The 144,179-nt window shown below is 43.2% G+C and overlaps 1 protein-coding gene across 1 annotated transcript; it reads left to right on the top strand.

The window, feature by feature from the left end:
* Positions 1 to 61,910: 61,910 nt before the first annotated feature.
* Positions 61,911 to 107,238, top strand: LOC122941766 (pleckstrin homology domain-containing family G member 4B-like). The gene is made up of 14 exons (XM_044299182.1): positions 61,911 to 62,012; positions 62,483 to 62,631; positions 78,378 to 78,516; positions 79,135 to 79,257; positions 79,435 to 79,626; positions 79,733 to 80,718; positions 81,459 to 81,708; positions 82,189 to 82,278; positions 84,737 to 84,958; positions 104,300 to 104,470; positions 104,777 to 104,954; positions 105,872 to 105,985; positions 106,108 to 106,350; positions 106,955 to 107,238. The coding sequence occupies exons 2-14, from the start codon at positions 62,498 to 62,500 to the stop codon at positions 107,107 to 107,109; spliced, it is 2,997 nt and encodes a 998-aa protein (XP_044155117.1). The 5' UTR covers positions 61,911 to 62,012; positions 62,483 to 62,497; the 3' UTR covers positions 107,110 to 107,238.
* The last annotated feature ends 36,941 nt before the right edge of the window (positions 107,239 to 144,179 follow it).

Below are 144,179 nucleotides of genomic sequence, written 5' to 3'. Positions count from 1 at the left end.
AAAAGCAGAGATGGGGGAATTATTCTTACCGGAGGCACTAATGGGGGCATTATTCTTACTGGGGGGCACTAATGGGGGAATTCTTACTGTGGGCACTAATGGGGGCATTATTCTTACTGGGGGCACTAAAGGGGGCATTATTCTTACTGGGGGCACTAATGGGGGCGTTATTCTTACTTGGGGCACTAATAGGGGCATTATTCTTACTGGGGGTACTAATGGTGGCATTATTCTTACTGTGGGCACTAATGGGGGCATTATTCTTACCGGGGGCACTAATGGGGGCGTTATTCTTACTTGGGGCACTAATTGGGGTATTATTATTACTGGGGGGCACTAATGGTGGTATTATTCTTACTGTGGGCACTAATGGGGGCATTATTCTTACCGGTGGCACTAAAGGGGGCATTATTCTTACTGGGGGCACTAATGGGGGCGTTATTCTTACTTGGGGCACTAATGGGGGTATTATTATTACTGGGGGCACTAATGGGGGCGTTGATCTTTACTGTTGGCGTTCAGCTCGGACCTTCACCTGACTGCAGACCCAGGTATGTGGACCTTTAATAAAACTAGTTGAGTACCCCTGCTCTATAGCTTGCTGCCTGCAGACTGAACTGCAGTTTCATGATGTCAGGCTCCCTTTCTTCAGCATGATCAGAATGATCCACTGCGTCTCCTCCCATTTGGGTGTCTTCAATGTTTCCAGTACTTTTGGGGAACATTATGTAGCGTTTAAATGACTGCAAACGCAAGACTAATTCATTTCAACAACATGTGCTTCTCAAGGGACCTGTCAGAGTACATGTAATGCAACAGTGTCACATGGAATTATATAATATCATTTTGTACCACCATAATATAAGTTTGTACCACCCAACCCAGACATAAGAAATTGACGGTGCAGATTTATTAATATGTAAACTTACACAGAACGGTCTTAAACGGCACCACATTTATTACAGTGGCTGGAGAACCAATCTGGTGCATCTTTAGAACTATTTGTAAAGCCCCCCAAATGTACATCTTATTAATAATTGTTACAACTACTGTGACTGTGATATTAAAGTACGAATGGGACATTTTCATCACAGAAAAAATGCACCCAACAGACAGACTGGCACAAATAACAACCTAGCCCTCGGTGGCCACCAATACAAAGTACTGGAAAGGGGTGAGACGGGGTTTCCCTCTTAATCGAGTGACTTCATACAGTTAGGATACGTTGTCACTTGCTGATCGTGGGGTCTGCCTGCAGCTCCAGGTACCTGCCAATTGGTAGAATAAGGGGCTGCATTTCGCTATGGCTTTTTCTTAATATTTCCTTGCACTGTGCTGACCTCATGTACGCACTATGCAGGTTCTGCCACTCTGCCCCATTCAACACAGTGCTATAAAAAAAATAAAAAATAAACGTCCCTTGCCCCTTTTCTCCCCACCACCGATCAGCAAGTGATGGCAGTTCCTAAACACCCCCGAAACTTAACCTCCATTAAGACAATTAACCCAATTGTTATCCATAAACACCCAATCCCACCCACTTCCTTTTCTATCCCCACACATTATTAAAGCCTCTTTGTGCCCCCACAGAGTAAAGGTGCCCCCAAGACTTTAATAATTATTATTCTCCCCAACATAGTACGGTATGATGCACCCTTAGATCTGCCTTATTCTGTCTAGATGCTCCCTTAAAGCCTGCTCTATTGTGGCCCCATGTCACCTTAGTTCCTCCGAATCACCTAGCTAGAATATGGCGATGCAAAGAAAAAATATCTTTCATTTTAAAATACAAGAAAAAAAATATAAAAATAAACACTGTCATTGACCCTGTATTGACCCACAAAATGGAGTTAACAGGTTAGTTTTACATAATAGGGAAAGCCTTAAGAACTAAAACCCATACTGTGGTGAAATTGCTTTTTTTTCTCAATTCCACCCCCTTTTTTGTTTTATGTAATATTAAAGGGGTTGTCCGCTTTTTAAAATATTTTTTATATCAGATCAGCGGGGGTCCGACTACAGGCACCCCCGTCAATCAGCTGTTTGAAGAGAACACAGAGCTAGTACAAGCGCTGCCTTCTCTTCATTGTTTATCTGTTCGCTGATTCAAATGCAGCAGTGAGCAGGTGTAATTACACCGCCACACCATTCACTTCAATGGCACAGCGCAGGCTTCAAGTGAATAGGAAGGAGCTGTCCCATTGAAGTAAATAGGACGGCCTAGGTGTAATTACACCCGCTTATTGCTGCAGTTGCGACAGCGAGCAGGTAAACAGTGAAGGGAAGACAGGACTCGTATGAGCACTGCTTTCTCTTCAAACAGCTTATCAGTGAGGGTCCTGGGAGTCGAACCCCCACCAATCTGATATTGATGACTTATCCTGAGGATGGGTCATCAAGATTAAAAAAAGCAAACAACCCCTTTAGATGGTGCCATTAGAAATTACAACTTGTTCTGCAAATAATAAGCCCTTATATAGCTACATGAACAGAAAAATAAAACCCCATTAAAATTTCCGATCTCAGACAATGTAGACGTACATGCAGTATATTGGGTATCGGCATGGTCGGCAATAGTTAAATACAGCCTGCCTTAAACGGGTGGTCGGCCTCGTTGATCATACAAGTTTTGATCTCTAAAGAGCAGATGGAGAGTATCTCAGTCTGGGTGGGAAGTTGTTGTTGACCTCTTAGATGCTGCGTGGGTTAATGACTGTTTTATTGAGTGACCTCAATGGGCACAGATCTGAGAAGACACTTAACATGGAAAACATCTTGTCACTTGTCTAGGATATATAGTCACAGCTGAAATTCCTGGATAAATGGATAGTTGTAGGAACACCGCCTTCAAGTTAATTAGTTTTTAAGCTACAAGACTGCTCTAAGCCATAGAAAATACACTGATCAGCCATAAAATCAAAACTACTAATGGGTGAAGTGAAAAACATTAATAATCTCGCAACAATGGCACCTGTCAAGTGAACCGTCTGGTCACAAAATTCATATTTTGGAAGCAGGAAAGGTGGGGAAGCATAAGGATCTCAGTAACTTTGAGAAGGGCCTGAGACTGGGTCAGTGGTGGTTCTGGAACACAGAAGTTAGTGCTGGGGGATTGGTGGGGTCTCAAAAGATCTGAGAGCCAAGCCCCAATGAATGAGTGCCAAATTCTTGAAATAACCACACCACCCCCACACACACCCTAGCACTATAGACATAGTTTACTTGATGGATGGTCACTACCAACTACAAGACTACGCAGCACCACATGCCTATTTCACCCAGTGCCTCCAGGTGACGTCTCCTCTGATGCAGGTGTTTTCTTTCATCATATTCTTCATTTGGCCCATGAAAACGTCTTTCAGCCATGACTCGTCTCTGCAGAGTTTACCATACAGACATCTTAGATTTCTCACTTTTCCGTCATCCTCCTGACCTCCTAAACAGTGATTCCCAATACTGTGTCCACTGTACTCCCCAATGCACCCATATACCATACTAAGGAAATTATACTGTCATGTAGTCCGTCCATAATATAAAAAGTCCTAACAATATCAATAATTATCTCCCCCCATATAGTGCCCTCAATAATGATAATCCTCCCCAAGAGTGCCCATTAATAGTAGTGACCTTCATATTGTCCCAAGTAATAATACCCTCCATAGTGCACCCAGTAGTAATAAGACATCTCTATAGTGCCTCTAATATTGATAAGGCACTCCTGTAGTGCCCCAAGTAGTATTGTTACCTTCATAGTGCAGCCAGCCAGAACCGCAGGGGCAGCACGTGAGGCACACGGTGGGCCGATGAGAGGCCAAATAATAACACAGTTCATCGGTTTACTCACGGTTATCAGAAAGCCTCCCTGGGCTGGCAGCACAGTGATGAGGAAGAGAGCACGAAATCCTCCGGGGCACGCTCTGTGGTAGGGAAGCACCAGCCTAGATGGAGGTCAAGGTGCCCTTGATGGCAGTGGTGTTTAGGGTGCTTGTGGCGGCTGGGTCCCTTGGTGGTATTTGTCGTGACGCCAGTACCGTTAGAATGATGTAGACAGTGGTAGGATACAACTCACAACTTTTACTGATGTTGGTTCCAGTTGCGGCATATACATCCAGACAGAATACAGTCTTTTGTTCTTTAGAGGAATTCTGTTGATCCACTGTTAATAGGTTTGGCTGGGTTTTAATTTGGCTTCAAGGTGCCTTTTGAACCAATGTAATTTGGTGAGGTTGCCTGTAATGCTTATTTGGTATGCTTAGGCTACTTTCACACTAGCGTTCGGCTAGCGTTCGATCGGATCCGTTCTGAACGGATCCGATCATAATAATGCAGACGGAGGCTCCGTTCAGAACGGATCCGTCTGCATTATTTTAGCAAAAAAAAGCTAAGTGTGAAAATAGCCTAGTACGGATCCGTCCAGACTTTCAATGTAAAGTCAATGGGGGACGGATCCGCTTGAAGATTGAGCCACATTGTGGCATCTTCAAACGGATCCGTCCCCATTGACTTACATTGAAAGTCTGGACGGATCCGCACGGATCCGCACGCCTCCGAACGGCCAGGCGGACACCCGAACGCTGCAAGCAGCGTTCAGCTGTCCGCCTGTCCGTGCGGAGGCGAGCGGAGCGGAGGCTGAACGCCGCCAGACTGATGCAGTCTGAGCGGATCCGCCTCCATTCAGACTGCATCAGGGCTGGACGGCTGCGTTCGGGTCCGCTCGTGAGCTCCTTCAAACGGAGCTCACGAACGGAAACCCGAACGCTAGTGTGAAAGTAGCCTTAGTCCTATTATTTCTGTATCTTCCAAGCCCTTGAACAGGTAGCTAATCTGTATTCTTCAATGTATGGTGAGGCTGCCTGAAGCTAGATTGTCCTCCACCATGTGAAAAGGTGCCCATTAAGCCTTTAGTAATGGCTGTTATCACCGATATATCTCTCTTTAGCTTGGTTGTCTTCCAGGGACGCAAACACTATCCTCTGGTTGTAGGATCTAGGATCTAAGTGGGTCACAGAAGGAAAACGCTCTCCTGCGCCTCATACCTTGGCTCTACCTCATTTCTGCAGCTGGCTTCACCCACTAATCTGTGGTGTGAAGCCTCAGTTTAACAAACTAGCTCTACTCTTCTCTCTTCTTCACCTCCTTCCTCTGACTACTACAACCAACAAACTATTACCACCCGCTATTAGGCCTGACCTAAGTATTTATATGACCTGAGTGCTATCGCCATCTAGTGGTGGGATGTATAAATTACACCAGACCAGCCTATGAACAGGGGTACAACAGGTGTTGTAATACAAAATGACATTCAAGATGATAATGCTGTTTCACCGTAATTTTGCAGTCCCCACGTGTCCTGAGTGGGACGCTGCAATAGTGCCTCAGGTAAACAAAATCTAAGGCAATCAAAACCCTCAGGCACCAGGGCACTGGTGCCACCTCTGAACCCCCTATAGCTACTGTACATCTCTGATATGAGATACATTTAATTTGCTGGTTTCCTTTAAAGAGGTTGTCCACGTTCAGTGGCATTTCGGCCTGATTCTCTCACATCGTGGAGGACCTTTGGATGGAAGCATACTTACCTACGGCCCGTTACTGGGTTCCGGCTGATTAGTTCCCACACTTCAGTGAGACATGTGAACATCTAGTTATACATGTGCCTCTGCAGCCAATGAAGGGTTGCAGTAGTAATGTGTCCCCCAGGCATCATGGGATTCTTTGACGTGTTGCATGTGGATACATCGCCATTGTGGCCAGTCATTGGCTGCAGCAGCACATGTGACCCCCTCCCCTTGTTGACATGCTGGGCCAGAGAGAGGCAGTGGCAATGGGGCAATGGGTTCTGGAATGTATTGGATAACAGTGACAGCATTATGTCAGTGTCATCTAATACATTCCAGAACTGTAAGGGTTACATAGCATCATAAATGAATATAATGCTATGTGACCCCGGCAGTGCTAGGAGTTCAGGACAGGAGCTGTCTTATACTCACCCTCCGAGTCCGGAGTGTACAACTCGCTTGTGTAAAAGCAGCCCGCAAACGGCGGGTCAGCAATCCACGGCCGCCGGCCGTGTGCACCCGAGTGGGTCTGCAATTCCGGAGATGTGGAACGGAGTCACAGAAAGGAACACAGGAAGCACTATGGAGTGCTTCCGTGGTGTTTCTTTCTGTGGTTCCGCACCACAAAAAAATATGACATGTCTTATTTTTTTGCAGTGCGGACATACCATGGACCCATTCCAGTTGAATGGGTCAGGCCCGACGCATGGTTGTTGTGTGTGCATTGCGGACCGCAATTGAAGTCCCCAATGCAAGGAACGGCCGCACAACAACCATGTGCATGAGGCATTAAAGTGATTTCATTTACACCAGGAAACTGGAGTAAGGCCTCATGCACACGACCATGGTTTCAGTCTGCATCCGAGAGCCGCATTTTTTGCATTCTGTGCGCTGTCCGCATCCGCACATCCATTCCGTCGCCCCAAAATAAAATAGAACATGTCCTATTCTTGTCTGTATCACAGGCAGGGATTGGACTGCTCTATTGAAGGCCGGACTTTACGTTCCACAAAACGCGGAACGCATCTGCATTTTGTAGACCACAAAATGGACACTGTCGTGTGCATGAGCCCTCAATTGGGAGCCAGAGCAGAGGTCTAGTGATCCTCCTGACACCATCGCTCCCAGTGTCTGGCCAAGATGCCCCCTAAAGCGCCTAACATGGATACCTCCAGCTAGGCGGCCTTATCTCTGCTGTGAGCGTCTGTGGTACTGAGGTCCACATCCTAGAAACAGTAACTGATATAGGCGCAAATGTAAGTCCGGGGCTACATGGCGATCTTGGCATCAGCACAAAAATGACTGTGTATCAGTAACAGCCATTACACTGAATGAGACTGTGAAGGGACCATAACAGAAGGCCATGGTCACTAGACTGGATTTTCTACTATTTAGTCAGTAAGTTTTACTGAATTGAAAAAAACTTGGACTTGGATGTAATCCGGAGGTAGGTTAGCACAGTGAATGTCTGTTTTAGAGAGAACTGTATTTGCTCTAGGGCGCTAACTTAAAGCCTATGGACACCTTTGGCACCATTTTCTTTATTATTGACTCAAAACCGTTTTTGATACAAATTTTGCCCCATTTCACTTCTGAAACTTTCATGTTTCACTGCGTCACAGCGAACTGCGGAATGCTATCCACAATCTACTCTGTCAGACTGAAGTCTATGGAAGTCTATGGTCTTTGAAAATCACGTACACAACACGGATAGTATTCATGTTGCATCCGTTTTTCACTGAAGACTGATAGGCGATGCCTTGGATTCATTTTCAGCTGAGCAGTAGATTACAGCGGACACACTGAGGGTAAAAACGGACATATGGACCAAAGACAGATCCTTCACAGACATCTTCATGTATGAAACATGGATGTCAAATTTACATTAGGCTGTATCTTATTAACAGCGAGGTCTGCATTGTTAATGGACTTGTGACACCTTCAATACCGCGGGGCCATTAACAATGCAGACCGCCTTTACAGTGTGGTCTTCATTAGTTAAGGCACCTGCAGCCTCATTGGCCAATCAATACTCGACATCGGCCAACTGCGCCCCAAATGGCTCATGACCACGCCGTGCGACTGGCTCATGACCACGCTGTGTGGTCACACCCTAACAGTAGGTAGCGCTAAACTGAAACCTAGCTGAAGCAATACTAGCTCCTCCTTCAGAAAAAGACAGGTTAGCTTCCTTTCTAAACAGTGCCACCTACAGACAGCTTTTGGGAATACATACAAAACATAATACAAAACATTAAGGGGGTCATTTATCAAGACCGGTGTTTTAGACCCCGGTCTTAATAACCCGTGCACTGGCGGTGGATCCGACGAAGTTATGTCAAGGCGCCTGCTCATACATTACTTTGGCACATCCACCACCGGTCTAAATATACGCCAGCTTCCTTCCTGTCCCAATCTGCGACAGATATACGTATATCAGTTAGTAAACTACCCCCTAACTCTTTTTAGTAATGTACCAAATTAACTATTTGCAAGTACCCACTGCTCTGCGGTGCTGCACCTGCACCCCACCACTCCCCCTATGCGCAGCGACATTCAAAAAGTCGCAATATGGGTGTTTGTGCATTTTTTTCCGACAGTTTCTGGTGTAGGGGGTCATAATAAATGACTCCCAGTTTTTCCTGCAGTCGGTGTAGGCGTACATTGTTTATGTTTAATTTAGCTCATCTTTAAACCTTTTGTCTAGAGGTGTTACTCCGGTTTTCTATACCACTCCCCTACTAAAGAGGCTTTGGGACCTTTATTTGCGACTTTATTATTTTTTTAAATCTGGAGTGAAACTCATTAACATAGCTAACCACGTCTACTTTCATCATTCGCATACAATGGAGATGAATGAACATTTGCCCATTCCTAGCAAGAATATTAGAAGATACACGGATACAATGTAGAAGTATCTGTAATTTTGTATCCATTTATCTTTTGCATAATATAATTAGAACAAACATTGGTTCACAGAAGTTATTCCTTACAATGGCACAGAAGTATCGGAAGGGTGCTGGACCTCCAGTACTAAAAAGAGACAAAAGTTAGTGATGGCAGTGCTGAAGTGTGACTCATCTGACATCTTTGCTTCAATACACCCTCAGTACCTGTGCAACGACCTGGAACTTGTTGTAAAGCTGTCACCATAACAACACGAAATCAGCCCTAATTGCTTCCGTTATGATGCCGGCTGTGCACATACCAGCACTGAGCTGGAATGCTACTAATAAAACGAATGTAAGCGCTCGGGGTTTTGCAGGGCGGGAGATCTTCAAAAAATAGTACAGACTGCGGGTAGCAGCAAATAAACTCAAGGGTATTGGAAGTAGTGTCCTGGTGCTAGTGGACTCGGAGGTCCCAAGCTTCATTCCATCATGGTTGTGTCATTATTAGCATGAGTAATGATCCAGAGAGTAGCGTTACAATGCCCCACAGAGCTGTAGACGCTACCAGAATAACAGCCACCCATGTCCTCAGCATACCAACCACAAATGCCACCGGAGTACCAACCACAGATGCTTCCAGTGTCTGCCCAAGATGCCCCCTATAGCGCCTGATATGGATACCCCCAGCTAGGCGGTTTTATCTCTGCTGTGAGGTCCACATCGCAGAGACAGAAACTGATCTAGGCGCAAATATAAGGCCGGCGCTACATGGCAAACTTGGCCTCAATACAAATATCACTGTATAGCAGTGACAGCCATTCAATTGAATAAGATTGCAGTGAGACTTACAAATTGCTGCTACCCCATATTTTTGCTGTTCTGAGGTCGAGCTCGCCATGTAGCCCCAGCCTTACTTTGAAGGAACCATAACAGAAGGCCATGATCACTAGACTGGATTTTCTACTATTTAGCCAATAAGTTTTACGGAATTGAAAAAAAAACTCACTCGCTCGCTGTATTCATTCTAGGGAATAAAGTTAAAGGCTATGGACACATTTATAACCATTTTATTTATTATTTATTTAGATGTATATTTGCCTCAGAACCATTTTAGATGCTAATTTAGCTCCATTTCGCTTCTGAAACTTTTATATTTCACTGTTTAACAGCAAGCGCAGAATGTTTTCCACTATGTACTCCATCAGACTGGCGGTCTGACTGCTTGCTTGTGCAGCCTTCTCTCTTCTTTCCTGAACAAAGTTGATTTATAACTAAATAACTTCCCCCTTGGCACCCCCTCAGAATCAGCAGTAGCAGCATGGTGTTATAGCTGCCACTATCCTGCTTACCTAGTATGGCAGCCTGGACCCACCTTTCACTGTCTTGTTCACAGCGGGTCTTGCTGCAGGGTCTGCTCTGAATCTCCACTTAGGTTGCAGCCTGCTTGCCGGCAAAGCCTCTCCTCTTCTGCCTCACACTTCCTCTGGCTCTTTAAGGACCAGCTAGCAACTCTGCAATAGGGTGCCTGAACAATAGGTTTCCTAACTTGTTAGTATCCAGTTAGGGTGTTTGTTCCTTTGTCTGCCCTTGTACTGACTTTCTACCTGTTTACTGTATTCTGATCCTGCAGCCTTACCAGACCTGGGCTTGACCTCTGTATTGATCCTACACTGTCTGTCCTGATGGTATTGCGTGGACTTGGCCAACCCTGATTTTGCCTGACCCCAATGGTGCTTTGACCACCCCACATCCCTCCTCCCCCCGTTGGTTAGCTGTCAATCACACAGAGACTACTCCAGGATATATAGAGTAAAAATTACTGATAATTCACCAAACATTTGATTCATCCAGGATATAGAGGCCTGGTGGCTCCCCTGCAGCAAAGTCCAGATCCCTGTAAAGGGGTAAAATAGTGAAGACCAGGGGACTGCAAGGATAACGCCCTTAGGATTAGCCCAAAAGCAAATCTGTTGGTTGACACAGCGGCTCCATACCCACTGCCGTAACACATGGAAAACATTAAACAGCAGTACTGAGCAGTGTAGCTGTAAATCCAGCACTGGGAGGAGGTAGAAATCTTACTAGAACCGGCTGCAGCATCTCTGTGTATCTCTCCCTCTAACAGCTCACTCATCCTCCTGCCTCTCCCCTCTCAATAGATTTCTATGGTCTGCATGTAAGCTAATCCCTCAATGAGCTGAGTCTGTCCTCTCTATCAAAATGCAGGTGAATGATCAGTGCTGGAGACAGAGAAAAGAAAAGGGGTCTGATAGGTAGAGAAAGAGGATTTTTTCTCTTTTAAGTTTCATATGTTTGCTTGTACCATTGATTTATGCAAAGTTTGTTGAAAGTACAGGGTCTATTGAAGACATTCCTTTAATTTCTCTCTATACCACTGAGGACTAGTAGCCATCTTCTCAGTATAAATTTTGCAGTCTACACGGGAGTGAATGGATCTGAAATTGTCACTCGTGTCCTTATGTTTTTGTTGCTAGGCAACATCCTTAAAATATTTCAATCAATATACATTACAATGCAAACAAATATGATTTTAAAAATAATAATCCCATCACCCTGAATATAAGGCAAGCTTGTGTTCACCTACATATTAAAGGGGTTGTCCAATGACAACAACTTCCCCCCCCCCCCATCCATACAATAGAGGATAAGTATCTGACCACTGGGGCCCCTGCTGATCTCTACAATAGGGGTCTGTGTTTCCTGTTTGAATGAAGCAACTCTGTGGAACTGCCGGAGACAGCCGAGCTCTTGTTGGGACAACCCCTTTAAATTTCTTCTATAGCTTTAAGAGCGGAGTGTTCTGTATCTGTTTGGAGAAGATGTATATGGTTCGAAGGCAGCGTCTGCCCATTATCGCGTGTAATCATCTACCAACTGTTCTAATTCCCATCACTAGTAATGTATCCTCCCAACAGTGCAATCATGCAAAATCTGTTCGAGCAGATATATTAGACGTAACATTCAGCAGTATGACTATCTGAAATGGGTTAATGAGGCTTGCTGGGGCCGCATATCATTTCCTGGAAATGCCAGCTGTTTGCTTTGTAGTGATTGCGAAAAGAAGGGGATGAAGTGAAGTCACTGGTGTCCCTGACCTCAGCCTATTCGCTGCTCTATCGTCTTACTGTTCGCACTTGACAAGAGTTCTGCAAGACTCGAGTGGTGTCCACTTAGCGCTGTCATGCAGGATGGGTGTTGGGCTCATATTATTAGAGATAATGTCCTCAGACGTCCAGCTCTCAGTGGCATGGATAGGACAGATGCGAGCACTCGTATCTGTTGCCTACGAGAGCACACAATTGTGTGTTTTTACTTATAATTAGAGACGAGCGAAGTTTTGAAAAATTCAATTCGGCCAATTCTCCGAACTTCAAGAAATTTGATTAGTTCTGAATTCATTCGTCACAAATTGCGATAAATCTGGTATACCCTGGCTGCTCTGCCTAATCATATTCACCCCACCTGGTGGCCCAATTTCACTGATCCCTTTTGTTAAACAAAAAGAAAAGCATACAGCACCCTTCAGTAAATAAAAACAAACTGTGCGCACCCTGCAGGAGCTGTTTCCAAATGGCTCCTTAGAGGAACAAAATGAAGAAATGTAGGCAGTGCCAATAAAGTAGTGGAGAAAAAAACGTTCTTTTAACGCATGTTGTGGCAGTCCAAACACAAGCTTCTTAATCCCTTCTGTTAGCTGTTGAATCACTATGAGTCAGTATTACAGGTCAATGTTACCGTCAGGTCTAATTTATTGCTGTGGAATTAACCATGCAGCGCCACAAGATTCAAGAAGTGGCCCCATGACAGAGTGGGGAGGGTGGCAGCAGCAGTAATGGCCCCATGACAGAGTGGGGAGGGTGGCAGCAGCAGTAATGGTCTAATGACAGAGTGGGGAGGGTGGCAGCAGCAGTAATGGGCCCATGATAGAGTGGGGAGGGTGGCAGCAGCCATAATGGCCCCATGACAGAGTGGGGAGGGTGGCAGCAGCAGTAATGGCCCCATGACAGAGTGGGGAGGGTGGCAGCAGCAGTAATGGCCCCATGACAGAGTGGGGAGGATGGCAGCAGCCGTAATGGCCCCATGACAGAGTGGGGAGGGTGGCAGCAGCCATAATGGCCCCATGACAGAGTGGGGAGGGTGGCAGCAGCCGTAATGGCCCCATGACAGAGTTGGGAGGGTGGCAGCAGCAGTAATGGCCCCATGACAGAGTGGGGAAGGTGGCAGTGACAGTAGTGGCCCTATGACAGAGTGGGGATGATGGCAGCAGTAGTGGCCCCATAACAGAGTGGGGAGGGTGGCAGCAGCAGTAATGGCCCCATGACAGAGTGGGGAGGGTAGCAGCAGCAGTAATGGCCCCATGACAGAGTGGGGAGGGTGGCAGCAGCAGTAATGACCCCATGACAGAGTGGAGAAGGTGGCAGTGACAGTAGTGGCCCTATGACAGAGTGGGGACGGTGGCAGCAGTAGTGCCCCCATAACAGAGTGGAAAAGGGGCAAAGACAGTGACAATAGTGACCCCATGGAGGGGGGCAGCAGCAATGGCAGTAATGTTGTGATCCTTCAGAAGAACAGAAAACTAAAAACAAAAACAACAAATCCTGTATTTTGAACATCCATAAAGCCTCTTTCAGATGGTCAGTGTTTGGTCAGTGTTTTGCATGAGCATTTGATCAGTATGTGTAAGTCAAAAACAGGAGTGGGTCCAAAACAGAGATAACATGGAATTATTTGCATCTCATCTGTGTTTTGGACCCACTACTGCTTTTGGCTTACCAATTCTGATCAAATACTGATGCAAAACACTGACCAAAGACTGACCGTCTGAAAAACCGCTTATGCTCAACTGGCATCCTTTTTGGCCATTTACGTCTGAAAAGACTGACCGTGTGAAAGAGGCCTTATGGATGCTCAAAATACAGGATGCTTTTTTTATTTGACGGTCAACATGGACTATGACTATGATGTCAACATGGGGTGGCAGCAGCAGTGGTATACAGCACAAGATGGTGACAGGTCACAGTTGTAACAGAACCCAACAACAGCAGTGCGATAGCAAGGTCCAGTGGCATATATATCCTTTTTTTAAAATGCAACTTGTACATACGTAGTGTCCCACTAGGTAAATGTGGGCACTACACAACGGTCAATTGGGCCACGTTGTTCCCCACCTTTTGTGGAACATAGTCATTGTATTTTATATGGTATTTTTAATGTGAATTTTCCTGTTATCTCCTGTATCAGGCCTGTTAGGGTGTAGTTCCTCCTCCTAGGCAGTAGAGGGACCTAAGGAACCCCCTAGTATATATAGTTAGGCCCAGACAGGAAAGAGTCAGTCCAGAAGGGAGGGAAGTGAGCACTTTAGCTAGAGTGGAGCTGAAGATCAGTTCTAACATGCAGCTAGATAGCCCAGGTTCCTAGCTTGCACCCAGGAGAAGAGGTTGCCTCCTGAAGTTCCCTGCATCTAGCCAAGTACAGAGCAGAGCCACCTTTATCCAGCCAAATAGAGAGCTGAAGGGCAGAAGTATATTCTACAGCAAGAGGATATATATACCAGAGGAAGGTTTCCCTACCCAAGGATAAAGCCAGCAATAGGGCATACGGGCCTTGGAAAGTGCAGCCTGATCTGTAAGTGTTATTCCCTCTGAGTATCTTGCAAGGACTTTGCCTGCCATTTATATGAAGTCTGCCTGTTACCAACCTTTTACATGTGGAACTAACTAAAGACTGTAAATAGTTGAACTGTTCAGTAAAAAAGAAGTTCTGGTTCACTGCAACTTGTGTTCCTCAATTATTCCTACAACAAATCGGTGTGCCACCGTTACCGGCACTGGCGTCACGAACTTTAAGGGATCTTGCCATTGGCACACTAAACCTGCAACACTCAGGGCACTTCACCTACCACCCGGCCTAGTCCCTATACAAAGAGAGTGCCCCAGAGGATCCATGTGCCAGCCTCTCCATCACTGCTGTACACCTGCCCAGGGTATATAAAAACTGCGAGTACCAAAAAACACCCTTGATTTAGTAACTACCCTTGTGACCTCACATTCGCTCACCCTGCAGGGCTGCGTACTGCACATATCAGTAGGCTAAAAAGCAGGTGGTGGCAGCAGGTGGGTGGCAGCATCAGAAAGGCAGCAGTAGTATCTAAACACTTGTTTTGACAAAAATCGAACACCGAAACGATCGCTAAAAAATCAACAGTATGCGTGCACTTATCAAATAGTGCAGATACTAAACGTGCTCCTGGCCAAGTTGCTGATACTACAGTCTCTCCCGTGTAGTTGACTCTGCACACTTCAGGGAACTGATGGCTCCATGTGTTGACGCAGGGCCATTGGGCCAACATTAGAACCCTGCCCGCGCCTCATCTTCTGCCCACATATCCTGCATACCACCACGCTAATGTCCCCCAGCAACTTGGAAAAATTCCCACACTGCCGAGTATGACATTTTCCTTCCACCACTGCGTGATGCCTGCCTGCCCCACCTTTTATGAACCCGTGCACTGCTGGTGTGTTCCTCAAAGGAAGTCTCGTGAGTAGCAGAAGGTATAGCCCTCCTGCGTTTGGCTGCAGATCTCCCACTGTTTCTACCCTGTTGTGTCACGGGCACGCTTCCACCCTGCAGACTCATGGGTACGCTTCCACCCTGCAGTCTCACGGGCAAGCTGCCAACCTCGCCCCCTGATGATGATAATGCCCCCTCTTCACACGGCTCCCACATGTGATCGACTACATCATCATCTACATCGGTTTCTTCCTCACTAATGTCACCCTCACCTGTCTCTTTCACACGTCCCTGACCTCTCGAAACATATGCTCCCAACTGTCATTATCGGTAGTTGCACGCCTAGAGGAGTCGACAGCGGACCTCTCCTCCAAGTCTGTGCTGGCCTGTAACTGCTGACTGTCCTCAAAAAGCTCATCCTCCCTGAAAAGTAGAGCAGGGATGGCGGCATAACTTACTTGGCTAACAGAAGTAACAGCAAAAGCAAGAGGCAGGTCCAGGACAGGTGATGGCGTAGAGGCACTTCCTAGGCCATGCCATATAAGCGTGGTGTTAGAGGAACCCACTGATTCCTGGCTGTGTGTATCTGTTGTCATCTGAGATGATGTTGAAGAGCGGGTCAACCATTCCAGTACAATGGAAGCTCTGGCCTGATGCTACTACCATCAACCCTTCTTCTGCTGCCACTTGTGACAGCTACAGCTACATTTTTTGCCACTACCCTTTCCTTTGGAGGCCCAGGCAACTGTCTGTTGGCCATAGTGTGAAGTAACTGAATCAGTACTGTAACAGATTAAGTATGAATGACGCAGCAGGTGAACAAGATTAACACGGCGATATATTGGTCCGCCTGTTAAGAATAAATCTGAAGACATATATCATTTTATACAGGAGATGCCCAGATAAACCAGCATGGTCCATATCACTATATACAAGAAGATGGATAACTTATAACAGATATATAATTATATACAGCAGATACCCAAGTTATACCAGCATGTAGCATATTAGGGTCTGTATATGTATTCTGTGTAATATAGTATCATGCTTGCTGTAGTATTCGACTATTGTGCGCCACTGTCCCCGGTATGATGTCCTCCTTTTTGGGGTATGATTATCCTCCTTTTTGGAGTTCTGCAAGTGGCCACACTACTACTGCTATTACTACTATTACTACTACAACTGCTACTACTACTACTAACACTACTACTACGACTAGTACTAATACAACTACTACTACTACTACTGCTACTAGTACTACTACTGAAACTACTACGACTTTTGTTGCTTCTACTTCTACTACCACTACTGCTGCTGCTACTAGTACTGCTGCTACTACTATTACTAATACTGCTGCTACTAATACTGCTACAAGTACTACTAATACTGCTGCAGCTACTACTACTGCTAATAGTACTACTACTACTGCTGCTACTACTACTACTACTATTACTACTGATGCTGCTACTACTACTGCTACTACTAATAATAATAATGCTATTACTACTAATGATGATGATGCTTTTACTAATACTACTGTGGCTACTACTAATAATAATAATTATACTAATGATGCTGTTTTTACTACTACAACTACTTTTGCTGCTACTACTATGGCTACTACTACTGCTACTACTAATTATGCTGTTGTTTTTACTACTACTACTTCTGCTACTACTACTAATATTACTGCTACTAATACTGCTACTACTACTAATGATGTGGTTGCTTTTACTAGTACTACTTCTGCTGCTGTTGGTACTATTACTACTGCTGCTACTACTACTTCTAGTGCTGCCACTACTACTGCTAATACAACTAATACTACTAGTACTACTAATAATATTTCTGCTACTACTGCTGCTGATACTGATACTACTACAACTACTACTACTGCTGCTATTACTACTACTACTGCTGCTGCTGCTATTACTACTGCTACTACTACTGTTGCTAGTGCTACTATTTCTACTGCTAATAATACTGCTACTAGCACTAATATAACTACTACTGCTTTTAATACTGCTAATACTACTACTACTGCTGCTACTACTACCTCTACTACTGTTACTACTACTGATCCTGCTGCTACTACTACTATTACTACTATTACTACTACTGCTGCTACTACTGCTACTAATACTACTGCTGCTGCTACTACTACTGCTACTGCTACTTCTACTGCTACTACTAGTTCTACTACTAATAATGCTATTACTACTACTACTGCTGCTGCTGCTACTACTACTACTGCTTCTAGTACTACTGCTACTACTGCTAATACTACTACTGCTTCTACTACTGCTACTTCTACTGCTACTACTTTTTCTACTACTGCTACAAGTAATACTACTACTTCTGTTAATACTACTATTACGAATGATACTAATACTGCTACTAGTACTACTACTATTACTGCTACAACAATTGCAACTACTACTAATCTACTGCTACTGCTTCTACTGCTACTACTACTGCTAGTACTACTACTGCTACTTTAAATAATGCTACTAGTACTACTATTACCACTGCTACTATTACTACTGCTACTTCTACTGCTGCTACTACTACTATAAGTACTACTAGTACTACTGCTACTACCAATGCTACAACTACTATTATTGCTACTATTACTACTGATGACACAGCTGCTTTTACTACTATTTCTACTACTGTGACTACTACCACTACTGCTACTACTCATTATGCAGCTGCTTTTACTACTACTATTTGTAATACAACTACTGCTACTACTGCTGTCATTACTATACTACTAAAAAAAGCTTTTACTACTACTACTTCTGCTACTACTACTGCTACTATTACTACTACTAATTATGCTGTTGTGTTTACTACTATTACTACTACTTCTGCTAATACAGCTACTACTATTGCTACTAGAACTAATACTGCTTCAACTACTACTAATTCTGCTACTAATACACCTACTTCTTCTGCTACTAATACTATAGCTGCCATTAATAATGATGCTGTTGCTTTTACTACTATTTCTGCTACTACAACTAGTACTACTACTACTACTAATACTTCTGCTACTAATGCTACTACTGCTGTTATTACTAATAATGCTGCTACTGCTAAGCTACTAGTACTACAACTGCTGCTGCTTCAACTACTGATACTAGTACTACTACTGCTGCTGCTGCTACTACTGTTACTACTATTGTTGCAAGTACTACAGCTGCTACTACTGCTACTTTTACTGCTGCTACTACTACTACTATGCTACTAATACTACTACTACTGCTGCTACTTCAACTACTGATAATAGTACTACTACTGCTGCTATTACTAACACTACTGCTACTACTAGTACTACTACTGCTGCTACAACTACTACTTCTGCTACTAGTACTACTACTACTGCTGCTACTACTACTGTTACTACTACAACTACTACTACTTCTACTTCTAATACTGCTACTACTACTACTATTGCTGCTTGCTGCTGCGTCAACTAGTGCTACTACTACTGCTGCTACTACTAGTACTACTATTACTACTGCTACTAATACTATTACTGCTTATGCTGCTGTTACTACTACTACTACCTCTACTACTGCTACTAATACTGCTGTTGCTATTGCTGCTACTAAAGCTACTATTACTACTAATGATATTGCTGCATTTACTACTACTGCTCCTACTACTAGAGATGAGCGAACTTCTGTTTTAAGTTCGGCGTCTAAAGTTCGGCTTCCGGTTAGCGGAGAATCCCGATCTGGAACCGGATATGGATTCCGACTTCCGTTGTGGTCCGTGGTAGCGGAATCAATAATCGGCCATTATTGATTCCGCTACCACGGACCACAACGGAAGTCGGAATCCATATCCGGTTCCAGATCGGGATTCTCCGCTAACCGGAAGCCGAACTTTAGACGCCGAACTTAAAACAGAAGTTCGCTCATCTCTACCTACTACTACTGTGGCTACTACTAATACTGCTACTAATAATGATGCTGCTGCTTTTACTACTACTTCTTCTACTACTTCTACTACTACTACTACTACTACTGCTACTAGCACTACTACTACTAACGCTACTATTAACTGCTTCTACTAATGATGCTGTTGCTTTCACTACTAATATTTCTGCTGTTACTAATACTACTGCTAGTACTACTACTAGTAATACTACTACTACTGCTTCTACTATTACTACTACTGCTATTACTAATAATGCTGTTGCTTTTACTACTACTATTTCTGATGCTGCTACTACTGCTGCTGCTACTACTACTGCTGCTTATAGTACTACTACTTCTACTACTGTTGATACTGCTACTACTTTTACTAGTACTACTTATATAACTACTGCTACTACTGCTACTACTATTGCGTCTAGTAATACTAGTACTACTGATTCTACTACTACTGCTCCTGTTAATACTACTACTACTGCTATTTCTACTGCTGCTATTACCACTACTATTACTACTACTGCTGCTACAACTAATACTACTGCTACTACTACTACTTCTACTGCTGCTACTACTACTACCTCTTCTGCTATTACTAGTAGTAGTATTGCTGCTGCTAATACTACTACTAGTACTAATACTACTACTGCTGCTGTTACTTCTGCTACAAATACTACTACTACTGCTACTACCCCTACTACTACTAGTATTGCTGCTGCTGCTAATACTACTACTGCTGCTACTACTAGAACTGCTACTGGTACTACTACTATTACTATTGCTGCTGCTACTGATACGACTGCTACAATTACTACTATTACTGCTGCTACTATTTCTGCTGCTGCTGCTACTACTACTGCCTGCAGTACTACTACTACTTCAACTACTAATACTACTGCTACTAGTCTTACCACAACTTCTACTACTGCTTCTGCCGATTCTTCTACTACTGCTACTAGTACTACTGCTAATATTACTACTATTGCTGCTGCTACTACTTCTACTACTACTTATGCTACTTTTACTACTAATGATGCTGCTTCTTTTACTACTACTACTACTACTAATGATGCTGTTGATTTTACTAAAACTACTACTACTACTACTACTACTTTTTTTTGCTATTACTACTACTGCTATTGCTACTAGTGCTACTACTGCTGCTACTACTACTACTGTTATTGCTACTGCTGCAACTAACACTACTACTTTTACTACAGCTACTACTAATAGTAATACTACTAATACTGCTGCTACTACTGCTACTACTACTGCTATTACTTTTGCTACTGCTGCTACTACTGCTACTGCTGCTACTACTACTACTGGTTCTACTACCACTGCTTCTACTACTGCTACTGCTAATACTACTACTACTGCTGCTGCTACTACTAGTACTACTACTACCAGTGATACTTCTATTACAGTTGCAACTACTATTGCTGCTACTCCTGCTGCTGATACTACTACTACTACTTGTTCTACAAATACTATTACTACAAGTACTCTACTATTGTTACTACTACTACTGGTGCAACTACTGTTACTACTGCTAATGATGCTGTTGCTATTATTACTACTGCTTTTACTTTTGCTATGACTACTATTGCTACTAGTAGTACTACTACTACTGTTATTACTACTGCTGCAACTAACAGTACTACTTTTACTACTGCTACTACTAATACTATTACTAATACTACTACTATTGCTACTGCTGCTGCTACTACTAGTACTACTGGTTTTACTACTACTTCTACTAATACTATTACGTTTAATGATGCAACTTCTACTGCTACTACTGCTATTACTGTTGCTAGTACTACTTGTTCTACAATTACTAGTACTAAAATTACTCTACTATTGCTACTACTGCCACTACTGCTGCTGCTGCTACTACTAGTACTCCTACTACTGCAAATACAAATACTACTACTGCTGCTACTATTACTGATACTATTACTACTAATGATGCTGTTGCTTTTACTACTACTAATTTTTCTGCTACTACTACTACTGTTAATTCTAACGATGCTGTTGCTTTCACTACTACTACATTTGCTACTACAACTACTACTGCTACTACTACTACTGCTGCTAGTAGTACTACTACTTCTACTACTACTACTTGTACTACTAGTAGTACTGATCTTGCTACTTCTAATGATGCTGTTGATTTTACTACTACTACTATTTCTGCTACTAATACTAATACTTCTACTACTGCTACAACTAGTAATAATACTGCTGCTATTTTTACTACTGTTACCATTACTGCTATTACTATATCTACTACTACTCCTACTACTGCTACAACTACTACTACTAATACTACTGTCACTAGAACTACTAATACTACTACATCTGCTATGCTGCTACTTTTACTACTATTGCTACTACTACTACTGCTGCTACTACTACAATTGCTATTACTACTACTGCTACTGCTACTACTATTACTACAAATTCTACTACTACTACTACTGCTTCTACTACTACTACTACTGCTCTTGCTACTACTAATGATGCTGTTGCTTTTACTACTAATACTATTTCTGCTACTACTACTTCTTCTACTACTACTGCTAATACTATTACTGCTAATGTTTCTACTACTACTGTTACTACTACTGCTATTACTACTACTAGTACTATTCTTTTTACTACTGCTACTACCACTGCTGCTACGACTACTAATCCTGCTACTTCTACTGCTACTAATACTACTAATACTACTACTGCTGCTACTACTACAACTGCTATTACTACTAATGCTATTACTACTGCTGCTACTAGTACTACAACTTTAACTACTACTGCTACTACTACTGCTGCTACTACTACTTCTGCTGCTGCTACTACCACTACTACTGCTACTGTAACTAATATTACTTCTATTACTACTGTCACTACTACTACTGCTAATACTCCTACTACTACTTCTACTGCTACTACTACTACTAAGGATGCTGTTGCTTTCACTACTACTAATTCTCCTGCTGCTGCTACTACTATTACTACTACTACTTCAAATTTTAATGATGCTGTTGCTTTCACTACTAAAACTACTTCTGCTAATAATACTACTACTACTGCTACTACTACCGCTTCTACTACTACTATTGTTTCTACTAAGGATACTGTTGCTTTTTCTACTACTACTATTTATGCTATTATTACTACTACTATTTCTACTACTACTTCTACTACAACATTACTACTTCTACTACAACATTACTACATTACTACTACTGCTGCTCGTACTACTATTACTACTACTGCTACTACTACTTCTACTGCTATTGGTACTACTACTACTATTGCTGCTGCTACTACTACTATTGCTACTGCTACTAGTACTTCCACTACTACTGCTGCTACTACTATTACTACTGCTACTATTGCTACTAACGTTGCTGCTTTTACTACTTATACTACTACTTCTGCTCCTACTACTACTAATGATGCTGCTGCTTTTAATACTACTATTGCTTATAGTACTACTACTACTATTACTACTACTGCTGCTGCTACTACTTCTACTACTATTACTGCTACTACTTATGCTGCCGCTTTTTTACTACTACTTTTGCTACTACTGCTACTTTTATTGCTACTACTAATGATGCTGTTGCTTTTGCTACTACTAATTCTGCTGCTACTACTACTGCTACTACAATTGCTACTACTACTACTACTGCTAATACTAATGATGCTTTTGCTACTACTAAATCTGCTGCTACTACTGCTGCTACTACTACTACTACTGCTATTGCTATTACTAATGATGCTGTTGTTTTTACTACTACTACTACTTCTGCTACTACTACTGCTTCTCCTACTACTGCTACTACCTCTATTTTTACCGCTACTACCAGTACTACTACTTCTACTACTGCTACTACTACTTCTGCTGCTACTACTACTACTACTAGTACTTCTACTGCTACTGTTACTACTTCTGCTATTACTTCGGATTTTGCTGATACTAGTACTACTACTACTTCTACTACTGCTGCTACTACTACTACTGCTACTACTACTACTACTCTTACCACTGCTACTACTACTACTACGACTGGTTCTACTATCTACTACTACTATTACTGCTGCTACTACTACTAATGCTGCTGCTAATACTATTACAACTGCTACAATTACTATTTCTACTTCTGCTACTACTACTACTACTGCTACTAATGATGCTGTTGCTTTTACTACTACTACTCTTACTACTTCTGCTACTACTACTTCTACTACTCCTACTACTGCTGCTGCTGCTGCTGCTGCTGCTACTACTACTACTACTACTGCTACTACTACTGCTGCTACTACTAGTACTGATGCTGCTACCACTACTACTAATATTGCTTCTACTACTACTGCTGCTGCTACTTCTACTACTGCTGCTGCCAATACTCCTGCTACAACTACTACTTCTACTACTGATTCTACTACTTCTACTACTACTACTTCTCTTACTGCTGCTGCTACTACTACTACTACTGCTGCTGCTACTACTACTACTACTGCTGCTTCTACTACTACTACTGCTGCTGCTGCTAGTACTACTACTGCTGCTACTAGAACCACTAATACTACTGCTGCTGCTACTACTACTTCTAATGCTACTGGTACTACTACTGATGCTGCTACTGCTTCAAGTACTAATACTACACTACTGCTACTTCTATTACTACTGCTGCTAATACTACTACTGATACTACTACTACTACCACTACTATTGCTCCTACTACCGATGCTATTAGTACTAATTCTGCTGCTGCTACTACTACTACTGCTACTACTAATGATGCCGCTGTTTGACTACTACTACTGCAGCTACTACTACTGCTACTTCTAATGATGCTGCTGCTTTTACTACTACTCTTACTACTTCTGCTGCTACTACTACTGCTATTACTACTACTATTACTGCTACTATTAATGATGCTGTTGCTTTTACTACTTCTACTGCTACTAGTGCTACTACTACTGCTGCTACTAGTACTACTACTACTGCTCCTACTATTACTACATCTTCTACTGCTGATTCTACTACTACTAATACTACATCTGCTGCTACTACTATTGCTACTACTAGTACTACTACTGCTGCTACTACTACTATTGCTACTGCTACTACTACTACTTCTACTGCTACTACTGCTACTACTACTACTACTAATGATGCTGTTGCTTTTACTACTACTACTACTACTGCTACTACTACTGCTACTACTACTACTATGATGTCTTCTACTATAACGACAAAAATTGATCATTAGTAATAGCATTTATTTAAGGAGCCCTTTTTCTCCCACTTCTAATGGCAAAATTTGCCTGGCTTCAGATTTGCATGCTAAGAATCTAACCCAGCGAAGTGAGACAAAAGGGGGATTTTCCAAGACAAGAGGCTACGATTTCTGCACACAATGGCCACTACTTAAACTGCTGGCCCATCTGCTCCTTCTGTCTCAGGAGTCTGAATGGGGGAAGTGGTGGGATGTGAGTTCATGGAATGGGAACAGAATCCTGAAGAAAACCCTCCTGGATGCGCCATGTAGGAATGGACCTTTACATGCACATAGTAAGGACAAAGGCACATAACTTTGTGGCTGCTAGCCGAATGTAAAGATCCATCGATGGAGCCACTTAGAAGAATATATTTACAAAGGTCTATAAATATTTTCCCTGGTAAAAGGCTACATGTGCAGCGACTTACAGGAGGGGTGAGGATGGGAGGAGTGGTAGTGTCTATGTTGCTGGTAGTAGAACTAAACAGAGGTAGACCTTTCTCTTGTGCTTTCTGGGGCCACTCAGTGCATGGAGGGCACACCCTTTCTTACCTCAGGGTACTCTCTGATGTTGGAAATGCCTGCCTAAATGTCAGGTAGGGTGCCCTTGTTGTTAGATGAGTGTTTAGCAGGGTGCAGGGCAGGAATATGGGTGCAGGGCCGGTGAATTGTGGAGGCAACGAACAGACCCATTGGTTGCATGATGAGAGTTTCAGTACTGGTAGCAGCAGTAGCACAGTTTAGAGGTACAATACATAGTTACCAACTGTCCCGAATTTGTAGGGACTGTCCCTGATTTTCCTTGGCTGAAAACAGGTGGGGCTAATAATACACCCACCCATAAATGGGCGTTTCTGGCGTTCCCAGGAGGGGGCGTTTGGGATGCCCCGATTTTACCAACCTACTGTAAATGTTGGTAAGTATGACAGTATTTCACAGGCAGTATTCTTTCACAGGTTGTATATAGGCAGCAACAATGATGGCAGCTGTAGTTCTCCCAGTCTTTCTCACTAAAGACACTGTGCAATCACTCCAAATAACCGTAGGCGTGGCGTGCTATCTTGTTCTTTTTAACCCTTTCTTCTGTTCCTGGAGCAGAGAGGTGCACATTTAGGATGCCCCCTTGGCTCTGTAGTGCCGAGCTGTGTTCATTCTGTGCCCAATCTGAACGGTGCCTCTGAACGGCTCCAAATTAGAAAAGTACTCTATAGGCAACCGAAGGAGCACACCCATGAAATTGAAGCATGCTGAGCCGTAAGACGCCGGCCCATGTACATAAACCTCATGGTGTTAAAAGTCCAGGGAGCAGTATCTTCTACTCATTGAGCTCAGTAGGCTCATCGTTTACTTCTTTCAACCCCCAAATCCTAACATATAAGATAGGTGGCGCCCCCTCCTGTCCTGTATAGAATTAAATGCCATACGCCTCGTTCAGTATTTCCCCTATATTGGGAACGGAATTCATCCTCATTCTCTCTTCTCTCCTGACATTTCTTAGTAATCAATTGTATTCCTCAAATGATAAGCATTCTGGAGCATCATAACTGTGCTGTCCCTCTGTTATTACTCCTAGACATTTTATGCATTTATTGACAAATGGAAGTTACCATTTCCTGTGTCAAAGGGGCGTTTTCCTGAACAGTCTGACCCTGGCAGCACCGAGTGTGAAGGGACACACCCCCAACTGATAAAACCCTGATGGACCGTCATTGCAGAGTGCTGGCAATTCATCCATAAACTTCCAGCAGGAATAAGGGATGGCACAACATAGAGTCATAAAAATAGATGCTCCAGGATTGGGGAAATCCAAGTCGTTTCTAAAACATACATGTCAGGAGAGGTGACGGGTTCTTTTTGAGAAAATCAGCCCTCCGAGGCATATGTACAAGGGCTACACTATGTGGTTGTAGTTCGGCGGGTCAGTGATGGGTGAGTCTTAATTGATTTGCTGAGCGACCAACTCCCTCGGTTGCCCTATGCCCCAGTTTAATTGCATTGCGTGAAATGTTCTGGTAGATGGCATTTCTAATTGGAGGAGCGTTTTCATGGAACTCAGGGCAGGATATTACATTTTCAGGATATTTCTTAGCGATTTTGAGCTCAGGCCAGGAACTGGCACAAACCCCTGAAAAGTAGCAGAGCTGAATGTGCATAATTAATGCAAAGCCGTTCAGTCCTAGGCAAGAAATCGTTTGCATATTCCAGCCTCAGATTATAAATCATAGGACATCATATTATTTTACGAATCATTTCCAGGGGCAATTCACTGCCGAACTGTGGCTTCACGTGTGAGATCTAAATAACCTGAAATGTAGAAATAATGAGGAACAGGTTACATTTTAAAGGCGGTTTATATAAACTTATGCAGCTTTGACCTACCTCCAATCAGGGGCCTAGCTAACGGCTCATGGGCCCTGGTGCAAGAGTTCAGCTTGGGCCCCCTTCCCTCAGTGCTTTGTGACAAGGGGCAGTTGTGGACCTAACCTTCCAGCTGCATGGGCCAAAAATTTTAATGACCCCCCCATGCCAAATTCTCAATCGAATCCCTTCCCTTTCAGACCTACTGTTAAAGACATACTTGGAAAACATTTCATACAGCGCTACAAAACATACAGGATAATACAGCGCCACATACCTCTTACATCCATTCAAGTAGATGTTCTCTTTCCTCCTGTTCTCCATTTGGTCCAGACCACCATGATGATTTCTGTCAGCCATCTCTTGTCTCTGCAGAGTTTGACAAACAGACATCTTAGTTTCCTACTTTTTCATCATCCTCCCACCTTCTCGACACCCATACTGCCACTCCAATACTGTGTCCCCTTCTATGCTTCCCAATACTATACTGCAGAAACAGCCCCCCTGATAATACCAGTAGCCCCTTCAATAATTATTTAAACACAGTGCCCTAAAAATATCCCCTAGTCTGTGCCAGTACAAAAATACCCCCCTTAGAATGTGCCCCAGTGCAAAAATATCCCCTTATAATGTGTGCACTACAAAATATATCCCTATAATGTGCCCTAGTACAAAAACTACCCTCTTATAATGTGTGCCGGTACAAAAATATCCCCTTATAATGTGTGCCACTACAAAATATATCCCTATAATGTGCCCTAGTACAAAAACTACCCCCTTATAATGTGTGCCGGTACAAAAATATCCCCTTATAATGTGTGCCACTACAAAATATATCCCTATAATGTGCCCTAGTACAAAAACTACCCTTTTATAATGTACATCAGTGCAAATACCCCCTTATAATGTGCGCCAGTACATAAAATACCCCCTTATATTGTGTGCCAGTACAAAAAATACCCCCTCACCTTTCAGATCAGACCAGATTAGACCCCCATAACAGATCCTCAGACCCCTATAACAGATCCTGATCTCAGCTCCTGGTCTTCTCTGTCACTTTAGGTCATAGTGTGTGCACTACGTCCTAATGCTGTAAGCAGTCAGGACAGGGCACCTCGGCGCCTGGAGAAGAACAAGCAGTGAGAAGGGGTGAGTACCGAGATTCACTCCCCCTCCTCCTGCAGACTAGTGAGCGTTTCCATAATGGAAGCGCTCACTCGTGTTCGCTTTATAAGAAGCACTGCATCTTATAAAGTGAAAAATACAGTGCACCTGGTAAGGGTGCAATAGAGGCAGACCACGTGACTGCTATGGGCCCAGGAAAGTTGTTCTTCTCTTCTACGCATAAAAACACTGCATTTTCATTCAGCACAATACAAAGAGATTATTACAGTTTCCATGATAGTTGTATTAATTGCTTTTCACTGAGCTCCCCCTAGTGGTGGCTGCAGGAAGCCAGCTTTGTAATAAAAGGGAAGCAAGAGTTTTTTCAATGTATTTTTGCCACTTTTCTGGTGTAAATACAGTGAGAAATATGGTGTTCAGAAACAGCGCCATATATTTGAAGCACAGGTTCCACTTTTTCCGACATAAAAGTCAGAATAAATGGGCCAAAGGCAACTTTATTATTGCAATTTTATAAAAATTTCCTGCCCCCAATTTTTTTCCAAATATAAATTCATCAGAAATGGGGCGATGCCTGGGAGTTATTGACACATGTACATCGGAAAAATAGGTGCAGGGGGCCCATACTAAGCTGTGTACTCCCCTGCCATCAATATAAAAATTTAGCGCAGTATACAGCAGAGCGTCAGCAGTAGTGATGGACGAACATCGGCCGGAACGATTTGCGAACGCGCGTTCGTGATCAAATGTTCTCAAATGGCGCGTTCACGGCGGGCCATTCACTTTAATGGCAGGCGAACCTGAAAAACCTTCAGGTCATATTTGCAGCCAGCAAACACTTACTAGAAGTACACAAATAGTCCCACAACATGGACAGTGATATACCAGAGGGGCATGATTGGCTAAAATTCCCACCAAAAATATGAATTTTAATCAGGGGCCATTTTTATGCGTCTTAAAGGGAAACTCTCAAAAATGTGCCCTGCTGGAGCCTAGAAATGTTTTATTTCCTATCGGTTTGATGTATACAATTGTGCAGCACTCCACGTTTTTGTATCCTGCAGTCCATTAAAGAAATGCATACGTTAATGTAAATTTTTTTTCTACCATGGAACTGTATAGTGAACGCCACTGTACGGCATCAGTCTGAGGCATCTGGTAACGCAGACATTTTTGGTATGCATTAAATGGATGGCACAAATAGGATGTGAACCCAGCCCTAGTGTCAGAATAAGCACCAGTACACAGCAGAGCAGCGTGATGGAGAGGGGAGGCCGCCATGTACTGACAGAGCGCTGCCTGGTCCTGGTGGTCAGGGATGAGGACTGTGTTTCCCAAGGATCATTTTCTACTGGGAAATACATGGCACAGTATAATACACTAGAATCTATATAATATTAAGATATTAGCCCTACCCCGAATAATAATACAATTAGGGGGTCATTTATTATATAGAAATACATCTATATTAAGCATATTTCTGACAGAGATTGTAGCGCAAAGGTACTTAGCATTGCAATCGGCATATTTTTCCCGCTCTTGCCAGGTCTAAAAAAGGATGGCATGGGCAGGGAAAGGGATATGGTTATGGCCATCCAGTTATTGGATACCACCGCCATACATTGACCGTATAACACCTCTGTACAGTGACTGAATAACACCGCCATACCGTGACCAGATAAAAGGGTATAAGAGGGCATAGTACAGGGACTGACTAGGGGCACTGCACAGGGTGTGGTAAGAGGGCACAATGGAGGGTATAAGGGGGCACAGTATGGGGTGAGGGGCACAGAACGGGGTGGGGGGCACAGTCACATGACCCTGTGACATTAAAAGGTCCTTATGGTGAATGCGGTTCATACGCCACCATAAAGAGAGGGAGTGAGACAGGGGTGTGATTATGTGGCTAGAGATAAAAAATGTAATGTCGGCCAGTACAAGCCCCAAAAATTAGCCAATAGGCATTCACCTGACAGCAAAGAACTTTGGATTCTGTCGCTGGAGGTACATTAGGCAGTCACAGCATAAATATGTAACCGTCGGCCAGTACAGGCCCCAAAAATTAGGCATTCACCTGACATAAAAGGCCTTTTATAAGGCAAGGACAATTCTTTGTTCTGTGTGGTGGCAGATATGTGTGGGCTGGCATGAGGAAATTCAATTACACGTGGTCATCACAGGTGTTGATTTCCTCCAAGATCCATGCCTCATTCATTTTTAAAAATGTGACGTAGTCCAGACTGTCGTGAGCTAGGCGAGTGCGCTTATCGGTCACGATTCCTCCTGCTCCGCTGAACGTCCTTACAGACAGGACACTTGACGAGGGGCAAGCCAAGAGTTCCATTGCAGATTGTGCCAGCTCTGGCCACAGGTCAAGCCTGTACACGCAGTAGTCAAGGGGTTCCTCGCTTCTCAGAGCGTCCACATCGGCCGTTAACCCGATGTAGTCGGACACCTGTTAGTCTATGTGTTCCATGAGGCTGGATCCGGAGGGCGGCTGTCGATGGGTTGGCTGCAAGAATGATCTCATATCTGAAATGACCAACACATCTTCAAGCTGCCCTCTTTTTGCAGGCGCGGTAGCATCAGTACCCACACCTGTTGTCGCTGTGGGTGGAAATTTCTCTGCCAGTGCCCGCAACAGCAGAATTCGGCATCTCTCGCAGCAAGGCCTGGAAATGCTGCATTCTAACGGCCTTCTGTGATGCTGCTAACAAGTCCGCCATTTTGTGTTTGTACCGGGGTCTAATTACGTTGCCACCCAGTACAGGTCCTTGACCTTTATGCTTTTTAAACGGGGGTCCCTCTTCAAACACTGGAGCATGAAAGCCCCCATTTGCACTAAATTGGAAGCGATGGAGCGCCCTGGCTCCTGCTCATTGCCCAGGACAATGTCATCCTCGGTCTCCTCCCCCCAGCCATCGAAAACACCAGGGATCCCCCGAAAACTTTAAAGCCTGCTCTTCTTGCTCCTCCTCCTCCCCCCAGTCACCATCCTCCTCTGACTCCTCTTCAGACTCCTGCTGACTCTTTATTCAGCATTGCGACTTCCTCATCTTCCTGCTCCTGCTCCTCGACGGCTTGATCAATGACACGACGCAATGCATGCTCCAGAAAGAAGGCATAAGGAAAGATGTCACTGATGGCGCCCTGGCTGCGACTGACCAGTTTGGTGATCTCATCAAATGGCTGCAAAAGTCTTTATGCGTTGTGCATGAACAGCCACTGGTGCGGTGAAAAGAAACCAAGCTCCCCAGAACCTGTTCTGCCGCAGAGTTCGTACAGGTAGTCGTTAACGGCGCGTTTCTGCTGGAGCAGCTTATCAAGCATATACATAGTGGAGTTCAAGCACGTCGGGCAGTCACAAATCAGACATCTGACGGACAAGTGGTGTCACCACTGAACATCAGCAAGGCGAGCCATGGCCATGGAAGATCTTCTCAAATGGCGAGAGATTTTCTTGGCCTGCCGCAAGACGTCCAGGACCCGGGGGTATTTGGCAACGAATCGCTGCACAACTAAGTTCAGGACGTGTGCCATGAACGGCACGTGTGTCATTTTGCCCTGTTTCAGCGCGCTCAGCAGATTGGCACCGTTGTCGCACACCACTTTACCAACTGTCAAATTGAGTGGGGTTAGCCACTGATCGGCCTGTGACCGCAGAGCTTAAAGCAGTGCAGGACCAGTGTGGCTCTTGGCTTCCAGGCACAACACCTGCAGCATAGCATGGCAACGTCTCACCTGGAACGTTGAATAGTTTCTGGGGAGTTTGGGATGTGCAGTGGAAAAGGAGGAGTCAGCAGAGGAGGAGACTGAGGATGGAGTAGGAGGAGGAGAAGAAGAGGCAGGCCTGCATGCAATCTGTGGCGGTAACACCAAATCCACACGGGTGCCACGGGTTACATGCTTGATGGCCATCAGAAGGTTCACCCAGTGGGCAGTAAAAGTTATGTACCTTCCCTGACCGTGTTTGCTGTACCACGTGTCTGTAGTCAGATGTATCTTGGCACCGACACTGTGTGCCAGAAATATATTAACTTGCCGCTGAACGGGGCCATATAGTTCAGGGATGCCCTTCTGGGAGAAATATTACCTTCCGGGGACCTTCCATTGCGGTGTGCCAATGGCCACAAATTTTCTAAAGGCCTCCGAGTCCACCAATTTATATGGCAGTAGTTGGCGGGCTAGCAGTTCCGACAAGCCAGCGGTCAGCCGTTGGGCAAGAGGATTATCCGGTGTCATCATTTTTTTACACTCGAACATTTGGGCCACGGAAGCCTGCCTTGTGCCAGATGAATGCGACGACTGCACGGTGGAAGGTGGAGTGGAGGACAAATTGAAAGAGAGAGGAGAAGGAGAAGAGGCCGAACGTGGCTTTGTGGGTTCTGACGGTGTTTCTCCCACTGGGCTCGGTGATGGGAGGCCAGGTACCTTCTTAAGGCTGTCGGCCTAGGGGAGCGTTGGGCTTACCGCAACTTATGCGTTGACAGCACAGGCTGCAGATGGCAACACTACTGTCAGCTGCTGACACATAAAAAAAAGCCCACACTGCGGAGCCATGTGCTGGCATCCTAGGAGAGCAAGATGTGACCATGCATGGTGGATGGCTCGCTCCAGATACAATTGCAGTCTGCTTTTTGCCTCCTGTGCACTGCGAGTTCTGCCTGCTTCTCCTCCTTCTCCTCCCTATCTGCTGCTCCGTCTCTCCCTCTCTTGTGGGCACCCACGTGACATCCATCGACACGTCATCATCGTCACCTTTGGGGGTGCACACTGCAGAGAGTGAGGACGGTGCAGATACAGAGGATGAGGAGGGTGCAGAAGCTGAAGGCTGAGTGAGCCACTCAACCAACTCTGGTGCGTCCTTTGACATAATCACACGCACCTTCTCCAACTTCCCACTTAGGCTCTGGCCTGGTGCACCTGCCTGTCCCCTACCACCCCTGCAGAACGGCCTGCCTCTTCCTCTGCCTGTCATTTTCAAAATGACCCTGTGTTAAGAGAAGAGCAGTATTTGTGGAAGCTGATATATGGTAGGCCTCAATAAGTTATTAGTTGAAGCAGGTATATCACCCTCAAGCAGTAATTTTGTGGAGGTAGGTATATGGAAAACCTCTATCACTATTTTGTGGAAGCTGATATATGGCAGGCCTCAATCAGTTGTTAGTTAAAGCAGGTATATCAAAACCCGCAATCTGTATTTTGTGGACGCAGGAATATGGAAAACCTCTTCCACTATTTTTTGAAAGCTGATATCTGGAAAGCCTCAATCAGATGTAAGTAAAAGCTGGTATATCACCCTCAAGCAGTGGTTGGAGGTATATGGAAAACCTATATCACTTTTTTGTGGAAGCTGATATATGGCAGGCCTCAATCAGTTGTTAGCTGAAGCTAGTATATCACCCTCAAGCAGTAATTTTCTGGACGCAGGTATATGGAAAACCTCTATCACTATTTTGTGGAAGCTGATATATGGCAGGCCCCAATCAGTTGTTAGTTGAAGCAGGTATATAAAAACCCGCAATCTGTATTTTGTGGATGCAGGTATATGGAAAACCTCTATCACTATTTCGTGGAAGCTGATATATGGCAGGCCTCAATCAGTTGTTAGTTGAAGCGGGTATATCAAAACCCGCAATCTGTATTTTGTGGATGCAGGTATATGGAAAACCACTATCACTATTTTTTGAAAGCTAATATCAGAAAGGCCTCAATCAGTTGTTAGTAGAAGCTAGTATATCACCCTCAAGCAGTAATTTTCAGAACGCAAGTATATGGAAAACCTCTATCACTTTTTTGTGGAAGCTGATATATGGCAGGCCTCAATCAATTGTTAATTAAAGCTGTTATATCACCCTCAAGCAGTAATTTTGTGGACGCAGGTATATGGAAAACCTCTATCACTATTTTGTGGAAGCTGATATATGACAGGCCTCAATCAGTTGTTAGTTGAAGCAGGTATATCAAAACCCGCAATCTGTATTTTGTGGATGCAGGTATATGGAAAACCTCTATCATAATTTCGTGGAAGCTGATATATGAAAGGCCTCAATCAGTTGTTAGTTCAAGCTGGTATACCACCCTCAAGCAGTAATTTTGTGGACGCAGGTATATTGAAAACCTCTATCACTATTTTGTGGAAACTGATATATGGCAGGTCTCAATCAGTTGTTAGTTGAAGTTGTTATATTACCCTCAAGCAGTAATTTTGTGGACGCAGGTGTATGGAAAACCTCTATCACTATTTTGTGGAAGCTGATATATGGCAGGCCTTAATCAGTTGTTAGTTGAAGCAGGTATATCAAAACCCACAATCTGTATTTTGTGGAAGCAGGTGTATGGAAAACCTCTATCACTATTTAGTGGAAGCTGATATATGGCAGGCCTCAATCAGTTGTTAGCTGAAGCAGGTATATCAAAACCCGCAATCTGTATTTTGTGGATGCAGGTATATGGAAAACCTCTATCATAATTTCGTGGAAGCTGATATATGAAAGGCCTCAATCAGTTGTTAGTTCAAGCTGGTATACCACCCTCAAGCAGTAATTTTGTGGACGCAGGTATATTGAAAACCTCTATCACTATTTTGTGGAAACTGATATATGGCAGGTCTCAATCAGTTGTTAGTTGAAGTTGTTATATTACCCTCAAGCAGTAATTTTGTGGACGCAGGTGTATGGAAAACCTCTATCACTATTTTGTGGAAGCTGATATATGGCAGGCCTTAATCAGTTGTTAGTTGAAGCAGGTATATCAAAACCCACAATCTGTATTTTGTGGAAGCAGGTGTATGGAAAACCTCTATCACTATTTAGTGGAAGCTGATATATGGCAGGCCTCAATCAGTTGTTAGTTGAAGCGGGTATATCAAAACCCGCAATCTGTATTTTGTGGATGCAGGTATATGGAAAACCTCTATTACTATTTCGTGGAAGCTGATATATGTAAGGCCTCAATCAGTTTTTAGTTGAAGCTGGTACATCACTCTCGAGCAGTAATTTTGTAGACACAGGTATATGGAAAACCTCTATCACTATTTTGTGGAAGCTGATATATGGTAGGCCTCAATCAGTTGTTAGTTGAAGCTGGTATATCAAAACCATCTGTATTTTGTGGACGCAGGTATATGGAAAACCTCTATCACTATTTTTTGAAAGCTGATATCTGGAAAGCCTCAATCAGTTGTTGGTAGAAGCTGGTATAGCACCCTCAAGCAGTGGTCGGAAATATATGGAAAACCTATATCACTTTTTTGTGGAAGCTAATATATGGCAGGCCTCAATCAGTTGTTAGCTGAAGCTAGTATATCACCCTCAAGCAGTAATTTTCAGAACGCAGGTATATGGAAAACCTCTATCACTATTTTGTGGAAGCTGATATATAGCAGGCCTCAATCAGTTGTTAGTTGAAGCTGGTATATCACCCTCAAGCAGTAATTTTGTGGACGCAGGTATATGAAACACCTCTATCACTATTTTGTGGAAGCTGATATATGGCAGGCCTCAATCAGTTGTTAGTTGAAGCGGGTATATCAAAATCCTCAATCTATTTTGTGGATGCAGGTATATGGAAAACCTCTATCACTATTTAATGGAAGCTGATATATGGCAGGCCTCAATCAGTTGTTAGTTTAAGCAGGTATATCAAAACCCAAAATCTGTATTTTGTGGACGTAGGTATATGGAAAACCTCTATCACAATTTTTTTAAAGCTAATATCTGGAAGGCCTTAAAGGGTTTCTACCACCACATTTTGACCTAATTAGCTGTCAGACACTAGCGATCTGCTAGTGTCTGCTGTACCTAACCATGCTATTGTAATCCCTTTCTCTGCAGCGGTTACCCTAAAAAACAAACTTTTATTGCTATGCAAATGAGCCTCTAGGTGCTATGGGGGTGTCTCTTCAGCACCTAGAGGCTCCGTCTACTCATCATGTCTGCCGCCCAGCTCGTCCCTCCAGCCCGCCCATCTCTAGATTGACATCCTCCATCGCGGCTGAATTCTCGCGCCTGCGCCTTGTGCGTCTGTATTCGGCGCTGGCGCAGTGACTGTCAGACCACTCACTGCGCCTGCGCATCTCCACTGCTTGAGACCGGGCGTTGTCTTTTCCTGGGAGCACTCTGACGTCATCGGCGCAGGCGCAGTGGAGATGCCGGCACAGTGAGCGGTCCGACAGTCACTGCGCCTGCGCCGAATACAGACGCACATGGCGCAGGCGCGAGAATTCGGCCGTGATGGAGGCTGTCAATCTAGAGATGGGCGGGCTGGAGGGATGAGCTGGGCGGCAGACATGGTGAGTAGACAGAGCCTCTAGGTGCTGAAAAGACGCCCCCATAGCACCTAGAGGCTCATTTGCATAGTAATAAAAGTTCGTTTTTTAGGATAACCGCTGCAGAGAAAGGGATTATAATAGCATGGTTAGGTACAGCAGACACTAGCAGATCGCTAGTGTCTGACAGCTAATTAGGTCAAAATGTGGTGGTAGAAACCCTTTAATCAGTTTTTAGTAGAAGCTGGTATATCACCTTCAAGCAGTGGTTGCAGGTATATGAAAACCTATATAACGTTTTTGTGGAAGCTGATATAGGGCAGGCCTCAATCAGTTGTTAGCTGAAGCTGGTATATCACCCTCAAGCAGTAATTTTGTGGACGCAGGTATATGGAAAACCTCTATCACTATTTTGTGGAAGCTGATATATGGTAGGCCTCAATCAGTTGTTAGTTGAAGCAGGTATATCAAAACCCGCAATCTGCATTTTGTGGATGGAGGTATATAGAAAACCTCTATGACTAATTTGTGGAAGCTGATATATGGCACGCCTCAATCAGTTGTTAGTTGAAGCTGGTATATCACCCTTAAGCAGTAATTTTGTGGACACAGGTATATGGAAAATCTCTATCACTATTTTGTGGAAGCTGATATATAGCAGGCCTCAATCAGTTGTTAGTTGAAGCTGGTATATCACCCTCAAGCAGTAATTTTGTGGACGCAGGTATATGGAAAACCTCTATCACTATTTTGTGGAAGCAGCGTTTTGATGTCCGTCTCCAAAGCAGAATGTAGACTGAACTGACACAAACTGATGCATTCTAAGCGGATCCTTTTCCATTCAGAATGCATTATAATGCAAACTGATCCGTTTGATCTCACAAACGGAAAGCCAAAACGCGAGTGTGAAAGCAGACTTAGTTGAAGCTGGTATATCACCCTCAAGCATGTGGATGCAGGTATATGGAAAACGTCAATCACTATATTGTAATTGCGGCCCTCAATCAGTATTTTCTGGAAGCATACAAATGCACTATAATATACTATGTTAGAAATGATATTATAAGTATATCACACCCCTCTGTGTATCACACATATCGATAGCACAACGTTACCAGTCCTTAAAAGAACTTTTGTGGCCCTATTAGCTAGCGTTTGGTGTCCCTAAGTTCCTAACCGCCTGTCCCTGCTCCAAAATGCAACCTCTCCCTACACTGGCAAAACACATAATGTAAAATGGCTGCCAGATCGGATTCTGTTATAGTGTTGGGGGTGTTTCCATGAGCTGAAACGTCTCAATTGGTTGTCCTGTCCCACCTGATGGATGTGTCATGGGTCAAAGTTCGGCGCAATGCAAAAGAATATGGCGCGCACGGACATCGCCATATGTTCGCCGCGCAACGGCAGCCGGGCGAACCGCAAGACCTTCTCTAGTCAGCAGTGAGTATTGTTGGTAGGTAGTAGCCAAATTGCTGTCAGGTTCACCTCTCCTGACATGTCTGTTTCAGTAAATACCTGTGTTCCCCATAACAATTCTGGAACATCTTTTCTTAGAACTCTGTATTATGCTGTTCCTCTGTTACTCCCCCCACAAATGTATGACTAAATTGACAACTGGGTGTTACCATTCTCCTTGTCATAGGGGCATGTTCTTTCACAGTCTGGACACTATTAGGCTAGGTATGGACACATACTTGTGCTCCTACATTTCTAATAGGAATAACAGAGAAACAGCACAATGTAGCATTATGAGGAACGATGCTCCAGAGTTGTCAGGAATGGCTGCTGTCGCACTTGCCTTAATGATTTTTTCACTTGCTATAACAAACAAGGAAATACTCCAGGACGAGGAGTTTGTTTGCATCGCTGTTTGTTTTCATGGCCGTGTGACGTCTCGGCAAGGACGTGTCACAGGGGACGCCCAATAACGCTCTCAGGGTCTGTCAACACTTTTGGCCTCTAGGTTAAATACAGTATCATAGTGAAACTGCTGCTGGAAAACATATACCGCGCTTTATATATCAAGCAGGCTTATATAGAAACATTCCACAGATACTCATCATGTCAGATCCCAGATGTAGCAGAGCTAAGTTTGTCATTGTGTTTGGTAACTTAGGCCGTGTTCACATCATTGTTTCATTTTCAGATTTTTGTTTAAAAACAATTGGTATCTCTTTATGTCATTTCTGTCAGAGATCCCTCATTTTCGACTAGAATAAAATTCCTCCTGGCGGGACTTTTTCTCCCGTCAAAAATGAGCACAGCGCAGTCTCAAAATAAAGGATCCCCTTTTTTATTTTGTCTTTTTTTTTCTGTTCTGACTGATCAGAAGAACAGAACATGAAACAGTGATGTGAATGCGGCCTAAGCCAGTTTTCCCAGTTTTAATAAATCTACACCAGTGTGTTTTAGAGGCATTTTTGTTCAGTTTGAACGGTCAGATGATGCTCATTGGATCAGTGGCTTTTCTGTAGGACAGGAAAAATGCATGAAAAAATGTAATAAATCCCTATGGCCTCGTTCACACTTCAGTGTTTGGTCAGTGATTTCCATCAGTGATTTGTGAGCCAAAACCAGGTGCAACTCTAAACACAGAACAGGAGCAGATCTTTCCCTTCTACCTCATGTCTGTGGAGGCTCCACTTCGGGTTTTGGCTCACAAATCACTGATGGAAATCACTGACCAAACACTGAAGTGTGAATGCAACCTAAAACAATAAACAGATGTTTCTCAACAAACAAAAAAAACTTTTTGGTGGTGTTTTTTTTGGCATTTTAATGTTACATAATTATTTTTTCTAAAAACGGTACAGCCAGTTGTTAGCTTAAAGTCTAAAGTAAAATCTAAAGCACTCAAATACACAGTACTCTTTGGCCTTTTTTGGGGTCCTTGATGTTTTTTTTACACTCCAGACACACGACCATATTTTCGGTCTGCATCCGATCCACATTATATGTGGATTGGATGCGGACCCATTCATTTCAATGGGGCTGCATAAGATCCAGACAGCACACCATGTACTGTCCGCATCCGTATGTCCGTTCCATGGGCCCATATAAAAATAGAAATTGTCCTATTCTTGACCGTTTTGTACCAAAAAAAAAGGAATGAAAACCCATGAGATTTTTTTACACGCCAAAAATAGGCCTTAGGCCTCTTTCACACGAGCGTGACGGATTAGGTCCGGATGCGTTCAGGGTGCGTTTAGTGAAACTCGCACCATTTTGCAAGCAAGTTTACTCAGTTTTGTCTGTGATTGCGTTCACTTGTTCTTTTTTTTCCGTGTGGGTGCAATTAGTTTTGATGCGTTTTTCACGTGCGTGATAAGGTTTACAAACAACATCTCTTAGCAACCATCAGTGAAAAATGCATTGCATCCGCACTTGCTTGCGGATGCGATACGATTTTCACTCAGCCCCATTCACTTCTATGGGGCCAGGGCTGAGTGAAAAACGCTGAATACAGAACATGCTGCGTTTTTCACGCAATGTAAAACTGATGCGTGAAAAAAAAACCGCTCATGTACACAGACCCACGAATGGGTCAGGATTCAGTGCGGGTGCTATGCTTAGATGTCACGCATTGCACCCGCGCGGAAAACTCGCTCGTATGAAAGAGGCCTAAGGCCTCTTTCACACAAGCGGATGCCATGAGGGTGGTCTGCTGCGTAAAAGAGAACCAAGCCCCGCACCGGACAGCAGAGACACGGAGCAGTAACATGACTGATAATGCTCCGTGCCTCTCTCTGGTCTTTTTACTACAAAATCAGTGAGATAAAGTTGTCACCGTGATTGTGTAGTAACAAGATCACCGAGAGGCAGGGAGCATTATCAGTCATGTTACTGCTCCGTGTCTCTGCTGTCCGGAGCGGGGCTTGGCACTCTTTCACGCAGCGGATTCCACGCACGGCATCCGCTCGTGTGAAACAGTCCTAAGTGTTATCACAAAATAGTAATAATGCAGCTTCCGATATTTGATGCCTTTGGCTCTGCTACATCTAATGCAAAATCTCCGCCGCTGGATGTAAGAGGTCGTGGTTCTGCGGAGGGTCCAGTAGCTCCTTTCACAGGATACTTTTTAGGGTGTGTGAATGGGTACAAGTCCCAGCAGGTGACTGTTGATACAACTGTTAGCTTGTGATCAGTGCCAGCGAGCAGAGGGGGGAAGGGAGGGGGCTTCTATTAAAGTCTGACAGCCTGACACCAAGCACTGTCTCCACATTCCTGTGTCTTTGGTGCAGCTAAATTCGGAACACAGCCCTCCAATCACATCAATGGAAGGCACAGGGAGGGGGTCCTTCAAGGGGAGGCTTGGTGGACTGTAGGTGCCAGGGGGTTTGTCTCCTTGTCCCTTTTTTTTTTTGTGGCAGGAACAACTTGGTGACTGGAGGTGTGTGAGAAGCAAGTTGGAGCCGGCAGCCCCTCCTGAGAAGTGCAAGCAAGAAGTTTTTTGTTGCGGGCTTCTGCAGGCGTCCATCGCTGGAAGGTATTATGTGCTTAGCATGCTTCATTAGGTGCAGACTTGGTGACGTGGGATGTCGCCCATGCACATTGGGTTTCTCCTACGCTTTACTCTTTTCTTTCTCTGCAGTTTAGTCTTACACTTCAGGACTACTTTCCCAGCATGCATTGGGTTGCATTGTCAGCCATAATGGGGGATTAGAGAATGCTGCTCCTATTACAAGGCGGCTCTGGCTGTACAAGGCACCTGCCACTATGTGAAACTTATTTGGGTTGGGGGTCCCTGGGAGCATTTTTGAGGACATATCTTCACCCATCTGGATAGGATACACTGACCAATTCCACGTAAGCAATCCATACATTAAATATCTATACATCCCTCCTCTATGGTGCTCCGCATCTTATAGACTCTGCAAGTTACAGTAATTCAAATTCATTGACTGTTTCCACCATGTTTCTGCCTAATAATGTTGCCTGCAGTCATATTTGTGCCTGGTACTGCTATGCGCTGGCACTAGGGTACTGAGTTACAGGGCATCCTCGTGGTTTGTATTTTCTGCAATGGTTTCCTCCTTGTTTAGTGGAACAACCCAACAGTTCAGCAAGCCACATGCAGCCATGCCACCGGGGACAACCAACAGTAGCATGATTATACGGTAAAATTAGGCAGTCATTGGTTGCAACAAGTGGGCATGGCTTGGCACCTTTGGGCTAAACCCTTATAGTTTGCTCCTGCAATGTATAAATATACTGATGGGTTGCTTGGCTCTAGTGTTTTTTGTAACTGGCCATGCATCTCTATAGTGTAGTGCAGGCATGCTCTACCTGCGGCCCTCCAGCTGTGGCAAAACTACAACTCCCAGCATGCCCGAACAGACTATAGCTATCAGCCTACAGCAGGGCATTGTGGGAGTTGTAGTTTTACAACAGCTGGAGGGCCGCAGGTTGAGTATGCCTGGTGTAGTGGATAAGATTTTTGGCTGTAATGTAGAAGGTTGTGAGTTCGAATGCCACCAGAAACATTTTTAGAAATAGAGGCTAAATTATATTTAAATACACTAGGTGTTCCCAAGCACTGACTCCATATATGGACATACCTATATATGGAGTCAGAGCAGGGACTCCTAAGCTGAAGTAGAGTCCCGACATCCTCCCCTCTTCAGAGCAGGGGGTGTCTAGTTTAATGGTTCTTCCATTGACTTCCATTGTGCTCGGGTGCTCTGTAGAGCACCCGAGCATCAGGAAGTGTTCTACTCGAGCACACAAGCACTTTGGTTCTCGATCAACACTACTTGGCTCCTTATAAAGTCAGTGATCATACACTGAGAACAAAGGATCTGGCAATTTAACATGCCGAAAATTGTCTTCCCCAACCTAAGGGCTCATGCACATGAACGTGTGCCGGCCGGGCCAATATTGTGGCCTGAAAACAGCAGGTTCGCAATATTCTGGACCCAGACATTTTAGCACAGCATCACGGTTGCGGACCCATTCACTTGAATGGGGCCGCAAACCAGAACAGAGGCACAGAACCCCACCTCCGCACCAATTTTTTTTTAAATATGTTCTATTTTTTGCGTTGCGGACGGATCATGGACCCACTCATCCACGTGGATGTTGCCCGTGCATTGGGGACCGCAAATTGTGATCATTGACCCAATCATTTCCCTGTGTAGACATGCTCCTGATCACCAAAATGGGTGAGATCACATCTTTGCACGTCGGAATGTGTAATCAGGGATGGGGTGTGCTGACGGCAATAATGCAGCTGTGTCTGTACAATCCCATTAGCAGTCCTTTAGGCACATACAGTGCCAATGACGGCCCATGTAAATGCATCTAAACGAGCTCCACTTGACTGGCACTCAAAAAAATCTTATGTAAATAGACCCTTAAAGGGGCATTTATCTGGTAGAGAAAATGAATACAAAGCACTTACTAATGTATTGTCATTGTCCACATTGCCTCCTTTGCTGGCTAGACTCCTTTTTCCACACACACATTATACACTTCTCATTTCTATGGTTATGACCACCCTGCAATCCAACATCGGAGGCCGTGCTTGCCCGCCATAGGAAAAAACGCTGCCCTATGAGCACCCCTATGGTCCCGGCCACCTTAGTGGCCAGTGCCTTTTCCTATAGTGTGCAAGCACGGCCACCACTGCTGGATTGCAAGGTGGTCGTAACCATGGAAACGAGCAGTGTATAATGTGATTGGAAAAATAAGTCTAGCCAGCAAAGGAGGCAATATGTATAATAACAATACATTAGTAAGTGCCTTGTATTAACTTTCTCTACATGATAAATGCAACTTGCTGAAGTGGTTGGCCAGTTCAGTCGAAATTAACAGGTTTGCCCAACCTGAGTCTAAGGTGTGCCGCCACCTCTAGCTGAGTTGTTCCCTGTGCATTGCTTTCTTTGACAACCCCTCCCTTTAAGGTGTACCATATATTGCCCAAATAATACAATCATATAGGGTAGAAATATCCATACCATACAGAACGTAATTACCACTACGATACTGTGCTCAAATAACATTGCCTTAAAATGCTCAAGTAAAACTTCCAGATGCTTGCCTATAACATAGAGAGTGGTTTCAGGAGTGCCCAGGTCATCAGGGTCTATGGTGCCTCCCGTCATCAGTGACGCCCAGGTCACCCATGTCTAAGGCCTACCCTGAATATAGTCACAGAGATACAGCGGTGATGGGAACATCTATAAAGCAATATGCTAAATTCTGTGTACGGCGCTGCATAATATGTTGGAGCTAAGCAAATGTCCTCAAACAAATGTCCACTGGAAAAAAAATATTGTAATGATGGTTGATTGTCCTTTTTCTGGTGATGTGTGAATGGAACCTGAGGATGCCTCAGTATCTGCTGCCTGCGCTTCTTTGTACTGCTCCATTCATCTCTCGTTCGGTGGATAAATGCCAATGAACTCCTGCTAAACAAACATTTATTTTTTGCCTCACCATGAATAATAGCACAAGGCCCACAGGAGAATGTAAACATACGGCGATGGCTGTTGCCTGCGCTATTATTTATTACAGACTGTGCTTCATTCCCTTGTATTTGCACGAATCCTATATCCATAAAGCATTTTCTTAATTCAATTTATATTCTTGCTGCAGGTCTCCTGGAAGCTGCTTGTGTCGCTTCATTACAAGGCTGCTTAATGTACTGTTTAATTGCAGTCTCCATGCTGAGTGCTTGGTGGCCGCACCATGGCTGGTCCCCATGTGGACTCATAACCGGAGACGTGTACTGGAACGTTGACTCTGATCCATCTTCTTGGGAGTTGCTTCAGGACGTTAAGAGGCCATGACAGGTTCAGGCTGTTCGTTATAGCACATTGACTTTTTAACAGTGGCACAAATTTCTGCATCCAAGCCTAAAAATCTCTTTTAATTGAATTTCTGACTACGTGGTGTGGACACATTCCTGGAGATACCAGTGAAATGGTGTGAGCCAATCCATAAAGAAACACAACCTCAATTTTAAAGGAAATTCTGAATGTAATCCTAAAATTGTGTTGTCTATGTTGCCCCATCACCAGTCACTACCAAAAGTCTTGTATCAATAAATAGGATCAGTCACGTGAAGGAACAGATCACGTCATACTTCCTTGGAAAGATAGTGGAACTACAGGACTAATGTTACTTCATGCAGAACAAAACCTCATATTCCTTTAAAGGCTTTTCAGAGTTTGAAGAACTCATTGGACAAAGCGAGAATCTAATGACACCACACTTGGACGATACAGCAGACAAAGATCTGGAAGGAGACTATGTGGACCTCTTAGAAACCGCTGTCACAGCAGAAAATAAACCATCCATTTCTTGCCACCGGGAAATGGGGGATTCTTCCAGGGTCCCAAAAGTCAAGGGAGATCCTATTTCAAGTGTTGCTAATAATAAGTGGGTGTGTGGGAGAACTCAGGCCAGTAAGGAAGGGGTGTGTACCCCATGCCTTAGGAGAAAACTCAACAAAGATTTGAATGTCAAAGAAACAAAGTGCCGTTTCCGTCAATCCTACCTTGCAGCTCTTAAAAATCCAGTTAAGTTCATCTCAGCACCTATGGCTGAAATTTTGGAAGAAACAGTGAGTAGGTCCAGTACGTTTGCTGCTTTGGAAAGCCCTATTTGTTCACGCCGTAAGCCTCAAAACCAAACATCTTCTTCCTGGCTATTTCCTGGGAAAACAGACTCAAAATCTGGAGATATACAAATACAGAGTACTTCAAGAAATTCAAAAGTGACTTCTTCCCCTGGGGCAGACTCTTCTCCATCGCTTGTACACAGATTCTCCTTTCTAAAAGGACAGCGTGGTTCCTCGTCATCAGGAGATGGCCTTCCCATGGATAACAGCTCAAATCAGTACGGTGGAACTTGGAGAAGGGTATCTGCCGTCTGCTCTCCTAGACTTAGCCGAGCTAAGTTCTCCGGAAAAGGTACAACTAAGGGGATTATAGCAATTACAGTATAATTAAACCCTTGGTGAACTATATTTGTGAATGATGTCAATTGCCATATCATAATCATCCCCTATAGCCATGGAAGGATGCAGGGCTGCAAATGTTATCAAAGTTCTTCCATTGCCACAGGGAATGAGTCTAATATTAAGGGTACTTTCACACTAGTGTTAACTTTTTCCGGGTATTGAGTTCCGTCCTAGGGGCTCAATACCAGGAAAAAAACTGATCAGTTTTATCCTAATGCATTCTGAATGGGGAGCATTCCATTCAGTATGCATCAGGATGTCTTCAGTTCAGTCACTCTTACGGTATTTGGCCAGAGAAAATAACGCAGCTTGCTGCGGTATTTTCTCCGTCCAAAATTCCGGAACACTTGCCTTATCCAGCATTATTTTTCATTGAAATGCATTAATGCCGGATCTGGCACCAAGTGTTCTGGCAAAACGGATCCGGTTTTCCTGTCTGTGCATGTGCAGACCTTTAAAAATGCCCCCCAATAAAATACCGGATCCGTTTTTCTCCGGATGACACTGGAGAGACGGATCCGGTGTTTCATTGCATTTGTTAGACAGATCTGCATCCGGATCCGTCTACAAATGCTATCCGTTTGCACACGGATTTCCGGATCCGGCAGCCAGTTCCGGCGACCGAATTGCCTGCCGGATTTCACAACGCAAGTGTGATAGTACCCTTATATCAAGGATTTGGATATCAAAAAATCTCCACTCTAACCCATGGTTTATGCCTAGTATTGAAGCTTAAGCCCGGAATGGAAGCGAGCTGCAATACCAGGCTCTGCCCATGGACAAGAGGAACAATTCAGAATCCGGTCTGACTATACGCAAACCATAGGCATCATTCAAAAGCAAAATCCAAAAAGTTGCCAAATTTCGAATGGCTTGGCGTTCTTGGCTGCCTGGTAGGTGGGAATTATTCTGATGGCTAGTAGCTAGATATGGTCCTCATACAGTAAAAATGAATAATTCCAATGTGTCCATATCTTTTTGGTGGCTCAAATAGTGATTTGAATGAGTAGAGACACCTCATGTGATCATCTTTTAGTATGGTTTCATGACATGTTGATATTCTTTGTATTTATTGTAACTTGATGCTTAGAACCTGACACTTGAGGGATAGTTAAACTGCTTTTAAGTTTTGACCCCTTTGACAACCATGTGTTTGCATTCACCACCAGCTATATAGCACAGCTGCATATCAGCCATGCATGCAGTCCTCAAATAGTACATCAATGACTAATGTGTCGACCACATGTTTCTGACAGCTCAAAAGTTGTTCACTCGCCATTCACACAGGCAGTCCAATTTATCAGTAGCATGTTTTATTATGAATGTATTTTCCCCTAGAAGCGTTGGGGAGGGGCACCATATGGAAATAACTCCAGTCAATGAAGTTGTAAAGGGTCCATTGTTTTAATGCAAATACGTTTTAATAATTTTCAGTAAAGTGAGAAATTGCTACTGAAATTCTTTGGCTTCGTTCCCGGGAAGTTTTGTCAGATTTGATAGGAAGAATAGTGCAGCATGCAGCACTAAATTCTTCCTGTCAAAACTATGGACGCTATAACAAAACCTGGAGAGAACGCATCATAAGTCAGTGGGGTCCATCGGATGTCGTTGACGTCAGTTATGTCGTTGATCTGGCAATGCATCATGGTTTACGTTGGTGTAGATGCAGGGGCGTAGCTAAAGGCTCATGGGCCCTGGTGCCAAGAGTTCAGCTTGGGCCCCCCTTCCCTCAAACCTTTGTGCTGCATGAAGCAAAAATTTAAACTGCACCCCCCCCCCTCCTCCATACCAAATTCTTAACCTAACCCCTTCTGTCCAGCCAGAGGTGTAACTTGCATACACTTTCTATAATACCAGTGTCATCTTATGTGGCACAAGGGTCTTTGGGCCCCTCTGGCTCCTGGGCCCGGTAGCGACTGCTACCTCTGCACCCCCTATAGCTACGCCCCTGTGTAGATGGTAGTGTAACCATAGCCTTATTAGTGGACTATAACGATCATTTATGTTCTCCATATTATGTTCAGACTGCTTAGTCAAATATGCCGATGGTGACAATCCCACCACTCTGTATTCTTGTCATTGGCATGTTGCATGCATGAATACTGCTGCCAGGGAGAGCTAGAGGACTGCTCGGACTGAGAGCAAGGGCACTCGGTTTGAGTTTGAGGACAGCTCTGACTGAGTACGGGAGCAGCTTGAAATATGATAAGTCATCCATATCAAATTGGTAAGGGTTTGACATTCCGCACCCCCACCAATCAGCTGCTTAGGGACAGAATGGAAACTATACAATGGACAGAGCTGGAAGACTCTGTAGTGCCATGTTGCGGTACTGCAACTCGGTTCCTATTTAATTGAATCAGAGCTAAGGTGCAGTATGCTGGCACCAGAAAATACATAGTAGATGGTGCCTTCCAGGCACTTTATAGTTTCCGTCACCGGGAGCTGCCAAAAACATCTGATTGGTGGAGGTGCCAAGGGTCAGTCATCCACCGATTTGATATTGATGACCTATCCTGAGGATAGCTCATCAATAGTTAAGTCCTGGAAAACCCCTTTAATTGGAGATTCAAAGATCTAAACCGGGTATATCACTTTCCGCACATAAGGTCTATGAGCTAAATGGCTCATGTTCAATAAAAAGGATTTATGAAGGAAGTGAATTGTGATCCCGTTTACAATGGAGAACAGCAGACAGATCATTTAGGCACTAGGGAAGTACTTGTGGGCCCATATTCAGATTTTGTCTACAGACCCCTGATCCTTTTAGGGGTATTCCCATCATAGACAATTATAGCATTCCAATGAAATACTATAATGTCCAATGGATGAGGGTTCCACCTCTGGAACCTCCATCTACTTCAGAACATGACTTGACCCTTGTCCCGCCTGGTAAGGTAGAAAGATCCAATCTGATATTGGATCATTTTCCTCAATAAATGAATGGCCAAGTCTAATATTTTTGACTCATTTGTTTGATTTGGTTATCTTTCTTTAGGAATTTGATTTATGCAGAAATATGTAAATTTCTGAACGGTTCACAAACTTTCAAGCACCACTGTATATTTAGTTGTGTTTCTTCTTGATGCACCAGAACTCATTTGTAGGATATATGTACAACTCTCCACTTTTAGTTACCTTCATCTCACACTCTTGACAAGTGATCAGGATGATAATCTTGCTGTGTACAAGCTCTGTGTATTTTTTCGGGAATCAGATCTCCTTAGGATGTAAAAATAGGCTTTGACCTTGTGTGCTCCCTTCAAAAGCATAACATATTTCTGTGACACACAGAACCATAGACTCCTCTTTGGAATTGGGGTTCACACTGTGTCACATACTTTTAATAGCAATGTCCTAGCTTGGAAGTCATGCGAGTTAATGCAAAGCTTTCAATACTTAAGCTTTAAGCTAGGATCCTGAATTAAACCCTCAAATGGTACTATCATCTGTTCTTGGATATGTTTTATTAAAATGTTATCTTTCCCTTAAGCTGGATCGGCTGCAAGTACAAACCCTGCTATCGAGGTGACGTCTTCTGTCCAAAAAGTGCCATCCAAGACTGGACTATGGGTATCCATCATAGGATCTCCATCAAGAGGATCCATTCCATGGGAGACCATTACTGATCTTCCAATCCAGTGCCAGGATCTCAGTGCCAAGTTATTGTATTCTGGGATTGCTTGTCTTCCAGGTTTGTGCAAGTGATAATTTCTACTGTTTCTCCTTTCAGAGTCTTGTAGCAATTTCATAAAATACACAGATATCTTGGTCATAGTCACAAGGGTGCATCTAGTGTCATTATTGAAAGGGCCTCCACCGATCCTAAGGAAGGTACTGCTGGCCCTGACCACCTGCAGCTTGCACTCCCAATCCCACACACGGTGCAACTCCCAGTTCTCCAGTAGGGTGTTAATTAGATAACAGCCTGGTAGTATTAAGTCCTATTACATGAGCCTATAGTGTTCATAAGTATGCTTGTTCTACATCATAGGCCTGTGTAAACATGGCAGCAATCAGCCGACAGATGAGCAATCCATTGTTTGTCTGCTTATTGCATCTTTTATGCAAGCCTGAAAATCACAGTTGTCAGCAGCATATCTCCAGGGGATGAGTTGCTGACAATTTGCAAACTCCATGGGGACCAAATGATCATACTATTCGTTCCTCCAACAATGTGCATTGGCCTGTGTATGATTGCCAAATCAACTTGTTATACCAATGATCAGTGATTGTTCCGAACACAAATCGGCATCTATAAAAATACCCTTAATTGAACAATGTATGACTGTATTATTTGAGCACTACATAGTAAACTATAAGAGGAGCATAAACAGAAGGTTCTGCACAAGCCACATCTGATCTAAGGCCAACCTGATCATAGACATCTATAGAGAAGTCCTAGCACCCACGTGATTAATGAGGTTCTCCAGTTTCCCCAGGCTTGTTAGTTTATGACCTGTCACCTTCTGTGTTTGGCGGTATTCCTGTGCAGTTATCTCATGATGTCCTGCTTTGCTGGATGTCGACATGTTCATCTTGTTGTAGGGAAGCTTTCATTTAAGCTTCCAGCAATTCAACCAACATAAGCTCTAGGAGATGGCATACTCATAACTGCTTGCAAACACATGGGCAACCTGTGTATATGCAAACTCTAAACTAATTAAAATGTTGGCGTATGTATTCACATGCTTTTTTGTAGAGCTATGAAGGTCTACACTGTGCACTTACAATGTGTGGGCTCCAAACACATGTACAAGAAGCCCATACCCTTCTATGGTGTATATAGTCACTTCATGTGCCACCATATGGTGCCTCAATATGGGAATGTATTACAATGATCCTCTACTGTAGAGGTAATGATTCTGATAGAGAAAACCTCAAGGGTCCATTGGAGCATGCCATGAGTAGACTTCCAACGGTGCCATATTGGGGCTCTGTACAACTTAATCATTGTTAGGAGTCATATGCACCCATGAGTCCTTAACCTCCTTCTGGAATGGAACTAGATTTGGTCTTTGGTAGAAAATGATACATGGGCAGGAGACAAAGAAAGCATCTAGATTCTTTATTTACAGCTACTGTGGTTGTAACATAACTTTTGATTAGTAGATAGCTATTCCTTTGGCCACCTTTCCCCATACACATGTCCAACCCTTGTTTCCCCTGACATCTGTAGAATCATATCATCTACTAGAGTCGTGGACACCACCATACACATGAATGTCCGGTTCTGTCAAAATTAGTGGGCTTGGCCGACATTCATCTACTGTGTATGGCCACCTTTAGTTTGTAAATGCTATCCTACTACCATGGTGGCCTCACTTACCAAGAATGAAGGATTGTATTAATTGTAGAATACCTACACAATGCTGTTATCTATATGCATTAACTTGATCATTATGATCCTAGGGAGTCGAGATAAACTGGGAAGGGCCGTAATCCAAGTGACCACAGATAGCACAGCGTGGGATGCCACATGGTGCTCTGTAAGAGAAGTGGCTCGACTCTTCCTCTATCTTTTTTCAGTGGCCAGGTAAGATATGACATCTACAAAATCTCTGAGCTTAACAAAACTGTGAAAGAATAGTAGTACTACGATGATGACAGACAGATAAAGGGAAAATGGGTCCAGCACAACTTTGATAAAAAAAGGGCGCAATCTAATTTTCATATTGTAGGTGAAGCAATAATGCAATTCAGATTTATCCATCTTGCCAGTGTTTGCATGTGCTGCTGCGTATAGTGTGTGCTTTTAGACAGATAGAGAAAAAATAGTTAGGCAGAAAGACAGAATATAAATGAGGAGATAGATAGACGGATGGATGGACAGGCAGACGGATAGTAGATAGATGGTAGACAGGATAGATAGATAGATAACGGGTGGATGGATGGATAGGAGATGGAGGGATGGACTGAGGGACGGATGGACATATGGATAGTAGACAGAATAGATAGCTAGATAGATGGGACAGCTGGACGAACAGAGGGACGGATGGACGGACAGACAGATATTAGACAGATATTAGACAGATAGATAGAGAGATAGATAGATAGATAGATAGATAGATATGAGATAGATAGAGAGATAGATGGGACAGCTGGACGAACAGAGGGATGGATGGACGGACAGACAGATATTAGACAGATAGATAGATAGATAGATAGATAGACAGATATGAGATAGATAGATAGATAGATAGATAGACAGACAGATATGATATATGAGATAGATAGACAGATAGATAGATAGATAGATAGATAGATATGAGAGATAGATAGACAGATAGATATGAGATAGATAGATAGATAGATAGATAGATAGATAGATAGACAGATAGACAGATAGATAGTTACGAGATATTTTATTTCATTATTTATTTTACTCCCTTGTATAGCGCTGACATATTCTGCAGCGCTTTAAAGACATTAGCATCACTTGCTGTCCCAGTGGGGTTCACAGTCTAAATTCCCTATCAGTATGTCATAGATAGATAGATAATAGATAGATATGAGAGAATAATAGATAGATAGATAGATAGATAGATAGATAGATAGATAGATAGATAAAAAATACAAAACTGGAAACAGTAATATTGATGGAATACATGTCTAATAATACATAATATGAAATAATACATTATTTTGTGGAACTATAATTTTCTTCCAGAAAGGAGATAAGAGACTTAGGACTTATGATTTTAGTGGATGCCAGAAAGCACCCTCCATCTCCATGTCTCCATGCAGCACTGCAATGCGCCCAGGTAAGTGCACAATATAACGGAGGCTTCCGGACATGGCACCTTATATATCAGTGTGTGGAGCTACCATATTACAGAGATATTCTGCTCTAGACATAATGCTTCTGGATGGAAAAACAATGCCGTTATATAACACCTGATGGAGAATACCACAATTTTTCTTTCTGTTGGATCCCATACCATATATACCCCTCGGTACATCTATGGGTGCCATATTACAACTCCCTATAAATCCTGGTGTGTACAGAGCCATAATACTGATGTGTGCATTAGGCTGTAGGGTAGAGGTAACAGATGTTTGGTACATGCTGGTTCAAGACATGCTTTCCATCCATAATGGACATGATGCAGAGCAATGAGGGCTTCAATTACTCAATCAGATTTCATGAACTGTCTATAGACCACCAAGAAGCTGGAAATCCCCGACATCCTGAGATTACATAAGATGTCATCAGCGCACAAGCAGTTAACATGGAGATATGTGCGACTCAGAGTGCCCAGCCCAAAAATGACATTTGAGGATTAATTGTCCCATTAGGCAGGAGGGTTCCATAAAGTTTATTAGGTGGTAATAACTGAGGCTGCCTGGTAAAGCGAGACTGCTTTCTAATGAGTTTAGACTGCTTCTCTAATGATGTACACACTGAAGCTAAATATAGAGGATTGGAGGACGTATATGGAAACAGCATCTATTAATTGCCGGGTAAATGAAAAATGTGTAACAATTATCTTCTTCCACCAGCCTCCATATATGAAAGTGGGAACATCTAGAGGCTGCTTTGCTTCTACGCTGGTGCCTCCACTTTGCATGGGGGAAGGGGACACATATTACACAGAGGTGCAATGAACTGTTAGCTAAAGGGATCCTTGCAGAAAGAGATTATTTAAATGAGGTTTCAACAATGGAGGAACTGGTGGTGGGTGACGGCCATTGTCTTCTGAGCTTTATCCTTCTTCTCTAATGAGATGCTCATTGTACTTTACTACTGCACTGGCGAGGCCCACAGCACAACATAATACCCCACCATACATGGCAAAGACAAATTAGGGTACTTTAATAGTGTTACCGTTTTATTTTAACTTTAAGTTGGTCAGCATTCATTTGAAACTGTACGGGGGATGAATGATCGTTAGTACGATTGTTCATTCTCATTCTGTTTGCATATTGTCGGCGGCACCCCCCTTTATCCCACAAGATGTGGGAAGCAATGTTAGCAACGTTTTTTTATGCTCACATGAAAAGTGTGTTACAGCGGATTAGGGCTCATGCACACGAGCATATCCGTAAAACACGGATCCGCAAATAACACGGATGACGTCTGTGTGCATTCTGTATTTTGCAGAATGAAACAGCTGACCCCTAATAGACAGTCTTATCCTTGTCTGTAATGCGGACAATAATAGGACATGTTCTATAATTTTGCAGAATGGACATACGGAAATGAATTACACACGGAGTAACTTACGTTTTTTTTTTTGCGGACCCATTGAAATGAATTGTTCCGCATACGGTCTGCAAAAAAAAAAACAGAATGGACACATAAAGAAAATATGTTCGTGTGCATGATTAAGTAGAATTCATCTGTTTTGTTATTCAGACGTCTGTGTAAGTGACGTACCGCTCAGTATTCGGACGCTCTGCAGTCTGATGGGGCTCAGTACTGTGCTCCTCAGACCTTTCCTATGACATTACCATTCATCAATTACCTGCTAAAGACATTGGTAATACAGTAGTTCAGCATGAATTGTGTTCTCCTCAGCTCTCTGTCGCCCCCTGCTGAATACTGCACTTTGATTCATCAAAAGCACCGAGGGAAGGGTAGTGACCACCGATCCGAGCATGTTTGGCTTCATGGCCTGAAAAACTAAACTAAAGGGGGGGGGGAATTTATTAACAGCTTTGTGACAGTTTTTTTATTTAAAAAAATCTCAATTTCTGCAAGCAATTGCTGAAAAAAGATTTCACTATTTACACTGTGCCTGGCAAATGTTGAAAAATGGGCATGGTGAATTGGACGGAGACGTCCGGTAACTTCTAGACAGATTTATCAATGCTAAAGCCAGAAAATCATGTAACATTTGGCCTTAAAGGTGTTGTCTCATCTCACCATTAAAGGGATTTTGTGCATAGAGCTGAGGACATGGGTTGCTAGATGGCCGCTAGCACATCCGCAATACCCAGTCCCCATAGCTCTGAGTGCTTTTATTGTGTAAAATAACCGATTTGATAGATATGCAAATTAATCTGAGATGAGTCCTGTCCCTGACTCATCTCACGTACAGGACTCATCTCAGGTTAATTTGCATATGTATCAAATCGCTTTTTTAAAACAATAAAAGCACACAGAGCTATAGGGACGGGGTATTGCGGATGTGCTAGCGGCCCTTTGGCAAGCCATGTCCTCAGCTCTATACACAAAATCCCGGTGACAGGTTCCCTTTAATAAGGCGAGATGAGACACAGTCCCGGCCGGGCTGGCTCAATGAGAGCTATTGTAACATCGGACGCCAAAGAGCTCTGCTGTTTCCCCGCCGGTGATCAAGACTGTGTCTCATCTCACCTTAGTAAATCAATATCTACACCTGTTCAAGATAAAATGTATTAAATATATTGAAGATCATCTGTCAGCAGCATCAAACTTATTAAACCAGGCCTACTGCTTGGTTGGGTTTATCCTGCTGATTAAAATAGTACCTTTCTTGTGAAAACTGGTTGCGGCGTTCCAGAGAAAAAAATAATAAGACTTTTATTCTTTAGGTAAATGAGGGCTTCAGTACACTGAAGGGTGGGGCCAGCCCTGGAACCCTGAGGTGTGCTGGCCCCACCCCTCGGTGCGCTGAAGTTATGATTTGTATACAGAATATAAGTCTTTTTTCTCTGGCACCAATTTTCACAAGACAGGTATCATTGTAGTCAGCAGGATCAACTCCACCGGACAGTACGCCTGGTTTAATAGGGTTCATCGTCTGGACAGGTGTTTTTTATGAGGTGTTTGCTTCTTAATTGATTTAACTCCAGTCACTCCAATGATCCTTTTTGAGAATCTTATATGAAATGTCAGTCTTAAAGGGGTTATCCGGAATTTACTTTTGATGACCTATCCTCAGGATAGGTCATCAATAACAGCATCACTACCAATCAGCTGTTGGAAGAGGCCACAGTGATCTGTCAGTGCTTATGCCTCATCTTAGACCAGTGACATCACCATACATGGGTCAAGTGGCCTATGTGAAGATCAGTCCCATTCAAGTGAGTTGCAATACCAGACACAGCCACTATACAAGGTACGGCGCTGTGTTTGGTAAGCCGTGAAGAGAGTGTAGCGGCCTCATCAAACAGCTGATTGGCAGGGCTGCCGGGAGTCGGCCCCCAAACCAATCTGACATTGATGACCTATCCTATGAATTGGTCAGAAAATTCCTGGGTAACCTCTGTAATCCATTTGCTCTAATGTCTTTATTACACTGTCTACAATAGCTTTGTCTGTGTCTCAACTCATAAGTGCTTTTCAATAAGCAATACAAGAGCGGAAAGTCACCCCTAGACCTCCATTAGATGCCTACCTTCATTGTAGTCTATCTCACGCCACTCATTTACATAATTTGATGCCGGCATTATACAGGAACACAAGCAGTGCCGCCATTGACAGTCAAGAGACGTGGGAGGGAGTATCCCCTAATGAGCGAGACTTCCTTTTATTAACAAAAACAGGATTTTATTGACAAAGACTACTTTTAATTGCAAACCAGGGCTTTGAATGACTGCCACAGTGCAGCTATAGGGCTGATCCTGTCTAGGGTTGATGGCATGCTGGCAATTGTGATGGGTAATCACTGCGTAATAATTCCATGACATGAGACTATTGTCTGCTCAATTTGACTTATTGAGGAACTGAGAGTCCATCACCTCCTACAGAACACAGGGCCGTCTTTAATATTGATTGGACCCTGGGCAAAAATTGACTTGGGCCCCCTGGATCCCACCTTCCCACACCTTAGCATGCAATCACGGCCTCCACCACAACACACACACAAAAAATCCACACATCTGGTAGAGTCCAGTGAATGACTGTAAATACTTCCAGTTCTGAAGACTCCAGCAGCTCAGGATCAGTGTTCTGGGCTGGAAGTGGGCACCGCTCTGCAGGAAGGAGACCAGGGCTCGGTTCACCCTAGCGTTACAGTGCACCCCAGCACCCCACAGTATGCAGTATAGCACCCTATAGTATACAGCACCACACAGTATGCAGTATAGCACCCTATAGTATACAGCAACCCACAGTATGCAGTACAGCACCCTATAGTATACAGCAACCCACAGTATGCAGTATAGCACCCTATAGTATACAGCAAGCCACAGTATGCAGTATAGCACCCTATAGTATACAGCACCACACAGTATGCAGTTTAGCACCCCACACTATACAGTACCCCACAGTATATAGTAGAGCAGTATAGCAGCCCACAGTATACAGCACCTCACGGTATACAACACCTCACTGTATACAGCACCCCAAACTATACACGATACAGCCCCCCACACTATACAGTACAGCAGTATAGCACTCCACACTATACCGCACCCACAGTATACAGCCACACACACTATACAGTACAGCAGTATAGCACTCCCCCCCACACTATACAGGCCCCCCACAGTATACAGCCCACCACACAGTATACAGGCCACCCCCCCCCCCACAGTATACAGCCCACCACACAGTATACAGCACCCCACTATACAGTAGTTTACAGTATATTAACATAACAGCCCCTGTCACCTTTTTCTGATGTAATCTTTACACAAAAAAGCTCCACAGTTAACTTCTGCAACACTCAGTAGGACCTGTGATGACCTCATAGCCATGTGACCAGTAATCGCTAGGTTACTGGTCACATGGTAATGATGTCATTAAGGTCCTAGATCAAAACTCATTAAGGTCCTAGAATTAAGATCATTAACACAGAACGATCATGATGCCTGTGTAGCCGACAGCCTGACACCCAGGGCAGTAGCTAGTAGGCTCAAGAGGCAGCTGCCTTGGGCCCCCCAGGAGCAACTGGGCCCAGGGCAGCTGCCCCTTTTGCCCCTTGGTAAAGACGGCCCTGACAGAACATTACATAGGATTTATTTTTTACTTTATCTTAAGCTTTTGCTACAGTTTTACATTCACATCTGCATTTATTGCACTTATTGCTTGAGTATTTTATAGTGCAGCTCTCATGTATCTTTAAGAATAGTAGACTCCGAGGGTGAGACCAACGGTTAGGACAATGCCACCTTAGGCCTCATGCACATGGCTGCGTTAGGACCTGTAGAGGTGTTGTATAAAGTCATAATACAGTGATATGGGCCCACACTCTATCTCTGTAGGCCTACAGTTTCTTGCAAAGGAAAGAGATGATTTCTTTTTCTCAAAATTCTACTGTATTCGAAGAAAAAAACAAAGGCCATTTTCCACCAGTAGCCAAATTATGGGGATATTCTCCTCCAGAAGACATGTTTCATAATGTGGTCCTATACAAAGGCACCCACAGCAGAGCTCTATGTGCCGCCGACAAGCTCCTGGTATGTATCTCTGCCATGTGCATGGTGCCTGGAAATTTGTGGAAACTTACCACTTTGGAAGGCACTTCAAGCGTTCTCGAAGAGCGATAACAAAATATATCTTAATGAGGTTGTCCAGGACCCAGTAAACTAAAGGTTCCTTTACACTGCTCAGTTGTGCAGATGATTGTCGGGAAGGAGACCACAGTGAAGTAGACTATATTTACATGCGGAGATCTCCTCCACAGTATGGAGAGGAGTGATCGCTAATGCCATCGCTCTTCCCCATATAGAATCATTGTTTGCTGGCAGCAGAGGCTATTTAGACAGCCTGATCTGCTGCTGCCAAACGATGATTTAGATGTCCGTATGAACAATCCTATTACCCGATGAACGAGTGTTTCACTTGTTCATGGGTAATTGGTGGCACCTTTACACCATCAGATTATTGCTAATGAGCGTTCCTACAAACCCTTGTTAGAGATGGTCTGCCCGATGCTCGACCAGTGTATAGGTCCCATAAGGGTTAGAACCTGAAAGGATTGCAAAAATGAAATTTACCAAAGCAACTATTCTGCTGCTCCACCTGCCGAAAGTATGAGGCACTTGCAGTACATGGTAAAGTCACAATCAAAGGTCAGACAATAGCGCCACAAATGCAACACAACAGCTAAAGGGTCATTTCACACAATCGTATCTTACTGTCTGCATCCGTTCCGCAATTTTGCGAATCTGTTGCGGAACCATTCATTTTAATGGGGCCACAAAAGATGCAAATAGAACATCGTATGCTGCCCTTACCCGCACTTCAGTTCCGTGGCCCTTCCACAGCATTCAGAAATATGCTTCACAGCAGCCACATGGGCCATAAGCACAATGGAAATTATATCTTGACTTCTAAGCCAGAGTGTTCTGGCTATGCTCAGTGACCTGTGTAGAAATCACTGTACAGGGAGAGATACATAAGCTGGTACATCACCTATCATGAATGGCAGATTCTGTGTTGTCTATACAAAAGTATTATCAGTCATTATTATCCTGCCTGTGATGATAATGAAATGACTGCTGAGAAGTGATATTCACAGAACATATTATTAGACTTAGAGGCCAAGGCAAAAATTTCAGTAATGTAGGATTATTAAAAAAAATATATATATAGTGATTGACATAGTATTAAAAAATGGGAAAATTTGTAAAAAATATCCTTTACATAAAATCGTGTTTTAAGCAGTAGGCTATTTTCTGATAACATGTAGCTTTCTCCTGACTATCTCCATTCACTCTGCAGACTTCCTCTCCTGGCTCTATCCAGAGCACTGTCATTCTTGTAGAAAAGGAAACAGCTCCCCAGCTGGACAGGATGCCTGGACTACAGGTAAGTCCTTACTGCCCTTATCTCATTCCTCCCTTCTATATCTGTATTCTGATCTGATGCATTTAGAAATGGGCTGTTGATAATTAAATGGAGCTAAGCTGCAATACCAGACACAGCCTATAATAACAGCAATGCAGTTTGTGAAAAGCAGCCATTTTTTTTCTAAATCCTTAAGTCAGTCTGTCCCTTGGTTGTACAACCCCAATTTCCAAAAAAGTTGGGACACTTGGTAACATATAAATAAATGTAAGTAAAAACTTGCACTGATTTACAAATCTCATGGATCCATATTGTATTCACAATAGATCACAGAACACATATCAGATGTTGAAAGTGAGACATTTTACAATTTTATGAAAAAAATTTACTTGATGGCAGAAAAATCTCCTGAAATTTGGGACAGTCTGTAAACATCTGGGAAGCGGTCAATGTTAAATGCTCATGTTGTGATCTACAGGCCCTCAGACTGCACTACTTTAAAAACAGGCATAATTATGTACTGGAAATCACTACATCAGCTCAGGAACACTTTCAGAAATCATTGTCCGTGAACACAGATCAATATGCAATCCACAAATGCAAGTTAAAGTTGTATCATCAAAAGAAGAAACTATATGTCAACAGGATCCAAAAACGCCCCTGTCTTCTCTTGTCCAAAGCACATTTAAAATGGACTGAGGCAAAATGCAAAACCATTCTGTGGCCAGATGAATCAAAATTCAGAAATTCTTTTTTGAAACCATGGATATCATGTACTGCGGACTCAAGAGGAGAGGGACCGTCCAGCTTGTTATTAGCGCACAGTTTAAAAACCTTCATCTCTTATCGTGTGTGGCTGCATTAGTGCCTATGGCGTGGGCAGCTTACACATATAGAAAAGCATTATCAATGTTGTTTTAGAACAACATATGCTCCCATCCAGACGTCTCTTTCAGGGAAGGCTTGCATAGTTCAGCAAGACAAAAGCTAAACCACATACTGCATCCATCACAACAGTATGGCTTCATAGAAGAGTCTGGGTGCTGAGGTGGCCTGCCTGCAGTCCAGATCTTTCACCAATAGAAAACATTTGGCGCGTCATGAAATGAAAAATTCAGCAAAGAAGACCCAGTGTTGTTGAGCAGCTAGAATCCTATCAGAGAAGAACAAGACAACATTCCTCTCCCAAAAGTCCAGAAATTATTCTCCTCCCTTCCAGAGACGCTTACAGGCTGTTGTAGACACGGCCCCGTTCCAAGTTTTTGAAGATGCATTGCTGTCATCAAGTTCTAAATTAGTTAAATGTTTTAATGAAATGGAATAATGTCTCACTTTCAACATCTGATATGTGTTCTATGATGTAATGTGAATAAAATATGGATCTATGAGATTTAAAAATCATTAAATTCTGTTTTATTTTACATCTACATTTTATACAGCGCCCAACTTTTTCAGAATTCAGGTTGTAAGTAATATATATTAAATAAAAAATACCAGTTTTTTTCTTTTTCACTCTGCCAAGGTGTTCATACTTTCTTAATGTTTGTACTTGTAGGTGGAAGTCCTAACATCATTGAAATCTCTAGGCAGATATGTGGACATTGGACAGTTGACCTGGGACCTTGGAGGCACCTACCCATACTGCCACAGCGAGTGGGTCCAATTTTATCAGGTGCCACTGCCTGCTGGCAATAAATAAATACGCTTCAGCTTGGTATTTCTATTGTAGCTTCACATGTCACAACTTATGTCTTCAGTTCTCTAGTGAATTTTTCTTGTGCATTTGTCAAGAACCTTGATCAGTTAGGCTACTTTCACACTGGCGTTTCTGGGTCCGCTTGTGAGATCCGTTTCAGGGCTCTCACAAGCGGCCACAAACAGATCAGTTCAGCCTCAATGCATTCTGAATGGATAAGGATCCGTTCAGAATGCATCAATTTGGCTGCGTTTGGTCTCTCTTGCGCTTTTCAGGAGGACACTAACACACAGCTTGCAGCGTTTTGATGTCCGCCTGACGATGAGGAGCCAAACGGATCCGTCCTGACTTACAATGTAAGTCAATGGGGACGGATCCGTTTTCACTGACCCAATATGGTGCAATTAAAAACGGATCCGTCCCCCATTGACTTTAAAAGTAAGTCAAGATGAATCAGTTTTGACTTAGACTTTTTTTTTTTTTTATGAATAATGCAAACTGATCCGTTATGAACGGATGCAATCATTTGCATTATCGGTGCAGATCCATCTGTGCAGATACAAGACAGATCCTCACCAAACGCGAGGGGGAAAGTAGCCTACGACGGCTGTCAGGAATACGCCTGTTATACTGGACTTACAGGAGCTGCAGTACATGTTCTCATATCTCAGTAGCCTTATTATGTTAGTTTCTGTTTGATCTCACATAAGCACAAAACTTGGACTGTGGCAAGGGACTTTGCAAAAAAGAGGATAGATAAACCTTGAAAAATGATTAAAACATATGTAAGGCCCCATGCACACGGCCGTTGTTCACAGCCGTGTGCGGGCCGTGGAACCGCGGCCTGGATCCCTCCTGAGAGCAGGAGCGCACGGCGTCACTGGTTGCTATGGCGCCGTGCGCTCCCTGCTGCCGCCGCAATACAGTAATACACTGGTATGATCTATACCAGTGTATTACTGTACTGTGCCGGCAGCAGGGAGCGCACGGCGTCATAGCAACCAGTGACGCCGTGCGCTCCTGCTCTCAGGAGGGATCCAGGCCGCGGTTCCACGGCCCGCACACGGCTGTGAACAACGGCCGTGTGCATGGGGCCTAATACAAATGAATGGTGGATCTATAGATGTGTTATCTGCCTGTGATGATAATGAAATGATTGCTGAAAAGGGATTTCCATAGAGCAGGAAGTTTTGATAAATTATTAGGCTTAGAGGCCAGTGCAAAAGCTACAGGATTTTTGGACTTTTTTTAAACTATACATAGGGGGCTCATATCCAGGCTGGGTTTGAATAGAGAGGATTACGGAAATAGCCATGCTCATTGCACATAGAAGTGTCTTAGAGTTACGGAAAAGAGTAGTAGAAAACATATACTGTACCTTGCAAAGTTTCTTGTTTCTTCTCCTTTTCCTTCTTTTCTGGCATGTTTATCCTTATGCTGTCTGTGGTTTCCTGTACTATCTTCTCATGGTTCCTGTCAGAAAGACACAAGCACGCCTGTGCTGCACTGAAAGCCAGTCTAATGTATAGCAAATGTAGAGCTAGTTTTCCAACAGTTCTATCTAATCTACATTTTATCAACTATTTTTTCTTATAAAAATCTTGGATTATGTTTTTCAGAAGCTAGATTCTTTCTCAGCAGACCTCCGAAAAGCCTCCGATTTACTGCAGCATGCCATCCAAGAACTGGGTGAAGGCAGCACTCTGCAGGATTCCAAGGTAATGGTCACATCCCGATAATTCTATTGTTTTTGTGAGAGATAGTAAAAGTCTTAAACTGGATTTACATGGCCTGAATATCAGGCCGATTATCGGGAACGAGCATTCCCATGAACGCATGCATGCTCCTGATAATCTTCCCATCTAAAGGTGCCGCAGATCAACCAAGGAATGATCAAAACGCCTGTTCATCAGGTGAAATGATCGAAGGTGCGGACACCTCAATCATCGTTCCCGGGCAGCAGATCGTGCTCTCTAAACAGAACTCTGCTGCTCAGGAGAAATGATTTTGTATGGGGTCCTCATATTGTGGAGGAGATTGCTTCAAGTAAATGCATTGCTTCATCATCACTGAATGAGAACACGACTGTCGGGAAGGAACGCCTCTTCTCGACAATTAACTGCTGCTAGGCCTGTGTAAATGTAGCTTTAGACTTGCTGAGCAAACAGTTTATTTTATATCTTCATAGGAAGTAGAGGAGAAAATGGGTCAGTACCGGGAGTTGATGAAGGTGGTTTTAAGCGACTCTCGTTTAGTTTCCTTACAGCGGGAAGGAGGGACCACACTGGCTAGACTTCGCAAGGAGGCAACTCGCTTCTACTGCTCTCAGGATGTCAGGTAACTATAACTCAACCCACTATCTTAATGTGCCAGTATACAGCTAATCACAAAGGGAAGGTCTTGTACTTCAGTTACAATTAGAGATGAGCACATCGATTCTAAAGACTCATGACTAAGGTATTGGTTAGACTGCTCGGGTCTCCCTAAACCCCTTAACTTTCTTAAACCCACCAGCGAATAAAAGTCGGACAATATTTCGGATAAAATCGGCCACAGCAGCCATTTTTATTAAATCTAATATATAAAGCTAACAAATATACATAGAAACACAGCCGGCACTACTCAGCGTAATACGATAATAACGGAACTCCAGTCCAAGAAATATGCAGTGATACCGGCGGTGCTCTGCTGAGCAAACGATCCAAATTACATGAATAAAAAAGTAGAAGAAAAAGCGGCACTCACCAAATGTTCACAAATCGCAGCTTTATTGTCGGTTAAAACACAGCAGATGCGGGTCACTAGTGCAGGAATGTAAGGCACGTGACGGTGACGTGGTGGAGGAGCGCCGTAAATACCCGCCTCCCCTCAACATATACAGTACAGACCAAAAGTTTGGACACACCTTCTCATTCAAAGAGTTTTTTTTATATTTTCATGACTATGAAAAAACGCATATGGAATTATATACATAACAAAAAACTGTGAAACAACAGAAAATATGTCATATTCTAGGTTCTTCAAAGTAGCCACCTTTTGCTTTGATTACTGTTTTGCACACTCTTGGCATTCTCTTGATGAGCTTCAAGAGGTAGTCACCTGAAATGGTCTTCCAACAGTCTTGAAGGAGTTCCCAGAGATGCTTAGCACTTGTTGGCACTTTTGCCTTCACTCTGAGGTCCAGCTCACCCCAAACCATCTCGATTGGGTTCAGGTCTGGTGACTGTGGAGGCCAGGTCATCTGGCACAGCACCCCATCACTCTCCTTCATGGTCAAATAGCCCTTACACAGCCTGGAGGTGTGTTTGGGGTCATTGTCCTGTTGAAAAATAAATGATGGTCCAACTAAACGCAAACCGGATGGAATAGCATGCCGCTGCAAGATGCTGTGATAGCCATGCTGGTTCAGTATGCCTTCAATTTTGAATAAATCCCCAACAGTGTCACCAGCAAAGCACCCCCACACCATCACACCTCCTCCTCCATGCTTCACGGTGGGAACCAGGCATGTAGAGTCTATCCGTTCACCTTTTCTGCGTCGCACAAAGACACGGTGGTTGGAACCAAAGATCTTAAATTTGGACTCATCAGACCAAAGCACAGATTTCCACTGGTCTAATGTCCATTCCTTGTGTTCTTTAGCCCAAACAAGTCTCCTCTGCTTGTTGCCTGTCCTTAGCAGTGGTTTCCTAGCAGATATTCTACCATGAAGGCCTGATTCACACAGTCTCCTCTTAACAGTTGTTCTAGAGATGTGTCTGCTGCTAGAACTCTGTGTGGCATTGGGTGGGGGCAGATCTCATTAGTCTGGTCTTTTCTATATGAATTGTAATTGTTGAAGAATGTGAAGTTACACTTGAGCACTAGAGAATCTCTAAGAATACTGGAGGACGGCAGGACCTACCAGCATTAAATAATGGTTAAATTTTTTACCTATCCATAATACTGTGCGGTTTATGGGCGGGGGTCCGGGGCCCGGGACTTCGGGGGGGCCGGGCATCGGGTGTGACCCGAGACGCGGTTCTTCCTGTCAGACATGAGGTTGGACTGCGGGCAGTGATTTGACACATGTGTGGTATGGGTGCTACTAGGATGTTCTCTTAATTGGACGGAGTTAGTCTTTGGTTGTGTCTTTGTCCACATTCTCTTTAATTGCCGGTGACTGTCGAGTGATACTCGATCTGAGTCCTTTGGCATATGAGATACTAATGTGAATACATGTGAGATACGGATAAGCAGGGCATTAATACTCAATTTTAATCACCTGGGGATGAGGCAGTAAAATATGTGAGCGGTTTCTCCACCACTGCGAGAGAAGACTGCCGGACCCCCTCTCTTGCTTTATGAAATGTTTCAGATCAAAGATCACTGTAAGCCCGCTACGTGTGGTCTATGTGAGTATCAGGTGACTGTTCACATGATTGCTAATCCTGCCGATTGTGCTCACCCATGTCTGGAGGAGGGCGTACGTGGTGCGCGTTCGCTGCCTGGCGGCCGTCTAGGCTGCGGGCCTCTGATCCCTGCCCCCTATAGATAATATTACGCCAAATGAGATGCTTCCTGCATCCGCTTTATTAAGCTTCGGACGCTGGGTGAATCCTGCTTTCTCCAGCAGTATGTGAGATCTCCATTTGACTCTTAATATCCACATAATTATGGGTACTCGTATGAAATCTTTTGTTAATTATGCTCACAAATCAGAATTGACAGACTTATGGATTTTATAATTCTACAGATGTAATATTGATATGAATTTTTGTGTTTATAATTAATAAAATATTTAAATATAAAAAGAACTCTGTGTGGCATTGACCTGGTCTCTAATCTGAGCTGCTGTTAACCTGCGATTTCTGAGGCTGGTGACTCGGATGAACTTATCCTCCGCAGCAGAGGTGACTCTTGGTCTTCCTTTCCTGGGGCGGTCCGCATGTGAGGCAGTTTCTTTGTAGCGCTTGATGGTTTTTGTGACTGCACTTGGGGACACTTTCAAAGTTTTCCCAATTTTTCGGACTGACTGACCTTCATTTCTTAAAGTAATGATGGCCACTCGTTTTTCTTTACTTAGTTGCTTTTTTCTTGCCATAATACAAATTCTAACATTCTATTCAGTAAGACTATCAGCTGTGTATCCACCTGACTTCTCCACAACACAACTGATGGTCCCAACCCCATTTATAAGGCAAGAAATCCCACTTATTAAACCTGACAGGGCACACCTGTGAAGTGAAAACCATTTCAGGTGACTACCTCTTGAAGCTCATCAAGAGATCTTTATCAATTACATTTTTCATCATTTGGTGGGGAGGTTTATCGTTATTTACCTCAATGACATACTGATTTACTCACCTGATATGGAGACTCATCAGGATCATTTAAGACAAGTATTATTGATCCTTCGGGAGAATAAATTGTATGGTAAGTTGGAAAAATGTGTGTTTGCTGTTCAGGATTTGCAGTTTCTGGGTTACTTACTCTCTGACTCAGGTTCTCGCATGGGTCCCGAAAAGGTCCGTGCTGTACTAGAATGGGACCGGCAGGAGAATCAGAAAGCTCTGATGCAGTTTTTAGGATTTACTAATTACTACAGGAAGTTCATCCTGAATTATTCCACTATTGTCAAACCTTTGACCGATATGACTAGGAAGGGCGCTGACTTCTCTCTCTGGTCGGAAGAGGGATTACAGGCTTTTTATGCAATTAAGGAATGTTTTGCTTCCGCTCCCAGTCTGATTCAACCCGATGTGTCTCAACCCTTCATTGTGGAGGTGGACTCCCCAGAAGTGGGAGTCAGAGCAGTTTTGTCGCAGGTTCCCTCTCCTAACAAGTGGCGCCCATGTGCTTTTTTCTCTAAGAAACTCTCTGCCGCCGAAAGAAGCTATGATGTTGGGAATAGAGTTGTTGGCCATCAAATTGGTCTTTGAGGAATGGCATCATTGGCTAGAAGGAGCGATTCATCCGATTACGGTAATTACTGACCATAAGAATCTGGCTTACCTGCAATCAGCAAAGCGTCTGAACCCTAGACAGGCCAGATGGTCATTGTTCTTTACCAGGTTTAATTTTGTGGTCACTTATCGTCCTTTGATCAAAAACGTCAAAGCGGATGCTCTGTCACGTAGCTTTCCTGGGGGGAGATTCGGAGGATCCCGCTCCAATTTTGATTGATGGAGTGGTGGTATGTGCAAGGTGAGGGGCTCAAGGTGAGGCACTTGATTCCTGTCCTTCAGGGAACTTGTTTGTTCCTTCAGAACTGCGACACAAGGTGTTCAAGGAACATCATGATAATGTCCTTGTGGGACACCCTGGGAGTAGATCCAAGGTGGATCTTATTTCCCGGAGATTCTGGTGGCCAGGTTTGCGTAAATGTGTTTAGCGCTATGTAGCAGCTTGTGAGACCTGCGCACGCGCTAAGGTGGCTCACACATCAGGATCTCTTCTTCCTTTGTCCATTCCATCTCGTCCTTGGACTCATTTGTCCATGGACTTCATCACTGATTTACCAAGTTCCTCTGGGAATACTGTGATTTTGGTGGTGGTGGACCTCTTCAGTAAGATGGCTCACTTTGTACCATTATCAGGTTTGCCCAATGCTAAAACTCTCGCTCAGGTGTTTATTAATAACATGGTGAAACTACACGGCATTCCCTCTGATGTGGTGTCTGATAGGGGGATGCAATTTGTCTCCAGGCTTTGGAAGGCGTTTTGTACTCGTCTGGGTATTCAGTTGTCTTTCTCTTCGACTTTCCATCCTCAGTCAAATGGACAAACTGAGCGCGCTAACCAGAACCTGGAGACTTATTTGAGGTGTTTTGTCGCTGAGAATCAGGAAGAATGGTCCTCGTTTTTGGCCTTGGCTGAGTTTGCCTTGAATAACCGTAGAAAGGAGTCAACTGATAAGTCACCATTTTTTGGCGCATATGGTTTTCACCCTCAGTTTGGTATTTTTTCTGGGACTGAATCTTCTGGTATACCTGAAGAAGAGAGATTCTCTTCTTCGTTGTCTTCTATCTGGCGAAAGATTCAGGTTAATTTGAAAAAGATGGGTGAAATATATAAACGTATGACTGGTCCGGACCTGTGTGTGGGTGATTTTGTGTGCTTGTCCACTAAGAACATTAAGTTGAAAGTACCCTCTTGGAAGTTGGGCCCAAGATTTATTGGTCCTTACAAAATCTTGGCCATTATTAATCTGGTGGCGTTTCGTCTAGAACTTCCGCAGGCCTGGAAGATCCATAATGTGTTTCACAGGTCCTTGTTGAAGAAGTATGTTGAACCTGCTAAACCATCTCCTTTGCCTCCTCCTCCTGTCTTGGTTGATGGTAATCTGGAGTTTCAGATCTCCAAAATACTCAACTTGCATGTTCTTCGGGGTTCCCTTCAGTACCTGGTGCATTGGAGGGGATACGGTCCTGAGGAAAGGATGTGGGTTCTGGCTACTGATGTTAATGCTAGCCGCCTTGTGAACGCCTTTCACGGGAGTCACCCGTAGAAAGGGGGGGTACTGTCACGCCCTGCCCTGTGAGTGATCTGAGAATATCTGTCAGACTTGCTGCACGTGAATCTATCTGACAGATTGCTTTGTTGTGGCTTTGGGCAGAATCCCACACCCTCACAGGTTCTGCTCATTAGTTTGTTAGCGATGCTATTTATACCTGCCTCTCACTTTAGCCCTTGCGGTTTATAGTTTCTCCTGGAGATCTCTGCTGGTGTTTGGTGGATCTCCTGCTCCCAGTTCGTCTTCAGTTAAGTTCTCCTTCCTTCCCTTCTGTTGTTTGTACTGGCTAGGCCTTAGGTAGACGCTGGTTCCTTCATCTTGAGCAAGGAACCAGTTGTCTTTCCGCCTGCTCCCTAGCTGAGGGTTACAGCAGGGCTTAGGTTGGTGTGCATGAACACTTCTCCCATCGAGATCTGTTCATGTTGGTAGCAGTCAGGGAAAGGCTCAGGGATTGTCAGAAGATGACCTTTCCCTGTTCCCTAGCTGTGGGGCCTAGCCTGCTTTTTTGTTTGATTTTGTTGTGTTTCGTTTGCTTCCCTTCCCTCACCTACTGTGACATCCACGTCTCGAGGATGCTGTGAATGGAGAGGTGGATGCCCATGCACTCTCCATTCACTGCTGTAGGAGATCCCAAGATAGACGAGTAAGCATGCTTGGCAATTATCAGAGTTCCTACATAAGTGAATGGAGAGAGCAGCCCATGTGTGGCCCCCTCTCTATTCACAGCATCCATGAGATGGGAGTGAAAAAGACCCTTGTTCTTGAAATAGGTGCAAGTCCCAGAGCTGGGAACCACATCTACTGGACATTTATGGCATATCCTGTAAACATACCATAATTGTCCAAGATGGGAATAACCCTTTAAAAAACCTCTGAAAAGTGTTCATAGGTATAATACAGTCTACAGGAAGACATGGCGTACAACTCCTACTCCAACAACCAGGGAGCGGCAGGAGAGATGCATACAGAGACTTTTCTGTGTGAATGTTATATATTCTTACTATCCTCCCTTATTTAGACCCCCAAAATAAAATTTGAGCTGTCAACAGTCATTAAAGCCACAGCCTCTAATAATAATGAGATGACTGCTGACATTGTCCCTGTCTATACAACAAAGATTGTAAGTGTGCTTATGCTGTGTGCTCCAGTGGCCAGTGTGAAAACTGGATGTCTTTTATAGGCATATTCACATAAAACTAAAAAATGTCAAGCCTTTCTTCAAAATAATATGTTTACAGTAAAATCTCTTTATATAAAAATGAGTTTCTGTATGGCTATCTGTTCTTTATGCGCGACCAAACGACTGGACCGAGCTTCACCAAATTTGGCACACAGGTACATCAGGCATCCGGGAAGATTTTAGACCAGGTCTCAGCTCTCTAGGACGTACCGTTCCTGAGATATTCACAAAACATTAACTGCATTAGCCAATACAAGCAAGTCTTTCACTCATATCCCAACTGTCATACACACAGTCACATGTCCCTTATCAGCCAATAGAAGCTCTTGGATGGATGTTTTGCGACTGTCATGTCGCAGTCGCAGCAAGTCGCTGTCGCAGTGCAACACCATAGCCTATCATTATAAAAATTGTTGTGCGACATTGGTTCGACAAAATGTCTTGCGACACATATCGTCATGTAGCCCTAGCCTTAAGGGGGCAGGGCGCTGTGGAGGTCACTGTTAAGGGGGCACGGGCCACTATTAAAGGGGCAGCTGCTGCGGATGTCACTGTTAAGGGGGCAGCACTATTTAAGGGGCAGCTGCTGTGGAGGCCACTGTTAAAGAGACGGGCACTGTGAAGGTCACTGTTAAAGGGGCGTTCACTGTGGATGTTACTGTTAATGGGCAGGCCGCTGTGGAGGTCACTGTTAAGGGGGTAGGGGCCACTATTAAAGGAGCAGCTGCTGTGGAGGTCACTGTTAAGTCAGAAGGGTACTGTGAGGTCACTGTTAAGAGAGCGGGGTACTGTGGAGGCCACAGTTAAGCGAACGGGTTACTGTGGCAGTCAGTGTTAAAGGGAAGGGTGCTGTGGAGGTCTCTAGTAAGGGGGCAGGGAACAGTGGAGGTCACAGATAAGGTGACGGTCCCCTATGGAAGTCAGTGTTAAGGGGCAGGGTGCTGTAAAGGTCACTGTTAAGGGGGCGGGCCCCTGAGGAGGTCAATGTTAAGGGAGTGGGGTGCTGTGAAACTCACTGTTAAAGGGGCGGGTACTGTGAAGGTCAAAGTTAAGGGGATGGGATGCTGTGGAGGTCACATTGTAAGGAGGCGAGGCACCGTGGGGGGTCAATATTAAGGGGTGAGGGGCTGTGGAGTTCACTGTTGAGGGGGCGGGGTATTGTAGAGGTCACTGTTAAGGGGTATACTGTCGATATCGACACATAGAAACATAGAAACAATAAATGAAATACTGCAAATGAGATATACCCATGCGAAGCCGGGTTCTTCTGCTAGTACCATATAAATGTGATGAAATTTTCCCTTTAAGACTAGCAACATCTACATTTTAATGACTTAGGTTCAAAACCAGTGTCTTTCAGAACTTGATGGGCTTTTTCACAAAAGCCAAAGGGCCACAGTTTGCGAAAACACAGACATAGATGAGTAAGGTAGAACCTATTTCAGGTTAATGCACTTAACACCATAAGAAGGAAGCAGAGCGAGGCACTTTCTGACCAAGAAAATTATACGGTATGTCACAGGTGTCTCCCAGTGTGCGCCCATAAAAAACAGTTGCTTTGAGCTAAATCAGGGGCTGCGGGAACGTGTGCCAGTATGCGCTCTCCATAATGCAGTGCCTGCTGACAAGTAGAGTCTTTACCTAATACAGGGACCTGCAGCTATAATTGGTGCACTGCAAGCTAAAAATGTTTCATTTAGCTCTAAACCAAAATTCCCACGTTTCAAAATGGCAAGAAATCAAAGTTTGATTTATTTGACTAGTGGATTCAGTTGCAAAAGCCGGTCATCATGAATGGACAGCGGTAGCTGCTACATGTTAGGGCCATGGGTCATCAGTTTCATTTTGAGGTGCATCAAACACCCCAAGATAACTAGTGAAGTGGAAGACTGGATCAGATGCCCCCCCCCCCCCCAACGGCTGCTCCCTCTTCCCTCTCACAGCATGAGCCTCGCAGGCAGGGACACTGTAACATGATCCCTCCACCCCTCTCACAGCATGAGCCTCGCAGGCAGGGACACTGTAACATGATCCCTCCACCCCTCTCACAGCATGAGCCTTGCAGGCAGGGACACTGTAACATGATCCCTCCACCCCTCTCACAGCATGAGCCTCGCAGGCAGGGACACTGTAACATGATCCCTCCACCCCTCTCACAGCATGAGCCTTGCAGGCAGGGACACTGTAACATGATCCCTCCATCCCTCTCACAGCATGAGCCTCGTAGGCAGGGACACTGTAACATGATCCCTCCACCCCTCTCACAGCATGAGCCTCGCAGGCAGGGACACTGTAACATGATCCCTCCACCCCTCTCACAGCATGAGCCTCGCAGGCAGGGACACTGTAACATGATCCCTCCACCCCTCTCACAGCATGAGCCTCGCAGGCAGGGACACTGTAACATGATCCCTCCACCCCTCTCACAGCAAGAACCTCGCAGGCAGGGACACTGTAACATGATCCCTCCATCCCTCTCACAGCATGAGCCTCGCAGGCAGGGACTTTCCTGGGAAAAACAGCCATTTGTTCAAAATGATAACTATTTATGTACTCACCCCCCCCCATCATCCCCTGCAGGTCTCTGTGCAGCCCACATGTGACTACATCAGCAGCCTGTGGTTGGCTGCAGCAGTCACATGTCCCTTCAAACAGCAGATCGGATCAGATACTGATGACCTATCCTGAGGATAAATCAACAGTATTAAACACTCGGATAACCCCTTTATTATCGCCTCGCAAATTAAGGGCTCATGCACGCGGCCGTTGCTTGGCCGTGGCCGTGTTTTGGCCCGCAAACAGCGGGTCCGCAATACACGGGCACCGGTCATTTGCACCCCACATCACGGATACGGACCCATACACGTGAATGCGGAACGGAGGCACAGATCGAAGGGCCATAGTGCTGCCATGGGTTTTCTGTCTGGGCCTCCGCATCTTAGTAAGATGCAGATCGCGGACTGCATGCGGCGGCCCCACTGTTAGTGCCCGTGCATTGCAGACTGCAATTTGCGGTCCGCAGCACGGGCCCAGCCAGCACAGATTCATATTGAGTTTTCTAAACTGGACAACCCCTGTAACGCAGATTTATTTTAATTCATTTAATCCTCCGCTTTGGTTTTCGAGTTTATTATATGCATTATTAGCTTGTAGCTTTGAGTTTTGCATATTTACTTGGAAACAGGCCTTTTTCTGTGTGTGTGGGTGTGCGCGCATGTTCCCATCTGTCTCCACTTGGTGGCACTGCAGTGCAGCTGTGCTCAGTTTTATCTAGGAGTGGGAATACCGGGGAGGGAGAGGTGTTAAATACTGCTCATTACATGTCCTCCGAATACTCAGCCTTATCAACAACCAGCCACTTAGCACATGCAGGCCTGTAGGAGCTGACACATAAAATACCTCTCCTGACGGACTGAGCATGGGGTCAGCAGCCATAGAGGTAAAATAATCAAATAAAATCTTGGATTAACCCTGTAAATCCTCATTAACATATATTCATAGGTAGCGATGAACAAAGTATCAAAAATTCAATACGGCTGCTTAGCCGAAATTGCTCCGTGTGAAGCGTATTTCTTAAGTAGTGGGTGCAATGGCAGGAAATGGCAATTGCACTGCTACCCTCATATGCCGTGTTCATAGCTGATCGCGGCATCTAACATTGATATTATAGTGTAGCATAAAAAAACTATAAAACAAAAAAAAAAAAAACATACTTACCTCATCTATTTGATCGCGAAGAGTCGTCTGTCGCCATCTTGATTGAAGATCTAGCATGAAATCTTATGATCATCATCTCTGCCACGCACAGGATTTTTTATGCGAGATCTTCAATCAAGATGGCGGCAGATGGCTCTTTGTGCTCAATCGGATGAAATAAGTATGATTTTTTTTTTTTCACTTTTTACCGCCATTTCGGGAAAATCGATTTCCTACCATGAAGCACAAGGAAATTCGGCTTCGTGGCAAATTGAATTTTCCCAACGCTATTCATAGGTCAAAATTATGCTCCTCAATTTCAGATGACTACATTAAAAAGGTTCTCTGGAAATTAGATATTGAATATCCTCAGGATAGCCCATCAGTATCTGATTAGTGGCAGTGCGACTCTCAACACTCTCAGTCTCTGATCATTTGTTTTGAGCGCCGTGGCCTCCTCACAGCATAGAAAACACAGCGCCGTACATTGTATAGTGGCTGCATTTGGCATTGCAGTTCTGTCCCATTCACTTAAATGGGAACTGAGCTGCACCTAGGGCATGTGATAGATGGACATCCCAGATCAAGGAAGAGGCTCCATCGCTCTCCTGAACACTGGTCGGGTGAGTGATGCAGGGGGTGCTGGGAGTTGGACCCGTACTGATCAGAAACTGATGAGCCATCTTGAGGATAGGTAATCAGTATTTAAGTCTTGGACAACCCACTTTAGCATCAGATGTATTTCTTCTGCAAAATTCCTTTTCCATGTACTTGTATCTATGCTACGTGTCCTTCCGATACTTGCAAGGTGAGGGAGGATGCCCAATTCAGAACCCCCATTGTAGTGATTGTTAGGGGTCCCACAGGTGTTGCCCCAGCGACCATACACTTATTGGTGATAAATATTCTCAGAGGGGTAAATCCCATTAAAGGGTCACTGAGCTTTCAGAAAACTTTTGAAATGTCAAATAAATATATCCAAACTTTTTGGTTGGTGGAGGTCCGAGTGTTGAGATCCCAAGAATCGCTAGAACCAGGAGTGAGAATCACTCTCTCTCTCCACTCAGAATGAGACACACTCAATAGAAAGAAAACCAAAATATCGCCAACAACAGCATGATCCTATCACTCGTGTGGACGCATAAAAGCCTCTCTACCAAATCACATAGACCACACGTGATAAAACAAAGCATCACTTTATTGAAACACAATGTAACAAAAACAATAAACACATATATAAAATCTTGCGGCTGAGTATTGTGATAGAGACCCCCCCCCCCCCTTGGCCAGTAAGGTGGAGCTAATAATTATATAATGAAAAAGTGACCAGTGCAAGATGGCAAGAACCAGGGATTACTGTAGAAAAAAACAACTCTATTGAGTAAAAGGTTGAACGCACATCATTTGGCCCATACGGGTATTAAAATGTAAATAGTAATCAATACAGTCTACTGGTACAACCACAGTCAAAGCATAAATACAAAAATAAATGCACCATACTAACCCGGGAGCGAAACGAAGCAATTTTTTTTTACGCGCATTTCACCTCGCCGAGCTTTTTCAAAGGGATACATGTCTCTAAAAGTCAACGTCCCCGCCCAGCTGGAGACAATCGCCCCACCTGTGTAATCAAGCGACCACCAATCGGTGTCCAGGGGGCGAGGTATTCTATATTAGGTCCAATTGGATTGCACTGCAAGTAAAATATCTGCCCAGGCACACAAACAGTCCACGGGACCTTCAGTGTCATCATAATCATGTGGATGCTCACATGACTCGAAATTCCGACCAAATGATCGAAAGAAGGACAGACCCACATCGTACTCAGGGGTTGGAATCCAGGGGGCAAGATCTCCTATATTAGGTCCAATTGAATCGCTCTGCAAATAAAGTGTCTGCACCAACATATAAATAAACAAAAGGACCTTCAGTGTAATCATGGTCATGTGGATGCTCCCGTGGACTGTTTGTGTGCCTGGGCAGATATTTTACTTGCAGTGCGATCCAATTGGACCTAATATAGGATACCTCGCCCCCTGGACACAGATTGGTGGTCACTTGATTACACAGGTGGGGCGATTATCTCCAGCTGGGTGGGGGGTATATAGGACGTTGACTTTTAGAGACATGTATCCCTTTGAAAAAGCTTGTTGAGGCGAAACGCGTGTTAGGGAAATTGCTTCTTTTCCCTCCCGGGTTAGTATGGCGCATCTATTTATGTCTATTTTTGTATTTATGCTTTGACTGTGGTTGTACCAGTAGACTGTATTGATTACTATTTACATTTTGATACCCGTATGGGCCAAATAATGTGGGTTTAAGCTTTCACTCAGTTAGTAGTCCGAGTAGTTTCTTCTACAGTAATCCCTGGTTCTTGCCATCTTGCATTGGTCACTTTATCATTATTGGATGCACCTTACTGGCCAAGGGGGGACTCTATCACCGTACTTATCCTCAACATTTTATATATGTGTTTGTTGTTTTTGTTACATTGTGTTTCAATAAAGTGATGCTTTGTTTAATAACATGTGTGGTCTATGTGATTTGGTAAAGACACTCAATAGAAAGTCTACGGAACCGTCTCAGTTCCACCTCCTGCAGCAAACATATTGCTGGTGGCAGTCGGAGATATAAACTGTTTGACCAGCTCAGTGAGATAGACAAAAATAAATAAATAGGAAAATAACAAACAGCAGGTGGCGCTATACAGATACATTTTATTGAATAACTCATTGGAGCTGTTGCTAGAAAAAAAAATGCAGAGCTTTTTTTTCCGAATCCAAGACAACCATTTTAAAAGTATTCTCCAGATAAAAATAACGGGCAGATATACTAAGATTACAAATGTCAGTGTTAAAGGATAACTGTCATATTTTCACTCAAAATTCAATTTTCATATATGTTGTTGCTGCTGTGGTGATAATCCATAATCACTAATTATTGTGTTCACATACCACTTGTTTAATAAGATTCCGTCCATAGCAACTGCTCCTCACAAGACTTCTTTCTGACTATCTTCGCAAGATGGCCACCAATGCCCTTACCCTGAAGCTAAGACCTCCCTCCCTAAATAACCAGAATTCATTTGGCTCATCTTGGGAATGCGCAGCCTCACCCCAACCAATCGGCTTTCTCCAAACTAAAACACGCCCTCTTCCTCCTGAGTAATCGCGAATATTCTAATCGCTAAATTTTATCGCAAATAAAGGGACTATCCCGGTCCGACGGGAGAGCACACGCAGCATTCGGGGCTGCCCACTACTACGTCCTCCGTCTTCTGTATATAGAAGATAGGAGATGGAGGACACCTAGCAACGCTGTAAGTTGGCATAGACTTGAACTGTCATTTATGCCAGAAACCGATTGTAAATCTGTCGGGCCGCTGAAGGCCACACCTTTGCACTGCACACTTTTCTCAACACTTTACAAAGTTGCCAATCGAAGTGAAAGGCTACAAATTATGGAGCAAATAGCGACATAAAACATATGATAAATGTTCCTGCATTATAAAAAGTTAAAACATAAGCAGATTATTTAGAAAGTGTATGGCACCCACCATAGGATGATTTGCTGTGTTTACCAGACTGACACCCCTCTTCTCTCCACCTCCTCATCTGATCCCATTGATCAGTTTTATGAAGAATACCTCCCAGCATTTACATACTTCCCAAGCATCCCTCTTTTGGAGGGGCAGTCCTGCTTTTGACCCAAGTCCTTCTATCCCACATTTTTCCTAAGTTCTTCTGTCTCACAAAGTTGTGATTTGGTCATAAATCAGCTTAGAAGATCATTCAGCAGAGAAGAGAGAGGAACTGGAGGACAAGCCATCAGACAGCCAGTCTGACAGATTTAACGCATACTGATTTTAGATCAAAATAATATAATAAAACTAAAATGGTTACAAAGGTGACCATAGTCATTAGATTCGAACTTGCTCTACCTAGGAAGCTACAACTCTTTTGGGTAGGTGCTTCTTGTGAAAAATGGGGCTGTTGGCAGGTACTGTATGCAATATAGGAACAACAATCTAAATGTAATAAACCCTTGTAATTAAAATCACTTCATACGCACTGAATACAGTAAGCCTCTGTCTCAAATACCACAAAACACTAAAATTCAATATAAAATTCCCCATACAGAGGTTTATGATTGTTTCTAAGCCTGGCAGACGTTCAGTATTCATGAGCCATTGAAATGGAGAATCCATAAAATTCTATATTATGTACTTAAAAGGGACAATAAAACAAGACAAGGAGTCCTTGGATCTAAAGAAAGGACAATTAAGGCACATCAATCCAGATCACAGCATTCACATTAAAGGTCAGTGTATCAGTTTATGTAGAGAAAGATGAGGCCTGCAGATGCATGCAGAGGTCCTCTGGAAGTCCATAAATAGAGCTGGAGGAAGCTAACATGAAATTCTGCAATATAGTACTATTAAAATGCGATTTCCAGATCCCTGTGCCCATGGATGAGATGTAAGGAAGCGTACCTCCTACACACAGCCGCAGGCTCTCCTTTGCTATGGAGCCTTGGCACTCAGCGTACTGCCATACAATGCTTCCTTAAACCACAATATAAGAACATGCTTTGGATTAGGTATAAAGCTGGAGGCAAATAACGGTATGGTACAGTCACACAGACCTCTATGGGTGCCATATTATGGCTCTGTATAGCATAGCCAAGTGGATGAGCCCTCATTGTAAATCTCTGTGGAATATACAAATGAAAGTTATTATTCTTAGTATTATTATGGCATTTTCTGACAAAACAACTAAAAAGGCTTTCGAAGATTTTAATACTGATGACCCATTCTCTGGATAGGTCATCAGTATCTGATCGGAGAGGTCTGACACCCAGGACCCCTGCTGATCAGCTATTTGAGAATGCATCGGAGGTCCTGCGAGTACCGCGGCCTTCTCCGCGCTTAACAAGCACAGCGGCGTATATTGTATAGCACCAGTGCTTGGTATCGCTCTCAACACCATTCACTTCTATGGTGCTGAGCTGCGCCTATGCCACGTGACTGATGAATGTGTCTTCACTTGGCCTAAGAAAAGCTGAGAGTAGGCCACAGTGCTGCTGTAAGTGCCGTTGTCTTCTCAAACAGCTAATCAGCGGGAGTCCTGGGTGTTGGACCCTCACAAATCAGTATTGAAATCTCAGAAAACCCCAAGAAGTTACTTAGGTTACTTTCACACTAGCGTTTTTGCTGGATCTGGCAGGGATCAGCAAAAACACTTCTTTTACTGATAATACAACCATCTGCATCCGTTATGAACAGATCCTGTTGTATTATCTCTGAAAGTCAATGGGAGACGGATTCGTTTTCTATTGTGTCAGAGTTAAACAGATCCGTCCTCATTGACTTGCATTGTGGGTCATGACAGATCCGTCTTGCTCCACATCCCATAACAAAAAGAAAACCGCAGCGTGCGGTTTGTTCTCTGGTATGAGAACACAACCAAAAGGAACGGAATGCATTTTTGGAGCACTCCGTTCTGTTCAGTTACATTTTGTCCCTATTGAAAATGAATGGGGACAAAACGGAAGCATTTTTGCGTATGACCGATCTCAGTACCAGAAAATAGAAACGCTAGTGGGAAAGTAGCTTAAAGCAGACATGTCTGGAGAAGTGACAGCTCCTCTTTATAAGAGTCATCAGTGAAAATCTTAATTGTTAATCTTTAATCTTAATCCTTAATCTTTAAGGAGTGCTGTGGAGTCAGCGGTACAGATGTACAACCACTTGGAGGAACGAGTGCACGCTCTGGTTACTAAGTCCAATCGTAGACTGGAACTTTTGGAGTCCATGTTGAAGATCCAGGAGTTGGAAAAACAGTTTAGCCAGGTAAAGACAGGAAAGTGAATGACATAAATGTTATAATGAATAGAACATAAAAGTGTCAGGACCGGCCCTGCAATATCTGGATAAAAATAACATTAAAATCTTGTATGAAGACCATCAGTATAATAGATTATATAATTAACTTCGCACCACAGTAAGGCTAGGGCTACACAGTCACGTGACTTCTTGTAGCAGAAAAGTCACGCAACATTTTTATAATGATAGTCAATGGTCTCGTACTGCGACATGCAACATGCTGTGACTGCGACACAACAGTCGCAAAAAATCCATCCAAGTTGGATTTTTGAGCGACTGTCACTTCACAGTTCCAGCATGTCATAGTGACACCATTGGCTTTCATTGCAAAAAATGCTGTGCGACATGAATGTCGAATGACACATGTTGCAATGTAGTTGTCGCGCGACACATGTCGCTGTGTAGCCCTAGCCTTAAAGGGCTGGTCGAAGACTAGTTAAACTTGTTGTGTCTTGTATTGCTGCACAACTCCATAAAAAAAAATTATTATGAGCTGCAGTACCACACGCAACTTGTGGACAGGCATAGCAGTGTTTCTGGAAACAATCATGGACAACTTCTTTAACTCCACGCTTACTTCCAAAGCTGAGCCTATGGATGGATGGAGATGGAGAAAATCAGCTACATGAGATGGACACTATGGAATGGTCTTTGGAAACTTTAGAGAAGTATCACAAAAAGTTTAAGGAATTCTTCCTCCAAGCAACAGTGAGTATTCCTTATCAATAGGAAAAAAGCTGATTAATCTCAAAACCTATTATAAAGCTTCTACATATTATCAATGGATCTTTGATCCCAGAATTGATGTAGTTTGGTTTGAGCTACAAAGGCTTGGATGCCCTTTTGGATCTATGTACCCATGTTTTTATTGTTTAACCTTTACAGGTGCATTATAACCATGGGTTGGTTCTTCTAGATGATGCAAATAAGTTCAGTGGGTCCATGTTTCCAGAAATGGATTTTTTTAAGGTTACGAGAGGAGCCTTCCAGACCAAACTGAGTAGTTTCTACATGAATGTTGAAAGGCAAAAAGAAGAACTGGAGAAGCTTCTGAATCTGTACAGATTTTGTGACAAGGTAGACCGTCACATTTTGTTTTAGTTTTTTTGCTTATTTTGGTCATTAGATAAGTATACCAGGAAAAAGTAATATGTCCTAATTTTTGGCTGATCTCTTCTACTAGATTACACAGCTCACCATTAGCTACAGCCGCTATGTGGGACAATTGAAGATGGCTGAACAAAAGCTTTGCCAGCCAGAGACCCAGCAGTGCCTGGAGACCTACCTGCAGAAATTAACTGAGGAGTTGTCAGATGTCAAATTTCAAGAGATGAAAGAAGAATCCTACAAACTAAGCAGCTGTAGAGGACTGGCCGTTTGGAATGAGACTTGGCTCAAATGTCAGGAAGCTAAGCAACTTATAGAAGAAACTGTAGAGAAGTGTAAAGATGAGCAAAATGCAGCCTGGCACAAGGATACCACATTGTCCTCTAGTGTCAGTAAAGGAGAAGACACAGTGGTAAATTTTTCTAATGAAATCACGCAAGGAAGCCGAAAGGAGGACCATGAATTTAGGCCACGGGGCAGCATGAGATCTGCAGAATCAACCATTATTAACTGCTGTAGTTTTGGCCTTCATGCTGGTTCCATGGGTTTATTTCTTAAAGCACCTAGAAGTCAAAGAAACACAAGAGCAACACGAGAAACTTTGATTTCGCAGGGATGTTCTACCAGTGAAGAAACCAAAAACAGCAATGGGTCAGATCCTGAAAGCACTGAGCTGATGGTGCAGAACTCCAACAATGAAGCGCTAGAGATTTTGCATACTCCTAGTCCAAAGCTTTCTAGGCCAACCCCAGTACAGCCATCCTCTGTGACAAATGCAGACCACTTCACATGGGTCTCCTATGGCAGGGCCAATAGTGATGACTCTAGTATTATGACTGAGAATGACAGTAGTAAAATGAAGCAGTCAGGCAGAAGATGCGTCCTTTCTAGGCATGCCAGCTTCTCAACAGGAGACTCAAATTCCCATTACTCCTCAGAAAGTTCTTCAACTATTTCTCCTTTGCAACCAATGGAACCACTTACCTCATACATGCCTTGGATGAGAAGAGCCATGACTGAATCATCTAGGGACAATGACTGGACGGCAAAGTTTAACTTTGCGTAAGTGAACCTCGTGTGGTTTTTCATTTACCTTCATGTTAGATCAAGTATGTGCACCAATAGGTATCTTAAACCAAGTTTGAACACTTGTCCCCAACTGAGTCATAAAGAATTTGGCAGACTTTAACATAAATATAGAAACAATGATTCTAGGAAATGATCAGTCTGAGGTTCATTAGCCTCTCGAGAGGTGAAGACCCATTAACTATCTATGGAGAACATATAGACATCCACTTTTAATTGCTTCACAACTTTGTTGTTATCATTGTATATACAGAATATATTCTCAGTAAGGTCTAATAGTTTGTGTATTGACCCATAAGAAATAGACCCTAGTGACAAGGGATTAGATCTGAAGTTAGCTTTAACCTTTTTTGTTGGACTTTTGGGGACACTTATTGTCTAATATCCTGGGTCCACCAGAGGACCATCTTATGCTTTGGGGTGTACCCTTGTTAAAGAAAATAGGATATCTCATGTAGTCACTATACAACCAGCCCACTAGTTGCCTACAAGTCACTAACATGGTCCCTTAAGTGCCACCAGACAGGCTCAGTGCACATGACTTCAGTATGTACATACATGAGTCCACAGGGATATATGGACTTGTTCTAGTATGACCATACTTATTAGTTAGTAACCATTCATAGTTTTGAGATCTGGAGGATCAGTGAAAATATTTGAAATGTTTTTCATGCCAATAAATCTTCATAATTTTTTTTTATTCAATTCCTGTCCAGTAAACTCCATCGAATAATGGAAGAACTGCTTGCCACAGAGAAAGATTATGTGTGTTCTCTGGGTTATGTTCTCTCCCACTACCTGAGTGAGATGGATCAGCCAGATCTCCCGCCTACCCTACGTGGGCAGCATGCCGCCATATTTGGAAACTTGGAAAAACTCTATGAGTTCCACAGCCATGTTTTCCTACAGGAACTTACAAGCTGCAGAAGGGACCCAAGTCACGTTGGGCGCTGTTTCCTGAAACATGTAAGCCTAACAGTTTTTAAGGATTGTTACTGTCACTAATATGTTCAAAGAGAACTTGACCTGTCTGCTTCAGTACAGGTAACTATTTGCATTCACCATAAATGATCAATTGTAAAGTATTTTGTTCTTCAGATGCTTCCTGCTAGAAATGTGTGAATAAATCATAAGCTGAGTGTTGTCAATACCCTTGTATACTCTATGTCATATTTGCAAAATATTGGATTTGCTTAAGTGCAATCAGCATAAGGCTTTATGCTCATGGCCATGTCCATATTTTGCTCAGCAAACAATGGATCTGCAAAATGTTTTTCCGTGTTTTTTCTATGTTCTGTAAATTGTAGAAAGACCATAAAAATGTAGATAACTTACATGCAAAATATGGTACCGGGCATGAAGCCTAATTCTAATATAGGGTGCGAAAAAACAATAAAATTCAAGTTACCAGTACTTATTCCATTACTGATTTGTTTCACGTTACAGAAAGAAAAGTTTGGACTTTATGCTTTTTACAGCAAGAACAAACCTCAGTCTGACCGATTACTACAAGAACATGGAGCAACGTTTTTCAAGGTATAGTGGAGATAAATTCTGGATAAAATGTAGAAGCAGAAACATCAATTAATAGCTACTATATAACATAATATATTTTACATTACTTTACCTCCTGGGAGTAAGAGATAACGTGTGGATTGAGAGTTGCTGTTCTTTGTACCTTCTCATTTCTTAGTTCATTGACAGTTTGGTGCTGAGCTGATGAAATCTGTTGCAGACTGGTTGATAGGTAAAAGTTATATAGAAGACCATGTGGCAGTTTATTCCTAGCAACAAGTCTGTCTCAATTTTAGAGCTCAAGCGGAATTGGCTCTGTTCAGTGAAAGCTAGAGAAGCTTGGAAGCAGTCAATCCATGTCAATTCAGCACCATATGATTAATCATGTTTTTTTTTTTTTTTGTTTGTTTTTCAATCGATTTAGATGGAAAAATGTTTTAATAGCTTTTCTGGAATATAGCTTTAATTACCTGATTCATGGATGGGAATCCACCAATCACTAGAAAGAAGGGACAACTAGGTTGATGTTGCCTTTTCACTGCAGTATCTGACAAAATGGAGCTTTGGCTCTGTTCTCACTGCGCTAAAGCCTTCCATCGATGGTAAATGTTGGTATTCCCAGATTTATACCTCACCAAGAAGGCTGTAACATACTGAGGTGCTCGAAAGTTTGGTCAGAATTTTCTATATTCTGTATTAATTTGACCTAAAACTACATCAGATTTTCAGACAAATCAAACAAATGAGTAAAAAATATTAGTGTTGATTTATTATTAATATTACTAATATTAGAGTTTCATTTATTTATTGAAGAAAATGATCCAATATCACATCTCTGAGTGGCAAAAGTATGTGAACCTTTAAGATTAGCAGATAGTTTGAAGGTGAAATTAGAGTGAGATGTTTCCAATCAATGGAATGACAATCAGGTGTGAGAAGGTGGCCTGTTTTATTTACAGAACAAAGATCTGTTAAAGTCTCTACATGTTTGTGAGATTTCTGGGGACCTCAGAAGAACAGTTGTTGAGTCTTATCAGGCTGGAAAGAGTTACAAGTCCATCTTTAAAGAGATTGAACTCCACCAATCCACAGTCAGACAAACGGTGTACAAATGGAGGAAATTCAAGAACAAGACCATTATTACCCTCCCCAGCAGTGGATGACCAACAAAGATAACACCAAGAGCAAGGGGTGTAATATTGTGAAATCACAAAGGAACCCAAGGTAACCTCTAAGCAACTAAAGGCCTTTCTCACACTAGCTAATGTTAAAAGGGTTGTCGCAAGAAAAACATTCTACATTTTTCAAACCAGCACCTGGATCTAAATACATTTGTAATTGTATGTAATTAAAAATTTAGTATAACCACTGTGTAATTCATTGAAATCTATGCCACCTGCTGTTTGCTCTTTTTCTAAATTCTCTGTCCAGCTTACTGAGGTTGACATACATGTTCAGAATGTGGGTCATGCAGCAAGACAAAGACCGTAAGCACACAGGTCGTCCTACCAAAGAATGGTTTAGAATAAAGTAAAAGTTTTGGAATGACCAACTCAAAGTCCTGACCTTAATCCAATAGAAATGTGATGGAGGGACCTGAAGCGGGAAGTTCATGGGAGGAAAGAAAACCCACCACCATAGCAGAATTAAAACATTTTGTACAGGGGAATGGGCTAAAATTCCTCCAAGCTGATGTGCAGGACTAATCAGGAATTACCAGAAGTTGCAGTTGTTACGACATAAGGAGGTCACACCAGATACTGAAAGCAAAGGTTCACATACTTTTACAACTCTCAGACATGTGATATTGGATCATTTTCCTCAATAAATAAATGTTTTTGACTAATTTGTATGATTTCGTTATCTTTATCTACTTTTAGGACTTATGAAAGTCTGATGTAATTTTAGATCAAATTTATTCAGAAATATAGAAAATTCTGAAGGGTTATAAAACTTTCAAGCACCACTGTATGCCAATGTAAAGGCATACATTGCTAATAGTCTACCATTGTTTGTTTTTTAATGAACCTACCACGCCAGGGGTCAGCAACCTCAAGCAGGCTCTATTTACGTCTATGGAAGTTACAGAACCACTGAGCAAGTGTGCATGCTGGAAGTTGTAGTCTCCCTGCAGTTGATGACCCCTGTACTATTTTATGCCATTTTATGGAGTGTGGGAGGAAACTGGAGAACCCGGAGGAAACCCATGCAAACACGGGGAGAACATACAAACTCCATGCAGATGTTGCTCTTGGTCGGATTTGAACTTAGGCCCCAGCTCTGCAACACCGTGCTGTCCCGGATATAACCACATGAAGACTAATGATGCTAGGCCAATAACATGGCCCATAGTTTATTCTAAATAAGGGCCATCAAAGTTATGTCTTTATATTGTCATTATAGGTTTTACTGTATTGTGGTTGTGTATTGTTGTGTTAGCTAAGGATGACATCCATGATAATGTGTGCTATTTTCACAGAGGAAGCAGCAGGAGTTGGGAGATAAGATGGATCTCTCGTCCTATCTTCTAAAACCCATCCAGCGGATCAGCAAGTACAGTCTTCTCCTGCAGGACATGGAGTGGGAGTGCAAAGGCCAAAGTACCAGGGAGGCAGAGCTGAAATCTGCCCGGGAGGCTGTCAGATTCCAGCTCCGTCATGGGAATGATCTCCTTGCCATGGATGACATTCAAGTTTGTGACGTAAGAAATTATGATAAATAAAATCCCTTCCAATACATCCTACTTTAACAAAATTAGAGAAGGATATAGGGTCTCTCAATGAGGACTAATACCTAAATGCTATGTCCAGCAATCAGGCATGCATCAAGCCCTTTAGCTGCCTGTAGCAAAAAGTTTAGTAACGCTCCCTCAGTTCATGAATGGTGCTCCTGTTAGAACTACTGTAGTGGTCCGTGGATATACAGTTGAAACCAGAAGTTTACATACATTATATAAAAAGACACATATTCATGTTTTTCTCAATATCTGACATGAAATCTGAATAAACCTTTCCTGTTTTTGGACAATTAGGATTACCATAATTTTTATTATTTGCCAAATGCCAGAATAATGAGAGGGAGAATTTTTTAAGGCATTTTTATTTTTTTCTGCAATGCCAAAAGTTTATATACACTAAGATTACTATGCCTTTAAACAATTCTGGACTGCCCATATGATGATGTCATGTGTTTGGAAGCTTCTGTTAGGTTTGTTGGCAACATCTGAGTTAATTAGAGACACACCCGTGGATGTATTTAAATGCACACCTGAAACACACTGCTTCTTTGTGTAGCATCATGGGAAAGTCTAAAGAAATCAGCCAAGATATCAGGAAGAGAATTGTGGACTTGCACAAGTCTGGCTCAATCTTGGGTGCAATTTCAAGATAAATCACAGAAAAAACTAAGATAAAAACATCCTGCACGATATGATATAAATTTGTGGATGTCCCTGGCCATATTATTGAAGAAAACCACAGAAACAAGATAATAATGCACTTATTAAAGCAGATGCAAGCACTATATATGGACTTGGTGGCGGGCTTAGATGTGTTTTGATCAAAATATATCGACTAAGTGTCTCAGACATTATCATATCAGGGTGAGGACTTAGTCCATATATAGTGCTTGCATCTGCTTTAATAAGTGCATTATTATCTTGTTTCTGTGGTTTTCTTTAATAATATGGCCAGGGACATCCGCAAATTTATATCATATCGTGCAGGATGTTTTTATCTTAGTTTTTTCTGTGATTTTTTTGTTTATGTAGTGTTTGCTTGAGGGAGTGGCACCTTCAAGTGTGAATGCGCACCTAGTATCTTGGGAGTAGCATTCCTCTGCACTTTTGCCCCCCTCCTCTATCCAATGAGCGCCTTAATTAGGTGGTACATATGGCTGTGCTTGCTCCTCCTCCCATTGGTTGCTTGATGCACATGGAGGTTACTAGGAGCAGCACACCATATGTGCGGGGTCTGCGCTCCTGAACATAGAAGCCCAACGGCTTAGGTAGGTTTAGCGTAGGACCCGCCTGACCTGAGACCACCTTGACGCTTGGTGGCGGGCTTAGATGTGTTTTGATCAAAATATATCGACTAAGTGTCTCAGACATTATCATATCAGGGTGAGGACTTAGTCCATATATAGTGCTTGCATCTGCTTTAATAAGTGCATTATTATCTTGTTTCTGTGGTTTTCTGCAATTTCAAGATACCTGAAGGTGCCTTGTTCACCTGTACAAACAATTATACGCAAGTACAAACAAGATAGGAATGTCCAGCCATCATACCGCTCAGGAAGGAGACGGCTTCTGTGTCCCAGAGATATGTGCATATCAACCCAAGAACAAAAGCAAAAGATCTTGTGAAGATGATGGCGGAAGCTGGTAAGATTGTGTCAATATCTACAGTGAAACGAGTACTGTATCAACATGGGCTGAAAGGCCACTCTGCCAGGAAGAAGCCATAACTCTAAAAGAAACATAAAAAAGCCAGATTAATGTTTGCAAATGCACACAGGAACAAAGACCTACATTTTTGGAGACATGTCCTGTGGTCTGACAAAACTAAAATGGAACTTTTTGGCAATAATGACCATCGTTACATCTGGAGGAAAAATGGAGAAGCTTGGAAGCCTAAGAACACCATCCCTGTGAAACGAGGGGATGGCAGCATCATGTTGTGGGGTTGTTTTGCTGCAGGAGGGACTGGTGCACTTCACAAAATAGATGGCATCATGAGGAAAGAAGATTATGTGGAAATACTAAAGCAACATCTCAAGACATCAGCCAGGAAGTTAAAGCTTGGGTGGAAATGGGTCTTCCAAATGGACAATGACCCGAAGCATACTGCCAAACTGGTTACAAAGTGGCTTAAGGAAAACAAAGTCAATGTTTTGGAGTGGCCAGCACAGAGCCTTGATCTCAATCCTCAGTCAATAGTGAAGATGTTGCACTAGAGAAACCTAGACACCAAAGGAGGTGCACCTGTCCAGACGAGGACACTCACTCGAATGGGGAGGGGGGGCAACAAAATGTATAATAATGGACAGAGCACTCAAAGAAAGCTGGGACTATGTGATTGAACAAATAATACACTGATATTTATTGTGCTAAGGTCAGCACTAATTAATGCAATAAAACAATAAGAAGGTAGCGGCATAGAGTGTATACAATGTATGGCTCTATGCTATTACCATAGCAACACAGTAAAAGTAGCAACAGTACATATAGTAACAGCCCAAATTGCAAGGGGTAAGTGACAGGAAGAAATAGCAGTTGTTATTCGATAAATATTTCGATGAAATAATCAACCCAATGTCCATATAGAGGGTATAAAACCCTAAAGAAAATCGGTGGATACCGATCCTATCAAAGTTCTTACAAAGCAACGTTCAATTAGCTCCACTAGATTTCGAGACCACAACCAGTGTTCATAGAATAACTACCCCACACCTGAAAACAGCGGCATCTCGCTGAAGCGGGGTAGGTAGCGGCGTCCCGCTACTAAACAACTTGCAAGTGATTTTTACCTTTGGATAGACTAGAACTTCGGCCAGACCTCGGGATATTGTCGCTCCCCAAACGTGCCTCCGTTAATGCAGCACTGCTTTATCGGGAGGTTCTTGTTGGTAAGGACTCCACTGGTGGGTTTTTCATCACCGCCTAGGCCAATAATTGCCGGCCTTCTGTTGGTTAGTCCGCAGTAATGCTGTATTGATGACTTTCGTCGATTTAAACAGCTCACCACCGGTCACTGGCAGTCGATAGTTGGTAATGGGTCTTTCAATGCAACAAAAGTGGGGGATGTAGCTCCAGACGCGTTTTTCGGGGTCCTAATTCTCACCCCTTCCTCAGTGGTATACATCCCCCTTTCAAATCCCCTCTCTTATAGTAGCACTCTTTCATGGTCTCATTGGCTAATTATCGAACGTCAGATCCGGTATGTCAATTCGTTCAGGTGTCCGTAATTATTGCCCGATATCATCCATAGTGAAAATAATAAGAGAGAACGAAAAATAACAGTTTTCCTCCTTTAACAATTAGCTACATGTTTACAATTTCATATGTTTGCACATAATGGGCCCATAATTTTTCTCTGGAAAAAACGCACTTATGCACCTTGCGTTATTGATGCGGCATATGTGCGTTTTTCCTTTTTATATGTAACCATTGCCCAAAGTCATCCATAATAAAAATAATAATAAGAGAGAACGAAAAGTAACAGTTTCCCTCCTTTAGCAATTGGCTACATGTTTACAATTTCATATGTTTGCACATGGTGGGCCCATAATTCTTCTCTAGAAAAAACGCACCTATGCACCTTGCGTTATTGCTGCGGCATATATGCGTTTTTTCTTTTTTGTATGTAAAAGAAGGGCCCCTCCCTTACCATTGATCCAATAAGTAATATGGTGGATACTCAACATAACGATAGGAATACCCATTCTTATTACACTGGAAACAAAACATCCCAAATAGATTTCTCCTTTAGCAGTTAACTACATGTCTATAATTTCGTAATATGTATAATGGGCCCATACGTCTCCTATAGAAAAACACACCTGTGCCGACTGCGTTAATAATGCAGCACACGTGCGTTTTCTCCATTTTCGTATGAAAAACAGGGCCAATACAATGTGTCATTATGGGGTCATTGGACATCCATTCCCTGTACACAATAATAGACCACGAAAAAGGGTAAGAGGCTGTAAGATCCCAATTAACATTGGAAGACAGGTTGAGTGTGGAACAAATTAATTTTTTAATTGAAGGTATTGATTTTTATTTGCAGACACAGGAGACTGCCATGGGCACCAGGTTCGCCCCCAGTTCTGCTAATTTATTCATGGCGGAGTGGGAGAGACAAACCATTCTGCCGAGGATGGGGACGGACCTGGTGCTCTGGCAGCGTTAACTCGATGACATCCTTTTTGTCTGGAAAAGTGGGAAAGAAAGTCTGCAGGTTTTCTCACAGGAATAACGAGTCAGGAGAACATTGAATACTTGGACTTAAATATTAGCATAAAAAACAAGGACATAGTATGTAGTACTTTCATTAAGCCCACTGCCAGAAACAGTTACATTTTATTTAATAGCTGCCACCTCCCAAGATGGCTAACCAATATCCCTCAGGGCCAGTTCCGAAGGGTCAAAAGAAACTGCACACTAGAGGCAAAATTTGATATAGAGGTGAATAAAATGAAGGAGAAATTCCTGGAGAAAGACTATCCTACTGAGATTTTAGATAAGGCACTGCAGCAGGTCAAAGAGATGGATAGAAAGACTTTTTTTGAGGACAGAACAGCGCAGCAATCCCAGTCTAGCCAAGAAGTCTTGAGAATGATCTTACCCTTTAGTGATGATTACAGGAAGATACGTCAGATCATAACAAAACATTGGCATTAGTTGCAAAAAGACAAGGTTGTATGCACATTAATGCCACCCAATGCAAAAATCACTTTTTCGAAAGCCTCTAATCTGGGCCTTAAAGTGGCTCCTACAGTTAAGAGACACCCAAATAGGGAATCCACTATTTCTAGTTGGATGGGCCTGCAAGTTTTTTTTTTAGGTGTGGCAATTGTGGCAATTGCAAACTAACGTCTTTCCAAAAAAGAACTAACAAATTGGTATCAACAACTAACAACCATCGCCACATAATCAAGGATTGTCTGACATGTAGCTCTGAAAACGTTATCTATGTTATAGAATGTTCATGCAAATGGCAATACGTTGGCAGGACTAAAAGATCTTTAAAAAAACGGATATCAGAGCACATGAACAACATACGTAAAGGGTTTGAAAATCATTCGTTATCGTATCATTTTAAAATTAGCCACAATCAGGACCCTTCAGGAATGAGGTTTTTAGCAATAGACAAAGTGGACAAAGAGTGGAGGGGCGGTAACCATATTGAAAGGCTGTCTAGGCTCGAAGCCAAAAGGATTTTCGAGCTCGATACCCTGCTACCCAAGGGCCTCAATGCGGAATTTGAGCTCTTTGGATTTTTATGAATCCCAAGTGGGCACCCATGTGTTGATGACTAACCGGGTCTTTGTTTTTTACCGGACTTGGTTTCTCCTTCACATATGGGTTCCCACTTCGATACAACCCTCAAGAGTACAGAACAGTTTTTGGGAATTTTAACTTGATTAATACCGGATTTTAACACAAGATAGTTTTATTGATTTTATCAATGTTACTGTATCCTATATTTATATTCTACTTAGGACTGATTGGTTTTATTAGAATGTGTATAACTATTGTGATGTTAAGTATTGGCCCTGTTTTTCATACAAAAATGAAGAAAATGCACGTGTGCTGCATTATTAACGCAGTCGGCACGGGTGCGTTTTTCTATAGGAGACGTATGGGCCCATTATACATATATGTACGAAATTATAGACATGTAGTTAACTGCTAAAGGAGAAATCGGGATGTTTTGTTTCCAGTGTAATAAGAATGGGTATTCCTATCGTTATGTCGAGTATCCACCATATTACTTATTGGATCAATGGTAAGGGAGGGGCCCTTCTTTTGCATACAAAATAGAAAAAACGCATATATGCCGCAGCAATAACGCAAGGTACATAGGTGCATTTTTTCTAGAGAAGAATTATGGGTCCAACATGTGCAAACATATGAAATTGTAAACATGTAGCCAATTGCTAAAGGAGGTAAACTGTTGCTTTTCGTTCTCTCTTATTTTTTACTTTTATTATGGATGACATTGGGCAATGGTTACATATAAAAAGGAAAAACGCACATATGCCGCATCAATAACGCAAGGTGCATAAGTGCGTTTTTTTCTAGAGAAAAATTATGGGCCCATTATGTGCAAACATATGAAATTGTAAACATGTAGCTAATTGCTAAAGGAGGAAAACTGTTATTTTTCGTTCTCTCTTATTATTTTCACTATGGATGATATCGGGCAATAATTACGGACACCTGAACGAATTGACATACCGGATCTGATGTTCGATAATTAGCCAATGAGACCATGAAAGAGTTCTACTATAAAAGAGGGGATTTGAAAAGGGGATGTATACCACTGAGGAAGGGGTGAGAATTAGGACCCCGAAACGCGTCTGGTGCTACATCCCCCACGTTTGTTGCATTGAAAGACCTATTACCAACTATCGACTGCCAGTGATCGGTGGTGAGCTGTTTAAATCGACGAAAGTCATCAATACAGCATTACTGCGGACTAACCAACAGAAGGCCGGCAATTATTGGCCTAGGCGGTGACGAAAAACCCACCAGTCGAGTCCTTACCAACAAGAACCTCCTGATAAAACAGTGCCGCATTAACGGAGGCACGTTTGGGGAGCGACAATATCCCGAGGTCTGGCCGAAGTTCTAGTCTATCCAAAGGTAAAAATCACTTGCAAGTTGTTTAGTAGCGGGACGCCGCTACCTACCCCGCTTCAGCGGGACGCCGCTGTTTTCAGGTGTGGGGTAGTTATTCTATGAACACTGGTTGTGGTCTCGAAATCTAGTGGAGCTAATTGAACGTTGCTTTGTAAGAACTTTGATAGGATCGGTATCCACCGATTTTCTTTAGGGTTTTATACCCTCTATATGGACATTGGGTTATTATTTCATCGAAAATTTATCGAATAACAACTGCTATTTCTTCCTGTCACTTACCCCTTGCAATTTGGGCTGTTACTATATGTACTGTTGCTACTTTTACTGTGTTGCTATGGTAATAGCATAGAGCCATACATTGTATACACTCTATGCTGCTACCTTCTTATTGTTTTATTGCATTAATTAGTGCCGACCTCAGCACAATAAATATCAGTGTATTATTTGTTCAATCACATGGTCCCGGCTTTCTTTGAGTGCTCTGTCCATTATTATACATTTTTTTTATCTCAATCCTATTAAAAATGTATGGCCAAAGCTGAATAGGAAGGTGCGAGCCAGGCGACCAACAAACATGGTTCAGTTACACCAGTTTTGTCAGGAGGAATGGGCCCAAATTCCGACCAACTATTGTGAGAAGCTTGTGGAAAAATATCCAAAATGTTTGACCCAAGTCATACAGTTTAAGGGCAATGCTACCAAATATTAATGCAATGTATGTAAACTTTTGACTTTGCAGAAAGTAATAAAAATTTCTTAAAACATTCTCTCTCATTATTCTGGCATTTGGCAAATAATAATAATTATGGTAATCCTAATTGACCAAAAACAGGAAAGGTTTATACTGTATTGAGAAAAACATGCATATGTGTCTATTTATATAGTGTATGTAAACTTCTGGCTTTTTTTTTATTGTGAAGCAAACAACAAATAGGACAAAATAACAGAAAAAGTCAATGTGCATAACTATTCACCCCCCTAAAGTCAATACTTTGCAGAGCCACCTTTTGCGGCAATCACAGCTCCAAGTCGCTTTGGATAAGTCTCTATGAGCTTGCCACATCTTACCAGTGGGATTTTTGCCCATTCCTCCTTGCAAAACTGCTTCAGCATCTTCAAGTTGGATGGTTTGCGCTTGTGAACAGCAATCTTTAAGTCTGACCACAGATTTTCTATTGGATTGAGATCTGGGCTTTGACTAGGCCGTTCCAACACATTTACATGTTTCCCCTTAAACCACTCAAGTGTTGCTTTAGCAGTGTGTTTGGGGTCATTGTCCTGCTGGAAGGTGAACCTCCGTCCTAGCCTCAAATCACGCACAGAGTGGTACAGGTTTTGTTTAAGAATATCCCTGTATTTAGCAACATCCATCTTTCCCTCAACTCTGACCAGTTTCCCAGTCCCGGCTGCTGAAGAACATCCCCACAGCATGATGCTGCCACCACCATGTTTCACTGTGGGAATGGTGTTCTTTAGGTGATGTGATGTGTTGGGTTTGCGCCAGACAAAGTGTTTTCTTTGATGGCCGAAATGTTCAATTTTAGTCCTATCAGACCAGAGCACCTTCCTCCATACATTTTGGGAGTCTCCCACATGCCTTTTCGCAAGCTCACAGCATGCCTTATTGTTTTTTGCTGAAAGTAATAGCTTTCCTGTGGCCACTCTGCCATAAAGACCAACTCTATGGAGTGTACGGCTTATTGTCGTCCTATGTACAGATACTCCAGTCTCTGCTGTGGAACTCTGCAGCTCCTCCAGGGTTACCTTAGGTCTCTGTGCTGCCTCTCTGATTAATGCCCTCCTTGCCCGGTCCGTAAGTTTTGGTGAGCGGCCGTCTCTTTGCTGTTGTGCCATGTTCTTTCCATTTGTTTATGATAGATTTGATGGTGCTCCTGGGGATCATCAAAGATTTGGATATTTTTTTATAACCTAACCCTGACTCGTACTTCTCAACAACATTGTCCCTTACTTGTTTGGAGAGTTCCTTGGTCTTCATGGCAGTGTTTGGTTAGTGATGCCTCTGGGGCCTTTCAAAAAAGGTGTGTATATATAATGACAGATCATGTGACACTTAGACTGCACACAGGTGGACATAATTTAACTAATTATGTGACTTCTGAAGATAATTGGTTGCACCAGAGCTTTTTATGGGCTTCCTAACAAAGGGGGTGAATACATACACACATGCCAATTTTCTGTTTTCTATTTCTAAACAATAGTGTTATTTATATATTTTTCTCATTTCACTTCACCAACCTAGACTATTGTGTTCTGATCCATCACATAAAATTCAGATTAACAAAACATTAAATTTAAGGCTGTAATGTAACAAAACACGAAAAAGTCAAGGGGGTGAATACTATATATATATATATATATATATATACACAAATATATATATATATATATATATATATATATATATATAATCGAAGAAATAGGACTGCACTCCAGATATTGATGAAAAAATCAAGTTTCTTGATTTTTTCATCAATATCTGGAGTGCAGTCCTATTTCTTCGATTATACTATTGGGGATTGCCGTCATCCCCCTTGGATTTTGCACCCACTCTTCAGGCTGGTGCTCCCGCTGGACTTTCTTTTTCTATATATATATATATATATATATATATATATATATATATATATGAAGAAAAATTGGCGGCACTAGCTCGAGAAAAGAAATACGGGTGCACGTCTCCAGGGGAATGGACTTGTAGCCCCAATCAATGGATCCGGAAAAAAGAGCGGCACTCCAATGAGTTAAAGCAAGTGAACCCTTTATTCACCCAAGTGGAAAATTTTCCTGTTTTCTTGAATATCAGTGCCACATATTTATGTTCTAGACTGCATGGCTAATTGTGTCATATAATGCCTGGAATAAGTGGATTAGTTACCTGGCATCACATGTATATCACAGTGCAGTCAAATCTAAACAGTGTGTGTCTCATTTTTATCAGTGTGTCTTACCTGCAATGTCCATCTTGCCCAAGGTTTATGACTCCCCCAGATTACCTGCAACATTTAGTACCATTAGACAGCTATACATTCATAAATAAAAGTCCAGCACACTCACTGTCAGTAATCCAAATCACAGCAGAGATCCACAGTGTTCTCACGCCCAGGTAGTCCAGAAATAGAAGAAACAGGATTCAGCGGGTAAATAAAATCCAAAAATGTATTGAAGTTTATTGATTTTAAAAAACACATCCCCTCCTATACATCGCTGACATGTTTCGACCAACTATAGCGGTCTTAGCTGCAGTCAGTCGAAACAAGTCAGCATTATACAATTGGAGATGTGTTTTTTTATGGATTTACTTCAATACATTTTTAGATTTTATTTACACGCTGGATCATATTTCTCCTATTTCTGCATTAGACAGCTATGCCCAGGGCATTTCACCCACCTAGTACAATATCTTCTCTTGTGATACCCCAGCTTGCATTTACTCAGTGGTGTAAGATCCATATAGCACATATGTAACACATCTGAGTAGTTTGCTGGCATCTCAGAGCAGCTTAATAGCGCAGTATATGCACGATCTACCGTATCTTTAGGATAGGTCATCAATATCAAATCGTTGGGGAGTCTGACAAGGCACCCCCACTGATCATCTGTTTCAGGCAGCCAGAAGTGAATATGGAAGAAGTAGAAGGTTCCATACACTGCGTGGTTTGCAACGCCAGCATACTGCATCTCAGTTCACATTCACTTGAGCTGCAGTACCCCAGTTTGGCCACTACACTGTGTACTGCACTGTCTGCCTCCAGCTCCCTAATCCTCTATAAGCAGGGATGGCCAACTTGCTGCTCTCCAGCTGTTGCAAAACTATAACGCCCAGCATGCCAAGACTGTCTACAACTATCAGCCTACAGCAGGGCATGGTGGGAATTATAGTTTTACAACAGCTGGAGGGCCACAGGTTGGCCATCCCTGCTGTATAGGTCATCCATATGTGTAGTGCAGACAACCTTTGTGTTATAATGGCATGTAATAACACAACATAAAATGTATAATGTACATTACTGACATATTCTTTAGTAAATTGGCAGGTTATAGTCACATAACAATTGAACTTGGCAACAGGGCCAGGCGTTACTCCATAGCAACAGTGCTTTATGCAAAGGATACGTGTTTTCTTGTAAGAGGTGCAGGGGCTATTTCTAACCCTTTTAGCCTGACACTCAGGGCCGACTCCAGGTTTATGTGGGCCCTTGGCCGATATAACTCAGTGGGCCCCCTTGTGGCATTTTTTTACATTTACATGTCCCTCTGTGACCCCCACACCATATACCGACCCCAGTGCCACACAAAAAGTATAGTGACCCCCAGTGGCCCCCATACAGTATAATGGCCACTAGTGGCCCTTCACACAGTATAATTACTCCCCCAATGCCCCCCACACAGTATAATGACCGCCAGTGGACCCCCACAAAGTATAATGACCCCCAGTGGCCCCCCACACAGTATAATTACCCCCAGTGGTCCCCACACAGTAAAATGATGCCCCAATGGCCCTCCATTCAGAAAAATGATCCCAAGTGGCCGCCATTCAGTATAATGACCTCCTGTGGCCCCCATGGTCACTGGGGGTCATTATACTGAATAGGGTCTCTAGGGGTCATTATACTGAATGAAGGGTCATTAGGTATCATTATACTACATGGGGGGCACTGGGGGTCATTATACTGTGTGTGGGGGGCACTGGGTGTCCTTATGCTGTGTAAGGGACCCTCACACAGTATAATGACCTCCCAGTGGCCCCCTCATATACCTATCATTGCCGGAGAGCAGGGAAGCCAGCAGTCCTTTCATTCACTAACCGCAGCTCATTAGTGTTGATTGAGCACCAAAGTGTTCAGGTGCTCGGGTCGAACACCTCGGTCGCACAATGGAACTCAATGGGAGAACCCGAGCATTAAACCAGGCACCCCCTGCTCTGAAGAGGGGGGGGTGTCCGGTTCCTAGGAAAAGGGCACAAATTGATGGAAACACCACCGAAATGGTTCGGGAACAGCATGGGGAGGATGTCTGAATGCATCTTGGACTCCCAGGTCGCTGCTGGGAACGATGTTGTCCCAGTAGTACGCCACTTTTACAGACTGACATTGACATTTATACGCACAAAACCGAAGATAAAATTGATTTTAGAGGAAAAATTGTTAGGAAACATTCTTTCCAGTATATTTACTTATATATGTTTATTTACTGTGAAAGGGCTTCCAAAAATTACAAGGAACCGGCACTCCAATACACCCTTTATTACACATAAAGAAGGGCATCATACACCCTTGAAAAATTATGATTGATGGCCTGCTGGTGACCCTCAAAAACAGCTGCTGAGCTGACCCTCTAAAACATTATATGCGAGGGACTGAATAAGAGTCAACCTGTCAGCATTTTCAGTTGACAGGCGGATGCACTTATCAGTTATTATGCCCCCAGCAGCACTAAATACCCGCTCTGACAAAACACTGGTGGCAGGGCAGGCCATCATCTTAAAGGCGTAGAGCTCCAGTTCGTGTCATGTGTCCAGCTTGGACAAATTACACAACGGGGTGTCAAGAAACTGTCCCAGGCCTTGGAGAGTGTTGCCTTGCCTCTGCTTGAACTGCTGTATGTTTCCCTCATCTCCCCTCCTCGGTTGCCCAAGGAACTATGTACTCTGCTGCCAGCATTGTCAGCTGGACATGTTTGGAGCAATTTTTCCACAAGACTTTCTGGTATTGCACCATTTTGCTCATCCTCTCCACCACAGGAATGAGAGATGATAAGTTCTCTTTGTAGCGGGGGTCGAGAAGGGTGAACAACCAGTAATCGGTGTTGTCCAAAATATGTAAAACGTGTTGGTCACAGGAAAGGCAGCCTAACATAAAGTCAGCCATGTGTGCCAGAGTCCCAACAGGCAAGACTCCGCTGTTGTCATCAGGAGGATGACTCTCAATCTCCTCATCCTCTTCCCCCTCTTCTGCCCATCCACGCTGAACAGATGGAATTAAAGTTCCATGGGTACTACCCTCTGTAGCGGAGGCAACCGTCTCGTGCTCCTCCTCCTCATCATCCAAATGGGCACACACGCGGCGCAACTTCACCAGTAGTTCAGGCAAATTGGGGTAGGTTTCGAGAAACCGCTGAACCTCTAAGTTGAAGACGTGGGCTAGGCATGAGATGTGTGTGAGCTTCCCGAGCTCCAAAGCCACCACCAAGTTACGGCCATTATCAGACACAACCATGCCTGGTTCTAGGTTGAGTGGCGAGAGCCACAGCTCAGTCTGGTCTCTTATCCCCTGCCACAGCTCTGCGACGGTGTGCTGTTTGTCACCTAACCAGATCAGCTTAAGCACGGCCTGTTGACGCTTCCCCACTGCAGTGCTATACTGCTTCTGGCTACCGACTGATGGCTGACTGGTGCTGCAAGAGGATAATTCTGAAGTGGAGGAGGAGAAGTGGGGGTTGAAACCACTAACGTAGGTGGTGGCGGAAACCCTGATGGAATTAGGGCCCGCAATCCTTGGCATCGGTAGCACTTGTGTCATCCCAGGGTGCAACTGGCTCCCGGCCTCCACAATGTTCACCCAGTGTGCCGTCAGGGAAATGTAGCGTCCCTGGTCACGAGCACTTGTCCATGTGTCAGTGGTTAAGTATACCTTCCCAGTAACTGCGTTGGTCAGGGCACGGTTGATGTTACGGGACACATGCTGATGTAAGGCAGGCACGGCACACAGTGAAAAATAGTGGCAGCTGGGGACTGCGTAATGAGGGACGGCTGCCGACATCAGGCTGCGGAAGGCCTCAGTGTCCACAAGCCTAAATGGCAACATTTCCAGGGCCAGTAATTTGGAAAGTTGCGCATTTAGTGCTATGGCCTGTGGAAGGGTGGCTGGGTATTTGTACTTGCATTCAAATTCCTGGGGTAAGATCATTTGTACGCTGCGCTGGGACACGGAAGTGGATGTGGTCACTTATGCTGCTTGCGAAGGTCCTGGTGCAGGGCAGGAGGCATCCGGGCCTGCGCCTTCTACAGGGGATTGGCCAGCACGAAACACAGGGATAGAGGAGGCAGTGGTGTGTCCCACAGACACAGATTGTGGACCCAGGCGTTCGGCCCACCTATTACGGTGCTTTGATGCCATGTGGCGGATCATGCTGGTGGTGGTGAGGTTGCTAATGTTCACGCCCTGCTCATTTTTGTATGGCACAGGTTGCAAATTAAAAAATTTTTGTCGTCTGCACTTTCCTCAAAAAGCGCCAGACTGCGGAACACCTACCCCTTGGCAAGGGAGATTTCCACAAGGGTATGCTCTGGGGAACAGTTGCGGGCCTGTTTGGTGTGGCTTGCCTTCTCCCTTTTGCCACCCCACTGCCTCTTCCAGCCTGTTGCGGTGCTGCAGATCCCTCCCCATCTGTACTGCTGTCCTCACTCGGCTTGCCACCTTCCCAGGTTGGGTCAGTGACTTCATCGTCCACCACCTCCTCTTCCACTTCCTCACTCTGCTCATTCTCCTGACTTGTTGACCTAACAACAACCTCAGTTATTGACAACTGTGTCTCATCCTCAGCATCAACCTCTTGAGACAGTAATTGCCGTTGACTTATTGGCAACTGTGCCTCATCATCATCATCCACCTCGTGAAACCCTAATTGCCGTTCCCCACCGCCATCTTCTTGTGACTGTGGATGCTCAAGAGTTTGGGAATCAGGGCACAAGATCTCATGTCCCTCTTCAAGCAGGCTTGTTGAGAGGCCCAAATGAAGGAATGGCGCTGAAAAGAGCTCCTCGAAATATCCGAGTGTGGGATCACCTGTTTGGCAAGACTCTCCATGGTGGGAGGAAGGAGGATAATGGTGAAGATTGTGTTGACCAAACTCTTGGCTACTGAGACTGGACTTGGTGGAAGACAGGGTGGTGATTAACCGACTGGAAGCATTATCTGCTGCAATCCAACCGACCACCTGGTTGCACTGGTCTGACTTCGAGAGCGTTGTCCTGCGCCACCCTGCAAACTGGGACATGAAGCTAGGTATCGTGGATGATTGTTTTTATTGTGTTCTGGCAGCAGGCACAGTTTCAATGCACCCAGGGCCATGGCCTCTGCATGCACCATCAGCATCACGGCCACTTCCCTGTCCCTTACTGCTCGCCTTCTTCACATTAAATGTTATATATGTTTGAAAGTATGTCACACGTATAGTAGCGTAGGATTTGTAAGTGTATGCGCCCAAAAAATAAAAAAAGGTATTTGGGATGCACACACGTTACACAGGAGAAATACCGCAGATAATGTCGCTGATGTCAGCAGCGGCTAATATAAAATTACAGGGAATGTCACAGGTATTTTGGATGTGGAAACGTTACACAGGAGAAATACCGCAGATAATGTCACTGATGTCAACAGCGGCTAATATAAAATTATAAAATTACAGGGAATGTCACAGGTATTTGGGATGTGGAAATGTTACACAGGAGATGTACCCCAGGTAATGTCACTGTCCGCAGCGGACACCGTCTACGGAAAAAGTACACTGGATGTCACTGATAATTTTGGAATACGCACACATTACACAGGAGATGTAGCGCAGATCATGTCGCTGTCTGCAGCGGCCTAACTATTGCACGCTATTTAGCGCAGGTTGCGCTAAAAATATATATTGCTGCTGCCACACACAACAATAATTTTTCAAAGGACTTTTGGGTCTCTGACAAGTTTTTCTACGGAAAAAAAATACTAATTTCACTCCCTACACTATCTTTCCCTTCCTCAGAACAGCTCTCCCTGACTAACACTGAGCCGAACACGTGTCATCGGGTGCTATATAGCACCCGATGAAGCGTTCCGGACAGCTAAACACAGTAATCAGTAACCAACATGGCTACGGCATTACAGTGAAGGGCAGTACTTACTTGCACGTTTATTGGCTGCTACGCAGCCAACAAACATGCGGGGAGGAGACTCGAGCATTGCACTCGAGCACATGCGGTATTCGGCCGAATACAGCCATGTGCCGAGCATCGAGATGCTCGAGCCGAACTGGTGTTTGGCCAAGCATGCTCGATCAACACTACAGCTCATCTCTCTGCACGCCTCTCCTCGGGCCCAGCACAGCAGTAAGACATCGCTGTCCGGGCCTGGAGGAGAGAGAGAGCTGCGGTTAGTAAATGAAAGGACCACCGGCTCCCCTGCGCTCCAGCAATGAGCACTTCCATCTATATTGATAGAAGTGCTCATAGCAGCTGGCCCAGCACTGCCCTAAGAGCTGGCACCCGGGATGGACTGACCCCCCTTTGGCACGCCACTACCCAGTGGGCCCCCCCAGGAGCAGCGGGCCCCAGCACTTGCTCAAGTATGCCGGGTGCTGATGCCGGCCCTGCTGACACGGACTGCTAAATTTTGTGCACCGCTGCTGCATAGAAATACTGTACCCTTTACTGATTGTGATCACTGATTGCCCATGGTGCAACTTCAACTGCCTATTAACAACATTAACCTAAAGCCGCAGTATAATCCAAGCCTACTAAATATTCTGTTTTCTGCCTAGCCTCCAAGCAAACGTTCCTAGCCTCGTGGATAATTAGAATTTGTGAGTAAAGGTTTGGTTATGCAGGATTTGCTCCTTTACATCCCCTTGAAAGATGGCAGGAGATAGGTGACAGACAGGTTTTAAATTCCCCGTGAAATGTAGCGAGGAATATGTAATATCAAGAACGTCAAAGCATTTATGGCTATTAAAGTAAAAGTGGATTACCAGTGCGCGAGAGGGGACATTAGGGAGAGCGAGACGTATTGAGCAGTGAGAGTAACTGCTCGGAACGCAGCAGAGGGAGACAGGAGGAGTGAGATTAATCACATACACGCAGCCATGGACTGGAGCGCAGCGGAGACATCACACGGGGACGGAGACAAAGTACGGGATTAGATAGAAGCTGCTGTGGAAGAACATCATTTACAATAGGGAGAACTCCCAGGCTTGGGATCGAGGGACTGAGGTCAACAGGGGGTAACCAGGCTACTGATTCTAGTACATAGAGCATCAAGAGCACTGAACTGCGTGTGTCAAATGTCCTACACCTGTAACCAGCGCGCTTCGTGTCACTTGTCACTAAATCTTAACATCAGCATCTTCTGCAGAAGAATAGTTTTGTGTGATAGAGTATAAGGCCTTGGCCTTAGCTGCACAGATCTGCTCTGCGTCGGTGCTAGGAGATTGCAGGTATATTGCTTTAATTTAGAAATATTCTCTAAGTACTGCTGGGATTGCATGGGCCGCACTCTCTCCTCCTGTCAGATGGATAACTTGAAATTAATTATTAGGCTTTTGTTATGAGCATTGTAGAGATATTCTACCAGGATGGCAACTGCAGGAGTTGGTAGCACTTAAGCTGAATGATATTTCATTACATGTGGAGCGCCCCTTCTCTTCTGATCATCATTTACATGGATGCACAATAGTCATCTGCTGGAAATGTTTGTATGTGTTGCGTAACGAAAACGTCACCATCCATATCTTATACAGGGAGGTTGAATCTCTACCAAAATCTAATTCAACCTTAGGCAGACGCTTTCCTTAACCACAGGGGGCAGCATCTTTTCAAAGATGCTTCCCAACACTTCCGATTTCCTAACAGACAAGAGCATTGAGCAATTAAGTGTGTTATATATTATTATGGGCACTGTGGAGGGTATTTTTACTATGATTATTGGGAATTGTCATGTAAGGAGGGTTTGCAATTTCCCAGTATACCTCAGGAGAAAAATGAGAATTGCCCCTGCATGGGGGTCATGAGATCTTCCTATGTTTTCATACTGATTATTATTTAGCCTGCTGCTTCTCTTCTCCTTTGGGCAGGCACGGGTGCCCCAGTACTCACCAGGATCGCTCTTCTCGCCAGCCCAGAACTGTTTCTCCTGTTATTGCTCCTGGCAGGGGGTCACAACGCCAAAGTACCAGGCACTACTCCTACAGGCCATAGCCTGCTCCTGCCAGGTCCTATTCTTCTGTCCATAGGGTTCCTGCTCCTGCTCACTCTGATTTTTTTCAGTCTATGGCTGGATTCCTATGTCTATTTGAGGCACCTTAACTAGGAGGAAGTTGCCTGAACTTTAGATTTCCTAATGTATTTATCCTAGTTAGGTGTTCTTATTCTGACTATCCGCTCATGTACCAAACTCTGTTTACTGATTCTGACCTTCAGTTGCCTGTCCTGACTATTGCATGTTTACTGTATTAACTTTCAGCTACCTGCTCTGACCTCTTACTTGTTTTTTGGATATGCACGGACTCTGTTTGCCCTGACCTAGGCCTGTTTCCTGACTATAAGTATTGCTTGACCCCTTGGTGCTGCCCGTGTGTCAGCTGCCAACTACACCGGGACTATTCCAGGAGGTAGCAGCCTGGTGGCTTACTGTATTTTATTATACTCATTCAACTCTATGCCCACTCTAATGGTTGCTTCTGCAACTCTTTGTACTTCTGGAGTTTCTAAAACTTTAGTTTTACATTTAGTACAACTGAGTACAAATGCTATATATAGTTTTAAGTAATATATAAAAGCTTTGGAAATTACATTTGTTAACACAGTGAAAAAACAGGAAGAATATATTCCGCTGTTTTTCCAAATACTGTACACACCAAACCTCAACCATTGTCAGGTACATGGATCTGAAGACAATAATGGCCTCCATGAACCATGTTAATTAATAAGTGGGATGTAGATTAATAGAGAAGCATTTATGTCTAAGCCCATGTTTGATGTAGATCTCCTGACTCATGAGAACTATATCAAATGCCATCCCATAGGACCTATAGAGGATGCCCATTGACTTTTGTAGAGCAAAGAGCCAGGTTCTAGGACTGACATTGAAGCCATAATTAGCTTTATCCAAATTTGAAGTGCGCTTAGCATCCTGTACATAAGATGAGTCCCAAGGTGGCCAGGACAATGTTTGATGTAGATGCATGTGGTGGCAGCTTCAAAGCCTGGGCATTAGATCAAACACAGGATTGTCCCATGGGGCCCATAGATTACCTTCCGTGCACGGGAATCTAATCTAGGGATGTCCTGTGCCTTTCTCTAGAGGGAAGAATCAGACTGGATTCAGAGTTCAAACCATGCTATGCAGCTTTATCTGAACATGTAGCAGATATTGAGTGTAGCTGGCATCCTGAAAGGAGGAAATCTGTCCAGTTATGGTTTATAATGAGTCCCTTTACTTCCCCAATGGAGTCCTTTGCATTTGTTTTATGTCCTAGAATATATATCAGATTGCTGTACATAACTGGCTAAAGTCCAGTCAACAACCTACTATTGTAAGTGTAAGAAATGCCAACTGGCAGTGGGTATGGTCTGATGTTTGTGTGACCTATTAGTTACTGTATGTGTATGATTATAATTTTCTGCCTTACTCAGTCTACATTATCAGCCTATGGACCTCACCAAACCAAAAATAAACATTGAAATCATTAAGAAGATGGTAGTGCCAATCTTTCATTATAAACATGACAGCCATGAGACATATAGTCAATATCTTGTAATATGACTAAAGATTATAGGCTGCACCTGACAGCTGAGATGTTTCCCATTTCTTAAGATATGTAATGCAGTGTTCTTGGTAATTATTTTACCTTCACTGCTTTATCCTGTTTACTTCATGTTCATCTTCACCTTTGCTTTAGGTTAACCTAAAGGAACAAGGCCGACTTTTGCGTCAGGGGGAGTTTATGATCTCCTACAGAAAGAGAAAATGCCTCAGAAGGGTTTTTCTGTTTGAGGATCTGATTCTTTTCAGCAAAACCAAAAAGGCTGCATCAGGGCGAGAGATCTATGTGTACAAGCAGTCCTTCAAGGTAATGTGCATTGCCCTTGTCATAGATAATGTATATACTGTACATATTCAAGGTTATTTAACATGGTGTCTAGGAATATCACACCACATAGTTACACCACGACTTTCTTCATGATCTTAAAGCGGATTCTATGGATGTTTAAGGTTAAAATCGAAGCCCAAAATTATTTTAAGCAATTCTCTACCTTTTGTGCAGTCAATATATAGTGATCATCATTCTGTATGATCATTATCAGTGGGAACTTCTCATTATCAGCTGTGTTTTATCAGTCTTGAATGACATTATTTTATTGTGCTTGCTGCGTAGACTTCCGAGATTGGCCTCACTCACACATTGGGAGGCAGCGGACTCTGTTTTGAGATTTGGTTTCGAAGAAGGAAATTGGAGGATACGTACACTTTTCAGGCTCCTTCTCCTGATGTCAAGGAGGCCTGGACTGGGGACCTACAGAAGATTCTTTGGGACCAGGCAATTAAAAACCGAGGTAATCAATGTGAAGGATGTGTAATGCAGCCACGGTAGTTCATTCTGGACATCAGTTGACCTCTAGGATCATAGACCTGTCACCACCCATTTCCTAAACAAGTGGCCAAGGTAGCTATTCGAGTGTACAAGCAACATCAATAGTGTTGGGCATATGTAGATCAGTAATGACTACTTTGACCTGAAATCCCGTTCCTCATGGTGTGAGGCAAGTGTCACTATTTCTGTTCTGTCAGACAAGGCCCCGGCAAAAAGATTGTATTAGAGACGTCTGAATGTACACAGCCTAATCTACTAGAATAAATATAACTTGTCAATTGTGCAAGTGTCACATGTGACAGAAAACATGTCAAACAGCCTGACATGTCAAAGCTGTATTTAGCATATACGAAAGCCAAGCCTCTGCAGCTTTATATGTGAGGGGGAGGTGGCACAAAATTATGTTCTCTTCAGAAGTAATGGCAGTGGGATGCAGAAAGGTTTCAGAATGCAGATACTTATATTGTACAATAATATACAACATTATACATATAAACCCTTTTAACTGAACGGGATATTTCCAAGAATCATTGGTATAAAGGTGATTTAAGCACTTACTAGACTAGTAAATATTTCAATAAAACACTTTGATTCCCTTGACTTATAGTATTTATCCACTTCTTCAAGCACCATGCAAAAATAACACCAGGGTGGCATAGACATAGCAATTCTTCATCAGATGCAACCAGAGCTGGGCCCTTATAATCATAACCAAGATGGTCATATAATCTTGATATGTATTTGGTAATATCATGTGATGTAGACATGCCCTTCATATCAACGTGAGAGTTGAGAGTTCACCAAAATGTTATGATAAAACCATTCATTATGATGTCTTGTGATCTCCTGGTGATCAGTTCTTCTATATTTCTCCTGCAGAAATGCGCAGACAGGAAAGAGCCTTCTCTGGTTTGGGATGCAAGCCATTCACTGACATCCAGCCAAGTGAGGCCGCCATTAGTAGTAGAGCCATCCCACTGACTGGCAATGGAGGTACAGAAATCAGTCATGGATTTTACCATTTGTGTAAATTTCATATATAGTCAAAGCAGTGTAGAGCATAATGGGATGTAATGTGGACTGATCCTTGATATCTCCCTCTCTCCTTAAACTAGATGAAAATCTTCGTTCTTCCCCTTCCGTAGCTTTACCGTTCCCGACGTCCCCTCCACCACTCCGTTCTATGTCAGTAGGCTCTCGAAGCAGTGCTAGCAGTGCTGTATCTCTTGGAGGGTGCTCTTCCACATCCTCTGGCCGTGGTTCTCTCAGCCCATTACATGGATGTCCTGGATCTGAGCCAGCATGGAGATGTTGCAGGGCTGAGCCCTCGCATGATAAGGAACCCAGCATTTTCCTGAGTGAGTCTATTGTGCACGGAGAACCGTTGCATAAACAATTGCAATATGAAAGATGGCCATCATGTGCTGTGTAGATGAAGGTTAGATCTACATGTGTTACTTTATTATCATGTTTATTCTACAATGCAGTGTGTTTTTACCTATTCATCTTGCATCATCAGCAAGTTCCAAGATGGTTAGGAGAGCCCACCATACCATGTAGTGGTGCAACACTAAAGTAACAAAGTCACTCATGTAGCCATAAGGAATACATACATACATACATTGTGCAGTCAACAATTGAAACCCCTGATCTCTACAGTAACAGACATGCATAATGATTCCTATGGAGATAATTGTGATCTTCTACTAGACACCTCAAGCATCTTTTGTCTTCAGCATCTTACCCAACATGGTCAAACTATATGTCCCATAATGCACATGTTCCAGTTTATGGTAGTTCCTCATCTATATTACCATTTTTAGTGGATACTGCCAAAGATCATGCCACCCCTACTTCTTTAGTTGCCATACAATGTAGATCATATATTTCTAACATCAACGTGTTCTCATTTTCACCTTCTGCATCTGTTTGACTATACTTCTCCTTCCCTCTCTATTTCAGCTGCCAGTTCTGGTTCCTCAGAAGGAAGTGTCAGTGGATTTAGTTCCCCGGAATCAAACCATATGCCTGTAAACCATATAAATACATGTTACCCCTTGGAGTGCTGGCGCCCCCTACATGTTATAGACAAGCCCCCGGAAAATAGCATCCCATGAAAACAATAGAAGCAGAATCTACACAAACTCTTCTACTGAATGAAATATCTATATTTATGTGCCGTTTATATATGTAAATATATTAGTCTAGTAACGAAGGATAAAAGTCATAGGACTACTATAATAAATACCCTTTTTGTGCTGGAGGAAACTCTGATGGTCAGTATCCAAAAGCAAAATGGAAATACTAAGTACTTGTGTATTGTGTGCCATTTGAACCACCATCAGGACAGGTCTACATTTCTTTGCATTTCTTACAATGAAGCTCATTCCATTTTTGTGTTTTACAACTAATCTATAAAGGGGAACCAGGACCATATTCACTCCATACTCATAGAACCAGGACAGTTTTACACTCATGAACTTGAATTATGTGATATCTACAAGTATTATTCATAGTCTATATTATACCATAATCTACATTATCCATTAATACCCTGAATAATCTCTGTTCTTCACCATTGCTTTTAATAATCTCTACCATCACTCTGAATACTCTCCATCTTCCACCATTACCATAAAAAGTCTCTATTCTTCAACATTATCCTGAAATATCTTTATTCTCAAGTATTGATAATTAACACTAAAATAAAGTGGCCTAAATGGGAAGAAATGCTCAAAAACCCCAAACACTGTATGTAGCGTGTTTATAACCGGGGGAGAAATTCCTCTGCATGTTGTCCATTGCAATCCCCAGAAAAAATTGAATACAATGGAGGATGTCGGCAGCGGACCACATGCACCTCAAAGGCACCCTACGAAAGATGGGATAGTGTGGGGATGCAAATATACAAATACATAAATCACTGCAAAAGGTGCACCACAATGATATGCAACTGACAATACTGGGTAATCCCTCAGGCTGATGTTAAAAACTGAGACTTTAGCCAATGTATTCCAGCCAGGAACACAACGGAGCCCTTTTGCACCACAGTCAAGGTATCTCAGTGTGGCATGGGTCCTACCACTAGACTACCTATGGTGTGTGAACACGGTCTGAATGGTGCTAAAATCTAACTCACAGCCAAGCTCCCACATACTTCATACACCATAGGTAGTCTCCCTTCTCCTCGATTAACCTGAATAATTTATATTCTTCATCATTACTCTGAATACTCTCCACAGAATTTAATAATCTCCAAACTCTACCAATACCCTGAATAATCTCCGTCTTCCAATATTACCCTGAATAATCTCTATTCTCCACTATTACCATGAATAATCTTCATTCACCATAATTACCGTGAATAATATCTATTCCTAACTAGTGATGAGCTGCAGGGGTCATATTTTCGAATTCACTATATTTCGCAAATATTTTGTAGAATATTCGTCGAATATTCGCAATTCCGAATATTCGCTATATACTACAATTTTTTTACTCGAAAAATTGGCAAGGTAATGATAGTGTAATGTGCAAATTTTTGTAATGCACATTTTTGTAATAAGAAGATTATAGAACTATATTGGCTAAATTGCTCTATATTAGTTTTTTTCTAATATTCGCTATATTGCTATATATTCTTGTTTTAGAATATTACGAATATTCGAAAAAACGAAGTTATAGCTATATAGCGAATGTTCGAAAAAAGAATATAGAGCAATTTAGCTAATATAGTGCTATAGGCTTCTGTGTCTAATAGTTGTAATTTTTTTCTCATCTGAAGTTCAGATTGGAAAAAAATTACAACTATTAAAAAATTAAATTATAGCACTATATTAGCTAAATTGCCCTATATTCTTTTTTTTCCGAATATTCGCTATATTGGTATATATTCTTGTTTTAGAATATTACGAATATTCGAAAAAACAAAGTTACAGCAATATAGCGAATATTCGAAAAAAATATGAATATAGAGCAATTTAGCTAATCTAGTAGTGCTATAATCTTCTTTGTCTAATAGTTGTAAGTTTAAAAATTCGCAAATAACACTACTCCTAAAGTCAAATATACTGCAGCCTTCTCATTGGCCCACAAGCTAGAAGCAGGGAAGGATCATGTTTACTGATAAAAAAAAAAAATCGAATATTAAAAATTACGAATATATATCACTATTTTCGAAATATTTGCGAATTTTTGAAGTACCTATATTCGCGATAAAAATTTGAAATTCGAATATCCGTGATCAACACTATTCCTAACCATTACCATGAATAATCTCTATTGTCTTCCACCATAAGGATCCATTCACATGTCCGCAATTCTGTTACGCATTTTGCAGAACAGAATTGCGGACCCATTAATTTCTATGGGGCCACACGATGTGCTGCCCGGATCCGGAATTGCGGATCCGCACTTCCGGGTCCGCAATTCCGTTCCCGAAAAAAATAGAACATTGCGGACAAGATTAGGCATTTTCTATTAAGTGCCGGCAATGTGCAGTCCGTGTTTTGCAGATCCGCAAAATACACACAGACATGTGAATGGACCCTTACTGTACTATGAATAATCCACATTCTCCATCATTAGCCTGAATAATTTTAATTCTTTACCATGACCCCAAATAACATCTGCTCTCCATCATTACCCAGAATAATCTCTACTCTCCATCATTATCCTGAATAATTTCCATTCTCCTCAACCATTACCCCAAATAATCTCCATTCTTAACCAATACCCTGTATGATCTCCTATCTTTGTCATTGCACTTAATAATCTCCCTTCTCCACCATTAACCTGAATAATCTCTATTCTTCATCATTACCCTGAATAATTTCCACTGAATTTAATCATCTCCAAACTCTACCTTTACCCTGAATAATTTTAATTCTCAACCAATGCCCTGAATAATCTCCATTATTGACCATTACACCTAATAATCTCTATTCCTAACCATTACCCTGAATAATCTCCATTCTCCTCCACCATCACTGCAAATAATCGCCCTTCCTAACCATTACACCAAATAATCTCCATTCTTCACCACTGCATTTAATAATCTCCCTTCTCCATTATTGTTTAATAATCTATATTCTAAACTATTACCCTGAATAATCCCTACTTTCCACAATTCCACAGAATAACAGAGTTTTTACATTATCTACAAAAATTCCACAGGGAGGCAATCTATACATTGTACTTCTGAATCCAGATCAAACACGGCTGACTACAGACCAGCAACCAGCTGATGCATGGGCTCAGTCAGTGGACATTTAACGTGACATGAAGGACACAATATAACATATTGATATAAGAACCGACCAAGATTGTATACATCAGTTATGTCCTTTCTTCAACGACTTTACCTGATGGGGAATGATTGTGTTGTAAAACCTTATTCTATTTGTCATGAACTGTACATTTTGGCTGAAACTGTGAAGCCTGTACATACAGGGGTGGAGCTATATTAATAGAGGGTGCAGGAATTACCATATTTTTCGCCCTATAAGACGCACTTTTTCCCCCCCAAAAGTGGGAGGAAAATGGCAGTGCGTCTTATGGGGCGAATGCTGCCGTTTTTACACTGATACACCGCCGACCGCATGCTGCACAGCGCGGCCGCCGTGTGTATCAGAGAGGAGGGGCTGGGGGCCGGCCTCTAGTTTTGTAATGGCAGCGGGGCCTGGTGCAGTCACTATTCTATTGCAGGGGCCCCGCTCACTGTACTAATCATATCTACTGTAACTGCAGGCAGGCAATGTTTGACTATAGATATGTTCGATCCAGCAGCCTGTACTTACGATCATAGCAGGCTGGAGGCATGAGGCTGGGCGGGCGGGCACTTTATAAATGAAGCAGGTGACGCAGTGAGTTACGCTGCCAGTGCCCGCCCGCCCAGCCTCCTGCCTCCAGCCTGCTATGATCCTAAGTACAGGCTGCTGCATCAAACAGATCTATAGCTAAACATTGCCTGCCTGCAGTTACAGTAGATACGATTAGGCCCGGTGCAATAGAATACAGTGACTGCACTGGGCCCCGCTGCCATTTAAAAACTAGTGTAGATGCCAGCCTCCACCCCCTGTATTGAGGGTCATTCACAGTAGCTGACACTGTTATGGGGGAATCTGTGGATGACAAATAGCATAAGATGCTATTTATCTGTCATCCACAGATCCCCCATAGCAGTGTCATGCTATCCACAGATGCCCCCATAATAGTGCCACCTACAGACCCCCATAACAGTGCCATCCACAGACCCCCATAACAGTGCCATCCACAGACCCCCATAACAGTGCCATCCACAGACCCCCATAACAGTGCCACCCACAGACCCCCATAATAGTGTCATTCACAGACCCCCCATAATAGTGTCATTCACAGGCTACCATTAGTTCAAAGCCCACCAAAAGCACACCTTTTGGTTCACATTTTTATTTTCTTATTTTCCTCCTCAAAAACCTAGGTGCATCTTATGGGCAGGTGCGTCTTATAGGGCGAAAAATATAGCATTCACATTAGGGCTCGGGTGCCTGGTGGTGTCCAACTGCCTCTGTGCTAATTAGGAAGCCCCCAGTATTATATATGGCACATGGTAAGTAGGGGAGCTTCAAACTGCTGTATATGTACACTGTATATTATATGGAACTAAGACACCTAAAGGAAATACTTCTAATGACATTTGTGTTTTTGTTTAGGGATAAATCTAGATAGAATGTATTGAGTCAGGAAACCCAAAGCCAATAAGAACTGACCACTTGATGTTGGTTAAAGATGGCGCCTTCTAAATTTTGGCTCTGCAAGCAAAGGACTGGTCAGTGTTTGTGAGTAGAGTAGCCAAGGTCAAACATCATTACCACAAGTTCTCCGACCCTTCTCTATCCATAATTAGATAAACAGGTCTGTAGATGTCTTGAAAACAGGAAGGAACAAGGAAGAAATATGTGGTGTTAGATGTAGCCTGAGGGTAAAGAGGTTGTGTGAGTCCAACGTTTTTATGAGCAAGTTAAAGAGGTAGCTCCAGAAGATAACTTTTTTTGTTATTTGAACAACCTCCCTGCAATTTGCTCATAAAAGCATAGAGCTCACACAATCCTTTCAGTACAATGGACAGCACAGCGGTCATAGGTTTGAAATTTCAACTTGAACTTTAGTACTTTTAACCAGGGTCAGAGTGAGTTTCCTTCAGATGCTCCAGGTTTCTCCTACACTTCAAAAACCTACTGGTAGGTTAATTGACATCCTGTGAAGGTGCCCCTAGTTTACATATGTGTCTCTGAAATAGGGATAACCTGAAAGTTTGACCCAGACATATGTGAAGGCACTTTAAACCTGTATTTACAATTAGTCAGTCAGACTATTAATTGCCTTTTCTTGACCTATGTCTTATTCCCATAAAACTTAACTTTTGTTGTTGCTCATTAAGCTTGTCAACCAACATTAACCGGACGGGATTAATCTCGAAAAACGGACCTGCACAGGGCCATAACTATCACCAAAAAATGGACATGACTTTCACATGTATGAAAATCCAAAAGACTTTATTATAAATATACACATAAAAAATACATACATACACAATAATAAGAAAGGCAGCACAAGGCGGGACACACGGATGAGGAACAGGACCCAAGGAGAGGCCGGGAGATCTGTACTCCAAGAGACAGGGGTAAAGAATACTGGCTAGAATACCATACCAAAGAACCTCATGGCAGCATCCCCGGAAGAAGCCAGGTTTACTGGCGAAACGGCGTTGGGTCAGGAGTCGGCCGAGAGATCGATACACCACACAGGGTATGTTAATTCTGTCCTCTTACCTAACCTCAATATTTTTACAACCGCCTTTCTTGTACTATGTTTGGGGCGTTGCTGCCATGAGGTTCTTTGGTATGGTATTCTAGCCAGTATTCTTTACCCCTGTCTCTTGGGGCACTGATCTCCCGGCCTCTCCTTGGGTCCTGTTCCTCATCCGTGTGTCCCGCCTTGTGCTGCCTTTCTTATTATTGTGTATGTATGTATTTTTTATGTGTATATTTATAATAAAGTCTTTTGGATTTTCATACATGTGAAAGTCATGTCCATTTTTTGGTGATAATGATGCTTATTAAGCTTGCTTACTGACTATTAAACTACTTTAAAACTATCAGTTGTGTTTTTTTTTTACATTCTGTCATTTACTCTGGTAGTAAGGTACTATTTAGGTACGATATGACTGGAGGCTGACAGCCGCGCGCTGGCTACAGGCTCTTCCAGTATATTCCCCTTCTATCATTTATGTGGTCTCACATTCTCATTACAAGGCTTCACTTCTGTGCTAAAACCTATTACCTCAAACACTGCCCCCAGTCTTTTAGGGAATGGGTTTTAGCACAGAAGTGAAGCCTTGTAATGAGAATGAGAGACCACATAAATGATAGAAGGGGAATATACTGGAAGAGCCTGTAGCCAGCGCGTGGCTGTCAGCCTCCAGTCATACCTAAATAGTACCTTACTACAAGAGTGAATGGCAGAATGTCGTCAACAAAAAAGGCGACACTACTGATAGTTTTAAAGTAGTTTACTGGTCAGTAAGCAAGCTTAATAAGCAACACCAAAAGTTAAGTTTTATGGGAATAAGACATATGTCAGGAAAAGGCAATTAATTGTCTGACTGACTAATTGTAAATACAGGTCTGAAATAGGGATATTACATCGTGAATCCCATAAGGATATAGGGTCTGATCTGAGTGGTGACAATCTCAGTAGAGGGCTGTGGTGCTATATAAGCAATGGGAAATAAGATACATACTATCATTTCAGAATCAGCTTTGGGTTTCTAAAAATACAACATATATCAGTATTCCCCACAGACTGCTTACGTCTTCTTTGATGTTATTCTATATATTAACACATGAGTGTTTTTTACGGACAATGGGTCCATGGTGACACAGCGGAAGCATTCCCTATATTTGTCCATGATTACGGATCCCTCATGCACATAGTTTATGGGTCTGTGAAAACCGCGGACACAACATGTGAAAGAAAACCGAAGGCTGGGCCCACAGGTACAGAGGGTACACGATGCCACACAGACACAGACAACGGTTCTTTCCCAGCAGTTGAGTTTACTGAACGATATAGTGAACAAGAAGATGAGAATATATAAAACTGATTGGTACACAGAAAATAAACCAATAGTGAATTTAACACTGTCTAACAATAAACCAGTAAATGTGATGTTTTTCCCAAAGTCCATTAAGCAGCCTAGCTGCACTTGTATGTTCCTGGACGAGTTCCTCGTTGGGGTGCACCCTAAGTATTGCGCAATTCTATTTGTAATCCACAGGTAAATGTTTGTCTGTTCAAATCAGACGTCCCTATTTTTGATAAACAGGTAAATGATGTCTGTCCCTTTTATTGCAGCTGTAATCCTTACTCCAGCTCCCAGTATATAACACCCTATGAGCAGACAGTGAGATAGGAAGGTGTCAGCGTATGAGTCCCTTAGGGCTATGCATTACCTTGCAGCCCATACACCGCAATGCAACTGTATTTGGACCGTTATTGTATGTCCAAATGCCACTTTACCAGTGTGGTGCAATGTGACGCGGCACAGCCGCACTTACAGTTCCTTGAGCAGATTCTTGGTGCTTTATCTTATTTCCTGGTCCACTCCAGAACTGGATCCTACAGACACGACACTCCTGGGGTCGTCGCTGCAAACCTCCCCTTCGTGCTGTCGCCAGTCTCCACTGCGTTCCTGTCCTCTCCCTTCCAGAATCTGCAGAGAAGCTCTCTTCTGGTCTCCATCTGCACCAAGAACAACCTCCGTCTCCTCACTTCCTGCTCCTCCAGGCCCCTCCTCCCCTTCACAGGGAGAGAGTGTGATGCAATAAGTAATTTGCTAAGTGCAGTGTTAAACCTGCATATAAAGCCTGCTATCACGATTGTAGGGGTACACAAACAGCCATAAATTAGCCAATTACCAACTTTGTAAGCAAAACAGGTTATTAATATTACTCTTATAGGCAGCTCCATATAAACTTTTAGCATGTTATCCTTTGCTGCCATCTATTGACCAAAGTGAGACATTGCAGTAATTATACAATTTACACATGCAGAGTAATACATTTAACCGCCCCCGGACCGCCTAACGCAGGATCGCGGTCCGGAGGCGGCAGCTCTGCGCACAGTCACGCATATATGCGTCATCTCGCGAGATTTACTGTGAACGCGCGCACACAGGCGCGCACACTAGGCTGTTTTGGAGGTGTTTGCTATGCAAAGTAGTATAGTATTTGCCTCGAAAACAGCCTAGGAAATGCTCCAATGCTAAGCTCATATATAGTAAAAGAATAAAGAAGAGCTTTATATCAAGGTTCAGCCGTGAACCCAGAGAACCCTTTTAATTTTAAATGCAATTAGATGTATTGTTCTCAAAAAGTCAGTAAAAACAGACACATCAAAGAATAAAACATGCATAGCAGCAGCAGCTTCAAAAGGCCCAACTCAAATTTCACCAAATTTCAATTTCACAAGTTTCTTCATCTTGTGTAGAACCAGCCAACCAGGAGATTTTTATTCATTTTTTCCATCTTGTCACAGATGTCATCATGAACATGAAGGTGTTAAAGAGGCCTAAAACTAGAAATAAACTGCATTGTTTGCTATGATTACTCATGGAACCTATACAGATCCATGAGCTCCACATTCCCTACCTGACACCTGTTCTCTTCCTAGTATACTTTGTGCAGAGAAATCCGATTCGCTTTATCATCAGGATTATTCAGCAGATGCCTAACTTGGCCTGACCTGAATGTTTCCAAGTTATAATGCTAAAAATTATAGGGAAAACATAAAGTAGAAATCTGCTATATTTTTGTAATCCTGCTCTTGCTTGAAGGCAAATCTCCACATCTTGAAGTTATTTATTGTACCCTACATTAGACAATTCTGTGTTTCTTTGGAGAAAGGTTATTGCGTGCTTCAGGTCTTGGCAAATGAGCGCTTATCCTGTTGGTGTAACCAAGAAATACAACGCATGCAATCATATAGCACCTAAACGGATTCACTAGTAATTGTTGCACTGTTTGGGCATTTGGTTTGATAGGTCTGTACTCTACTTTCTGACCCCCTAAACCTTACTTTTTTGGAGGACCATAAAGTTAAGTTATGAAGGGTTCCTCAGACCTGTGTTCTCTTCAGACTGAAAACCAGATGGGATCATAATCTACTCATTATTTGTGTATAGAAACCCTTTTCCTGTTGAATATCTCCGGAGAAGCAGAGGAATGATCTTTTTTTCTAGGACAGGTGGATGAAAATTCCTTATTGAAGATGATCAAAAGGAAGAAGGCCACAAGTTCTTACAGGGTTCTCTAAAGATATACTGGAAATAAAGTTTCCAGATTTGGATAGTTCCCATGTGCAAACACATTACCAGATTTTTGAGAGATGGCAGAATGTTTCTATTGTGTCCATTTGTTAAGCTAGCCAAAAAAATAAACCCTGCCCCAGAGCCTATAAAAACGCCTAATTACAGCTATTCATTACATGGCATTAACCATTTTGCATGCTCCAGACTTATGATTTGACTATTAGGCTGGCCCATAGAAACTGCTATGCCAGAGAGACATTATAATTAAAAATTTGCTTCATTAACTCTTCAATAACTATTTTATTCTCTTACATCTGAAATGCATTTTGATCAAGCCTCATTTTTGCTTTAAGGGGGTTGTCAGATATTTAGATATTGATGTCCCATCCTCGAGGTAGGTCATCAATGTCAGATCAGCTGGGCTCTGACTACTGGCACTTCCACAGATCAGCTGTTTGAAGAGGTTGTGCCGCTTCAGTCCCGTTAGTCACATTCATCTGCCACATGCCCTAAGAATAGCTCAGTTCCAAGAGTATGGGTCTGAACAACAATACCAGGCACAGCTGCTATCCAATGGACAGTAAGCTACGAGGAGGCCAAGGAGCTCACGAAGCACCCTGGCCACCTTACAAAGATTGTTGGGGGAGCCAGGTGTCGGCCCACCACTATCTGATGTTGATGACCTATTCTGAGGATAGGTCATCAATATTAAACAGCCAGAAAACCTCTTCAACATAAGGAGAAAACCACAATAGTGTATTCCTGTGTCCTCAGGCATTGCTGTCAGTCAAAATGGATGAAGTACATCCACAGATGTTTTTAGAGATTTTTATTCAGACAGCTATGTAATGAGTTTGAATCCTTCTCTGGGGTCTTCCGTTGGGGTCTTGCCAGAGGTAGATCCCAAAGAGGGGTTGAAATGCTAAGCACAACTCAACCAGGTTAACCTTACTGTTTCTTCATAATCTCTAAAATATAGTATTCAGAGATATCGCCCCACAGAGTGCTGATATTTTTTATCTTATTTCCTATTTCTGAAGAAATAAGTGCAGCGAACACAAATTCCAAGGGCCCCTTTTGTAATGGTGGCGGTACCCAGGTGTAGGAATGGGTGGCCAAGTGGTATTGGGTGGCCTAAAATGTCTCTTCTAGTGCAAGTGAATGTCACGGTGCCCCTACCTGGATATGGTTGGACCCCAGGCTTTGACGCCAAAGCAAACAAATAGGGGGAATAACTGAGGGATAAATGAATAATGTGAGTCCAGACCTTAAGATGCAGTTGAAAAGCAGCTTTACGTTGGTAAAATTTCATCAGACACAATCTTCCAACTTTGTCTTGGTCCCAGCAGGCTTTGGCATTAAAACTCTGGCAGGCAAACTCAACTCTGCTACATCTGTTGCTCTCTGGCTCTGCTGTACTAACAGGCTGATTGTATAACTCTGCTTCTTCTTTTGTGCTGCAACTTCTCCCTTTGTAGTCTGTCTCTTAATGATGCCAGGGAACTCTCCTCCTGGCTCCTGAGGCTCTAAGCTGTGGACTCCACATCAAGCATAGCTGAAGGTGCTCTGGCTGGCTTGGTTTGGGTATGTCCAGCAGAGACGTGCCCAGCACACCCTCCTTGCCTAGCAGGGGGTAAGCTAGACTAACTAAAACTGATCCCCACTCTTCCTGTAGGAAGTGGGACTCGCCCACTCCTCTACAGAGGGGGGGTTAGAATGGAATGGAAAGCTCTATTCGACCTAACTGTAGCTCTGCTGTGTTTGCTGCCACCTGCTGGTAAACCAGGCACATTACATTTGAACATAACAGTTACAAACATTAGAAATGCACAGTGTATAGGACCTGAAATAAATGCATAGATGACATGATATTAGCATACACAGATAGAAGCAGGGCGTAGGAGTGGTAATGCCACTCTGGGGCGTTACATTAGTACACTATGGCATTGTTTATTCAGGGCAGCCGCAACCCATTCCATAGTTCTTTTTTCTCATTGACCACCATTTTCATTTGTAAACACATGCTCAGAATGATAGTTTCAGCATTCCTTTGGTCAAGTATAATAATAGATCTAATATTTTTTTTATTGGCAGCACAGTAAGAGTATTAGTGGTCACTAAGAGGTTAAAAATATTTTATGTAAACAAACTAATAATGACTATGTATATAATAAAGAGATTGTGTCATCATGGAAAGCTGATGGCTTCAAATCCATGCCTAGAGATCCATCACAAACAGCTGATTTTGCCAGCGGATGATGTGACCTCTCGTTTCTTCTATAGTGGCCACTGCAGGGGAAATATCTTATTACATGGCAACCATTCAGTGCCTCTTCTGGAGAACTCTCTGATAAGGCAAATGGACAGGGTCTGCCTGCTGGTAGAAAACCTTTAACCCCCTGGCAAGATCCACTGTGCATGTACGTAGGAAGTCATGGATTCATAAATGGCATTCATTTAGGAACTGAGTGGATGCAATAGCTGGCTAGTGACTGATCATACAGCAGACTGCATCTGCCTGCAGTGCCCATGATTGGAGACAACTTCGATCATGGACATTTAACGTCTCAGTTCCTGTGGTCAATAACAACCACGACATCTGAGGGATCATTTACCGGGACCAGGCTTCCTTATGAATAGAAACATAGTGATTTTACCATAGGTTGCAACCTACAGTATAAGTGATCTAACGATCACATATTTAAGTTTCCTAGGGGAACTGACAATAAAAAGGTTTTAAAGGTATTTAAAAAAAATAAAAACTATAATCATCCCCTTTTTCCTATTTTACAAATAAAAATAAACCCAAAATTAGATAAAATTTCAGTGGTATCGCCACACCTGAAAATATAAAGTATTTATTACATATATTGTGGTAAAGTGCACGGTAGAGGTATGCTGGGGGTGTGTATCTCACCCGGTTTTTCAGTTTAGCTGGGTGAGATAACTGAAGCTGCAGCAAAAAGGACACTCCTCTTGAGCTGTTAGCTTGATATAAATCTAGGAGACGCCTATTATATAAGTGCCTGCATCTGTGCTCAGGTTTCCCAGAAGACCCTCACCTGAAGACTTCAGTCTGTGTGGATTACCTTATCTACAAAAAAGGTATTGACTATCAGCATATACTTATCTTTGTCCCCTGAGGAACCAGTATTTTGCTGGGGAAACGCTGCATCGGGGCGTATTTGAAGAGAGATATCTGAATTGTCTATGAGTGACTGTTTGTTCTGGTCCCGATTTGTCATCGTATGATCTGGAATGCATCAAAGAAGGGACGTGCATAGGCATACTTTCTCTCTTCTCTGAATTGTGGGACGTATTCTACGAAAGAGGGATGCTTGGACTATTAACAATTGTTAGCTGGTCTTACCTCAGGATAATTCCCTCAGGGCTGAGACATACTGAAAAGCACCTTCCCTTTTTTTCTTTTTTTCTTTTTTTGCGACTCATCAAAGTCTTTTTATGATCTGTTGGATTGTTTGTCTGTCAAGTTTAAGTATTCTTCGACAATTTGGGACCAAAGGCTACTTAGACATGGCATCAATAGTGATCAGAGAAGGGCTTAGCCACCGAGAGGTGGGGTCTCCCCTATCGGGGCGGGTGCTCTGCCTGCAGGTAGGGGTAGATGAGGGACCATGCAGGGACAGGTATGCCTCTTGGTTCCTCCCTTTGAAGAGATTTATACATACATGGATCCTCTGCCTTCAAAAGAGAATCATACATGCTGGTCCTATACATCATATATGGCGAGAATCTAGTTTTAAAAACCCATCTTGGAAACGCGAATAAGTCCACGAACCGTAATTTCGAAGGACCTTTATAGGTCCCCACGCCAAGACTGTCATTTCATATTGACTTAGAGAACTGTAGACAGACACGTGTTGTGGAGTTTTGGGTTATTTTTGGAGGGGTTGTTTTGTTTTTGTATTTTAATACATATCTAGTAAAGGTTAACTTTTAAATGTAGGAAAGGTCTAAATTAGTATTCCGATGATAAAATTGTGATAGGTAAAATGTATAAAATACTTCTGTAACTATGGGAACCTTTCAGAATGAGCTCGAGTTAAGGCATGATGAGCGTCTTGCATGTAGGGCTTTATCGAACACCCACTCATCAAACACAGCTTGTTGCCAAGTTAAATATCAAATACCTTCATAAGTGCATCAGTGCTTGCTCTAAAAGAGGAGGAATGGCAGCATACTGATCAGTTCTAGTCTTCAGTCTCCGACTCCACCTTAGGCTACTTTCACACTTGCGTTCAGAGCGGATCCGTCTGAGACGGATCCGCTCATATAATGCAGACGGTGGCTCCGTTCAGAGCGGATCCGTCTGCATTATATTGTTAAAAAATTTCTAAGTGTGAAAGTAGCCTCAGACGGATCCGTCCAGACTTTCAATGTAAAGTCAACGGGGGACGGATCCGTTTGAAGATTGAGCCATAGTGTGTCATCTTCAAACGGATCCGTCCCCATTGACTTACATTGTAAGTCTGGACGGATCCGCACGCCTCCGCACGGCCAGGCGGACACCCGAACACTGCAAGCAGCGTTCAGGTGTCCGCCTGCTTAGCGGAGCGGAGGCTGAACGCTGCCAGACTGATGCATTCTGAGCGGATCCGCATCCACTCAGAATGCATTAGGGCTGGACGGATGCGTTCGGGGCCGCTTGTGAGCCCCTTCAAACGGAACTCACAAGTGGACACATGAACGCTAGTGTGAAAGTAGCCTTAATTGCACCATATACAGGTGAAACTCGAAAAATTAGAATATAGTGCAAAAGTCCATTTATTTCAGTAATGCAAATTAAAAGAAATTGCATTAATGCAGCTTAAAATTAGAATTGAGTGAAAAGGTTCAATATTCTAGGCTCAAAGTGTCACACTCTAGTCAGCTAATTAATCCATACCCCCTGAGCAAAGGGGACCTGAGATTGTGACTTTGGGGTTTTCATAAGCTGTAAGCCATAATCATCCAAATTATAACCAATAAAGGCTTGAAATATCTCGCTTTGCATGTAATGAGTCTATCTCATATGTCAGTTTCACCTTTTAAGTTGCATTACTGAAATAAATGAACTTTGCACCATATTCAAATTTTTCGAGTTTCACCTGTATATGTATTCTGAATTAGGCCCCATGCACGATCGTCTGCAAATCATGGATCCGCAAAACAAGCACGAGTGCTATGTGCACGCCCCATTATCCCATGACGCGTGTTCCTCCTTAGAGGTTAACAATGCCTATATATTTTGTGGGACAGTGGAATGGACATACGGATATGGACAGCACACTGTGTGCTGTGCGCATTTTTTGCAGCCCCATTAAAATGAATAGGTCCACACCCGTAAAAAATACGGATTTGATGCAGACCATGTCCAGGAGGCTTTATCTGGATAAAGTCTGAGCTGTCCCATGATATAATTCCATACCATATGAATAAACAGAAAAAACACATGCTCCTCTACATCACTATTAGTGTCATCTGATAATTCTGTAGATATCCTGCAGACATATCTGCAACTGTCCTGTTCAGTTGAACACACAAATTCATGTGTTTGCCACCAAAACCACTCCATTTAGATTAATGGAACTGATTTTACTCACCAGATTTTCTACACTTAATCTGGCACATGTGCAGCGAGCCCCCATGGGAGCTGGTAAAGAGGATGAGAGTGGTAGCGGCCAGGGGCATATATAGAAATTACTGGGCCCCATAGCAAGAATCTGAATTGGGCCCCATAAGCACGCCCACTACCAACCCCTGGCCCATCCCACCTCCTGCCCTGGCTCCTCCCCTGCCACACCCCCATTTTCCAATAAAGCTATGTCAGGCTTTAGCAGAGTGGGCACAGGACAGTGGACACAGGGCGCAATATGTATGCGAGTACAGCTGAATGAGTGCAGGGCAGGAGCACACATACATATCGCTCCTCCTGCCTGTGTCCACTGTGCCAAAGCCTGACTTAGCCCATCCCCCACATCCTAAAGGGGCTATCTAACCCCTATTATGCGCCCCAAAATGCCCAGGCATCGCATACAGAGAATACTTATGCCCAATGGGGGGGTGCAGCCAATAGCAGGCCGCATTGAAAATGAACCTCCCTAGCGTCACTCGCGATGCTAGGGAGGCTCGTTGCCATCGTGGCCTGCTATTGATTGCCCCCATGTCGCTGGATGTTTTCATCTGCGTGACGGAAGCAGTGGCGGCTGTACCCGGACATTTTGGGGGGCATAATAGAAACATAGAATGTGTCGGCAGATAAGAACCATTTGGCCCATCTAGTCTGCCCAATATACTGAATACTATGGATAGCCCTTGGCCCTATCTTATATAAAGGATGGCCTTATGCCTATCCCATGCATGCTTAAACTCCTTCACTGTATTTGCAGCTACCACTTCTGCTGGAAGGCTATTCCATGCATCCACTACCCTCTCAGTAAAGTAATACTTCCTGATATTACTTTTAACCCTTTGCCCCTCTAATTTAAAACTATGTCCTCTTGTACCAGTTTTTCTTCTTTTAAAAATTCTCTCCTCTTTTACCTTGTTGATTCCCTTTATGTGTTTCTATCATATCTCCTCTGTCTCGTCTTTCTTCCAAGCTATACATGTTAAGGTCCTTTAATCTTTCCTGGTAAGTTTTATTCTGCAATCCATGTACCAGTTTAGTAGCTCTTCTCTGAACTCTCTCCAAAGTATCAATATCCTTCTGGAGATATGGTCTCCAGTACTGCGCACAATACTCCAAATGAGGTCTCACCAGTGCTCTGTAGAGCGGCATAAGCACTTCACTCTTTCTACTGGTAATGCCTCTCCCTATACACCCAAGCATTCTGCTAGCATTTCCTGCTGCTCTATGACATTGTCTGCCTACCTTTTAGTCTTCTGAAATAATGACCCCTAAATCCCTTTCCTCAGACACTGAGGTTAGGACTGTATCACAGATTTTATATTCTGCTCTTGGGTTTTTACGTCCCAGGTACATTATCTTGCACTTATCAACATTAAATTTTAGTTGCCATATTTTTGACCATTCCTCTAGTTTTCCTAAATCCTTTTCCATTTGGTGTATCCCTCCAGGAACATCAACCCTGTTATAAATCTTTGTGTCATCAGCAAAAAGACACACCTTACCATCGAGGCCTTCTGCAATTTCGCTGATAAAGATATTAAACAATATGGGTCCCAGAACAGATCCCTGAGGTACCCTACTGGTAACAAGACCATGGTCTGAATATACTCCATTGACTACAACCCTCTGTTGCCTGTGCCTCAGCCACTGCCTAATCCATTCAACAATATGGGAGTCCAAGCACAAAGACTGCAATTTATTGATAAGCCTTCTATGTGGGACGGTATCAAAAGCCTTACTAAAGTCTAGATAAACGATGTCTACTGCACCTCCGCCCAGGGCCGGCTCCAGGTTCATGTGGGCCCTTGGGTGATAAATCCCAGTGGGCCCCCATGAGGCATTTTTTTACATTGACATGTCCCCCTGTGGCTCCCACACGGTATAATGACCCCCAGTGGCCCCTATACAGTATAATGACTACTAGTGGCCCTTCACACAGTATAATGACTACTAGTGGCCCTTCACACAGTATAATGAACCCCCAATTCCCCCCCCCCCCACTGTATAATGACCACCTGTGGCCCTGCATTCAGAATAATAACCCCCAGTCGCCCCCATTCAGAATAATGACCCCCAGTAGCCCCCACACTGGGGGAATACTGTATGGAGGGGGCTCTGGGGGTCATTATACTGAATGGAGGGTCATTGGTGATCATTATACTAAATGGGGGACACTGGGGGTCATTATACTATGTAAAGGGCCCTCACAGTATAATGACCCCACAGTGACCCTCCATTCAGAATAATGACCCCCAGTCGCCCCCACACTGGGGGTTATACTGTATGGAGGGGGCACGAGGGGTTATTATATTTAATGGGGGCTCTGGTGGTCATTATGCTAAATGGAGGGTCAATGGGGATCATTATACTAAATGGGGGGCACTGGGAGTCATTATACTGTGTAAGGGGCCCTCACAGTGTGATGAATGACCCCCCAGTGGCCCCCTCACATACCTATCATTGCAGGGGAGCTGGTGGTCCTATCATTCACTAACCGCAGCTCCCTGCGCTCCTTCTCTCCGGCGGCCCGCTGCAGCAGTGAGCCAGGCCTGGAGGAGAGAAGGAGATGTGCAGTGATGTAGCTAGAACTGACTGGGCCCCACAGCAAATTTTAGTACGCCCCCCTCCCCCCCAATGTGTGCTCACATCACGTTTTTCCTATCGGTTTGATGTATACAAATGTGCAGCACTCCACGTTTTTGTATCCTGCAGAGTCAAGTAAAAAATGCATACATTAACGTATATGTTTTTTTACCATGGAACTGTATGGTAAACGGACGCCACTGTACGGCATCAGTCTGAGGCATCTGTTAACGCATACATTTTTGGTATACATTAAATGGATGGCACAAATGGGATGTGAACCCAGGCCTAGTGTCAGAATAAGCACCAGTACACAGCGGAGCAGCGTGGCGGAGAGGGGAGGCCGCCATGTACTGACAGAGCGCTACCTGGTCCTGGTGGTCAGGGATTAGGACTGTGCTTCCCAAGGATCATTTTCTACTGGGAAATACAGGGCACAGTATAATACACTAGAATCTATATACTATAAAGATATTAGCCCTACCCCTGAATAATAATACAATTAGGGGGTCATTTATTATATAGAAATACGTCTATATTAGGCGTATTTCTGACACAGATTGTGGCGCAAAGGTCCTTAACACCGCAATCTGTATCTTTTCCCGCTCATGCCAGGTCTAAAAAAAGTGGTGTGGGCATGAAAGGGGATACAGTTATGGCCATGCAGTTATTGGATACCACCGCCATATAGTGATAACACCGCCATACAATGATAACACCACCATACAGTGACCGGATAAAAGGGTATAAGAGGGCACAGTGCAGGGAATGACTATGGGCACTGCACAGGGTGTGGTAAGAGGGCACAATGCAGGGTATAAAGGGGCACAGTACGGGGTGGGGGGCACAGTCACATGACCCTGTGACGTTAGAAGGTCCTTATGGTGAATGCTGTTCAGATGCCACCATAATGAGAGGCAGAGGAGTGAGACAGGGGCCCTGGATGGACAGGAGGGGTGGACACAGCAAGTAGGGGGAAGGAGCTCTGAGGGGGATTCATACAAGAAGTAGGGACAGGAGGTCTGTGCAGGGCAGCAATAGGAGATAGGAGGGTGGAACAGGAGCTCTGGATACATGAGGGAGGAAAGGAGACAGCAGGGGCCCCATGAGGATCAGATAGGACAGGATATGTGGGGGGGGGGGGGGCAGGTGTCATGGAGACAAACTGCTTAATGAAACAGTAACACAACTAAATAGAATGAAGCAGCAGATCAAAGAGTCCCCCCCTTCTGTCCCACAGACAAGAGACAGTCACAGTGCAGACTCACTCACAGACTGTCTTCACACTTCTCTGCTCCAGCTCCAGCCCTGCGGTCTCTCTCCTCAGGCAGCATGTCCTGTGTAGAGGGGGTGTGTTCTGAGTCTCTGCAGCTCAGAGGGCCCACCAGGGGGGTACTGCGTAAGTGAAATTGACAGCAGTGAGAGCTCCCATCTGTATTGATGGAAGTGCTCATAGCAGCTCAGTGGGCCCCCCCAGGAGCATTGGGCCCCGGCACTTGCCCGGGGATGCCGGGTTATGACGCCGGCCCTGCCTCCGCCATCTATTATTTTAGTCACACAATCAAAAAAATCAATAAAATTAGTTTGACATGATCTCCCTGAAGTAAACCCATGCTGATTTTCATCTTTCAATCAATGGGATTTTAGATGTTCCAAATTCCTCTCCTTAAGTATGGTTTCCATTAATTTCCCCACTATTGATGTCAGGCTTACTAGCCTATAGTTGCCCGATTCCTCCCTACTACCTTTCTTGTGAATGGGCACAACATTTTCTAATTTCCAATCTTCTAGGACGACTCCTGTTACCAGTGATTGGTTAAATAAATCTGTTAATGGTTTTGCTAGTTCACCGCTGAGCTCTTTTAATAACTTTGGGTGTATCCCATCAGGCCCCTGTGACTTATTTGCATTAATTTTAGACAGCTGACTTAGAACCTCTTCCTCTGTAAAGACACATGCATCAAAAGATTCATTAGTCTTCCTTCCTAACTGAGGTCGTTTTCCTTCATTTTTCTTTGTAAAAACTGAACAGAAGTATTCATTAGGCAGTCAGCTAGTTCTTTATCTTCCTTCTTTAATTTGTTTATTCCTTGTTTTAGTTTCCTTTTTTCATTTATGTATCTGAAGAATGTCTTATCACCTTTTTTCACTGACTGAGCTAATTTCTCTTCTGCCTGTGCTTTACAAGCTCTTATAACTTGTTTGGCCTCTCTCTGCCTAATCTTATAAATTTGCCTGTCATCCTCGTTTTTTTTATTTTTATATAATTGCTAAATGCTATCTTTTTGTTTTTAATGATTTTGGCCACTTCTGCTGAGTACCACAGTGGTCTCTTCCTTTTTTTGCTTTTACTGACAAGCCTAATGCAATTTTTTGTTGCCTTCAATAGTGCCACTTTTAAGTAGTCCCATTTTTCCTGGACTCCATTGAAACTGTTCCAATCTGATAGGGACTCGTATACAACTAATCTAATTTTAGAAAAGTCTGTTTTTCTAAAATCTAAAACTTTTGTTTTTGTGTGGTGTGACTCAGTCACTGTACTTATAGTAAACCACACTGACTGGTGATCACTAGATCCCAAGCTTTCCCCTACAGTAATATCAGATACCAAATTCCCATTTGTGAATACTAAATCTAAAATGGCCTCCTTCCGGGTTGGCTCCTCAACTACTTGCTGTAGAAATAATCCCAGTAGGGAATATAGAATATCTGTACTCCTGGCAGAACTAGCTATTTTGGTTTTCCAGTTTATATTAGGAAGATTAAAGTCTCCTATAATGATAACTTCCCCTTTCAATGTCATTTTAGCTATTTCCTCAACTAGTATATCATATAATTCTTTGACTTGACTAGGTGGTCTATATATCACACCTACACGAGTTACTTTATGATTATCAAGCTGCAAGGTAACCCAAACTGACTCTAAATTGGTCTCACTAACTTGTATTAAATTAGATTTTATGCTATCTTTCACATACAGGGCGACCCCTCCCCCTTTCTTGCCTTCTCTGTCTTTCCTATATAGAGAGAACCCTGGTATTGTTATATTCCAGTCATTACTCCCATTGAACCATGTCTCAGTAACAGCCACTAAATCTATATTCTCAGATGCCATTATAGACTCCAGTTCATTGATCTTATTCCCTAAACTGCGAGCATTTGTAGACAAGACTCTGAGCTTGTCATTTCCTAACCTATGTGCTACTGGCATCTTCTGGCATTGTTCCGGGGGGCAGTCGGACTGCTGGATTATCACACTTTTGCCCCCCTTAAATGCTCCTTAGCAAATACGTTGAACTGTTCACTGAGGACATTCGCTCCCTTGAACGAAAGATGCAAACCATCTTTCTTGTACAGTTCTTTTTCATTCCAACTAGTGGATGACTTGAAGAGTTGAAGACTGAAGTTGAACCGATTGCAGGCAGGATGTGAGCATCGAGAACTGCCACACCGGGTGCGCGCCTCTGTGCATTCTGCTTGCCAGCGATACACTGGCCAATCAGCAGCAGGATCTTTACGCTGCTAAAAGCTGATTGTCAAGTGTGAAATGCAGAGCAGACGCAGGACTAGGGACTGGAAGCCCGCAGCCCGTATCCAATGGAGCGGAGGTCAGACAGGAAGGGAGCCAGAATGGGTCGCATGCGTGTCATCCAAGGGCCCGGGGAGGATTTGCCGGGCCGGGAGAACAGTCAGAGACCTGAGAGGATCCTGACTCTCAGATACAGTTCCTAGGAATTGGTGCTCTACATGCTACTTCCCAATTCTTCGGCAGGTTCTTGAGAAAGAGTGCTCTTCAAGCTACTTCCAAAACCTCTGGCAGGAGTGGAATATCTAGATCCTGACTCTCATACATGGTTCCGAGGCTACTTCCCAACTCCCCCACTTTCAGGCCAGGACCCCCCACATCCCCTCTCCACCCTGTACTCTGCTCTAGACTAGACTGAACTACTCTAGACCTTCCGCCTCGTGGCAAGAAGTCGGACCAGCCCAGTCTACCAGGAGGGGTGGAACAGCGAGGTTAACCCTGTTACAACCAGCCACTGACAACCATTACCTCTATTTCTGGATGAAATGACATGGTACAAATCACATTACATAGCATTGCATTTGGAATACATGTATAAATGCAGCAATTAAAGAAAAACAATAGTAGTACCCCCAGGTCTGGAGGACTATACATGTGAATATACTCTAAGGTCTCATGCACACTATTGTATTTTCTGTTGTGTGCTGTCTGGATTTATTGCATATAGCACACTGACCCATCCCTTTATAGGGGGTCATGCACACATTTGTATTTTTGGCATGTTCGCTTGGCTGCAGTTTATAGAACATGTTCTATTTTGGTTAGTATTGAGGAAGAGAATAGTCCAGGGGTGGGATTCAATTTTTTTTAAAACATGTTCCCTACTCAACGGCAGACACACTGCGCCATGACACATGTTTACATATACATGCACCATATATACAGGTCCTTCTAAAAAAATTAGCATATTGTGATAAAGTTCATTATTTTCTGTACTGTACTGATAAACATTAGACTTTCATATATTTTAGATTCATTACACACCAACTGAAGTAGTTCAAGCCTTTTATTGTTTTAATATTGATGATTTTGGCATACAGCTCATGAAAACCCAAAATTCCTATCTCAAAAAATTAGCATATCATGAAAAGGTTCTCTAAACGAGCTATTAACCTAATCATCTGAATCAACTAATTAACTCTAAACACCTGCAAAAGATTCCTGAGGCTTTTAAAAACTCCCAGCCTGGTTCATTACTCAAAACCGCAATCATGGGTAAGACTGCCGACCTGACTGCTGTCCAGAAGGCCATCATTGACACCCTCAAGCAAGAGGGTAAGACACATAAAGAAATTTCTGAACGAATAGGCTGTTCCCAGAGTGCTGTATCAAGGCACCTCAGTGGGAAGTCTGTGGGAAGGAAAAAGTGTGGCAGAAAACGCTGCACAACGAGAAGAGGTGACCGGACCCTGAGGAAGATTGTGGAGAAGGACCGATTCCAGACCTTGCGGGACCTGCGGAAGCAGTGGACTGAGTCTGGAGTAGAAACATCCAGAGCCACCGTGTACAGGCGTGTGCAGGAAATGGGCTACAGGTGCCGCATTCCCCAGGTCAAGCCACTTTTGAACCAGAAACAGCGGCAGAAGCGCCTGACCTGGGCTACAGAGAAGCAGCACTGGACTGTTGCTCAGTGGTCCAAAGTACTTTTTTCGGATGAAAGCAAATTTTGCATGTCATTCGGAAATCAAGGTGCCAGAGTCTGGAGGAAGACTGGGGAGAGGGAAATGCCAAAATGCCTGAAGTCCAGTGTCAAGTACCCACAGTCAGTGATGGTCTGGGGTGCCATGTCAGCTGCTGGTGTTGGTCCACTGTGTTTTATCAAGGGCAGGGTCAATGCAGCTAGCTATCAGGAGATTTTGGAGCACTTCATGCTTCCATCTGCTGAAAAGCTTTATGGAGATGAAGATTTCATTTTTCAGCACGACCTGGCACCTGCTCACAGTGCCAAAACCACTGGTAAATGGTTTACTGACCATGGTATTACTGTGCTCAATTGGCCTGCCAACTCTCCTGACCTGAACCCCATAGAGAATCTGTGGGATATTGGGAAGAGAAAGTTGAGAGACGCAAGACCCAACACTCTGGATGAGCTTAAGGCCGCTATCGAAGCATCCTGGGCCTCCATAACACCTCAGCAGTGCCACAGGCTGATTGCCTCCATGCCACGCCGCATTGAAGCAGTCATTTCTGCAAAAGGATTCCCGACCAAGTATTGAGTGCATAACTGAACATAATTATTTGAAGGTTGACTTTTTTTGTATTAAAAACACTTTTCTTTTATTGGTCGGATGAAATATGCTAATTTTTTGAGATAGGAAATTTGGGTTTTCATGAGCTGTATGCCAAAATCATCAATATTAAAACAATAAAAGGCTTGAACTACTTCAGTTGGTGTGTAATGAATCTAAAATATATGAAAGTCTAATGTTTATCAGTACATTACAGAAAATAATGAACTTTATCACAATATGCTAATTTTTTTAGATGGACCTGTATGCAACACACATACACATAAATACACCATATATACACTACACACACATACCACCCAACTAAGGAGCTAAACTATCAGTGGCACACGAAGCAATGTAAGTGAACATCTCCAGGTGTCCTGCCACCGCCAGAGCACCGAATCGAGACTCAGATGGTAACAGGGTTCTCCGATCCAGTTGTAATTTGAACAACCGGATCAGGAGAACTGGAAGGAACTGGCTGAATCCCATGCCTAGAATAGACCCTTCTATTGACAGCAGTCCTAAAAACACAGAAGGCACATGGAAGGAATCCGAGCTTTGCAGATTCGTTTTTGTGGACTGAAATATGGAGACTGTCCTGCACATAAGGCCAAAGACACACTTAAAACTTTCTTCCCGACAAGATGACAGTGCCTAATTTCCAATTAAATTATTGCAAAAGACACATTACTAAATTCAACAATTGCATGCAATAACTATGCAAATAAATAGTGAATCATAGAGCCAGAGCACAACCCCAAATAAATGGTATATACTGGACGAGACCCAGATAGCACTACCTAAATAGTGCCTAAATAGTGTCAAATAGTCTTATTTAGAGATGAGCAAATTTCTGCTTATGAAATTCGTTTGCGATTCGTTTACTGGCAAAAGCAGAATTGCGTTATGGATTCCATTACCACGGACCAGCCTTTAGAGGCATTCCGTTATTCATTCCATCATAATAGAAGTCTCCCCCTCCAATAACGGAAACGGGACTGATCAGTTATGCAGCCTATAGACTTCTATTATGACGGAACGAATAGCGGAATGCCTTTAAAGGCATTCCGTTATGCATTCCATCATAGAATTGCGTTATGGTCCATGGTAACAGAATCCATAACGCAATTCTGCTTTTACCAGTAAATGAATCGCAAACGAATTTCAAAATTTGAAAATCGCTCATCTCTAGTCATATTAGAGAATAATAGAGTGTCCAGATTTGCATTCCGTCCTAGAATTCCATTATATTATGTTATTACTCTGTTATAACGGAACCCTATAACTGTATTCCATAACGCCAATGCAAACCCGCCCTTACTCAGGACAATGTATGCATTAGGAGTACTGTATGCCCTATCCAGACACTCTATTACTCTCTTAGTAATAGGATTATTTGACACTATTTAGGCACTGAATGGTGGCTATATTTTATACTATCTGGACATTGTTATTTTTTTGCAATCTGGGTACTAGGTAGCGTTATCTGGGCTTTGTATATACCAGGGATGCTCAACCTGCGGCCCTCCATCTTTTGTAAAACTACAACTCCCATCATGCCCTCCTGTTGGCTGATAGCTGTAGGCTCTCCGGGCATGCTGGGAGTTGTAGTTTTGCAACAGCTGGAGGACCACTGGTTGGGCATCCCTGGTATATACCATTTATTTAGGGTTGTGCTCCAGCTCTGTGATTCACTATGTATTTGCTTATTGCCTGCAATTGTTGAATTAAGTAATGTGTCTTTGTATTTTGCAATTATTTCATTAGAAATTAGGCACTGTCATCTCATCAGGAAAAAAGTTATAAGTGTGTCTTTGAACTTATGTGCAGGACAGTCTCCATATTTCGTTCCACAAAAACTAATCTGCAACGCACAGATACCTTCTATGTGCCTTCTGTGTCAATTGAAGGGACTATTCTCTTCATCAATACTGACCAAAATAGAACATGTATAATCTGCGGCAAAGCAAATACGCCAAAAATACGAATGTGTGCATGACCCCCTAGAAAGGGATCGGTCTGTGTGCTATATGCAAAAAGATCCAGACCGCACAAAACTGAAAAGTACAGTTGCTTGCATGAGGCTTTAGAGTATATTCACATGTGTAGTCCTTCAGACCTGGGGGTACTACTATTGTTTTTCTTTAATTGCTGCATTCATACATGTATACAGGCTCGGACTCACCCACAGGGGAACTGAGGAATCCCCCGGTGGGCCCCTGAGCAAGGTGGACCCCTAGACCACATACCCTGCAAGTTGCACATGGCACAATAGACTGACTGCACTACATATACTGTAGATATGTAGATATGCAGCATACAGCATCTCAACCAGTCAATGTTCATATAAATACCTAGTTAGATAATTCCGCGCAACAATGATTTTGCTACTGAGAGAAAAACAGAACTTGCCTGACATGTCTAGATTTTAACCCCTTAAGGACCCTGGGATTTTCCATTTTTGCGTTTTTGTTTTTAGTCCTAACAATTTTATTTTTCCATTCACATAGCCTTATGAGGGCTTATTTTTTGCGGGACAAGTTGTACTTTCTAATGGCACCATTTACGGTTGGATACTATGTAGTAGGAAATGGGAAAAAAAATTCCAAGTGGGGTAGAATTGGGGAAAAATGCAATTCTGATAAGGTTTTTAATATTTTTTTTATATAGACTGTACACTATGCAGTAAAATTGACCTGTTATCTTCATTCTCCAGGTCACTACGGTTACAACGATACCACACTTGTCAAATTTTTCTTGCATTTTAATACTGAATATTTTTTTTTCAACCTGTGAGGAAAAATATATATTTTTTTTAAACCATATTCTGACCCCTATAACTTTGTAGTTATGTGTATGGGGCTGTGTAAGGGCTCATTTTTTGCAGGATGATCTGTTCTTGATACTAATTTGAAGTGTGTGCACCTTTTTGATCACTTTTTCTAAAAAAAAATATTCGGTAGTTGAAGTGACAAAAAATGGCAAATTGGCAGTTTTTATTTTTTTTCCCGTTACGCCGATGACCATGATGTTTATTTTTTTATTGTTTAAGTATTTTTATTTTAAGGAAAGGCAGGTGATTTGAACTTTTATTTTTATTTTTTTTATTTTTGCAAAAACTTTTTTTTACTTTTATTTATTTATTTTTTTAAGTCACCTTGGGTGACAATAACTGGCAATCATTAGATTGCCTATTGTGTTCATTGATGTCTCTATAGATACCATTGAACACTTCATTTGCACTATACCAATACAATGCTGCCACCTAGTGGCCTGTATTGTTATAGTCATCTAATAGGCACTGAAGCCTGCTTGAGGCTTCAGCCTGTTAGAACAATGTAACAGGTCCCCGATCTCAGCCGGGGAACGCTGTTACCGGAGCAGAAGTGTGCGACTTCTGCTTCCGGACTGCGCAGATGCCGTGGTCACATTTGACCACGGCATCTGAAAGGAAAAATGTATGCGCTCAGCCTTATGGTTGATCGCATACATGTGCCGCGGGTCTCTGCTATTTAAAATAGCAGAAACCCGGCGGCTATGGCGCCCGCTCGCACGTGCAGCGTGTTTGGGGACCAGACTTCCGCCGTAGATGTACGGCGGAGGTCCTTAAAGGGTTAAGTTATCCATGCAAAGCCTATTCAGTTATAATATTAATGCATTATATTGGAGATATTCCAATGGACATGTCCAGACCTGTTCGGACACACTCAGGCTGATGTCAGCAGTAAGTATATAAGGCAAGCTGGACAGATTTTGATAAAGTGATCTGTTATAGTGCTATCAGTTTTGAAACTTAAGATGGATAAACGCAAATGTGTTAACGATCCAGACAATTTCTGCTACATATGTGGCAAATACACTACTTATGATCAGCGCAAGAATCTGACAAAGCGAGTGCGTCTTGCAGCTTGGGATGCATTTGTGCTAGTAGTGCAGAACTTCCTTGGGAACAGACAAGCTGCAAACTATGCTGAATTAGTAGACAACATGCTTACAGCATATGAACAACTTGGCTGCCGAATGTCATTAAAAGTGCATTTCCTACATTCCCATCTTGACTTTTTCCCACCCAATTTGGGACACGTAAGTGACGAACATGGAGAGCGGTTCCATAAAGATACTTCCACAATGGAGAACAGGTATCAAGGCTGCTGGAATCCCAACATGGTGGGGGACTACTGCTGGTTTTTGCAACAGGAAAATATAACCGTTCACAAACACAAAAGCAGATGCCTGAAGCACTGTTAACAGTACTGGGCCTCGCTCAAGTAAGACTATTAAAGTGAAAAACAAGACTTTTGGAAGTTTTGTTATTCCATTACATTTTCATACACTGTTTACTACGCAAACTTTGATCTCGTTCTGTTCAAAATTATTCAATGCTTTCCAAGTGCTTAATTCATTTAGGGATGCATATGCATAGCAAAGTTTTGTGACGTGTTACAACAATTCTGACCGGATTTGTAATCCGCACACTCGATTTAGTATAGGACAAATGGTTTTTGCCCAGTAGCAGACGAAAAGTTGTTTTTTTGTTGCGTGGTGTAATGTAACAAATTACAGATGTAGCAGGGGTAACACACACACTTAACTCAAATTGCTTAACTCATCCCGTTATCTTGAAGCAAAAGCCATTGAAAAGCAATTGCTTAACGCATTTAGTTGCATTTAGTTTAGATAACATGTCTCATAAAGCATGTGTGTTAACCCTGCTACATCCGTACACAGTTTATTATTATAGATGCATCAGGGGGCTGAGAGGACTTGTAGGTAAAGGGGCAGGCCAGCCAGTATCATCTTTCATCAGGGACCTGCCCTCTCAAAGTCCCTGCAGGGACCCCATAATCATCTTGTAGTGTCTTGCTGCTGTCTGACCCAATATGAGCTGACAATATTTGCACGTAGATATACAGTGGGCCCCCAGAATTAATTTTACTGGTGGGCCATAGGCACTCCAGTCCAACACTGCATGTATTCCAAATGCAATGCTATGTAATGTGATTTGTACCATGTAATTTCATCCAGAAGGAGAGGTAATGGTTGTCAGTGGCTGGTTGTAACAGGGTTAACCTCCGTTCCACCCCACCTGGTAGACTGGGTTGGTCTGACTTCTTGCCACAAGGGGGAAAGTCTAGAGTAGTGCAGTCTAGTCTAGAGCAGAGTACAGAGTGGAGAGGGGACATGGGGTCCTGATAGTGGGGGAGTTAGGAAGTAGCCTACGAACCGTGTATGAGAGTCAGGAGCTAGATATTCCACTTCTGCCAGAAACTTGGGAAGTAGCTTGTACAGCACCATTTCAAAGGAACCTGCTGGATAATCGGGAAGTAGTTTGTGGAGCACCTACTCCTAGGAACTGTATCTGAGAGTCAGGATCCAGATATCTCTCTCTTGCCAGATATCTCTCTCCTGGTTCCGTTATACATGATGGAAATAATAGTCCTGTCGACAGGAGTATTTTTTCTGTCATGTATAACGGAACCAAATGGAACCATTATTTGTCCCAATAGACATGTATTAGGATGGAGCAACACAGAATGCCGTTTTAAAGGATTCCATTTTGCATTCCATCCTAGAATTCCGTTATATTTCGCTATAACTCTGTTATAACAGAACCTGTAACAGAATTTCATAATGCCAATGCCAACCTGCCCTAAGAATGCTTATAAAGTGATCAGAGCTAAGCTCTGATAATTACAGAGGTTGATGTGAATGAATTAGAAATGACCGGGCCTCAGAGCTAACCCTAATTCTATACCCTAATCCTAATACTAAACTATAACCTTAATACTTACCCTAACTACCCTAACCCTAATACTGTTGTGGAAATTTTATTATGCGGACATTTTATCTTACGATGTGTGTGTGTTTTTATAGATTGTCATCTGTCTCCCTGTGTCTGATTTGGCCAAAGAATGCTCTAGCAGAGGGTACTTGGGTTGAATCGGGACCAGTGGTAAAACCGTCAGTATGAAAACCTTCTCATGGGCTTGGAGACGTGTTCTCAGTGTGTAGGGGGGCGTTTGCCGGTTTGTGAGCACTAAGTGCAATGCACTGGGCTTCTTCCCTTCAAATGTCTATACACATTAGAGAAGTGAAGTCTGCATAATGAGAGATACATATTATACCTCTGCTGCGGCTTCGCTATCCCTTTCTGGATACATATCTGCTTTTAAGACATGCATATCTGCCTTGTCGGTATACTCGTACCGTATACTGACAATAGCCGTAGCAATGTCTCGCAGATAGTCTCAAACCTATAAGAATCAGTAGAATGATCTTCATTAGATACTGGTCACTTTTGAGCAGTATTGAATGGGATCCATGCTGACAGTGATGGGGGATGGGCGGCTGTCTGGCTGGTTATACAATGAATAAATATAAGACTGGCACTCGCTATGTAGGTCACATCCACAGCATTTATTCACAATAAAATATCACATTAAAAATTTAACTATTTCCGGAGTGAAAATATCCTATAAAATATATAAAATGCAATAAAAAATACACTAGTAATGAAATCCTATGTATGGGGTAAAGTCATCTGTAAAAAATGTCCAATAAGTGAAGATCTTTCCAGCTGAATATAATGGTGCTGCTCACGTCCCGCTTTGGTAGCCTATATGGTCAGCAAAGTTGCGTTTGGGCAATGTCCCTTTAAATATAATATATATACAGACGGTAAGTCTGTTTGGGATATAATGTCCACCTGGGTTTGCAATCTGGTCCTTATGAGGCAAGAGCGCCACTGACAAACTTGTGAGAGTATTGTTGGCTGCAGTATCACCTGGTGCTCGGTGTTGGGGGAAGGGGGGGGGATTCGCTTACCGGTATCTGTTAGTGCCCGGCAGTCCAGTTACCCCACTCTCCTCTTTCCACTGCACGGCTGTAGCTGCTTCCCGGTGTCCTCGCTCTCTGGTGTATGTCACGTGATCTCTCCAGAGCTATCGCGAGGTTTGGTATCTTTGTTCCGGTATCCAGGTGAGATTATACTCACAGCAGAAGAAATATAGAAAAATGGAGCGCTCCAAGTTTAAAAATGTCCCAATCGTATCCGGATCCTCTAGTTTAAGCAGGGGTATAACGCCAGACGCTTTTCAGGGACTTCACTCCCCTTCCTCAGTGGCTAAACAAGTTTGTCAGTGGCGCTCTTGCCTCATAAGGACCGGATTGCAAACCCAGATGGACATTACACCCCAAACAGACTTACCGTCTGTATATATATTATATTTAAAGGGACATTGCCCAAACGCAACTTTGCTGACCATATAGGCTACCAAAGCGGGACGTGAGCAGCACCATTATATTCAGCTGGAAAGATCTTCACTTATTGGACATTTTTTACAGATGACTTTACCCCATACATAGGATTTCATTACCAGTGTATTGTTTATTGCATTTTATATATTTTAGGATGTTTTCACTCCGGAAATAGTTAAATTTTTAATGTGATATTTTTAATGTGATATTTTATTGTGAATAAATGCTGTGGATGTGACCTACATAGCTAGTGCCAGTCTTATATTTATTCATTTTCTACATATACCTAGACTGATTGGGTGATCAGTTTTAGACTAGAGCACCTTAACCATACAGAGAAAGGTGGTGAGCTATCCACGTCAATTGATTTTCAAATGGTTATACAATAAACATGACTCATCCTTCCTTATACAGGGATGGGGTGTGTGCATTGTCTGTCCAGCCACATTGATGACCTTCCCTGTCCTTTGACATGTCATCACTTCCTGTATGTCATCACTTCCTGTATCCTTGTCTTGGGCCAGCCCCTTTTACACCTTTTGTTAGTAAATAAAAGACACAGACTGGGCAGGGAGGAGAGGAGTGCTCAGCAAGAATTCAAGCAAGATGGTAACACCTGTGTCCACCTCTGACTGTGGTTGAGGGAAATGAGATTTACCTATTTCTTTACACAAAGTTTGATGAGAGCAGAATACAACTATTAATATTTCTACAACAATACTAATCCTTTGTTATGCAAGTGGGTGTGGACCCACTGTGCCACTGACTGGCTATACTCTGGAGGGGCATGACTAAGCAACTACCTGGTCTTCACTAGAGCCTCTGATGGTGAGGATAGACTTGGGCCGTTAGGGTAGTTGCCAGTTGCCACTCCAGAGCAGTCCCCAAGTCAGTGGCAGCTGACCAGGGGTTCAGAGATACCGGTGCAAGCACCGAGAGGAAGTATGTCATCAGGAAGTTCGGGGTCAGGGCAGGCAGCAATCCAGCAAGGTCCGTAAATGAAGTCCGAGGTCAGAGGCAGGTAGCAAACACGCAAGGTCCGTAAACGAAGTCCGAGGTCAAAGGCAGGTGGCAAAAAAGCAAAATCCGATAAATCCAAAAGCAAAGTCCAGTACACAGCAAAGCAGAACTTTCAAAAATACCTTCACACAGGGAACTAGACAAGCTAGTGACCATGAGTTGCTCAGGCATCTTCCTGGGGTAGGAAGTGCCTTTAAATACTTTCTGCACTCCAGCCATAGTATGGTAAGACAGAGGGCGTGTAGACAGTGGGCGTGTACATGCTGCCTCACAGGTGAGGAGAGACACACCCATGCAGACCCTAACAACAGTAAAGGTCTCCAGCAGGAAGTATACTCTGGCATGGAGTACAGATGCAACAGTTAATCTACCTGCTGCCCACGCTTGTCAGCACGGCTCATGGCAGCAGGAGGGAAAGAGGGAGCCCGTGCCCGTGGGTAGGGGCAGCAGCACTGGCACGGACCGCTGTGCTAACACCCTAGTGCTATATATCTGTACACACTGCATGTATCATATGGTATAATAGGGGCAGTGTATACAGATATATAATATATAAAGCAGTGTACTGATATGTGAGGTACAAGGCGTAATTTATACCTACCTTCCATATCAGTTCACTGCTGTATATACTATATATACCAACAGCATCTATTACACCTCTTACCATGTGACCACCGGCAATATGTGACCTGTCACACCACATCTCCATTTACCCACGGCATTCTAGCTTCTATTGTTATGTTTCCAATAAACTTGAGCCCTCCCCTTCCCTGTCCGCAGCACTGGACACAGGACAGAACGCCTAGGGATGAGCAAATACTTAGAGGTGGCCAGTCATAGGTTGTCTAAGTTTAGGACGTACGTCCACTGACCCTTTAACAGCCAGGAAGTGCATGGGTGCCATAAGGAACAGACGTGAAGACCAGGACAGGCTACGGCCTGTAACAGGGAACACAGAGTTCCAGCAAACGGTGTTGATGTGGGTGGACAGAGAAGGGACAGTGGGACTCAGTCACCAGAAAAAAGGTGCAGCAGGATTGTGAATTAGCCAGCACCCATGCCTGCCCTGGGGAGCCAGCATTACATTCTGGAATATGTTGGCTGCATACACATGATGGCAGTTATGCTGGAATGCTACTATTGTGAAATTATTTTTTTATAGGAACAAAACAGCAGAGATTTTTATTGTTCTGGAAAGGTTCACCTAGACCCTGACCGGCTATCCTGCAGATCCTCAGATTTGATCTTCACGGTAATATTCTTCATTTTCAGCCATTGTCTTTTTAATGAAGGTTTGTTTCTCGGATGAAATGAACTACACTAGAAGAGAAGATATTTACAGACACTCGCCCGTCGTGTTAAGTGCCATGCTGCCACTTTTAAAACATCAAAGTGTTTTATCTGCTACATAACATCAATGCATTTCAGATGATACATCCTAAGGGAATGTACTAAGCAATCCATTATTTATGAGTACAGAGAGCAGTTGTGTGTATTATTACCCAAGAATGTCAATGCATTGTCTGGGATTTTCATACAGATGCAAATGTTCTACAAAATCAGATTTTTTGGATGGGAAGTGCTGCTTTGTAGAATTTTATTTGGTTATTATTTTTATGTAAGCAGAAAGGTTAATTCAGAAAGATCCAATTACATTTTGTAGTTTGCGCAAAATGGTAGTATAAAACAAAAAACTGTAATTGATACTCAGTATATTCTAATGACATTGACTTGACAGTGTAAAGTGAATGGTCTTCTCCATTTCAAAAGCACCAGTTCTCGGCATAGACATACAATACAGTTGAGATGTACTATCCTTGTGTTATCTCAGACACTGATGGCATATCCCTAGGATATGCCATCAACGTCAGATAGGAGTGTGTGAGACCTGCACCTATCTACCGAAAGTGGCCCCAGAAGTGAACAGAGTGCAGCCAGTAGCCATCCTTCGTTCATTACTATGGGAGTTCCGAAAATTGGCAAGCACTAGCTTGGCTATTTCTGGCAATCCTTTGGCAGTGAATGGAGATATGTTTGTATGTGCGCTGTATGCTCCTTATTCACCGCTGTGGGACTTCCAAAAATAGCAGAGCGAACTCACTTGGCTATTTTCAGTACTCCCATAGCAATGACTGGAGAGGATGCTACTAGTATTGAGCGAACCCGGACCAAAACCAGAACTTTGCAGCAAAAGTTTGGGTTTGAGTTCGGTGTTTAGGCATTTAATAAAGCTTGTTGAAAGGCTGCAGTGCAGCCAATCAACAAGCTTTTAAGCTGTGGGCACTTAGAAGCCATCACAGCCATGCCTAGTAATGGCATGGTTGTTATTGGCCGGTGCATCATGTGACCAAGCCTCTATAAAAGCTGGGAAAGTGTTAGGAATCTCATCTGGCTATTTATTCTGTGGGTGACCTATATTGATTTTTTTGTGGGTGCAATACACCATCTTTGCACCCCTGACACAAAAATATAATAATCTGTCTGTTAGTTCGGTGGGTGACATATACCCATTTTTTGCGTGAGGTACACCAGCACTTCATCCGTGACAGGGAATTTAACATAGTCAATCCATCTGTTAGATTGGTGGGTGACATATACCCATTTTTGGTGTGAGATACACGTGCACTGCATCCGTGACAGAGAAATTAATATAGTTAATCTGTCTGTTAGTTCAGTGGGTGACCTCAAAGAATGAGAAGAGCATCAAATAAGAGATGTGGCCCTTGTCGTGGTGCTGCTGGTGTTGGTGGAGCTCCTGTTGCAGGGAGAGGACGTGATCAATCTGTGCCAGCTATACGCCCAAATAAAAAACACCTTCCTCAGGTGCACGTAGACGACAGAACGTTCAGCGTTATTTTGTAGTCTCGAATACCGGTGTACGAATAGTGAGGCCAGAACAAGTAGAGGCGGTAGTAAATTGGGTGTCTGACAGTGCCTCCAGTTCCTTTACATTGTCTCCCACCCGGTCCCATGCTGAAAGCGCAGAGTTGGCACCTGCAGCCCATGGGCATCTGTCTTTCACCTCACCCCAGGGACGGACTGGCCATAGACATTACAGGGAGATTTCCCGGTGGGCCGATGCCCAGGGGGACAACGAAGCCCTCCTCATGGCTGCTGGCCGGATACATAATGATCTCTCAGTGGGAATTAATGCTGTGAGAATCAGGTGCCCATGCCCAGTGACCGCACATGCCCTCCTGAATGCAGCTGCTGTGGCCGCATCTCACCTCCTAAGCCCCCTGCTCCATATCTTAATCAGAGATAACTGATAATGTTTATTAATGGCCACTACAGAGGGACAGCTTTTGGGGCAATATATTGTGCTGCACTGTGGTATATGGTTGAGATGGGACAGTATTTTACGCTTACCCCACCTACTTGTGTTGTCCTGCCTTCTGTCAACTATGACCCCCCTAAACATGGGGCCACTTTTAGTTTTTTTTTCCAGGGCCACTTCAAGTTCCCAGTCCGCCCCTGCCTCACCACCTTGCAAATCAGCCAAGCAGTTTTTTATGACTCTGCTGGCAGGGTTTCTGTGGGTCATCCACCTAGCCCTGCCCCAGAAGAGGAAGAAATTGAGTGCACTGATGCCCAACCACTTATGTTTCAGGATGTGGACATGGGACGACCACTGCAGCACGTCTCTGATGATGACAAAACACAGGTGCCAACTGCTGCGGAGTAGAGATGTCGCAAACATAAAATTTTCCGTTCGCGAACGCGAGTTTCCGCATACAGGCGAACCGGGCGAACCGCCATAGACTTGAATAGATAGGAGAATTTTAAAACCCACAGGGACTCTTTCTGGCCACAATAGTGATGGAAAAGTTGTTTCAAGGGGACTAACACCTGGACTGTGGCATGCCGGAGGGGGATCCATGGCAAAACTCCCATGGAAAATTACGTAGTTGACTCAGAGTCGGGTTTTAATCCATAAAGGGCATAAATCACCTAACATTCCTAAATTGTTTGAAATAACGTGCTTTAAAACATCCAGTGTGTGTATACAATCAGGTATGATGTTGTATCGATCAGGTAGTGTAAGGGTTACGCCCGCTTCACAGTGACAGACCAAACCCAAACTCTGACAGACCAAACTCCCTGTTTAATGCACCGCAAACAACCGCAAACAGTCCATTTGCACAACTGCAAACTCCCCATTTGCACAAGGTTGGATACCAAGCTAGACATGTCCCGTTCCTTGTCCTCACTGATGTCATTGAAGGTCTCTTCCTCCACCCAGCCACGTACAACACCAAGTGTCCCCGAAAGGTGACAACAAGCTCCTTGGGACTGCTGTGTTTGGTCTTCCACCTCCTCAAAGCCACCTTCCTCCTCTGACTCCTCTTCTTCAGACTCCTATCTCTGCATTGCCGCAGGTTCAGCAATCGACGACAACAAGGCTGCTTCTGGTGGTGATGGTGACCACAACTCTTCCTCGTCATGCTAATCTACTGCCTGATCCAGCACTCTTTGCAGGGCATGCTCCGGATGAGGTCGATGATGTTGCCTTGGGTTTGACTGACCAGGTTTCTCACCTCCTCAAAAGGACGCATGAGCCTACAGGCATTGCGCATGAGCGTCCAGTAATGTGGCAAAAAAATTCCTAGCTCCGCAGAGGCTGTCCTAGCACCCAGGTCATACAAATACTCGTTGACGGCTTTTTCTTGTTGGAGCCGGCGGTCGAACATTAGGAGTGTTGAATTCCAACGTGTCGGGCTGTCGCAAATCAAGCGCCTCACTGGCATGTTGTTTCGCCGCTGAATATCTAAAAATTGTGCCATGGCCGTGTAGGAATGCCTGAAATGGCCACACACCTTCCTGGCCTGCTTGAGGACGTCCTGTAAGCCTAGGTACTTATGCACAAAGCGTTGTACGATCAGATTACACACATGTGCCATGCATGGCACATGTGTCAACCTGCCCAAATTAAATGCCGCCAACAAATTGCTTCCGTTGTCACACACCACTTTGCCGATCTCCAGTTGGTGCGGAGTCAGCCACTGATCCACCTGTGCGTTCAGGGCGGACAGGAGTGCTGGTCCGGTGTGACTCTCTGCTTTCAGGCAAGTCAACCCCAAGACGGCGTGACACTGTCGTATCCGGGATGTGGAATAGCCCCTGGGGAGCTGGGGGTGTGCAATTGATGTGGAGCAAGACACAGCAGCAGAAGAGGACTCAGCCGAGGAGGTTAGCGAAGAGGATGGAATAGGAGGAGTAGAGGAGGTGGCAGCAGGCCTGCCTGCAAGTCGTGGTGGTGTCACCAACTCCTCTGCAGAGCCATGCATTCCATGCTTGGCAGCCGTCAGCAGGTTTACCCTTGCCCCAACACTGTGTGCCAGAGATGCCATGACTTCCTTTTGCACAATAGAGTACAGGTTGGGGATTGCCTTTTGTGAAAATAAATTTCAGCCGGGTACCTTCCACTGCGGTGTCCCAATAGCTACAAATTTTTTGAAGGCCTCAGACTCCACCAGCTTGTATGGTAAAAGCTGGCAGGCTAAGAGTTCCGACAAGCCAGCTGA

This window comes from Bufo gargarizans, chromosome 6 (assembly GCF_014858855.1).
Source record: "Bufo gargarizans isolate SCDJY-AF-19 chromosome 6, ASM1485885v1, whole genome shotgun sequence".
NCBI lineage: Eukaryota > Metazoa > Chordata > Amphibia > Anura > Bufonidae > Bufo > Bufo gargarizans.
Note: the sequence above shows the minus strand (reverse complement) of the source record. Positions and strands in the feature narration are given on the sequence as shown.

Coding starts and splice junctions, on each gene's coding strand:
- LOC122941766 (XM_044299182.1), top strand. CDS start 62,498: ATGGGTCAGTACCGGGAGTTGATGAAGGTGGTTTTAAGCGACTCTCGT. Junction 81,709..82,188: donor GGCGCTGTTTCCTGAAACAT/GTAAGCCTAACA, acceptor TTCACGTTACAG/AAAGAAAAGTTTGGACTTTA. Junction 84,959..104,299: donor ATGACATTCAAGTTTGTGAC/GTAAGAAATTAT, acceptor CCTTTGCTTTAG/GTTAACCTAAAGGAACAAGG.